Below are 107,891 nucleotides of genomic sequence, written 5' to 3' on the forward strand. Positions count from 1 at the left end.
CTGGGATTACAAGCATGAACCATTACATCCAAGTGAAACTTCTTGAGATAGTTACATAATTTTTAAATCTGCTGGTGTAGAAGTTAATAAAGTGTAGAACTGAATAAATATTAAATATTAGATCAAGTTTCTCATGTTTACCTTAAAGTATAAAGATTTATCTTAAAGCACTGATTTTCACAAAATAACATCAGTGTGAAATTGGAAAAGGAGCCAAATATTTTATTTCATGCATCTGGGAAATGAGGTGCTTTAGTCAACTGAATCTGCCCAAAACTAAAAAGCATCCATTAAAAAGTACTTAACTCAGAAATTACAAAAATAGAAGACATCAATAAAATACATTCTACACAGAATACACCAATCATACACTACCCTTTTTTGATAATAAAAAATGTACTTACTGAGCCAGTTGTGGTGGCTCACGCCTATAATCCCAGCACCTTGGAAAGCCAATGAGAGTGGATCAGCTGAGGCCGGGAGTTTGAGACCAGCCTGGCCAACACGGCGAAATGCCGTCTCTACTAAAAATACAAAAATGAGTCGGGCACGGTGGCACACACCTGTAATCCCAGGTACTCCGAAGGAATTTTACAGGTTTTACAATAGTTTTTATTTTTCAACTTGGAATTCCAGTACCAGATGAGTAGTGTAAAGTTGGCCCCTTGTATGTGGTGCACGCTTGGTGTTTTGATTTCTTGCTAGAATCATTTCTTTTTTCCACCCATAATCCAATAGAGAAGGCAAGTTTCCTTGCTCCTCCTCCATGCTGCTAAGTGGAGTTTTTCTACCTTGCCTTTCATGAAAGGGTCCATTGAGGAGGATGCTGGCCTTCGGCAGTGATCACGTGCCTTGTGGTTATAGGAGCCAGCAGAAGAGATCATTGCCCTTCTCTTTCCTTACTCCCTCCAACCATGTTTCACAGGATGTTAATGAAAACTGGGTTTGTAGTTTTATAGACAGTGGCAGCTTTTGGTTTTTGTCTTCCCAGCAAGATTTCAAGTCCCTCTTCCTCTAACAGCTCATGCCCCTGTGGCTGCAGGAGTGGGCATGTTATACATTCCTGGCCAATCCCAGTACCCCCAGCCTCTTGGTGATGGTAATGGATCTAAGAGGTGGGAACATAATCCAAGAAGGGCTGATCAGAATATTTCCCTGAGACTTATGTATTTCAATACCAGGGAAAAGAATCTGTGGTATTGCCTCAGAGTTGCTAAGCTATGGTTCTAGGGTTCTGTTCCCATGGAGAAGGCCTGTATTGTAGGAAAAAATGATGCTTACATGCAAAGAGAGGCAGAGATGAGAAAAAGAAGAAAAGAAGGGGAGGTAATAGTGTTCAGTCCTTGAGGCTCTAGTTCTTGTTGCTCTTTCTCCAACAAATTCCTTTTTTTGCTTAGGCCAGTTTGAATTGGGCATCCATTTCTCTTTTTTTTTTTTTTTTTTTTTTTTTTTGAGATGGAGTCTCACTCTGTCGCCCAGGCTGGAGTGTAGTGGCATGATCTCGGCTCACTGCAAGCTCTGCCTCCCCGGTTCATGCCATTCTCCTGCCTCAGCTTCCCAAGTAGCTGGGAATACAGGTGCCCGCCACCATGCCCGGCTAATTTTTTGTATTTTTGGTAGAGACGGGGCTTCACTGTGTTATCCAGGATGGTCTCGATCTCCTGACCTGTGATCCACCTGCCTCAGCCTCCCAAAGTGCTGGGATTACAGGCGTGAGCCACCACACCCAGCCAGACATCCATTTCTTATAACTGAAAGAGGCCTCACTAATACAGCAGTTAAACACATTTGAGAAACGCTGGGTCAACAAAGAAAAGACAGTTTCTTGACAGCAGGATCCATCATCACTTTAATATCCTAATGGACTTTGGGACTCTCCAAATACAGGTTCAAGTAAACAGCATTTCTCAAACTTATTTCATACAAAACCCTCTTTGCTCTGAGGATCTCATGAGGTTAATATTCTGAGACATAGGCTTCTGGCTTCTCCAGAGATTCCAGACCTAACAGAGGCCAGAGCTCCCTGAGCCTCAGTGGCTACCCAATTCCTTCTATGAAATGCACCAAACTTTGCAACTAGGGAGGAACAACTACCAGGACCAGGTACATAGTTTGCAGAGTTCAATGCAATATGAAAATGTAGGGCCCCATGTTCCAAACATATTAACAATTTCTAGACAGCAACAGGAGAACATTAAACCAAGCATGGCACCCTTCTAGGCATGAGGCCTCAGGCAACTGCCTGCAGGCCCGTGAGACTGGTCAGGCATGAGGCCCCAGGCAACTGCCTGCAGGCCCGTGAGGCTGGTCCTGCCAGCTGTCATCCCATGCTGAAATCTGATCTCTAGATCTGATCTCTAGAAAGCATTTTGTTGTGCCTCTGACGGCTCCCAGACTTCTCTGAAATGGCCTTTTTTTTTTTTAGACAGAGTCTTACCCTGTCACCCAGGCTGGAGTGCAGTGGCCCAATCTCAGCTCACTGCAACCCCCACCTCCCGGGTTCAAGCAATTCTCCTGCCTCAGCCTCTCAAGTAGCTGGGATTCCAGGTATGTGCCACCATGCCCAGCTAATTTTTGTATTTTTGGTAGATATGGGGTTTCACCATGTTGACCAGGCTGGTCTCGAACTCCTGACCTCAGGTGATCCACCCACCTCAGCTTCTCATAGTGCTGGGATTACAGGCGTGATCCACTGTGCACCTGGCCTGAAATATATTTTCTCTCTTGTAGGGGAGGGGAATGAATAATGTATATACTCACTGGCTGGAGATTTGGTTACTTTGTCTAGAGGTTTTAACTTGATTCTCAGGAAATCAGCCATTTCCTTGTCTTCTTCTTGCTCCCTGTGAAAGTAGATGGGTAAAAGAAAAGAAGATATACAGCAAGCAAGGAAAGCATCAAGGAACCAATGAAATAAACCAATAGGTTAAGCAACAGGCTTTGTGGATGGTGCATATATGTTGTTGTGTGTTATGCGTGCACAGTATATATATGTTGTATCTGATGAACCTGCTCTGAACCAGAGACACATATCAATGATGGTCTAAATGCTTACCCAGAGGTAGGTAAGTGACCCCAGGGCAGAGGCAGGGACATTACAGGACCCTGCTGGGGGGTCAGTGAGTGAGGCAGCACCTCTCCTGACCTTGTATTTTGAAGCCACCCTATTCACCTGTGCTCCCACAAAGTATGAGGCAGGTCTCAGAGAGCAAGTCACTCCAGCTCTTCCAAGGATCACCAAGATAAAGTAGGTGGGTGCAGACTTGCTGAACTGCCTTAAAGAGACAGGGTCTTTCCTTGCCACCCAGGCTGGAGTGCAATGGTGCAATCATAACTCCCAGAAGCCTTGAACTCCTGGGCTCAAGAGATCCTCCCACCTCAGCCTCCCAAGTAGCTGAGACTACAGGAGCACTCCACCACTCCCAGTTAATTAAAAAAGAATTGTAGAGATAGGAGGGTCTCACTATGTTGGGGCAGCTTGTCTGTCTGCCCAGGACTGGCATTGATAATTTCTTCTAGATCTGGAAGCAGAACCGGAGGTAAGGAGAATATAATATTTGTTGTAGTTTTTTGTGTTTTTTTGTTTTGTTTTGTTTTTGAGATGGAATCTCACTCTGTCACCCAGGCTAGAGTGCATTAGTACAATCTTGGCTCACTGCAACCTCTGCCTCCCAGGTTCAAATGATTCTCCTGCCTCAGCCTCCCAAGTAGCTGGGATTACAGGCATGCACCACCACGCCCGGCTAATTTTTGTATTTTTAGTAGAGATGGGGTTTCACCATGCTGTCCAGGCTGGTCTTGAACTCCTGACCTCAGGTGATCCACCCGCCTTGGCCTCCCAGAAGTGCTGGGATTACAGGTGTGTCAGCCACTGTACCCGGCCATAGAATATAATATTTGGATAGGAGGGAAAGTTGCTTTCTCTCATTAACTAGAAGTCCATTGCAGCATGAAGAAGGGCAGTGGAATTGCTAGTCCCAGGACCCTTGAAGAAAGGTCTCTGAGGACACAGACAATAAAGAGCACGTTGCCCTATGGGTTGGAAGGGCCTCTTTCCTTGTGAAAGGCCCTAAAAGCTTTGCTCTGGTGTGAGAAAACAAAAATCAAGAACCAACATGTACAGCTTTCCACATTTTCAACATTTACAACATATTTTTACACTGCAGCTCCAGGGCTGTGGTTATCCAGGTCAAGGCAGCAGATGCAAAGAGAAGACCCTGATACTTAGAAAAGGGCATTGGCGCCACTCAGGGGAAGGGAAAGTGGAGAACAAAGCTGGGAGGTTGGGAGGGCAGAAGTTGGGAGCAAGTCAGTTCAGGTGGCAGAGTTTCGGTAGAAACTGATAGCAGAAGTTTCAAGACATTGCCTTGAGGAGTGGCAGGATGTGAAGGAAGCTCTGCCATGTGTTATGGGATGTGACTCCTCCCTGGTCACTTCCTGGAACAACATTCCCTCAAGAGGCACAGATTGGAAATTCTCTTATATACGAAATGAGTTCTCAAGCCAGAAGGCTAGGGTTCCTTGGGATTCAGTGTCCAGAGACTGTGGGTCAAGGCCATGCCTGTTAGGCAAGGCTATGAGTCCCAGGAGCAGAAGATGGGTTCTGGAAGGAAGCAGAAGGTTGCGGTCCTACAGCCCAGTGTGTGGGTACCCGCAGTGCACTCACCGTAACCGCTTGACCTCCGCATCATCCACCAGGAAGTCTCTCTTCTGCACCAGTTTGTGGATCTTCTGGATTAGCTCATCCTCTCTCTGCTTCTGCAGTTTGGTTTTTTCTTTTTCTGGAAAGAAGACATCAACAAGGAGACAGATGAGCATTTTGGGAGGCTCAGGTGGGCAGATCACTTGAGGTCAGGAGTTTGAGACCAGCCTGGTCAACATGGTGAAACAACCCCATCTCTACCAAAAATACAAAAATTAGCCAGGCTTGGTGGCACACGCCTGTAATCCCAGCTTCTCAGGAGGCTGTCAGCCACCACCTTGGGAGGCGGGAGAATTGCTTGAACCTGGGAGGCGGAGGTTGCAGTGAGCTGAGACTGCGCCACTGCACTCCAGCCTGGGCAACAGAATGGACTTCGTTTCAAAAAAGAAAAAAAAAAACTACAGAGAGACAGATGAGAGGGTGACCACTAAAAGCATTTGAGCTGGCCAGGCGCAGTGGCTCACACCTGTAATCCCAGCACTTTGGCAGGCCGAGGCGGGCAGATCATGAGGTCAGGAGATCAAGACCATCCTGGCTAACACAGTGAAACTCCATCTCTACTAAATACAAAAAATTCACTGGGTGTAGTGGCAGGTGCCTGTAGTCCCAGCTACTCGGGAGGCTGAGGCAGGAGAATGGCATGAACCCGGGAGGTGGAGCTTGCAGTGAGCTGAGATCGCACCACTGCACTCCAGCCTGGGTGATAGAGTGAGACTCTGTCTCAAAAAAAAAAAAAGCACTTGAGCTGAGCAGCCAGGATTGATTGGAGTCCTGACTCTGCTCTTCCACCCTCTGGGTGAACTTGGAGAAGCAACTTGACTTCTTCAAGCCTCAGTTTTCTCATCTGTAAAATACACAGTGAGGCTTATAATGGGAGTAATGGGCTGGGCATAGTGCCTGCCACATGTAATCCCAGCACTTTGGGAGACCAAGGCAGGAGGATCACTTGAGGCCAGGAGTTCAAGACCAGCCTGGGCAACAGAGTGAGACCCTCCTATGTCTACAAAAATTTTCTTTGTAAATTAGCCACGTGTGATGGAGTGTTCCTGTAGTCTCAGCTACTTGGGAGGCTGAGGTGGGAGGATCTCTTGAGCCCAGGAGTTCAAGGCTGCAGTGAGTTATGATTGCACCATTGCACTCCAGCCTGGGTAACAGAGAAAGACCCTGACTGTTAAAAAAAAAAAATTGGGGCCTGGGTGAGCATGGGGAGGGAGAGCATCAGGAAAAATAGCTAATGCATGTTGGGCTTAATACCTATGTGTTGGGCTGATAGGTGCAGCAAGCCACCATGGCCCACGTTTACCTATGTAATAAACCTGCACATCCTGCGTATGTACCCTGGACGTATAAATAAAATAAAATACAATTTTGAAATGCAGTCATGTTAGTAAACGGCTTAGTGGAGTGCTCGGCCTTGGCTGAGAGCCTTCAGTAAATGGTCATGACAAAGCCAGGGGCCTCCGCAAAGGCAGGAGGTGAGAAGAGGCTCAGATAGGGGTGCTGGGAGGGAACTAGTTTTTTTTTTTTTCCTTTGGTGAGGGTAAACCAATTTACCAGAAGAAAATCATCCATGCTGATGACATTAACCCTGTCCCAAAACACTAAGTGCTAGGATGCCAAAGAGAAAAAACAAAAAAAAGAGAGAGGCCTGAAGATGAGGTTTGAGAAAATTAGAAAGCAAAAACTTAAACCCACTTGGGCTCTTTCTGCTCAAATCCCTTCAGGCTAAAAAACGTGGGACAGCTTGTCTGCCTGCCCATGACTGACGTTGATCATTTCTTCTGGATCTGGAAGCATAACCAAGGGTAAGGAGAACATAATATTTGGATAGGAGAGAAAGTTGGTTTCTCTCATTAACCAGGAGTCCACCACTGCACGAAGAAGGGCAATGGGCTTGCCAGCCACTCCCCATTCCCAGCCATTGGTGCGTTGGATGATGGTGTCATTGCTCCTGCCGTGGTAAGTCTTGTGGGTCGGGTCTGATTCCCCAAATCACTCGTCAGCACCACAGAGCCACTCCCTGCCCTCTCCAAGCATACACCAACACCCATCAACTCACCAGGACCCTGCTCACTCAGGAGCTCGTGGTGTGACTTTACTCTCCAAATAACCATTGACAGCACTCTGACTTTCCCAAGTGCCCTCCACTGCTCTCTAGATCTTAGCCAGAATCACCGAACAACTGGCTGGGCCCCCAGCATCTGCAAACCTCTGTCTCCAAGCCATTCATCCACGTCTTATGTCACTCACCAATAGAGGCATTCCCCAGCCTCAGCTGCAGCAACTCCCAGGAGAAACCACCTACTCACACAAGGGGCCTGCGTCAGCTCACAGACCTATGACTAGCCCAAGTATCCAAGTCATTGGCCAGTGCTGCTCACGTGCATGTGTGCTACATACCTTTCCCATCATCTTCCACTTGCCTACAGGTGCCACTCACTGAAATCCTAACTTCCATGGTCATGGTATTAAGAAATGAGGCCTTTGGTAAGCGAGTAGATTATGAGGGTAGAACCCTCATGAATGGAATTAGTGCCCTTATAAAAGATGCCCGAGGGAGCTTGTTTGCCCCTTCCACCACACAAGGACACAGTGAGAAGTTACCATCTATAAGGAACAGGCCCTCACCAGGCACTGCATCTGCCAACACCTTGATCTTGCACCTCCCAGCCTCCAGAACTGTAATAAATGTTGTTTACAAGCCCCCAGTCTAGAGCAAGCCACAGAGACTAAGGCACCCCCAAAGTTCGTGTGTGCCCTATTTGGAAATAGTTTTCCCCAGTTTATATCTCTTCTATTTGGAAATACTCTATTTCCAAAGTAATTTGGAAGTTGCTTTGCACATGTAATTATAATAGTTAAGCTAAAATGAGGTCATACTTATTAGCATGGACCCTAAACCCAATGACTTTTGTCCTTATAAGAAGAGGAAAGAGACCCAAGCATGGTGGCCTGTACCTGTAATCCCAGCTACTTGGGAGGCTGAAGCAGGAGGATCACTTAAGCCTGGGAGTTCTAGACCAGCCCGCGCAACACAGCCAGACCCTGTCTTTTAGAAAAAAAAAAAAGAGGAGAAGAGGAGAAGACACACAGACACACACAGGGTCATGTGAAGATGGAGGCAGAGACTGAAGTGGTGCAACTACAAGGCAAGCAATGCCAAGGATTGTGTGTGCTACTGTTAGAGTAGGTAGCCAGGAAGCCATGAGCAAGAAAGGAGAGAGGATTTCCCCCCAAGGACTGTCAGGCAACCATCAGGTGATGTCCGGCAGTTGTTAAAATTGTCTCTCTAAAATAATAACTGGTCACAGCTGGTGCCAGGGAAAGGACATCTCCCAACAGATAGAAAACACCTGAAGTGATCAGCGGCTTCCCAATGAGATCTCAGGAGTTGGGCAACTGGGCTCAAGCATGCACATTAAGAGGCAAAATGGCGGAGTCTAACTGTTATATGACATTCCTCTAGGAACACTCAACTGGTGAGGGAAAAACATCTCAAATGATCAGGCGCATGACTTCTGTAAATACACTGTGTTTGCGGCCTCTCCCAAGCGCTGGCAGGCCACTGTGCATGCGCACAACCTGCCCTGAGGAAAAAGGAAGGGAGGAGAGACATAAAACCCTGGAACATGCCAACATATAAAACCCCAAATCAAAGGTCAAGTGGTGCACTTGGATCTCTCAAGTCACCCACTTGGCCATCTTCCAAGTGTACTTTACTGCCTTTCATTCCTGCTCTAAAACTTGTAATAAACTTTTGCCCTTCTCTAAAACTTGCCTCGGTCTCTCACTCTGCCTTATGCCCACTGGTGGAATTATTTCCTCTGAGGAGGCAAAAACCAAGTTGCTTCAGACTCGTATGGATTTGCTACTGCTAATGATACAGGAGTTAAGAAGAAATTATTTAGGCAGATAGGGTAAGGAAGTCCTCACTAACGTTTTCCTTTTAATGAAAAGCAGCCCCGAAATCATTTTCTTTTCTAACAAGGAGCAGCCGGTAAAATCGAGCTGTGGACATAGTCAAGGGAGCTGGAAGCTTACACAGGTGAATGCTGGCAGCTGTGCCCATAGGAAAAGGCTACCTGGTCTAGGTATGTTCAAAATGGTGGCTCCACGCTCCCTTCTCTTTGCCAGCCATGTGTACAGTAAGGAGAAGACAACATGGCACCACCCAAGTGTAAAGTCCGTTTGCATAATAAGATTAGTTGATTAGGGTGGAGCGGCCAGCCTTCCCCACGTGCTATGTAAATGTCACACCTGCTCCAACCAATCTGTGGGCCCTATGTAAATCAGACACCACCTCAAGCTTGTCTGTAAAATTTGGTGCACTCCGCCACAGGCCGGAATTCCCATTCAGGGACTTCTTGAGAGAGACAGAGAGAGGTGTTCTCCTTTCTCTTTCTTTTGCCTATTAAACCTCCACTCCTAAACTCACTCTTGTGTATGTCAGTGTCTGTGTCCTTAATCTGCTTGGAGAGAGACAACGAACCTTGGGTATTTACCCCCAGTCAACAACACTATTTCACTAACACTACCAGAAGCTAAGAAGAGGCAAAGGAGTCTCCTCTAGAGCCTTAGCAGGGAACAAGGCCCTGTTGGCACCTCGATTTTGGATGTCTGGCCTCCAGAACTGAAAGAGAATACATGAGAACTGAGAGAGAATACATTTCGGTTGCTTAAGCCATCCAGTTTGCACCAATTTGTTAGGCAGCTCTGGGAAATGAATGTAATGCCCTAGGGCTTCAGGAGATTCCACTGTCCTTCCAGTAATTGTTTGTTTTGTGCTTACATAAGCTTGGATGGGTTTCTGTACCTTTCAGCCAGACTAATCCTTGGAGAACCGTGAAATGAGAGAGTGGAACAGGCCTGGTGGTTCCTAACCCTCACTGCTCATCACAATCATGTGCGAAGCTTTAAAAATTGCCAATGCTGGCCAGGCGCGGTGGCTCAAGCCTGTAATTCCAACACTTTGGTAGGCCGAGGCAGGCAGATCACGAGATCAGGAGGTTGAGAGCATCCTGGCTAACACAGTGAAACCCAGTCTGTACTAAAAATACAAAAACAAAATTTGCTGGGCATGGTGGCAGGCACCTGTAGTCCCAGCTACTCAGGAGGCTGAGGCAGGAGAATGGCGTGAACCTGGGAGGCGGAGGGTGCAGTGAGCTAAGATTGCACCACTGCACTCCAGCCTGGGCGGCAGAGCGAGACTCTGTCTCAAAAAAAAAAAAAAAAAAATTATTACCAATGCTCAGCTGGGCATGGTGGCTCACACCTGTAATCCCAGCACTTTGGGAGGCTGAGGCAGGTAGATCACCTGAGATCAGGAGTTCAAGACCAGCCTAGTCAACATGGTGAAACACCGTTTCTACTAAAAATGCAAAAATTAGCTGGGCTTGGTGGTGGCGCACACTTATAATCCCAGCTACTCAGGAGGTTGAGGCAGGAGAATCACTTCACTTGAACCCAGGAGGCGGAGGTTGCAGTGAACTGAGATCTTGCCACTGCACTCCAGCCTGGGTGACAGAGCAAGACTCCGTCTCAAAAAAAAAAAAAAAAAAATTACTAATGCTGAGATGGATCAGGTGAGGCAGGAGAATATGGTCTGGAGGCAGGGAACCTAGGGCCAACTTCCTAGAACTAAATCAAAAGAAAAACCCCAACTTTCCACACCTAAGTAACAAAAGGACTGGAGGCTACTCCCTTTGCAAACCCTCCTCCTTTTCTGTGTGGCAGATGAGAAATTGAAAGTAAATCTGATTGGTTGCAGAAAGCAACTGCAAAAGCTTTCTGCAACCAATCAGACTAATTGTGGGCCACTACTTCATTTACATAGGGTGTACACTAAGTAGCCAATGGGAAACCTCTAGAGGGTATTTAAACCTCAGAAAATTCTGTACTGGGGCTTTTGAGCCCCTATGCTCAGGCACACTCCCGCCCTGTGGAGTGTACTTTCATTTTCAATAAATTTCTGCTTTTGTTGCTTCATTCTTTCCTCGCTTATTTTGTGTGTGTGTGCATTTTGTCCAATTCTTTGTTCAAAACACCAAGAACCTGGACACCCTCCACCAGTAACACAGGGACTCCCTTTTGGGGTCTGTGGGAGCCCCCCCACCCCAAGCATGGAAATAAAGGAAAATCTTGAGTCCCCTCAAAGGAAATTCTAGGCACCTAGCTAGCCTTGAAAAGTCAATAAGCAACTTATTAGTAAGAGGGTAATAGTAGCCTAAAACAATAGCCAAGGAAGTTAGAATCTGGAGATGTTTTGTTTTCTATAGAAACTGAAGATAAACATCTTAGCATATATGTCTGAGTTGTTTTTCAGAAACCCAGGACCCTACCAAATGGATCCACTGGCATATAGATGTCAGATAAGGGAAGAATAAGGACTGAATTCTGACCATCTTTCCTTGTTCTAAGTGTCTTCCAGAGAGGCCTGGAGGGAGTCACACCCATGGGCCAGGCCTGACATTCTTTTCTGCTGACCCCCGATTTTTATTATTTTTATTATTTATTTACTTATTTATTAGAGGCAGAGTCTTGCTTTGTCACCCAGGCTGGAGTGCAGTGGCACAATCTTGGCTCACTGCAACGCCCCTCTCCCGAGTTCAAGCAATTCTCCTGCCTCAGTCTCCCGAGTAGCTGGAAGTACAGGCAGGCACCACCACGCCCGGCTAATTTTTGTAATTTTAGTAGAGACAGGGGTCTCGCCATGTTGGCCAGGCTGGTCTTGAACTCTTGGCCTCAAGCAATCTGCCCACTTTGGCCTCCCAAGATGCTGGGATTATACACGTGAGCCACTGCACCTGGCCTTGACCCCCGATTTTTAAACAAAGCTTCTCTTCCGTAACCAATTGCAAATTAGAAAATCTTTCAATCTACCTATGACCTGTGAGCCCCAGCTTCAACATATGCAGCCCTTTTAGGCCAAAACCAATATGTAATCTCAATGTATTGGTTTACAATTTTGCCTGTAACTTCTGCTTGACTGAAATTTACCCCTGCCTTTAAAAACCCGCACTGAAATTGCCATTGCAAAATTATAACAGACAGTGAAAGAGATCCAACCTAATCAACTCCATCTTGCTTCTAACCTCCAAGCTGTCCTTGTTCATTACTGAGCATAGGCTGAACTAACTTTGGGAGGAACTTAGTTTATCATTTAAAACAAAGATGATAACAGCCTTTTCCCAAAACAAACTCCCTTCTTGCCTGGGAATTAGACTGCATTTGTAGGTGATACAGTTAGGCTTTGTGTCCCCACCCAAAACTCATCTTGAATTATAATCCCCATCATCCCCACGTGTCAAAGGAGAGACCAGGTGGAGGTGACTGAATCACGTGGGCAGTTTCCCCATGCTGTTCTCGTGATAGCGAGTGAGTTCCCATGAGATCTGATGGTTTTATAAGGGTTGGGCAGTTCCTCCTGCGTTCATTCTCCTTCCTGTCACCTTGTGAAGAAAGTGCCTTGCTTCTCCTTCACCTTCCACCACGATTGTAAGTTTCCTGAGGCTTCCCCAGCTATGCCGAACTGTGAGTCAATGAAACCTCTTTCCTTTATACCCAGTCTCGGGCAGTTCTTGACAGCAGTGTGAAAATGGACTTAACAAATTAACCACAAGATTAGGAATTATGATTTAGGAATCACACAGCTGGAGGCTACAAGATGCTGACCCTCCCCAAATTACTCTTGAGGATAACACCACTATTGTAAAACCCAAGATCGGTGCTTGAGATATTTTGCAGACCCTGCACTTGATGGGTCAGTGGGCACCACCCAGACTGATAAAGTGGCTCATCTGATCTTGTGGCCCCAACCCAGGAACTGACTCAGTGCAAGAGGACACCTTCAGCTGCCTGTGATTTCATCTCCGACCCAACCAATCAGCACTGCATACTTACTGCCCCCCCACCCCCCATCCACCAAATCATCTTTAAAAACTCTGATCCTGGGATGCTCAGGGACACTGATTTGAGTAATAAAACTCCAGTCTCCCTCACAGCTGGCTCTGCATGAATTACTCTTTCTCTATTGTAATTCCCCAGTCGATAAATCAGCTTTGTCTAGGCAGAGGACAAGGTGAACCTGTTGGACAGTACATTACCTATAAGCCAATTGAGGAGGTCAGGCTTGGAGCATTAGCTGCCCAGTCCTCCTTGCTTGGAGCCTTGCAAATAAACTTCTTCCTTTTTACCACTGCAAAACCTTTGGGGAGATAGCTGGTCTTACTGTGCCAGGTGAGCAGACCCTAGTTGTATTAGTCCATTTTCACATTGCTGATAGAAACATACCCGAAACTGGTTAATTTATAAAGAAAAAGAGGTTTAATGGACTCACAGTTCCACGTGGCTGGGGAGGCCTCACAATCATGGCAGAAGGCAAAAGGCACATCTTACTTGGCAGCAGGCAGCACAGAAAATGAGAACCAAACGAAAGGGGAAACCCCTTATAAAACCATCAGCCTTCATGAGACTTATTCACTACCATGAGAATAATATGGGGGAAGCTGTCCGCCATGATTCAATCATCTCCCACCAGGTCCCTCCCACAACACGTGGCAATTATAGGAGCTACAATTCAAGATGAGATTTGGGTGGGAACACAACCAAAACATATCACTAGTTGGGTTCTATTACAATGCCAGAGTCCAAAGCCAACAATGCTAGATCAATTGCATTGGGGTTTCTAGTGGGCGGTGAATAGACTTTGGTAGTTTTCCCTCATTCCTTTGTTGTTTTATGTTTGACATTTAACTTTTTTTTGGTAACAGCTTTATTGCAATATGATTCACATACCATGCAGTTCATCTGTTCCAAGTGTATTTGCAGAGTTGTGCAACCATCACCACAATCCATTTTAGAACATTTTAATCACCCCCAAAAGAAACTCCATACCCACTAGCTGTCACTCTTTCAATTAGGAGAGTCTATTCACTCATTTATCTTTAGGACCTGCACAGTGCTGGGCACCTAGTAAATACTCACGAAAGCTAGAAGATTCAGTTCTACTGTCATTGCACACGCTACCCTTACAACAAGACTGTGTCGAAGACCCCTACCCCTTGCCTTTGTTATTTATGGGATATTCACAACAACCATGCGGGGTAGTATTATTGGCCTCATTTTCCCAAGGAATTCAAGGCTCAGAGAAATTAAGTCGTGAACTTTCATGAAGTTCACCTGCCTGCTAAGGCTGAATTCAAACCCAGATTGCTGCACCCTAATTACTAAAGTAGTAGTTCTTATGTGGGGGCTGTAAGCTGCAAGGTGTCTGAGAAGGTCTCAATCAATCTGGAGGTTTATTTTGCCAAAGTTGAGGAGGCGCCTGGGAAAAAGAGACACAGGCAGCAGTAGGATCCCTGGCCTGTGCTTTTTCCTGCAGAGGATCTTAAGGACTTCAATATTTAAAGGGGACAGAGAGGGCAGGAAGGGGAGGATTGCATTCTCTGGCCCTCAGTGAATCTGCATTTTACATAGGATAAAGGAAACGTGGAGTAGAGGACGAAGTCAAATGTGCATTTGTCTCTGGGTGGGCAGAGGGACGATGATTTATAGTCTTGTCTTTGTCCCCTACCTGTGAGGATAAGCTGTTAATTTACATTGACAGGGTGAGGGAGGCCCCTGGGAAGATAGGTGGCCTTTTATCTTGCAGCTATCTGTTTAGGAAAAAAAGAAAGGCAGTTTTGGCTGGGCGCGGTGGCTCACACCTGTAATCCTAGCACTTCGGGAGGCTGAGGTGGGTGGATCATGAGGTCAGGAGATCGAGACCATCCTGGCTAACACGGTGAAACCCCGTCTCTACTAAAAATACAAAAAATTAGCCGGGCATGGTGGCAGGTGCCTACAGGCTCCCAGCTACTCAGGAGGCTGAGGCAGGAGACTGGCATGAACCCGGGAGGCGGAGCTTGCTGTGAGCAGAGATCGCGCCACTGCACTCCAGCCTGGGGGACAGAGCGAGATTCCGTCTCAAAAAAAAAAAAAAAAAAAAAGGTAGGTTTTTGTATGACTCATAGTTCCCAAGCTTAACTTTTCCTTTTGCTATAGTGAATTTGGGGTCCTGGGACTTTATTTTCCTTTCACAGGGCAATGTTCCATGCCCCCCTGACCTCACTTGGGGTACATTCAGCAACATCTGTACATCTGTAGACATTTATGGTTGTCACTGTCAGAAGGGTTTGAACTACAGCGACACCATCTGGAATAGGGGCTGTGTAAAATAAGGCTGAGACCTACTGGGCTGCATGCCCAGGAGGTTAGTCATTCTAAGTCACAAGATGAGATGGGAGGTCGGCACAGGATACAGGTCACAAAGACCTTCCTGATAAAACAGCATCAGTAAAGAAGCCTGCCAAAACCCACCAAAGCCAAGATGGCGATGAAAGTGACCTCTGGTCGTCCTCACTACTCATTATATGCTAATTATAATGTATTAGCATGCTAAGGGGCATGCCCATCAGTGCCATGACAGTTTACAAATGTCATGGCAACATCAGGAAGTTACCGTATATGGTCTAAAAAAGGCAGGAACCCTCAGTTGTGGGAATTGCCCACCCCTTTCCCAGAAAACTCTTGAATAATCTACCCCTTGTTTAGCATATAATCAAGAAATAGCTATAAGTACAATCAATCGAGGAGCCCAAGCTGCTACTCTGCCTACTGAGTAGCCATTCTTTTATTCCTTTGCTTTCTTAATAAACTTGCTTTCACTTTATGGACTCGCCCTAAATTCTTTCTTGCTCTTGGTCCAAGAACTTTGGGGTCTGGATCAGGATCCCTTTCTGGTAACATCACTATTGCAAGGTAGCGGGGAGGTAGGTTGTGCTAATGGCATATAGTGGGTAGAGGCCAGGGATAAAACTTAACCTCCCACAAGACACAACACAGAGCCCTGTACCCCCAACAAAAAATGATCAACCCCAAAGGAAGATATTGACATTTGTCAACCCCAAATGTCAATAGTTGAAGGTTGGGAAATGCTGCTCTAAGGCTCATCATGCTGCACTTGTAGCTCAGTCATAACTGCCACTTATGGGCACCCATTGTGTGCTGGGCCCAGTCTCTTTCTGCTAACTTGGGGGCTCCTTGAGAGTGGAGAACCTTTCTCTGTTCATCACTGCAAGCCCGGCTCCTAGGTTCAGGGCTTGCTGCAGAACAGCCTCTTGGGACATAGTTATTGAATTGACAGCATGGCAAAAACATTCAAGTCAAGGGTAATGGTGGGTGCTTATCTGGCCTATTTGAAAACACCTTTGCAAAAATGATAACAGTGAGAAAATTAGGACAGTGAAAGGGATCTGATCTAACCAACCCCCATCTTGCCTTTAACCTCCAAACTGCCCTTAATCATTCCCAGGTTTAGGCCACGCTAGCTTTGGGAGACATTTAGTTTATAGTTTAAATGATTATAACCTTTCCCACCAACTAAACTGCCTTTGTAAAGCTAATAAAAGGTCCCCATGTTAGAAGGATAGGAAGAGGTTGAATTCTGCTAAGGCAGAGACATAAATGACTACAGTCATTATTCCAGAGGTCACAAGATTCGCAACTTCCCCAATGACTCCTGCAGATAACATCACTATTGCAGAACCTAAGATCAGCGTTTTGAGATATCTTTTCAGGTTTTGTATTTCTGATGAATGATGATCCATGTGGACCTGCCACCCAGAAGTGGACTTAGCACCCCTGAGAACCATTTTTCACACACCTATGATTGCATCCCCAACCAATCAGCAGCATCCACTCTGATATAGTTTGGATGTGTGTCCCCACCCAAATCTCATATTGAAATGTAATCCCCAGTGTTGGAGGTGTGGCCTGATAAGCGGTGATTGGATCATGATGGAGGTTTCTCATGATGGTTTAGTACCATCCTCCTTGGTACTGTCTTTGTGATAGTGAGTTCTCAAGAGATTTGGTCATTTAAAAGTGTGTGGCACCTCCCTCCTCACTCTCTTGCTCCTGCTCTGGGCACATGACATGTCTGCTCCCTTGTCTTCTGCCATGATTATAAGTTTCCTGAGGCCTTCCAGCAGCTGAGCAGACACCAGCATCATGCTTCTGGTACAGCCTGCAGAACTGTGAGCCAATTAAACTTATTTTCTTTATAAATTACTCAGGTATTTCTTTCTTTCTTTTTTTTGAGTCGGAGTCTCGCTCTGTTGCCCAGGCTGAAATGTAGTGGTGAGATCTCACCTCACTGCAACCTCCACCTCCTGGGTTCAAGCAATTCTCCCACCTCAGCCTCCTGAGTAGCTGGAATTATGGGCACCCGCCACTACCCCTGGCTAATTTTCGTATTTTTAGTAGAGATGGGGTTTCACCATGATTGCCAGGCTGTTCTCAAACTCCTGACCTCAAGTGATCTGCCCCCTCAGCCTCCCAAAGTGCTGGGATTACAGGCATGAGCCACCATTCCTGGCCTGCGACTAGTATTTTGATAAGGGTAAGCCCCCCACAGAGGGCAACTAACCCAGCCTGATGGGCAGGGGAAAATTTTTTGGAGAAGATACCAAATAAGTCAGGCATTAATAACTACCAAATCTGGGGTGCCTTCAAAGTTAGAGTTTGTACACACTTCATCTGTTTCCAAGTAGGATAATAATGGTCATAATTGCTAATATTTACTGGACTCTTGAGGCCAAATATCAAGCTAAGCACTTAGTTTGCATCATCTCATTGATTTTTATGATATTTAATTTAATTTAATTATATATTTTTTGAGACAGTGTCTCGCTGTGTTGCCCGGGCTGGAGTGCAATGGCACAATCTCAGCTCACTGCAACCTCCACCTCCCGAGCTCAAGTGATTCTCCTGCCTTAGCCTGCCGGTTAGCTGGGATTACAGCCGCCTGCCACCACACCTGGCTAATTTTTGTATTTTTAGTAGAGATGGGGTTTTGCCATGTTGGCCAGGCTGGCCTCAAACTCCTGACCTCAAGTGAGCCACCCACCTCAGCCTCCCAAAGTGCTGGGATTACAGGCATTAGCCACCGTGCCCAGCCTCTTTATGATATTTATACTCAATGAATTAGGCCCTCTTACTATTACTACCCAGTTTTCAGAGGAGGAGAAATTGAGTCTCAGAGAAGTACAGTGACTTGTCCAAGGACAAGAAGGTGACCAGAATTCACTAGGACTTGAACCCAGGTCTGCCTGACTCAAAGTTGTGTTTGACACATGCAGTCAGGGAGCCCTGCATTGCAAGAATGAGGCTCTGTCTTCCAGACCCAGGCGTACAGATGGGCCAGGCTGGGGGCCCCCAAGCACCTGCTTAGCACAAGGTGAAGTTGCAGATGTTTACCTGGGATGGCGACCAAGTTCTGCAGCTCCTGCTTCAAGTCCATGATGTCCTTGAAGAGCTGGATGTCATCCATCCTAGGGAAACAGGACACCACCAACAGCAGGTTACATCAGCAGAGCATTACACCCTGAGCATCACCCGGTTAACACAAAGAAGCTGTTAAAGGTGGGTTATCTTTTGAAGAGGCCATACATGCTCATTGCAGAGGTTTTCCCTCAAAAGGAAAAAGCCAAACACTGCTCAATTATCCCACCACCTAGAAACGATCAATTACTGTTTTTTGTTTGTTTGTCACAGAGTCTCACTCTGTTGCCCAGGCTGGAGTGCAGTGGCATGATCTCAGCTCACCACAACCTCCGCCTTCCGGGTTCAAGCAATTCTCCTGCCTCAGCCTCCCAAGTAGCTGGGATTATAGGTGCCTGCCACCATGCCCAGCTAATATTTTTTGTATTTTTAGTAGTATTTTTAGTAGAGATGGGGTTTCACCATGTTGGCCAGGCTGGTCTTGAACTCCTGGCCTCCAGTGATCTGCGCACCTCAGCCTCCCAAAGTGCTGGGATTATAGGCCTGAGCTGTGGTGCCTGGCCATCAGTCACTGTTAATAACACCTCGATAGAGCTCCTTCCAGTCTTCATGTACCTGACTTTGGTTTGCTTATATGAGTGGGTTCATATGGCATATTCAGTTTTGTTTTTCAGCTAAAGTTTACATTTTTAAAACATTACAGATATTCATAACATAGAGGAAAGCCTCCTTCTGTCCTTCAGAGAGAATCATTGTCAACAATTTCATATGTATTCCTCTGGATTTTTTAAAACATTATTTTTATTTTGAAAATGTTTAAAATTTTTTTTTTTTAATTTTGGAGATAGAGTGTCGCTCTGTTGCCCAGGATGGAGTGTAGTGGTGTGATCATAGTTTACTGCAGGCTTGAACTCCTGGGCTCAAGAGATCCTCCCACCTCTGCACAACCCCTCCCAACCCCAGCCCCTACGCAGCAGCTGGGACTACAGACTAATTTTTAAACAGTTTTTTGTAGAGACAGGGACCTCACTATGTTGCCCGGCTGGTCTTGGATTCCTGGCTTCAAGCAATCCTCCCACCTCAGCCTCTCAAAGTGCTGGGATATAGGTATGAGCCACTGCACCCAGCCTCCTCCAGATTTTAAAAAAATGCATATGCTTATAATATCATATACGACACCATTGTTATTGTACAAAAATTTTTTGCAATTTGCTTTTTTCAATTTAATAATCTTTAATAGTCTTGATCATCTTTCCATATCAGTATATGCAAATCTCCACATTTTTAGTGGCTGCATAGTATACCATTATATTGATATACAGTCATCTATTTTATTTTTATTTTTTAAATTTATTTTTATTTTTATTTTTTTTAGACAGAGTTTCACTGTATCACCCAGGCTGGAGTGCAGTGGTGTGATCTTGGCTCACTGCAACCTCCACCTCCCAGGTTCAAGTGATTCTCTGGCTTCAGCCTCTAGAGTAGCTAGTAGCTGGGATTACAGGCATGAGCTACTGCACTTGGCTGATAATACAGTGGTCTATTTAACTTTAATTTATTTAACTATTCCCCTATTCATAGACATCTGGGTTGTTTCCTAACACATTTCTAGGATAGATTCCTAGAAATGCAATTGCTGGGTCTAGTGACATGAACACTTACATTGTAGTAGGAATTTCCAAATTGCCCTTCAGAGAGATCGTGCGTGACATTACCAACAGTGTGGCTGTGGGGGACAGTGGTTGCTGGCTCCTGTCGTCTCAGTAATTGGGTTACTTTTGCAACCCAGTTTTGCATTACACATTATAATTTTGCATTACACATTATGGTTTTGTGTGTGTGTTACAAAAATTAACTCATCTTGCTGTAAACAATATTTGTAATGGCTGTCTGCAATTTCACAAATGAGATTCATCGGGATTGTGCTAATTACACCCTCATCTTGATTACTAAGGCTGGCTTTTCAGGTTTGAGCAATTTTGGCCACTGCAGGATGAACATCAGTTCCTCTAAGGCTTTTTCTCCATGCTGGATTATTTGGGGTTTAGATTCTCAGAAGTGGAACCACTAGCTGCTCCTGACAACTATCCTAGGAAAAGCCAGAGGACAGAAATTATATTTTCATTTTGCTCATGCGGAAACAGGTAAAGAAGCTCAACTGAGTACACACAGCTCATGGAGTAGGACCAAAACTAGAAATCGGCCCTTCGGAGTCTGAGTCCACTGATCTTTCTGCCTCATTCCTCAGCATCTCCATCAAGGGCTGGGGCTGCTGACTCCTTTCAGCAGTGCCATCTGTAGACCGGCATGGGGCCCTGTCTTAGTCTGTTAAGTGTTGCTATCAAGGAATGCCTGTGGCTGAGTACTTTTTTTTTTTTTGCATGAAGGAATATAAAACTATTTATTAACCACTTTTCACCAGTATTTACAATAAAGTAAACAATATACAGTTGGATAACATTCTGATTACTACAAAGTTGTTCTTCCTGGCTTTTGCTGAACCAGTAAAGCAAACTGAAGATTGAGCCTACATGTAAGGAATGAGTTGGAGTAAAGAAAAAACATGCAGGTCAATAGGTTAGATTACAAAAGGTTGTTCACACATTTATGGCAGCAGGTCCTAAACTGCCAACATCTCTAACCGTCTGATTAGGTTTCTATGAGTCAAGTCTTATATAATCCATTTATCATGACCTTTTAGTCAACGTAGCAACAGGGATTTCAATATTTTGTTAAGGAATGGCCCAGTAGGGAAATTTTTTAATGTTCACTTAACTTAGTTTTGTTTAGCTAGTTAAAACACACTAGCATTTGTCTAGTTTCCTCATCCGGATGAGGAAACCTGCTGTGATGGCAGTGATAAAATTTTTCCTTTCAGGAATTTTGCAAATAAACTAATTATAGATGCTTTAAAATTATCCAATTTAAATTGTCCTATTTAGAATTACTTATTTCACTTGAAATGTATGGCTTCAGGAAAATTTTCAATTTAACTTGAAGTGATTATCTCTTATTTTGCTCGGAATAATGGCATCTCAGAAATATGGGTTTACCTGTGACTTTTTTGTTTGGGTGAATGCTTAAAAACAAAAAAAAAATTACATATGCATTTTATGGATACACACACAAAAAAAACACGTAAAAAATCTAAAATGGTCCTTAGGCTTATGAGAACACAAGTTTTGATTGAGTAATGACTATGGACATTGCCCCCAACATTTAGAAAAGTTGTTCTTTAATGAAGAGGAAATAATATCTTTATAAAGACAAGAGGTTTATTTGGCTCATGATTCTGCTGGCTGGAAGATGGGACATCTGGCATGGGCCTCAGGCTGGCTACACTCATAGAAGGTGGAAGGGAGCTCACGTGTGCAGAAGTCACAGGGCAAGAGGGGAAGCAAGAGAGAGGGAGAGATGCCAGGGTTTTTTTTAACAACCAGCTGTCCAGGAACTAAAAGAGTGAGAACTCACTCACCCCCACCTCCCAGGAAGAGCTTAATCTGTTCATGGGGGATCCACCACAGTGACTCAAACACCTCCTACGGGACCCTATGATGTAGTTTGGATCTGTGTCCCCACCCAAATCTCATGTCGAATCATAATCCCCAGTGTTGGAGGAGGGGCCTGGGGGGAGGTGATTGGATCATGGGGACAGACATCTCCCTTGCTGTTCTCCTGATAGTGAGTGAGTTCTCATGAGATCTGGCTGTTTAAGTGTGTGTAGCACCTCCCTCTTTGCTCTCTTGCTCCTTCTCCAGCCATATAAGACTTCCCTGCTTCCCCTTCACCTTCCACCATGATTGTAAGTTTCCTGAGCCCTCGCCAGCCATGCTTCCTGTACAGCCAGTGGAACTGCGAGTCAATTAAACTTCTTTTCTGTATAAATTGCCCGATCTCAGGTAGTTTAAAAAATTTTTTTTCTGGCTGGGCACGATGGCTCACGCCTGTAATCCCAGCACTTTGGGAGGCCGAGGCGGGTGGATCACAAGGTCAGGAGATCGAGACCATCTGGTCTAACACGGTGAAACCCCGTCTCTACTAAAAATACAAAAAATCAGCCAGGCGTGGTGGCAGTTGCCTGTAGTCCCAGCTACTAGGGAGGCTGAGGCAGGAGAATGGCATGAACCCAGGAGGCGGAGGTTGCAGTGAGCCAAGATCGCGCCACTGCACTCCAGCCTGGGTGACAGAGCGAGACTCTGTCTGAAAAAAAACAAAAACAAAAACAAAATTTTTTTTTCTTTATAATAGAGATAGAGTTATACAGTGTTGCCCAAGCTTGTTTCCAACTCCTTGGCTCAAGCGATCCACCCACTTCAGCCTCCCAAAGTGCTGGGATTACAGGCGTGAGCCACCGCGCCTGGCCTCAGGTAGTTCTTTATAGAAATGTGAGAACAGACTAATTTCAGCATGAGACTTGGGGGAGAAAAACATAAAAACCACAGCAAGGCCCCTTGCCTTTTGCCACTCAAGAACAACTCATGCTGTCCATTCTAATGCCAGCATCCCAGTTTCAGGACAAGAGGCAGGAATGCCTTGCTTCAGCCTGCATCTCTTGTTGCCAGAGGCACGCCAAGCATTTTTCAAGCCCTGCCCTGGAATGTCCTAGCAGGTGACAGCTGCCTCGAATGAGCGTGGACTTGCCAGGAGGATACAGACTGTTCCCGTGGGTTTCTATCAGCGATCGTTCAACTGGAGAGACTCCAGGTGCTTTTGCAGAGATCAGGCTACATCAGGGCAATCTTGGTCCCCAGGAACATTTGGCAATGCCTGGAGACATATTTGGTTATTATAATTGTGTGTGTGTGTGGGAGGGGTGTGGTTGCTACTGGCATCTAGTGGGTAGAGACCAGGGACACTGCTAAACATCCTACTGTGCACAGAATAGCTCCCACAACAGACAGTGGGCCAGCCACCATGTCAATCACACTGAAGTTGAGGAATCTTGGATTCTAACCACAGAACTATCAAATTATTGATAATTTTTGAGAGGTAAGAGAGGAGAAGATGGAGAAAGGACAAAAGGAGAGACAGGCAGTGATTAGGAGGCAGAGTTTTGGCACCAAACAACTCTGGCTCAAAGGGTCATGGTACAGTAACTTCCTTTTCTGTCTCACCTAACTCATTTTTAATTATTTATTTATCTATTTTTTTTTTTGGAAAAAGAGTTTTGCTCTTGTTGCCCAGGCTGGGGTGCAATGGCACGATCTTGGCTCATTGCAGCCTCTACCTCCCGGGTTCAAGTGATTCTCCTACCTAAGCCTTCCAAGTAGCTGAGATTACAGGCATGCACCACCAGGAACAGCTAATTTTTTTTTTTGGATGAGATTTCACCATGTTGATCAGGCTGGTCTCAAACTCCTGACCTCAGGCAATCCACCTGCCTCAGCCTCCCAAAGCGCTGGGATGATAGGCGTGAGCCACTGCACCTAGCTATCATGTTTTAAATAGGAATGATGGCAGTAGTATTTGCTGGGATTATTATGCACGTTAAGCATTGAGCACAGTGCCTGGGACCTACACGGTCAAATGCCCAGTAAATGCTGTCTACTATTGTTATGTTTTTTAGAGACAGGGTCTGGCTCTATCACTCAGGCTGGAGTTCAGCAGTGCAATCATAGCTCACTGCAGCTTCGAACTGCAGGGGTAAAAGGATTTGCCTGCCTCAGCCTTCCAAGTAGCTAGGACTTTAGGCATATGCCCCTACACTCACCTAATTTTTAAATTTTTTGTAGAGACAGAATCTTACTATGTTGGCCAAGATGGTCTAGAACTCTTAGCCTCAAGCGATCCTCCCATCTCAGCCTCCCAAAGCACTGGGATTATAGGCATGAGCCACCACCCTTGGCCTTTACTATTATTATCATTAGCTGTGAGAAAGGAGCAGAGAACGGCTGGGTGCGGTGGCTCACACCTGTAATCCCAGCACTTTGGGAGGCCGAGGTGGAAGGATCACTTGAAGTCAGGAGTTCAAGACCAGCCTGGCCAACATGGTGAGACCCTTTCTGTACTAAAAATATAAAAATTAGTCAGATGTGGTGGCACATGCCTGTAATCCCCAGTTCTCAGGAGGCTGAAGCAGGAGAATCGCTTGAACCTGGGAGGCAGAGGTTGCAGTGAGTCAAGATCATGCCACTGCACTCCAGCCTGGGCAACAGAGTGAGATTCCATCTCAAAAAAAAAAAAAAAAAAAAAAAGGCCGGCATGGTGGCTCACACCTGTAATCCCAGCACTTTGGGAGGCTAAGGTGGGCAGGTCACAAGGTCAAGGGATCAAGACCATCCTGGCCAACTTGGTGAAATCCTGTCTCTACTAAAAATACAAAAATTAGCCAGGCGTGGTTGGTAGTGGGTGCCTGTAATCCCAGCTACTCAGGAAGCTGAGGCAGGAAAATACTTGAACCCGGGAGGCAGAGGTTGCAGTGAGCTGAGATCGTGCCATTGCACTCCAGCCTGGCAACAGAATGAGACTCTGTCTCAAAAAAAACAAAAAAGCAGCAGAGAAAAAAGGAAAGAGAAAATGATGTGGAAGAAGCACTATTTCTGAGGAATGGAGCTAACAAGTAAAACCTGTTTAAAAATAACTTTCAGTGCTTATACTCTTCTTTGTAAAAGTTTTTATTTTTATTTATTTACTTTATTTTATTTTGAGACAGAGTCTGGCTCTGTCACCTAGGCTGGAATGCAGTGGCACAATCTCAGCTCGCTGCAATCTCTGCCTCCTGGGCTCAAGCCATCCTCCCTCCTCAGCCTCCAGAGTAGCTGGGACTACAGGGAGGTGCCACCACACCCGGAGAATTTTTTGTATTTTTGGTAGAGACAGGGTTTTGCCATGTTGCCCAGGCTGCTCTCAAACTCCTGGACTCAAGCGATCCACCCATCTCAGCCTTCCAAAGTGCTGGGATTACAGGCATGAGCCACTATGCCTGGCCAATAAAAGTTTGTAAATGGCATTTTTATCTGATTGTAGCATGGATCCCTAATCATTGTAGAAATTTTGGAAAATACAAACAAGTACAAAGAAGGAAGATGAAAGTACGCAAAACCTTGACCTACATGTAGCAGAGGCCACTTCTACTCCGAGGGTTCTGGTGTATTTCACAGCAGTCTTTTTCCTCCATGTAACCTAAGGGTGGTGGGCTTGCCCTGGGGGCCTTTGCCTTGGCCCTTTGTCCACCTCTAGGCTGCCCTTAGCATGTCACTGAATCCTCCCAAAAGATCCAAGCCCACAACCCATTGACAAGCGAGGTGGAGCTCTACAGAATTGCTGACGGGAGTCATGCTGCAGGACTTCATCAGCGTCCCTATGAGATGGCTGTGTTTTCCTCATGCCTCATCCCTTCTCTTTCTCTCTACCTCCTCTGCACACCTCCCACCAAAGGAGGACCATGAGGTCCTAAATCAAGCTTGTCCAAATCAGGCCCAGGATGGCTTTTGAAGGTGGCCTAACACAAATTTGTAAACCTTTTTAAAACATGAGATTTTTTTTGTGTGATTTTTTTTTAAGCCCATCAGCTATTGTTACTGTAAGCATGTTTTATGTGTGGTCCAAGACAATTCTTCCAATGTGGCCCAGGGAAGACAAAAGATTGGACACCCCTGTCCTAAATCACTCAGCTCTGTTCTTCAATTTACAAACCCCAGCTGGCAAAACCAAAAGCTTCATGGTCCTTTGGACATCCTTCCAAGAAAGAAGCTTGTCCCCCAACCCCAAGCTTTCCATCAGGGTTGGGTGTCCATTCACGTAACTAAAAATCAAGTCTTTTTCTGGAATATGGAAGGATGGGTTCTGCCATTAAGGCAAACAAGAAGTCAGCATTTATGGAACATTTACATGTAAATGCACTTTCTGTGCATAAACTCTTCTGGACCCTCACAGCAGTCCAGGAAGACAAACATTGTTTTTAGCTCCATTTTACAGATGAGTACATGGAGGTTAAGCAACACACCCAGAGTTCTGTACTGGTAAGTGGCCTTCCAGATTCAGCCCTAGCTCCTGCTCTTGACAATTTCACCGTGTTGTCTCCTCTCCATGTGGCTCCATGAGCGGCAGCGGGCATGATTGGTTGTAGACCTTCCCCTCCCCCTTTCTCCCAGAGCTCTGATTTGTCCAGGAGGCAATGTGCCCAGCCTTGATGGAAGCCAGTCACAGAATCCCATTTGCTTTGGCCAGACACGCACTTTTCCAGGCTCTCTTGCAACTGGAGGTAGCTATGACATCTACTCTGAGCCAATGAAATGTAAGAGAACAACTTTTAGCAACCATTACCATAGTCACATATGTGTCATAGTGCCATATATGTGACATATGACTTATATGTACCATAATGACATATAGTGACATATATAAGGAAGCTATTGTGGGGTTTAGTTAAATACCATTTGGCTGCTTGACTTTTAGCTATATAAGTTTTAAGATCAGCTAGAAGTCAGTGGTTAAAAAGCAAGCAAGGCAAGTTTAGTTTGGTGGGCTTAGAGAAAGCCCTTAAGAGAAAGTTCGCTTGGGCAGGCTTCTGGGAAGGATAATTAGGGCCTTTGGTTCTCCCCCGTCCTGGTCCTAAGCTCCTACAGCCACTCATGTGAGGATGGTGAAACCGAACACTAACCTGATTAAGCCCACCAAACTTAACTTGCCTTGCTTGCTTTTAACCACTTACTTATAGCTGGTCTTAAAACTTATATAGCTAAAAGTCAAGCAGCCAAATGATATATACCTAACCCCCTCACTGGCTTCCTTACATATGTCACTATATGTTATTATGGTACATATATGTCATATGTCACATATGTCACTATGACACATATGTGACTATGGTAGTGGTTGCTTAAAGTTGTTTTTCAGGACTATGGGGGCAGCTCGACCAGTTCGAACCCGTTGAGATCAATGACCCTTCAACTGAACCTGTGCAAATGCTGGAGAGGTGACCTTTTGACGTCAGAGGGCTCAAAACTCCCTGAGATCATGCTAATGCTGCCATTTTCTAAACATGCATCCTATGAAGATCCAGGAAGCTTGGCTATGTATATGCGGATTGCCAATGACCTCATTTTTCCTTGCCTCCCATCACCTTTCCCCACACTTTAGACCACCCTGCTCCTTTATTCCATAAAGATCCCTAAATTCCATATTCAGGGAGGCAAGTATGAGACCTTTTCTCCTGCCTCCTTGCTTGGCTGCATTGGTGTGAATAAATTCTTTTCTTTTGCCAAATCCATCATAACAGCAATTGGCTTACCACGCATGGGCAGAACGGGACAGGTTCGCTATCTAGGGCAGAAGGGAGGAGAGGAAACAGCCAGACCCTTGATAGCATCCTGGGGTCACCCCACTGACACTCGGGCCACCTGCATCTGGACTGCTTATCAAGTCAAAAATTTTTTTTTTTTGAGACGGAGTCTAGCTCTGTTGCCCAGGCTGGAGTGCAGTGGTGTGATCTCGGCTCACTGCAACCTCCGCCTCATGGGTTCAAGCAATTCTCTGCCTCAGCCTCCCGAGTAGCTGGGATTACAGGCATCCGCCACCACGCCTGGCTAATTTTTGTATTTTTAGGAGAGATGGGGTTTCACCATCTTGGCCAGGCTGGTCTTGAACTCTTGACCTTGTGATCCACCTGCCTCGGCCTCCCAAAGTGCTGGGATTACAGGTGTGAGCCACCGTACCCAGCCTCAAGTAAATATTAAATGCCCTTATGACTTAAGCAGTGTGAACAACAGACTTGGTTTGCCTGGGGCTGCCCCAGTTTCTGCACTGCAATTTCCAGATCCTTGGAAACCTCTCAGTCTCAGGCAAACAGAGACAGCTGGTCACCCAAGATTTAAGACACTAGTCATCGGATGCTGTGTTACTTGCAGCTGAAGACATTTTCACAGATACATGTGTGTGGATAGGTGCATTTTTAATGCGTATTGGATCAAGACATACCTACAGCTGTCCCGCTCATTGCAAGCATGACATCGTGATGATTTTCCAATGCCATTAAATCATATTGTTCAAAAGACATGTGACTAGTTCATGCAAAGTGCTTTAAAAGCATAGCTGGAACTTTGAATAAGCCATGCTTTAGAAGCATGGCTGGAACTTTGAATAAGCCACATTAGTCCAGGTCTCTGTACCATTAGGGCTGAACCTGGAAATCAAACTCTGCTGCTGCCAGCTCGTTCCAGAGAGAGATGTTATCTTCAAGAACCTGATTAACATTCAGAAGGAAAAGTAAGCCAACCCATGTCATTCAGCATCTTGGCCTTTCACGCTGGAACGATAGGGGAAAGTGGGTCATTTTTATCAGCATTGAGTAGGGAGAGGTGATCAGGCCCTGCTGGAATAATAGAGCTGCTGCTTTACAAAATGTTTGTGAAAACAACATGAAATGGAGGCATCAGCAGCTTGAGTTGCAGCCTAATGGAAACCCAGCAGAGACCACGACAAAGGCAGAGGCAGGTTTTCAGAGGCAAGGATTGACTTTTAAAAATAGTCTTTATTGTCTCCTTTTAAAAATAAGTTACAGAGGCTGCTGGCATCTTAAGACAGGTGAGAAAAAGATGTCATGTCTGGGCCCGGCATGGTGGCTCACGTCTGTAATCCCAGCACTTTGGGAGGCTGAGGAGGGTGGATCATGAGGTCAAAAAATCGAGACCAGCCTGGCCAACATGGTGAAACCCCGTCTCTACTAAAAATACAAAAAATAGCTGGGTGTAGTGGCACGTGCTTGTAGTCCTAGCTACTCAGGAGGCTGAGGCAGGAGAATCACTTGAACCTGGGAGGTGGAGGCTGCAGTGAGCCGAGATTGCACCACTGCACTCCAGCCTGGCAACAGAGCGAGACTCCATCTCAATAAATAAATAAATAAATAAAATGAGAGGTTTAGATGAGCCCTCAAGCCCCATTCTGCGAGCACAGAGAGGATACAACCCGCTTTAGACACAGCCAGATCTCAATGCAGATCTCAGTACCCCCATTGACTGGCTGTGACCTACTTTGCTGGTCTCAGCCTCAGTGCTGTCACTGTTGAAAAGGGATTACACCTTTGTCTTGGGGTTGTATGAGAATCAAACAGGCTTGTGTGTGTGGTGCAGGCAGCCCACAGTTTTGCACAGGCAGCATGGGTATGTAGGAAGAGCCACTTCCATCCACTCCTCCACCCTAGGTAAGAAGTCAGCTCACAGAGACTCTCCTGGACTATCTCAGCCAACATTTCTGTGCAAAATGTGTATCTCACCATCACATGCTATTTTTTTTTCTTTTTCTTTCTTTTTTTTTTTTTTTTTTTTTTGAGAGGGAGTTTCGCTCTTGTTGTCCAGGCTGGAGTGCAATGACAGGATCTCGGCTCACTGCAACCTCCGCCTCCCAGGTTCAAGCAATTCTCCTGCCTCAGCCTCCCAATTAGCTGAGATAACAGGTGCATGCCACCATGCCCAGCAAATTTTTGTATTTTAGTAGAGACGGGATTTCACTATGTTGGCCAGGCTGGTCTCGAACTCCTGACCTCAGGTGATCCACCCACCTCAGCTTCCCAAAGTGCTGGGATTACAGGCATGAGCCATTGTGCCTGGCCAGCATGTGCTATTACAATTTCCTCCAATCAAATGGTTCCAAGATGATAAACATGTGCATTGGTTCAGCTTTCGTAGGATTCATGATCTTAAACGCTATCCCTGGGTAAGGATAAGTGTTGATAAGTCTCCAGGGAGCCCCTGGCCTCAGCAATTTCTCAGCATCTTGCTGGGGACCAAGGGACCGGAGAGGTGCCTGCCAGTGTACATAGGAAGGGAATGCCCTCATGTTGCACCCTGGAAGGCCAATATGTCTGTTTTCTCTCTGTGGCCATTTTAATGGTCTGTGGATTTACATCCACCTGTCACACTGGCTTTTCCTTTCATTGCAGTCAGACACTCATTCCCAAACAAATGTCACTTCCTTCAAGACCCTTGTTCCCCCTCTGTTCCCAAACAAATATTAATTTCCTCAAGTGCAGTTATTCTTCTCTCTTCCAAGGGCTTTCTAGACTGCCTTAGTTTTGATTTTTCTTACAATAGCAACTACTAATACTGCTCTTTTCTGTATGTATGATAGAAAAAAATTATGGCCAGGCACAGTGGCTCATGCCTGCAATCCCAGTACTTTGAGGCTGAGATGGGAGGATCGATAGAGTCCAGGAGTTCGAGATTAGCCTAGGCAACATAGCGAGACTCTGTCTCTACACAATAAAAAAATTAGCTGTGCCTGGTGGTGTGTACCTGTGATTCCAGCTACCAGAGAAGCTGAGATAGGAGGATAACTTGAGCCCAGGAGGTTGAGCTCCTGGGTGAGCCATGATCACGCCACTGTACTCCAACCTGGGAGGCAAGGATTGACTTTTGAAAATAGTCAATTTTCTTGATGTGGGTGTCCAGCTGTCTGCCTTGACAGAGTGAGACCCTGTCTCAAAATAAACAAACAAACACCAGTATTGCTTAGTTACCTTTGTTTTAGACCTAAAAGAATACTTGCTCCTGGCTGGGCGCGGTGGCTCAAGCCTGTAATCCCAGCACTTTGGGAGGCTGAGGTGGGCGGATCACAAGGTCAGGAGATCGAGACCATCCTGGGTAACACGGTGAAACCCTGTCTCTACTGAAAATACAAAAAATCAGCCAGGCGTGGTGGTGGGCACCTGTAGTCCCAGCTACTTGGGAGGCTGAGGCAGGAGAATGGCATGAACCTGGGAGGTGGAGCTTTCAGTGAGCTGAGATCACGCCACTGCACTCCAGCATGGGCAACAGAGTGAGACACCATCTTAAAAAAAAAAAAAAAAAGAATACTTGGTCCTGTTTTTTTTTCTTTTTTAGAGGCAGGGTCTTACTATATTGCCCAGGCTGGACTTGAATTCCTGGGCTTAAGGGATCCTCCTGCTTCAGCCTCCCAAGCAGCTGGGAACACAGGCATACACCACCACACCCAGCTTGGTCTGTTTAAAAAATTATACAAATATTACATAAATATGGTCTCACTATAAAAACATCAAACAATACAGAAGTATAATTTCTAGTACTTATTGAATGCTTTCATATGATTGATGTCAGGCTCTGGATTAAGCATTTTACACAAATCATCTCAGTGAACTCTTGCAGCAACTCTATGAGGTAAGGACTATTATTATTATCTCTCAGACAGGATAAAGAATTGTTCAACGTCACAGAGCAAGTGGTAGGAACTGGAACCCGGGCAGTCTGATCTGAGCCCGTGATGTCGACTGGGACTGTGAAAGCTCCAGACAGTGACTGAAGTTCAAGGAACACAGAGATCAGGATAGTCTGGGAGAAGGTTGCTCAAATCGAGGTGCAACTTCCAGGGGAGGGCACAACTTGGAGGGGTCAGGAAAAGATTCCAGGCACTCAGAGAGAAGGGGGAGCTGAGACAAATATTAGGAATGGGTATGGTATGCCAGGGTAGGTGACAATGAAGAGTCTGCTGAGTTAGGACATATCAGGGACATATGTGTCTGGGTTGTAAAGAACCTTAACATGGGAGCCATCTTAGGTTCTAGAGTGAGAGCACGGCATGGAGATGTGTCTATGAAACCCAGTTTGGAAGACATGGTGATCAGTATTTCCACACCAAGGAGAGAGCGCACTCTCCCTTTGACCTTCTGTCTAAGATGCTCCAAGGAATTCCTGGAAGATGTGTTTGCTCATCAATCTTCAGCTGGGGTTGGCAAACTACAGCCCACGGTCAAAATCTGGCCCACTGCCTGTTTTGGTACAACTCATGAACTAAGAATAGTTTAATTTTCATTTTTAAATAGTTGGGGAAAATCAAAATAATAACATTTTCTGATAAATGAAAATTATATGAAATTCAAAGTTCGGCATCTGTGAATAACATGCTATTGGAACAAAGTCATGTCCATTCATTTCGGCATTGTCTGTGGCCACTTTTCATGGCAGTGGCAGAGGTGAGTAATCATGACAGAGACTGTACACTCTGTTAGAGCCTAAGGTATTTAGTACTTGGCCCTTTACAGAAATATTTTGCTGAACTTTGGTCTTCAGAAAGAACCTTGGTAAGTATTCAGAGACTAAAGAAGTTTCTTTTCTTTTCTTTTTCTTCTTTTGAGACAAGGTCTCTCTCTCTCTTGCCTAAGCTGGATGGAGTACAGGAGTGTAATCATAGCTCACTGCAGCCTTGACCTCCTGGGCTCAAGCAATCCTCCTGCCTCAGCCTCCCAAGTAGTTGGGACTACAGGCGCATGCCACCACGCCTGGGTAATTTTTAAAAAATGTTTTGGGCCAGGCACGGTGGCTCATGCCTGTAATCACAGCACTTTGGGAGGCCGAGGCAGGTGGATCAACTGAGGTCACGAGTTCGAGACCAGCCTAGCCAACATGGCGAAACTCCATCTCTACTAAAAATACAAAAATTAGCCGGGCATTGTGTTGCATGCCTGTGATCCCAGTTACTCGGGAAGCTGAGGCAGGAGAATTGCTTGAACCTGGGAGTTGGAGGTTTCAGTGAGCTGAGATCGTACCACTGAACTCCAGCCTGGGCAACAGAGTGAGACTCCACCTCAAAAAAAAATGTCTGGTAGAGATGGGGGTCTCACTATGTTGCTCAGGCTGGTCTCAAACTCCTGGGCTGAAGCATTCTCCTGCCTTGGCCTCCCAAAGTACTGAGATAACAGGGGTGAGCCACTGTGCCTGGCTCTAAAGAAATTTCTGCAGCTAGAAGAGCTCTCACCTTACATGAATGAAGAAATCAATGCCCAGAGAGGTGAATGCTGTTCACCGATTCACTGACTCATTCAGAAAACAGTTCTTGAGCGCCTACTATGTGTCAGCCCTCCTGATCTGTTTTCACTTTTGAGAGACACTGAGACATAGGCCAGCTACCAAGGCCATGTGGCGAGACAGCAGGGCTCTTCCCACCCCACTGCTTTGACTGAGAGACCAGAGCTTGTTTTCTTCTCTGGGCTCTGGCAGGGAACTGGGCTGTGCCCAGTGCATGTAAGGTTGGCCAACAGATTTCCCGCACATGCTCACTGATGCTACCTGGCAGTTTCTGGGACCGCACTTAGCCCTCTGCATAGCCTTCGCTCCTTTGAAGGAGACAGTAAGTGTTGTGAGTTCATTTCTTCTTCTTTTCTTCTTCTTTTTTTCTTTGAAATGAAGTCTCACTCTGTCGCCCAGGCCGGAGTGCAGTGGTGCAATCTCAGCTCACTGCAACCTCTGCCTCCCAGGTTCAAGCAATCCTCGCGCCTCAGCCTCCTGAGTAGCTGGTATTACAGGGGCACACCACCACACCCAGCTAATTTTTGTATTTTCAGTAGAGACGGGGTTTCACTATGTTGACCAGGCTGGTCTTGAACTCCTGACCTCAAGTGATCCACCCACCTCGGCCTCCCAAAGTGCTGGGATTACAGGTGTGAGCCACCACGTCCATTTGTTATTTTCGATTTTTTTCCCCCAGACTCTTACCAGTGCCTAGAATGAGACACATAGTCCTTCCCTTGGAGGGCCCAGCGAGCTGTGAAGTGGATAGAAGACTGGCCCTTGGTGTCCCTAACCGTACCCCTAAGGCCTTTGGCTAAGCTGGCCCAGAATAATTAAAGATGTGAACAGAGATTAAGCTCCAGGTGGGCACAGCAGCTCCTGCCTGTTATCCCAGAACTACGGGAGGCCGAGGCAGGGGGATCGCTTGAGTGCAGGAGTTCAAGAGAGGTGCTGGTTTTAAATGTGGCACTTCCTCGCTCTTTTTCTCTTGTGCTGTCTCTCTCTTGCCACCAGGTAAGACGTGCTTGCTTTCCCTTCGCCTTCTGCCATGACTGTAAGTTTCCTGAGGCCTCCCCAGCCATGCAGAACTGTGAGTCAATTAAACTTCTTTCCTTTATAAATGACCCAGTCTCGGGTAGTATCTTTACAGCAGTGTCAGAACAGACTGGTACACAGCCCATGTGCATCCCTGTGTAAAGCCTGGCCCCAAGGAGTTCTCTTGAACTCCTGAACTCAAGCCTTTGCCCAACTCCTCCCCCAGCTCAGAAATCTTTGTCTCAAACTAATTGCTCTGCAGCTTCACTAATCCCTTCTCCTTCTGCAATCTTCCTGATGCCCTCAGCTACATCAGGTCCTCTTCCTTCCTGCAGCCATAGACCCCTTGTTATCCCACTGACATCTAGGCATTCCAGAACCATTTAGGCATTTCTTTGTGTTTCTGCCTCAACAGACTGCACCTCCTTTAAGGGACTTTGCCTTTTTCCTTCATGGTTCTAGCACACCACCCCGTGCCTGACACATTGCAGTAAATACACAAGGAAGGAAGGAAGGCTGGCAGGCATGGAGGGTACACACAGTCCTGCATTTTCTTGAAACAAGGCCTAAAGACTGCAGGTGCAGGTGGAAAAATTTCAAGTCTCATGATAGACACCACGAGGGCAATCGCATCTATCAAAAGCGGTGAGTCAGCCCTGGAGAAATCCAATTAAACATCCGTCATTCGAGTGATACTGCTTTGCATTCTGCTATCAATACTGTTTCTATTCTGAGCTGGCCCAGCATCTGAGCTCTCTTGTGCCTTCCATTCTCAGTCACCTGCTGCGAGTTCCTGCCACTGTGCGGCGTCCTCTCTCCCAAATCCACCCTCTCCACTCCCAAGTCCATCCCTCCTCTCAAGCTGATGCCAACAAAAGCTGATTTGTATCCAGCCCAATCTCATTGAATCCTCATCATCTGTAGGGTGGCATTCTTATTCTCCACTTTACAGAAGTCTCAGAGAGGTTAAATAAATCGCCCAAGATCAGACTGCTTGCAAGATTTGAAAGAAGACAGTCTGACTCCAGAGCCCTGACAATTGCCACTACAACAGACTGCCTACGTATGTCACCCAGATATACCAGGCTGTCATCTTCTGTTCCCATACCCCCTTACTTTATCCCGTTCTTTCAGTCAGGAGCCTTCTAAAATGGTTTCAGGCCGGGCGCGGTGGCTCATGCCTACAATCCCAGCACTTTGGGAGGCTGAGGCAGGCGGATCACTTGAGCTCAGGAGTTTGAGATTAGCCTGGGCAACACGGTGAAACCCTGTCTCTACTTAAAAAAAAAAAAAATAGCCAGGCATGGTGGTGGGCACCTGTAGTCCCAGCAACTTGCGGGGCTGAGGTGGGAGGATCGCTTGAACCTGGGAGGCAGAGGTTGCAGTGAGCTGAGATTGTGCCACTGCACTCTGGCCTTGGTGACAGAGTGAGACTCTGTCTCAAAAAAAAAAAGCTTTCAACCAGTGGCAGTTCCAAGGAGTGAGCTTTCTTGGTGATGGCAGGGAATGGTTTTAGTCTCACCTCGTAATTTCCATTAGCCTTCAAACCACCTCAACATTTAAAAAGTGCTTTTGGGCCGGGCGTGGTGGCTCACACCTGTAATCCCAGCACTTTGGGAGGCCAAGGGGGGGGTGGATCATGAGGTCAGGAGATCGAGACCATCCTGGCTAACGTGGTGAAACCCCGTCTCTACTAAAAAATACAAAAAATGGTGGTGGGTGCTTGTAGTCCCAGCTACTCGGGAAGCTGAGGCAGGAGAATGGCATGAACCCGGGAGGCGGAGCTTGCAGTGAGCCAAGATGGCACCACTGCACCCCAGCCTGGGCGACAGAGCGAGACTGCATCTCAAAAAAAAAAGGTGCTTTTGAAATGGGAAATATCAGGTAGGACAGAAGCAATAAGAGAAAATAAAATAAAGAAATGGGAAATAGACAGTTTTCCCAATTTTGTGCAAAGTGTAAGAAAAAACTTGATAGAAACTATGCAATTTTAATTAATTTGTATGACACAAATCTCACTAAAAACCATGGACTTCCTACTGCGAAGGCAGCTCTAAGGTAAGTCCCCTGATTGTTTCATGTGACCAAATGGCTGGCCCTAAGCCCCTCCTGTTTAGGAATTTTTATTTTTTTAGACAATGTCTCACTCTGTTGCCAGACTGGAGTGCAGTGGCGTGATCTCAGCTCACTGCAACCTCTGCCTCCTGCGTTCAAGAAATTCTCCTGCCTCAGCCTCCTGAGTAGCTGGGACTACAGGCGCCCGCCACCACACCTAGCTAATTTTTGTATTTTTAGTAGAGACAGGGTTTCACCATGTTGGCCAGGCTGGTCTCCATCTCTTGACCTAGTGATCCGCCTGCCTCTGACTCCCAAAGTGCTGGGATTACAGGCATGAGCCACCGCGCACGGCCCTGTTTAAGAATTTTTAAAGCAGTCACTCCATTTTTTTTTTTTTTCTTTGAGATGGAGTCTTGCTTGCTCTGTTGCCCAGGCTGGAATGCAGTGGCATGATCTTGATCTTGGCTCACTGCAACCTCCACCTCCTGGGTTCAAGCAATTCCTCTGGCTCAGCCTCCGGAGTAGCTGGGATTACAGGCACCAGCCACCATGCTCAGCTAATTTTTGTATTTTTAGTAGAGTCGGGGTTTTACCAATTTGGCCAGGCTGGTCTCGAACTCCTGACCTCAGGTGATCTGCCCACCTCGACCTCCCTAAGTGCTGGGATTACAGGCATGAGCCACCACACCCGGCCGTAGTCATTCCTTTCAGCTGAGCTTCTAAGGACTGAAGGAAAAAAATCTTAAAAACACAATCTGCAGGCCCCGGGGAAGCCTCCCCTTCCCTCTTCCCACCCATTCCTGCTTAGCCCATGGACTGGACCACTAAGACCATGGTCTCAGCTTAGCCTTGCTCCTGCCAAAGCACACAGCACACTTCTCTGAAGCCATCACCTGTCTACCATCACCACTTGCAATTCCCATCAGAGTCATTGCACCAGCAGAAGCAGATAAGCTTTTGATGATAAGTAAATTAATGTTTAAGTCAACTTCATGTTTATTCAGCATGCTAGTGATTAGTGGTCTCCTTTGTAGGCAAGCGAGACCCTGGGGCTTGATGAACCACAAAGAAAACACAAGTAATCTCTGTTGGATGCCCCAAAGTAGGGCAGGCTAGGACTAGAATGAGTGATGTGCTGGGGAATGTTTATCTGGCTGGAAGCAGGGAAGGGAGGTAGAAGCCTTGCTGTGAATCATTTGCCAATTTCCATGGTGTAAATACTCCCACTGCTGCAGATTTTGAGCTACCCACAGTTGAACAACTGGTTCTCCAGATTCCTAAAGATTTAACATCACTGGCTAGAATCAACAAGTGGGCAGATTTGGGGGTGCTTCTTCAACACTCTAAAATATTTATTCAACGTTTACTTAGAAGAGAAGCTGAGTATTATTTGGGGAAAAGGTTACCTGTGGCGATGATGATGACAATGATTTTGGCTACCATTTACTCAGAATTCACCATGCACAGGGAGGGTGCAGTGGCTTACACCTGTAATCCCAGCACTTTGAAAGGCCAAGACCAGCAGATCACTTGAGATCAGGGGTTCAAGACCAGCCTGGCCAACCTGGTGAAACCCCATCTCTACTAAAAATACAAAAATTAGCCAGGCGTGGTGGTGCACAGCTTTAATCCCAGCTACTCGGGAGGCTGAGGCAGGAGAATCACTTGAACTTGGGAGGCAGAAATTGCAGTGAACCAAGATCACACCACTGCGCTCCAGCCCAGGCGACAAACAGAATTTACCACGCGCCTTTTACACCCTAAGTGCTTTATACACTAAGAAGTGCTTCATAGGCACTAAATGCTTTACACAGATTATCTCAATCCTGATAACCACTGTTTGAGGTAGGCACTGCATGGTCGTCTCTTTTATACAGGAAGATCCCACAGCTTAGAGACGTTAAGTAGCTCTATCAGAATCACACAGCTAGTCAGTGGTGGAGCTGGGACACTGACCTGTGGAGCCTGATTCGGACGCCCACATTATCTCAATGAAGAACATCTCCTTCATTGTGTGGTAGGTCAGGTCTCACTAACACAGGCCTCCATGACAGCTATTTCAGCAGGGACTGTGTGGTTAAGTTAAATATTAAAAGCTGAAAGTGGCTGGGCACGCGGTGGCTCATGCCTGTAATCCCAGCACTTTGGGACCCCAAGGTGGATGGATCACCTTGTTCAGGAGTTCAAGACCAGCCTGGACAACATGGTGAAACCCCACCTCACCTAAAAATACAAAAGAAATTAGCTGGGCATGGTGGCAGGCGCCTGTAATCCTAGCTACTTTGGGAGGTTGCGGCAGGAGAATCGCTTGAACCTGGGAGGCGGAGGTTGCAGTGAGCTGAGATCCTGCCATTGCACTCCAGCCTGGGCGACAAGAGCAAAACTCTGTCTCTAAAAAAAAAAAAAAAAGAAAAAAAAAAAACAAAGCTGAAGGAGCCTACTGGGCATGGTGGCTCATGCCTGTACAATCCCAGCACTTTAGAAGGCAGAGGCGGGTGAATCACCTGATGTCAGGAGTTTAAGACCAGCCTGGCCAACATAGTGAAACCATGTCTCTACATAAAATACAAAAATTAGCTGGGCATGGTGGCACATGCCTGTAATCCCAGCTACTCGGAAGCTGAGGCAGGAGAATCGTTTGAACCTGGGAGGCGGAGGTTGCAGTGAGCAGAGATCACACCACTGCACTCCAGCCTGGGCAACAGAGCTAGACTCTGTCTCAAAAAAAAAAAAAAAAAAAAGGTAAGAGAGCCAGTGCCCTTATACAAAGGCTGGAACGTAACAGAAACCCTCCAAGAGTTTTGCCCAGGCCTTTCCTGGGCCTTGAAGCATGACAAGATAATGAGAGAATTCTTAACAGGACACATTTAGGATTAAATAAGTTTTATTGGGGGTGTGAAGAAACTCCCCAGGCCTCCACAAACACCACCACAGCTGGCTAATTTTTGTGTTTTTAGTAGAGACAGGGTTTCACCGTGTTGGCCAGGCTGGTCTCGAACTCCTGACCTCAGATGATCTGCCCGTATTGGCCTCCCAAAGTGCTGGGATTATAGGTGTGAACCACCGCACCCGACCTGCAGCTGGTTCTTTTAAAAGAGCAACAGAATTCACAAATCTCAGCAGACTGACCAAGGGAAAAAAAAATTACCAAAGTCAGGAAAGAACAGGCAGATGTCACCACAATTCTACGGATGAGAAAAGACTATATGAGAATCCTTTGAACAATTTTATGCCAACAAATTATACAACTTGGATGAAATGGACAATTATTTTTGAGATGGAGTCTTGCTCTGCTGCCCTGGCTGGAGTGCAGTGGTACAATCACGGCTCCCTCCAACCTCCACTTCCCAGGCTCAAGCGATCCTGCCTCAGCCTCCCTAGCAGCTGGGACTACATAAGAAAAAAAAAAAAAATTAGCCATGCAAGTGTAATCATAAGAAAGCTGGAGTGGCTATGTTAATATCACATACAATAGACTTTTTTTTTTAGACAAAGTCTTGCTCATACAAGTATAATCATAAGAAAGCTGGAGTGGCTATGTTAATATCACATACAATAGACTTTTTTTTTTTTAGACAAAGTTTTGCTCTGTCTCCAGGCTGCAGTGCAGTGGCGCGATCTCACCTCACTGCAACCTCCACCTCCTGGATTCAAGCGATTCTCCTGCCTCAGCCTCCCAAGTAGCTGGGATTACAGGTGCCCACCACCATGCCCGGCTAATTTTTGTATTTTTAGTAGAGACGAGGTTTCACCCTGTTGGCCAGGCTGGTCTCGAACTCCTGACCTCAAGTGATTCGGCCTCCCAAAGTGCTGGGATTACAGGTGTGAGCCACCACACCTGGCCTAAAACCTACAGTTTTTTTTTTTGGGGGGGGGATGGAGTCTTGCTCTGTCGTCCAGGCTGCAGTGCAATGGCATGATCTCCACCTACTGCAACCTCCGCCTCCTGGGTTCAAGCAATTCTCCTGCCTCAGCCTCTCGAGTAGCTGGGATTACAGGTGTGTGCCATCATGCCCAGCTAATTTTTGTATTTTTAGTAAAGACAGGGTTTCACCATATTTGGGCCAGGCTGGTCGCAAACTCCTGACCTCAAGCTATCCGTCGCCTTGGCCTCCCAAAGTGCTAGGATTACAGCACTTTGTGCCTGGTCCCAAGATTCATTTGCCATCTTAAAATCAATTACTATATCATTTGAATAGAATGTGACAAGAACCACATGATTATCTCAATTGGCAGAGAGAAAAAAAAAAAAAAATCCAACATCCTAAAAAACTCTCAACAAACTAGGAATAGAAAGGTACTTCCGGCCGGGTGTGGTGGCTCACTCCTGTAATCCAGCACGTTGGGAGACAGAGGCAGGTGGATCACCTGAGGTCAGGAGTTCGAGACCAGCTTGGCCAACATGGTGAAACCCCGTCTTTAGTAAAAATATGAAAAATTAGCTGGGTGTGGTGGTGGGCACCTCCAATCCCAGTTACTTGGAAGGCTGAGGCAGAAGAATCGCTTGAACCCTGGAGACGGAGGTTGCAGTGAGCCGAGATTGCACCATTGCACTCCAGCCTGGGCAACAAAAGCAAAACTCCGTCGCCCCACGCCCGCCCCCCCAAAAAAAAATTGGAAAGGAAAAAGGAAGTGTCTATTCACAGATAACATGATCCTGTATGTAAACAAATCCCAAACAACACCCCCACACACAAACTAGAAAACGAATTTAACAGTCAAAGGGTACAAGACAAATCTATAAAAATCAATTGTTGCTGAGTGTGGTGGCTCATGCCTGTAATCCCAGCACTTTGGGAGGCTGAGGCGGGTGGATCATCTGAAGTCAGAAGTTCAAAACCAGCCTGGCCAACATGGCAAAACCCTGTCTCTACGAAAAATACAAAAATTAGCTGGGTGTGGTGAGACATGCCTGTAATCCCAGCTACTTGGGAGGCTGTGGCAGGAGAATTGCTTTAATCTGGGAGACCGAGGTTGCAGTGAGCTGAGATTGCCCTGCTGTACTCCAGCCTGTGTGACAAAGCAAGACTCTGTCACACACACACACACAAAATCATTTTTCTGTAACAAGAAACTATGAAAATTAAGAAAATTCCATTCATGGTAGCATTAAAAGGAAACACTTATTTTATTTATTTATTTTTTGAGACGGAGTCTCACTCTGTCACCCAGGCTGGATAACAGTGGCCCGATCTCTGTTCGCTGCAACCTTTGCCTCCAGGGTTCAAGCAGTTCTCCTGCCTCAGCCTCCTGAGTAGCTGGGATTACAGGTGCACACCACCACGCCAGGCTATTTTTGTATTTTCAGGAGAGACGGGGTTTTACCATGTTGGGCAGGCTGGTCTCGTGTCGAACTCCTGACCTTGTGATCCGCCTGCCTCGGCCTCCCAAAGTGCTGGGATTACAGGCATGAGCCACTGCACCCGGAAAAGGAAATACTTATAAATAAATAAATTTAACAAAATAAGTGCAAGACTTATATTATACAATGAAAACTACAAAATATTGCTGAGAGAAATTAAAGAAAATCTAAATCAGATCTAAATCCCCACGGGTGATTCCTACTAGGGGACACTTGGCACTGTGTGGACAGATTTTTGGTTATCACAATTTGGAGAAGATGTTGCTCCTAATGGGTAGCGGCCAGGGATGCGGCGAAATATCTTACAATGCATAGGACAGCCCCCATAACTAAAAATTATCTGGGCTCAATAGTGCCAAGGCTGAAAAATTCTCATCTAAATAAATGAAGAGGTGTTTCATGTTATGGATTGGAAGAGTCAATATTTTCATGATGGCAATTCTCCTAAAATTAATCCAACAATTAATTCAACAGTTCAACATAATCCCTGTCAAAATCCCAGCTGGAGTTTTTTTTTTTTTTTTTTTCGAGATGGAGTCTCGGTCTGTTGCCCAGGCTGGAGTGCAGTGGTGGATCTTGGTTCACTGCAACCTCCGCCTCCCAGGTTCAAGTGATTCTCCTGCCTCTGCCTCCTGAGTGGCTGGGATTACAGGTGCGTGCCACCATGCCCAGCTAATTTTTGTATTATTAGTAGAGATAGGGTTTGACCATGTTGGTCAGGCTGGTCTCAAACTCCTGACCTCGTCATCCGCCTGCCTCGGCCTCCCAAAGTGCTGGGATTACAGGCGTGAGCCACTGCGTCTGGCCTAAATTTTTAACAAGAACAAAGTAAGAGGACTTACACTATCAGATTGCTCCCCTCGCCTCCCCTCGTCTCCCTCATTGCTCCCCTCCTCTCCTCTTCCCTCCTCTCCCCTCCCCCAAAATAATTGGGACTCCTAGCAGAAGGGTTACTCCAGTTAAAACCTACTCAAACCAGAAGAATGAGACAAACCAAGGGAGATGCCAATGAAAAACCAGTGGCTATCAGGCATGGAGATAGCAGCCAGCCACTCATACCCCAATGGCCGGCCAACCTGGAAAACTGTCCCCTGTAGGGTTTCCAAGGATTACATCTTGTCCTCCCCCTTGGGTTGGTCCCACTCTTGAAACAACATAAAACCTTAGAACCTAAAGAATACTTTCATACCTTCCCCTACCTTTTCTTCTTTTCTTTTCGAGACAGGTTCTCGCTCTGTCACCCAGGCTGGAGTGCAGTGGCATGATCACAGCTCACTGCAGCCTCGACCTCCTGGGCTCAGGCAATCCTCTCACCCCAGCCTCTCGAGTAGCTGAGACTACAGGTGTGCGCCACCACACTCAGCCAATTTTTAAATTTTTTGCAGATACGGGGTCTTCCTGTGTTGCCCAGGCTGAGAAATTGTTTGTGATTATGGGTTATGCACAGATTTCTCAGCCGCAACACCAAAAGCATGATCCATAAAAAAAAGGTGATAAGGAACTTAACAAATTTTAAAAGGTCTGCACCTCAAAACACATCATTAAGAAAATAATTAGGCCAGGCGCGGTGACTCACGCCTGTGATCCCAGCACTTTGGGAAGCCGAGGCGGGCGGATCACCTGAGGTTGGGAGTTTGAGGCCAGCCTGGCCAACATGGTGAAACCCCGTCTCTACTAATAATACAAAATGTAGCCGGGCGTGGTGGCACGCGCCTGTAATCCCAGCTACTCGGGAGGCTGAGGCAAGAGACTCAGTTGAACCCGGGAGGCGGAGGTTGCAGTGAGCCGAGATTGCGTCACTTCACTCCAACCTGGGCGACAGAGCAAGACTCCGTCTCAGAAAAAAAAAAAAGAAAGAAAGAAAAAAAAAAAAAGAAAGAAATAGCCGGGCGTGTTGTCGCGCGCCTATAGTCCCAGCTACTCTGGAGGCTGAGGTGGGAGGATCGCTTGAGCCCAGAAATTTGAGGCTGCAGTGAGCTGAGATCATTCAATTGCCCAGGAATTTGAGGCTGCAGTGAGCAGAGATCGTTCAATTGCACTCCATTGCTGCCCACTGCGCTCCACTGTTGCCCAGGCTGTCCTTGAACTCCTGACCTCAAGCGATTCTCCCGCGTCAGCTTCCTAAAGAGCTGGGATTACAGGCGCGAGCCACCGCGTAAATGCGCTAATGTATGTCAGGGCTTTATAGTAGGCACATAGTTCAATCCTCGGCAAATGTTAGCAGACGTGGTATGTTTGTCGGTGCCGGGAGCTCTCAGTCCGGGGCGCTTCTCCCGCACACAGCTCTGCTCAGCGCTCCGGACGCCTGCAGTCGCTATGGTAACGGCCAACTGCTTCCGGAAGAAGAACGGCGGGCGGCGAGGGTCATTCCCAGCCGTAACCTGAGTGGGCTGAGCAGGGAAGCGCAAAGGGGCAAGCTACCCGTCCTGGCGTTTCTGGGGTTCGCCTCGGAGGCTAGCCTTGGTGCTCTCGCAGGCTTGCTCGCTTCTGCATCCCCGTTGCCGCCTGGAGCCAACTCTTAAGTCCTGGACGACAGGCCTGAGACAGTTCCGCCATGGACTTCTCCAAGTTCCTGGCAGACGACTTCGACGTGAAGGAGTGGATCAATGCGGCCTTCAGGGCCGGCTCCAAGGAGGCGGCGTCCGGGAAGGCGGATGGCCACGCAGCCACCCTGGTGATGAAGCTGCAGCTGTTCATCCAAGAGGTGAACCACGCCGTGGAGGGTGAGCCGCGAGGGGCCCTGGCCGCGGGACCATCCCCTGCTCTCGGCTGGGCAGAGGTCACCGAACTTGCGTGGGGCACTCAGGTGGGCGGGGCACGCATGGACAGCAAATACCCTCCGCAAAAGAGCAAGCCCCGAACTCCTGATCACATCAGCGGGAGTCTCAGCTGGGTGCCGGGCTGTCTTGAACACTTGCTAATTTTGGGTGTTGTTTTTCCTCCTCTGGCTGGGCTATAAGTTTCCTTTTTCTTTTCTTTCTTTCTCTTTGTTTTTTCTTTTGAAACAGGGTCTCTCTCTGTTGCCCAGGCTACAGTGGCTCGATCATAGCTCACTGCAGCCTCGAACTCCAGGACTCAAGCGATCCTCTCGCCTCTCGAGTCGCTAGGACTACAGGCGCGAGCCACCACGCCCCGCAAATTTTGTTTAAAAAAAAAATTGTAGAGATGGGATCTCACTGCGTGTTGCCAGGCTGGTCTCAAATTCAAATTCCTGGGCATAATGGGTTTTCCAGTCTTGGCCTCCCAAAGTGCTGTGATTATACCTGTGAGCCACCACACCTGGCCTCAAGTTTCCTTTTGGAACTTAAAAGAGTGGATCTTATTGCAGTAGCTCTTCTCTAACTTAATAGCAGATCTCTGGGATTCCCTTTTTATTACTATCCATAGGCACTGGAAGACAAGATGGATCTTTTTAAATGCTAGAAGTTAAAACCAGTTCTTAACATGTCTTTGTTGAGGTACCTTCCAGAACATAAGATACAACAACTCCAGTTTCTGTTATAGTGACTTGAATCTCAGAGTCAAGGGCCCAGTGTCAAAGAAAATTGGCTTTGACTTTTTGTAATCTAGGAGCACGAGTCTGTGAGATGTTTATTCAAAGAGTTAAAGAGCCTGTTTTGTACCAAACAATAAACTGTAAAAAGAAATTTACAGTGAATTTTGAGAGTATGAAGGAATAGCCAACGGATCCTTATATCTGGAAAAAAACGTATTATAGTATAGGTGTAAGAGAACGAAACAGATCTGGAAAACATTGTTTTAGTGGATTTTATGTCAGCTGAGGAAGATAGGCTGGTCTCAGTGGAGACTTAAACCTTTTTTTTTGAGACAGGGTCTCATTCCTCATTCTGCTGCCCAAGCTGGAATGCAGTGATACCATCATAGCTCACTGCAGCCTCAAACTCTGGGTTCAAGCAGTCCTCTCGCCTCAGCCTCCCAAGTAACTGGAACTATAGGCATGTGCCACCATGCCTGGCTAATTAAAAAAAAAAAGTTTTTTTTTTAGAGACAAGGTTGCACTATGTTGCCCAGGTTGATCTCAAATTTCTGACCTCAAGTGATCCTCCCATCTTGGCTTCCCAAAGCGCTAGGATTACTGGTGTGAGCCACCACTCCTGGCCTAAACCATGTTTTGAGGATAAGTTAAATTATAAAAAATAACATGCACTGGCAACCATTTCATGTAACTCCTCAACTTGACTTTTATTCACCGTGTGTTGATTCACTGTGTGTTGATTCAGTACATACTGCACACAAGTCTCTCTCCTAGGCTCAGATGGAAAGACCAAACAGACTACTTTCACTGGGAGTGGATAGTCCAAGAGATGTTCCCATTTTTGTTTGTTTGTTTGTTTTTTTGAGACGAAGTCTCACTCTTTCCCCCTGGCTGGAGTGCAGTGGCGCCATCTCAGCTCACTGCAACCTCCCCCTCCTGAGTTCAAGTTATTCTCCTGCCTCTACCTCCTGTGTAGCTGGGATTACAGGTGCGTGTCCCACGCCTGGCTAATTTTTGTATTTTTAGTAGAGACGGGGTTTCATGATGTTGGCCAGGCTGATCTTGAACTCCTGACCTCAGGTGATCCACCCATCTCGGCCTCCCAAAGTGCTGGGATTACAGGCATGAGCCACTGCGCCCGGCCAGATGTGCCCATTGTTTGAGAAAAGGTAGGGAGGGGGCTTTATTTCACTGCAGATTGTTTTCTTTCTTTCTTTCTTTTTTTGAGACAGGGTCTCACTTTGTCACCCAGGCTACAGTGCAGTGGTGTGATCAGTGCTCACTGCAGCTTCACCTCTCGGGCTCAAGGAATTCTCCTGCCTCAGCCTCCTGAATAACTGGGACCACAGGCTTGTGCCACCATGCCAGATGGCACAATTTTTTGATTTTTTGTAGAGATGGGGTCTCACTATGTTGTCCAGGCTGGTCTCAAACTCCTGAGCTCAGGTGATCCTCCAGCCTTTGCCTCCTAAAGTGCTGGGATTACAGGCGTGAGCCACCACGCCCAGCCTGTATTCTTTATTGTACCTTGCATCTTTTACTAATTATTGAGCATCTACTATGCATGTGTCCAGAAATGGGCAGTGGGGAGGAAAAGTTTATCTTGCTCGAGCTTGCTGCCTGTGGGGAAGATAGAAACAGTAAATTACAATGAGGTATGGCTTCACTCAGAATAGAATCTGGAGTTGTGAGAGATGGCAGGAGGGTGCAGTTACGTCTTATTTAGGAGAATCATAAAGCACTTGCCCTGTGTTAGACCTTGAAGGAAAACTTTGTAGGGCAAAGAGGAAAGGACATTAATAATAATATAATAGCAACTTGAACCCAGGAGGCAGAAGTTGCAGTGAGTAGAGATCCCGCCACTACACTCCAGCCTGGGTGACAGAGTGAGACTCTGTCTCAAAAATAATAATAATAACGATATAATGGCACATATATGAGGTTTGGTACATGTCAGACACCCTTTTTAGTGCTCTATATGTATTAACTAAGTGATTCTCAAACATGGGTTGCAATGCTTTCCTCACCTCCCCTTATCCTTGTTCATGCCCTCAGGAACAGGGAATATTTGGAAATTGGTGGTGGGAGGTTTTTTTTTTTTTTTTGAGATGGAGTTTCAATCTTGTTGCCCAGGGTGGAGTGCAATGGAGTGCAATGGCGTGATCGCGGCTCACCGCAACCTCCGCCTCTCGGGTTCAAGCAATTCTCCTGCCTCAGCCTCCCGAGTAGCTGGGGTGTACAGGCATGCACCACCATGCCTGGCTAATTTTGTATTTTTAGTAGAGATGGGTTTCTACATGATGATCAGGCTGGTCTCGAGCTCCCAACCTCAGGTGATCCGCCTGCCTCGGCCTCCCAAAGTGTTGGGATTACAGGCATGAGCCATTGTGCTGGAATGTGGGAGCTTTTTTATTTATTTTATTTATTTTTTATGTATTTGTTTTTTTTTGAGACGGAATCTCGCCCTGTCGCCCAGGCTGGAGGGCAGTGGCGTGATCTTGACTCACTGCAAGCTCTGCCTCCAGGGTTCACACCATTCTCCTGCCTCAGCCTCCCGAGTAGCTGGGACTACAGGTGCCTGCAACCACGCCCGGCTAATTTTTTGTATTTTTAGTAGAGACGGGGTTTCACCTTGTTAGCCAGTATGGTCTCGATCTCCTGACCTCGTGATCCACTCGCCTTGGCCTCCCAAAGTGCTGGGATTATAGGCGTGAGCCACCACGCCCGGCTGTGGGAGCTTTTTTAGTTGTTGCAGTAGTGGGGAATGTTGCAGTGACATTCAGACATAAGACATTCAGTGGGAGGACCCAGTGATGCTTAATGTCCTGCAGTGCTTGGTACAATCCTGCACAATGAAGAATTGTCCTGGCCTAAATGTGAATAGTACCTGCTTTTGGGCATGGTTATCTAATTTAAACCTGACAGTTATCCTTAGAGGTAGGCACAGTTATTATGTCCACTATAGACTTGTAGAAACTGAGGTTGAGAGAAGTTAAGTAACTTGCTCAGCATCATGTTCCCAATGAATGGGGAGCCTGGACTGAACCCAGACAGTTGGCTCCAGAGCCCAGGCCCTTAACCATTATATTTCACTACTTCCTTCGTATTAAAGAGAGAGAGAGAGTAACATATGCACAGGAGTGTGGCTATAAGAAGGCATAGTCCAGGGAAAGGTGAGAAGTTCAAACAGAGCTGCATGAATAATATCAATAAACAGTCTGGGTGTGATCTCAGTGCTTTGGGAAGCTGAAGTGGGAGGATTGCTTGAGGCCAGGAGTTCCAGACCAGCAGTTCCAGACCAGCCTAGACAACACAGCAAGACCCTATCTCTACAAAAAATTAAAAAACTAGCCAGCATGGTGGTTCATGCTTGTAGTCCAGCTACTTGGGAGGATTGCTTGAGCCTACAAGTTCGAGGCTGCAGTGAGCTAGGATTGCACCACTGCACTCCAATGTGGGGGACAGAGTGAGACAAGATAATTAGTAGTGTTATTATTAGAGAATCACACTTTCGTAGGGGAAATGTAACTGAAGATGAGGCAGATAAATAGATCGGGATCAGCCTGAGAAAGACCTTTCTGGCCAGCCTTAGGAGTTTGGCTTTTATCCGTTAGGCAGCGGGTAGCCTTCATAGGTTTAAAACTCCGTTTATTTTTATGCAAGATGAGACAAGGGCCCAAGTCTGCGATGAGGAAAGGTGATTGTAGCCGTTCAAGCACATGTTGAGGACCCCAAATTGGAGGACCAATTTCTTCATTTAGTCAGTCAACAAATATTTATTGGGCACAAACTCTTTTCTAGGTTCTAAAAATACACTGTTGAACAAGACCCAGTGTTGGATTGGAGAGGTCCACAGGGGCCACGTTATGCAGGGATTTTATTTTTATTTTTATTTATTTATTTATTTTTGAGATGGAGTCTCACTCTGTCGCCAGGCTGGAGTGCAGTGGTGTAATCTCGACTCACTGCAACCTCCGCCTCCCAGGTTCAAGTGATTCTCCTGCCTCAGCCTCCCGAGTAGCTGAGGCTACAGGCACACACCACCATGCCCAGCTAATTTTTGTATTTTTAGTAGAGACAGGGTTTTACCACATTGGTCAGGTTGGTCTTGATCTCTTAACCTCGTGATCCGCCTGCCTCGGCCTCCCAAAGTGCTGGGATTACAGGCGTGAGCCACCAAGCCTGGCCAGGGATTTTATTTTATTTCTTTATTTTTAAGAAACGGGGTCTTGCTCTGTCACCCAGGTTAGAATGCTATGCAGGGATTTCAGTGTCACATTAAAGAGTTTGATTTTAAGGCCGGGTGCGGTGGCTTATGCCTGCAATCCCAGCACTTTGGGAGGCTGAGGTGGGTGGATCACCTGAGACCAGGAGTTTGAGACTAGCCTGACCTACACAGCAAAACCCCGTCTCTACTGAAAATATAAAAATTAGCCGGGCGTGGTGGTGCACAACTGTAATCCCAGCTACTTGGGAGGCTGAGGCAGGCGATCACTTGAACCTAGGAGGCAGAGGTTCCAGTGAGCTGAGATTGTGCCACTGCACTCCAGTCTGGGTGACAGAGGGAGACTCTGTCTCAATAAATAAATAAATAGAGTGTGAATTTAATTTAAAAATAAGGCATTGTAGGATTTTTAAGCAGCGGAGTAACATGGTTCAGGAGGCTATTGCTGAGGTCCAGAAAGGAGATGATAGTGGCTTCAACTGGGATGATGGCAGTGAAGATGATGAGTCATGGGTAGATTTAAGATATTTTTAGGCTTGGCATTGTGGCTCACACTTGTAATCCCAGCATTTTGGGAGGCCTAGCCAGGCAGGTCCCTTGAGCCCAGGAGTTTGAGACCAGCCTGGGCAACATGGCGAAACTCTGTCTCTACAAAATATATAAAAATTATTCAGTCCTGGTGGTGTGTGCCTGTAGTCCCAGCTACTTGAGAGGCTGAGGTGGGAGGATCACCTGAGACCAGGATCCTGGTTGAGGTTGCAGTGAGCTGTGATTTCACCACTGCACTCCAGTCTGGGCAACCGAGTGAGACCCTGTCTCAAAAATAATTTTAAAATAGCCTGGGCCTGGTGGCTCATGCCTGTATTCCCAGCACTTTGGGAGCCCAAGGTGGGTGGATCACCTGAGGTCAGGGGTTCAAGAGCAGCCTGGCCAACATGGTGAAACCCCATCTCTACTGAAAATACAAAAAATTAGCCAGGCGGGTGGCGGGTGCCTATAAACCCAGCTACTCTGGAGGCTGAGGCAGGAGAATCACTTGAACCCGGGAGGCAGAGGTTGCAGTGAGCCGAGATTGCGCCACTGCACTCCAGCCTGGGTGACAGAGCGAAACTCTGTATCAAAAAAAAAAAAGACCATGGAAAGCAGGCATTGGGGCCAGACCCATCTGAGGCTTAGTTTCAGCTCTGTAAGATCTTGGGCAAGTTACTTTAACCTCTCTGAGTTTTCTTATCAGGAGGAGGTGGCTGCTAATGACCGCCATGGACATTAAGGAATACAATGTATGCAAAGCTCCTGGGGCATGCCTCCTTGCAAATGGAGTTATGATTTCACTGGTGGTGGCGAGTTGGTGTTGGGACAGGTTGATTGTTGATTCTTTGTGAAATCAAAGGCCCTTTCCCATCAGTCTGGGGACATGATCCCGGCAGGGGCCACCTTACTGCCCATCTCCTCTCCTGCCCCATATTTTCTGCAGGCTTCAAAAACAGTTTGGTTGGTCGTGCATTTCCTTTCTGTTGTCTGATTTGTTTCCTGTTTTTTACTGGTGACTGGTCCAACTTTCACCTTTTGTGGCTATCGCTGTTGTTGATTTTTTTTTTTTAACTACAGAAACAAGTCACCAAGCTCTCCAGAACATGCCCAAAGTGCTCCGTGATGTTGAAGCCCTAAAACAGGAGGCATCTTTCCTGAAAGAACAGATGATTCTTGTCAAGGAGGACATTAAAAAATTTGAACAGGATACATCTCAATCCATGCAGGTATTTTGGCTCCTGTCGTAAATGGTGATTCTTGTTTTGGGAAGGTGGTCACTCTCATAAGGGGTTTAGAACAGCACGGTGTTTTGGGAGGCCAACCATCACTCAAGATTCTGCCCAGCACTCCAGCTAGGCTCTTTTTTTTTTGAGACAGAGTGTCGTTCTGTAGGTGGAGTGCAGGCTGCAGTACAGTGGCGTGATCTCAGCTCATGGCAACCTCCACCTCCCAGGTTCAAGCGATTCTCGTGCCTCAGCCTTCTGAGTAGCTGGGATCACAGACGTGCAACACCATGCCCGGCTGATTTTTGTATTTTTAGTAGAGACAGGGTTTCACCATGTTGCCCAGGCTGGTCTCGAACTCCTGGCCTCAAGTGATCCTCCCATCTGGGCCTCCCGAAGTGCTGGGATTACAGGCGTGAGCCACTGTGCCCGGCTCCCCGAAACTATGCTTTTGCTTGGGTCTTTCAGCTGATTCATCTCTTCAGCACTGCTGAATAAATTTAGCCAGATGATTGGTGTTTTGGGAGACAGAAGCTCCCTAAAGACGGGAGCAAGCCACCATACTTACATTTCAAGTCCCTGGTGGCAGATGGAGAAAAAGGACCTACCCCTTCATTTCTCACCCCTCACGCCTCTTTCAGGTGTTGGTAGAAATTGACCAAGTGAAGTCCAGAATGCAACTTGCTGCTGAATCTCTTCAGGAAGCAGATAAGTGGAGCACGTTGAGCGCCGATATTGAGGAGACATTTAAGACTCAGGTAGGTTTCTTGTTTAGGGGATGTTATGAAAGGTATTTAAGCAAGAACTTGAGGTTTGGAGAAAGCAAAAGAGATACAAAGTTGATAGCCAATAGCAGCATTCAGAAACCTTCAGACTCAGGGTGGGGAAGATCTGAAGCTGCTCGATGTGTTTCCAGCCTCTTAGGCTTGCACCCTCTGTGTGACTGAAGCCTCTTAGTCACAGAGTGAGTTCAAGAGAAGCCTCGATAAAGATGTACAGGCACCAGGCACTGTGGCTCATACCTGAAATCCCAGCTCTTTGGGATGCTGAGGTGGGAGGATCACTTGAGGCCAGGAGTTTGAGACCAGCCTGGGTAACATAATGAGACCCCCATCTCTACAAAACATAAAAAAATTAGCCAGCTGTGGTGCTGCACACTTGTAGTTCCAGCTACTCAGGAGGCTGAGGCGGGAGGATCTCTTGAGCCCAGGAGTTGAAGGCTACAGTAAACTATGATCATACCACTGTGCTGAGGGACAGAGCAAGACCCTGTCTAAAAAAAAAAAAAAAAAAAAAAAAGAAGAAGAAAAGAAAAACCAGCACAGGCAGAGAAGGTTGGGGGTAAATGGATGAGAGGGTGGAACATGGGGAGAGGACAGCCTTATATACCTTGGGGACTTGGTGGGTTATTGACCCCTTCTGAGGCTGCAAAGTGTGGAAAATAGTAACATTTTCCACCTGGGATGTAAGGATGAAGTAAGATGATGGCTTATGAAGAACTCTTACTCAATTGTAAAGCAAAATGAATGATTTATCAGTCAATTTTTTTAAAAAAGTTACAAATGCACATAGGAACAAATTTATTACACAGGAATAAACTGCAAAAAATAAGTTTTTTTCCTAACCCTGACCCCCACCTTAGTCCTCTAATTTTTCTTTTCTTTTTTTTCTTTTGAAACGGAGTCTCATTCTGAAGCCCAGGCTGGAGTACAGTGGCATGATACCTCCACTTCCCGGGTTCAAGTGATTCTCCTGTCTCAGCCTCCCGAGTACCTGGGATTATAGGCGCGCACTACCATACCTGGCTAATTTTTGTATTTTTAGTAGAGATGAGGTTTCACCATGTTGGCCAGGCTGGTCTTGAACTACTGACCTCAGGTGATCTGCCCTCCTCGGCCTCCCAAAGTGCAGGGATTACAGGCGTGAGTCACCATGCCCGGCCAGGGGTTTTAATTTTTCTTGTACAGACAAGCCCTGTTATCAACTTTATGCACATCCTTCCAGATACACACATATATATGTATGTTCTCTGCCCCTTTTTTTCCTCACAAAGCTCATTGTGAACACTGCTTTTCACTTTATTTTTTCACTCAACAATCTATCTTTTATTTATTTATTTATTGAGACAGAGTCTTGCTCTGTTGCCTAGGCCGGAGTCCAGTGGCATGATCTCGGCTCACTGCAAACCTCTGCCTCCTGGGTTCAAGCGATTCTCCTGCCTCAGCCTCCCGAGTAGCTGGGAATACAGGTGGACGCCACCATGCCTGGCTAATTTTTGTATTTTTAGTAGAGACAGAGTTTCACCATGTTGGCCAGGCTGGTCGCAAACTCCTGACCTCAGGTGATCCTTCAGCCTCGGCCTCCCAAAGTGCTGGGATTACAGGGGCGTGAGCCACCCCGCCCGGCTGCCTGACCAATTTCTTAAAATGTTTTGTAAAGACAAGGTCTTGCTATATTGGTCAGGCTGGTCTTGAACTCCTGGCCTCATGCAATCCTCCTGCCTCAGCCTCTGAAAATGCTGAGATTTATAGGTATAAGCCATTGTGCCCAGGCTGGATGTGAATATTTTTAAAACTCTTAGCACATATTGCTAAATTGCCTTCCAGAAAGACGGTATAAATTTAAATTTATGATACCAGACAGATTGTCTTTTTTCTTTTGTACCCTCACCAACAATAGCTATTATAATTTTTCGAACACTTTTCCAATTTGTTAGGGGGAAAATGACACTTTCTTGTTTTAATTTAATTTGCATTTATTTGAGTAGTTTTTTTTTTTTTTTTTTTTTTGAGACAGGGTCTTTCTCTGTTGCCCAGGCTGGAGTGCAGTGGTGCGATCTTGGCTAACTGCAGTCTCCACCTTCCAGGCTCAAGTGATCCTCCTGCCTTAGCTTCCTGAGTAGCTGGGACTACAGGTGCGCATGACCACACTCAGCTAATTTTTACTGTTTGTAGAGACTGGATCTTGCCATGTTAACCAGGCTGGTCTTGAACTCCTGGCTTCAAGGGATCCTCCTGCCTCAATCTCCCAAAGTGCTGGGATTACAGGCATGAACCACCACTATGCCCAGCCCCATTTTCTTACTTGATAAGTTGCCTTTTTCGTGTATTTTATCTATTCCCAATTGAGGCAGTAGGGATCTTTTAAAATGAATATTCTCTATTCTGGTCTTTTCTAGGACATAGCTGTGATTTCTGCCAAGCTAACAGGTATGCAGAACAGCTTAATGATGCTTGTTGATACACCAGACTACTCAGAAAAGTGTGTGCACTTGGAGGCACTGAAGAACAGGCTGGAGGCCCTAGCCAGTCCGCAGATTGTAGCGGCGTTCACCTCTCAGGCTGTAGGTGAGTGCTAGCTGCTTCTCATCTCTGTGTATAACTCTCTATAAAGATAAGGCCTTGTAAGTCTTCAGTTTTTAGAATGTCTTAATGGTGATTGAATTATATAGATTAGAAGGAACTCTGTAATTTTTTTTTTTTTTTTTTTTTTGAGACGGAGTCTTTCTCTGTCACCGAGGCTGGAGTGTAGTGGCGCGATCTCGGCTTACTGCAACCTCCGCCTCCTGGGTTCAAGTGATTCTCCTGCCTCAGCCTCCCGAGTAGCTGGGATTACAGGCGTGTGTTACCACGCCCAGGTAATTTTTGTATTTTGAATAGAAACGGGCTTTCACCATGTTGGCCGGGCTGGTCTCGAACTCCTGACCTCAGGTGATCCACTCGCCTCGGCCTCCCAAAGTGCTGGGATTAACAGACGTGAGCCACTGCGCCTGGCCAGGAGTGTCTTTCTATTGCTTTTATGTGTAGAAAGCAATAACTGCTTTTGGAATTCTTGGGTCACACGCTTTCCCCTTCAGAATTCTTCATTGTCGTCTGCCATCTATATTTATTTTTCTTTTCCCCCAGAATGTCTCACAAAACAGCCAAATATACTTCTGTAAAGACAAAAGGTGAAATGCTACTTCTGTGAATTCTGTCTTCTAGTGCGAATGCATTTCCCTCTACATTCTGATAAGTATGAGATTGGCCTGCTTCTTCTTCCTATTATTTTTTTTTGTATGTAGCTTGTTTCTTTTCCCTGAATAGTTATAAAAGGGACTGACAAACATTTTCTGTAAAGGGCCAGATCATAAATATTAGGATTTGGCGGCCTTATGGTCTCTCTCACAGATACCTCTGCAGTTGTGGCACAAAAGCCCACTCATAAATGGATGGGCTTTGCTGTGTGCCAGTAAATTTTTTTTGTTTTTTTTAAGACGAAGTCTCGCTGTGTTCCCCATGCTGGAGTGCAGTGGCGTGACCTCAGCTCAATGCAGCCTCTGCCTCCCAGGCTCAAACGATCCTCCTGTCTCAGTCTCCCGAGTAGCTGGGATTACAGAAGTGCGCCACCACACCTGGCTAATTTTTATATTTTCAGTAGAGATGGGGTTTCACCATGTTGTCCAGGCTGGTCTTGAACTCCTGATCTCAAGTGATCTGCCCACCTTGGCCTCCCAAAGTGTTGGGATTAGAGGCGTGAGCCACCATGCCTGGCCAAGTAAAACTTTATTTACAATAACAGATGGCAGTTTGGCCTGCTGGCGCATAGTTTGCCAAATTATGGCTTATAAGATTCTTTTACCTTGTAGTTTAGTAACTTCTCTAGGTTCTTTTTCAGTTTTGAAAGTTTTTAACTTTTCCAGGACCCAGCGTCAGCCATTTTCACCTACCAATTCATATCTTCATTTACAGAAAATCACCTTCCTTAAAAATTTTTTTTTCTGTTTTATTTGTTCTCTTTTCTGTCTTTGAGAACATCAACTATCTGTTCATTAGCTCTCCTTTTTCCCTCTCCGTATATCTCATATTTTCTCTGGTCTCTTTTGGATGTTTGCCTGCTCCCTCTCAGTCCCCTCCTGCCATGTGTGGTTTTTCTAAAGCTTGTTTTTCATTTGGCTGATGGGGTTTTCTGAAGTATCTGTTCTGGAGCATATATGCAGGGCAGCGTGAATCCATGACTCTGGTTTGCAGTCCTCAAACTTCACTCAAATAAACTCTCTACTTATTTAAAAAAATAAAGTATCTGTTCTTGGCTGGGTACAGTGGCTCATGCCTGTAATCCCAGCACTTTGGGAGGTCAAGGCGGGAGGATCACCTGAACCCAGGTGTTTGAGACAAGCCTAGGTATCATAGCAAGACCCTGTCTCTACAAAAAATAAAAAATTAGCCAGGCATGGTGGCACACGCTTGTAGTCTCAGCTGCTCAGGAGGTTGGGGCAGAAGGATCGCTTGAGCCCAGGAGTGACAGAGTGAGATCTTGTCTCAAAAAAAAAAAAAAAAAAAATAGGTTTTGTTATCTTTGTTCTTCTAATTAATTTTTAATTTTTGTTATGTCATGATTTACTTCCTAATTTTTTTCCTTAGCTCTGCCAACCTCCCTTTATATCTCATTGTAATACCTTAGATTCCTTTTTTTTTTGAGACGGAGTCTCATTCTGTCACCCAGGGTGGAGTACAGTGGCATGATCTCTGCCTCCTGGGTTCAAGCGATTCTCCTGCCTTACCTCCCGAGTAGCTGGGATTACAGGCACGTGCTACCACACCTGGCTAATTTTTTGTATTTTTAGTGTAGATGGGGTTTCGCCATGTTGGCCAGGCTGGTCTTGAACTCCTGACCTCAGGTGATCTGCCTGCCTTGGCCTCCCAAAGTGCAGGTATTACAGGCGTGAGCCACCGTGCCCAGCCTATTTTTTTTTTTTTTAATAGATGGGGTCTTGCTATGTTGCCCAGGTTAGTCTTGAACTCCTGGCCTAAAGTGATCCTCACACCTCAGCCTCCCGAAGCCTTAGGTCCTATTAAAGAAAGGATATATAATTTCTTTGAGAGTGTGAAGCAATTATTGCCTAAAATTTTCTTCTCTTTCTTAGGGAAAATCTTTGGAAGTGTTCTTTTTTAGAAAAAAATTTTAAAAATTGTGGCAAAATACACATAACAAAATCTACCATTTTAATAATTTTTAAGTGTGCATTTCAGTGGCATTAAGTACATTCACATTGCTGTGCAAACATCACCACCATCCATCTCCAGAACTTTTTTCATCTTTCTGAACTGAAATTTTGTACCCATTAAACAGCAACTGTCCGTTCCTCCTACCCTCACCTGCCAGCAATCATCATTCTACTTTTGTCCCTATGAATTTGACGACTCTACATGCCTCCTATAATGGATTCACGTAGTATTTTTCCTTTTATGGCTTAGCATAACATCTTCAAGTCTCATCCATGGTGTAGCATGTGTCAGAATTTCCTTTCTTCTTAAGGCTGAATAATATTCCATCTCATATATTACCACATTTTCTCTATCTATTCATCTGTTGATGGACATTTAGGTTATTTCTACCTTTTGGCTGTTGTGAAGAATGCTAGAATGATCATGGGTGTACAAGTGTCTGTTTGAGTTCCAGCTTTCAATTCCTTTAGGGATCTACTCAGAAGTGGAATTGCTGGATCATATGCTTATCTTTTTTTTTTTTTTTTTTTTCTTGGAGACACAGTTTAACTCTGTTGCCCAGGCTGGAGTGTGCAGTGGCATGATCTCGGCTCACTGTGACCTCTGCCACCCGGATTCAAGCGATTCTTGTGCCTCAGCCTCCCAAGTAGCTGGGATTAAAGGTGCGCACCACCACACCTAGCTAATTTTTGTATGTTTAGTAGAGACGGGGTTTCGCCATGTTGGCCAGGCTGGTCTCGAACTCCTGGCCTCAAGTGATCCGCCTATCTTGGCCTTCCAAAGTGCTGGGATTACAGGTGTGAGCCACCACACCTGGCCATATGGTAATCTGATGTTTAATTTTTTGAGGAACTGTTATATTGTTCTCCATAGTGGCTGCACCATTTTACACTACCACCAGCAATGCACAAGGGTTCCAATTTCTCCACACCTTTCCAACCCTTGTCATTTTTTGTTTTTTTGGATTATAGCCATACTAATGAGTATGAAATGGTATCTTATGGTTTTGATTTTCATTCCTCTAATGATTAATGATATTGAGTGTATTTTCATTTGCTTATTGACTATTTGTATATTGCTGGAAAAATGTCTATTCAAATCCTTTCCCCATTTTTGTTTTGTTTTGTTGTTTTTTGAGACAGGGTCTTGCACTGTTACCCAGGCTGGAATGCAGTGGTGCAATCATGGCTCCCCGCAGCTTTGACCTCCCAAGCTCAAGTGATCCTCCCACCACAACCTCCCAAGTAGCTGGGACTACAGGTGTGCACTGCCACACCCAGCTAATTTTTTGTTTTTTGTAGAGATAGGGTCTTGCTATGCTGCTCAGGCTGGTCTTAAACTCCTGGACTCAAACAATCCTCCCTCCTCAGCCTCAAAGTCCTGAGATTACAGGCATGAGCCAAGGTGCCTGGCCCTTTACCCAATTTTATATTGGGTTATTTGGTTTTTTGCTGGTGAGTTGTAGAAATTCTTCATATATTCTGGATATTATTCTTTAATTGAATATGTCTTGCAAATATTTTCTCCCATTCCATGGATTGTCTTTTCATTCTATTATTGATGAAATCTTTTGATGCCCAAGTTTTTAATTTTTTTTTTTTTTTTTTTTTTTTTGAGACGGAGTCTTGCTCTGTTTCCAGGCTGGAGTGCAGTGGCTTGATCTCGGCTCACTGCAACCTCCGCCTCCTGGGTTCAAGCGATTCTCCTGCCTCAGCTTCCCAAGTAGCTGAGACTACAGGCGTGTGCCACCACGCCCAGCTAATTTTTGTATTTTTAGTAGAGATGGAGTTTCACTGTGTTGGCCAGGATGGTCTCAATCTCTTGACCTTGTGATCCACCTGCCTCAGCCTCCCCAGGTGCTGGGATTACAGGCGTGAGCCACCATGCCCAGCCCCAAGTTTTTAATTTTGTTGTAGTCTAATTTATTGAGTGCATAGGTACCGTGGTGGAGTTTTCTTTTTTTCTGCTGATTCATGTTTGTATGTGATAGTGCTTTTGTTCTGGGCCTGGTATTTACTGAAAAATAGTGGAATTTCCTTGGAAGCCCCTCCTTGTTTAAGAGAGCTTTCCTTTAGCCCTTGATTGAAAGTTTACATTCTCTGCTGTGCTCTTCAGTTACCTAGAGAGAATGGCCTCAGTACTCATCTCCAGCCCTCTAATTCCCTGTCTTCCCCATTCGTTAATTCTTTATTTTGAATCTTTTGTTCATTCAACCCCCCAGGCTGGAGCTGGGGGGTTGGAAAGTCGCCATCTAGAAGCTTCGTTCCTCACAGTCTCTCGTGAATTTGTGGCTACTACAGAGCTCACTTTTCTGGTTGGGGTTACATCCAGTTATGTGAGGTTAGGGGAGTGGGAGTGGGGATGGAGAGGTGGTGGCTCCATGCATTTAAGGTTTTTTGTTTGTTTCCTTCTGAGTGAGCTGGCGACTGGGAGCTGGTGTTGGATTTGAGTGATGCCTGGTGGTTCAGCATCATGGGTTTCGTTTTGGAGATAAGCAGTTTTTGACAGCTTTCGCGCACAAATTTGAATCAGGCTTGACTCTAGGCAGGACACGGATTCAGAAGGCGAAAATGGCACTTTTGAGCCCCGTAGGCTGCCTCATCTGCTAGGCTGCGGTGGAAACAGCCCTCCCTCCCATGCCTGGCCCAAGCCCCCTTGGCCCCCAGTCTTTGGCCCTTTGTACTGTTCTGCGCCACCCTTAGCGCCCAGACTTTTACCAGCTTCCCCACCCATTGTGGCCCAAAGTGATTGGATATCTGGTTGGGATTCTCTGAAGTATGTAGTACAGATATTTTCCTGGCTTCAACGCAGATAAAACGATGTTTTCTTTTGGTGATTAATCTTAATTTTGGCGAGTATCAGGAAGGGTTCCCCCACCCCACAGGTAATGTGTTGTTTATAATCAGCCATGTTTCCTAGAAGGCTGAGGTAGTTCTTTATCTAACAGTTTTTACTTTTTATTTTTTTTGAGACGGAGTCTACACTCTGTTGCCCAGGCTGGACTGCAGTGGTGTGATCTCGGCTCACAGCAACCTCCACCTCTTGGGTTCAAGCGCCTCAGCCTCTGGAGTAGCTGGGATTACAGGCGTGCACCACCACGCCTGGTTAATTTTTTATATTTTTAGTAGAGACGGGGTTTCACCATATTGGCCAGGCTGGTCTCGAGCTCCTGACCCCAGGTGATCCACCCACTTCAGCCTCCCAAAGTACTGGGATTATAGTCGTGAGCCACAATACCCGGCCTAGCTAACAGTTTTTAAAGGGAATTCTCTAATAAATTTGTTCATCCCCAACATGTTCCCCTTTTCCATCTCTCTCCTAAAATGACAATGTGGGTATAGCCAAGTATACATGCCCAGTTCATTTTATATAACCAATGAATTCAGCTGATACACTGAAGCAACTTTTTATAGAATTATTTTAATTAATTTTTTTGCTTCTCACTGGTCAAACCCGATTTATAGAATTTTGTTTTTTGAGCTAGAATCTTGCTCTGTCACCCAGGCTGAAGTGCAGTGATGTGATCACAGTTCACTGCAGCCTTGTCCTCTCAGGCTCAAGTGATACTCCCAGCTCAGCCTCCTGGGGTTTACAGGTGCACACCACGCCCAGCTAATTTTTTCTATTCTTTGTAGAGGGGTCCTGTGTTGCCTAGGACATTTTTGAACTTCTGGGCTCAAACAGTCCTCCCACCTCAGCCTCCCAAAATGCTGGGATTACAGGTGTGAGCCACCACACCCGGCCTATGGAATAATTTTAAATGCAACAGGAAGATTCATTTATTTAAGTGTTCTTATGAAAATAATAAGCATTTTAAAGGCAAATATTCGTTTTCTAACTCATGGATTTCTGCCCATTAAGTCAAGTTCCACTGGCAGGTCTCAGCGCTTAGCTGGGTGTCCCACAGCGGTTGCTGTTACAACATTTCCTTCTCAGCAGTTTATTGGGCTTCCCAGAAGTGAAGGGGAACAGAGCAAATATAAGAAGTTTGGAGACCTGTTAGCTCAAGGCTTTTTTTTTTTTTTTTTTCCCTTCCTTTTGATATAGTTCTAAGGCTGTGGCATGTATGTTTTGGCCAGAAGGGGGCGGACGGGAGCCAGAGGTGGCGCTGCTGTGCACACTATTCAGAGACTGCACTGAAACCCACCTTCCTGTCTGTCCAGTGGTGAGCCTGGAAGCAAGTGCTTTGCCCAGTCATTTCCTCTGCCCTTAGGGAAATATGTAAGAAACTACTTGATATTAAGCCCATAACTTGGGTCTTAGAATCCATTGTTATGTGTGGAATGCTAATAGTTATCAAATTATTTGATTTTATGTTTTGTTTTTTTTGTTTTGCTTTGTTTTAGACGGAGTCTTGCTCTGTCTGCCAGGCTGGAGTGCAGTGGCGTGATCTTGGCTCACTGCAACCTCTGCCTCCCGGGTTCAACCAATTCTCCTGCCTCAGCCTCCCAAAGAGCTGGGATTACAGGTGTGCACCACCACGCTCAGCTAATTTTTTTTTTTTTTTTTAGTAGAGATGGGGTTTCACCATGTTGGCCAGGCTGGTCTCGAGCTCCTGACCTCAGGTGATCCACCTGCCTTAGCTTCCCAAAGTGCTGGGATTACAGGCATGAGCTACCGCGACCGGCCCAAATTATTTACTTATTCCTCAAACCACCAGATATGTTGACATATAGAATTTCAGTGTGTTTGCTTTTTTAAAGTTCCCATCTGGTATAATCGAAGTAGGAATTTTCAAAGACATAACTAACCTCTCAATATCATGTTAAAATATGAATTCTGTGAGGAACAGCGGGCAATACCCTGCAGTATCTGGTTTTCAAGTCATGCTTATTTTTCAAATTTATGATCCTCATGCATGAGTTAATTCAGTATCTAGGCAGGAACTTGTGAATACTAGCTTCCATATATCCACCTTCATTCTGGTGACTTTTTTCTCATGTCTACACCAGAAAGGCTGGTAACAGTATATATACATTGTATGTTCTTTAGATCAGTCCAAAGTATTTGTGAAGGTGTTTACTGAAATTGACCGGATGCCCCAGCTCCTGGCCTACTACTACAAGTGTCACAAGGTAAGAAGCTGTGCGTGATGACAGTTGTGCAGTTGTGGAATGCTCATAACTCTGGGTCACAGAATCGCAGGTTCATAATTCAGAAGATAAGAACATTTGTCTCCTTGCCCTCTGGCTGTTTTTCTCTTAGTTAGCCAGTAGGGGGTGCTCTTGGTCTAGCATATGGATTTGTTTAATTACCAGTTGGAAAAAGTTATCCGTTTTCATTCTGTTTTCTGTTTACAGCTGGATTCATTATAGACTTGAAACGTTGTTTCAATTTATTCTCATTTTTGCCTTTTAAGGGAGATTTATGTCTTAAGCTATATTACACCCTCAGGAAGCAGTAAGAATTTCTCTTTTTTTCTTTAGAGATAGAGTTTCACTATTTTGCCCAGCCTGGAGTGCGGTGGCTAGTCACTGATCCAATCATGGTGCACTACAGCCTTGAACTCCTGGGCTCAAGTGATCCTCCCGTCTCAGCCTTGGGAGGAGTTGGGACTACAGGCGCGTGCCACTCCACTTGGCTTGGAATTTTATGTTTTCTAGGTTTGCTGAAGTTAGATTGCCAAAAAACTTGACAGCTTCCTGAACTGACCTTAATTCCTTCAAGTCCAGTGCTCTGTGTCTTTTAAGCAGTGATGTTAGGACATGAAGCTTAAACACACACGTCTGCCCGCTCTTGCCCCGACGTCTATTCAGAAGAGTGATGGTGTGCCAAGTGGTTGCACATTACATGTTTTTAGGGCAGGATAAATGGAGAGGGGATCACATCCACCGGGTGACAGATTAAAGCTGTGAATCAGTGCAGATAACTGCAAATGTTTTTTTTTTCCTGCCTTTCTTTGAAGTGGATGGACCTCGCTGGGCTGCCCAGTGAGCCCATTGAGCAATCCGTGATTACTCTGGGTAGCAGGGCAGGGCAGTGTTCGCAGGCAATCTATGTTGACGTACCCAATAAGGTTCCCTTTGTTCTGTCTCTGCAGGTGCAGCTTTTAGCAGCCTGGCAAGAGCTGTGTCAAAGTGACCTACCCCTGGACCGGCAGCTTACTGGACTCTATGACGCCTTGCTTGGTGCTTGGCACACACAAATCCAGTGGGCTACACAGGTAACAGCTCATTTTTGTTCTAGGGAGAACAGAGTCTGTGGTGACAAGGGAATGGGTGACCGCCTCGGGAGTGGCCACCCTCAACTGCAGAGCACGGCTCAAAGAACTTCCCCGTTTGTTGCTGTCATTCAAGAGGTTAAAAAATAACCAGTTAGGCCAGGTGCGGTGGCTTACACTTGTAATCACCACACTTCGGAAGGTCGAAGTGGGTGGATCGTTTGAGCCTAGGAGTTCGAGACCAGCCTGGCCAACACGGTGAAACCCCAACTCTACAAAAAATGCAAAAGTTAGCCAGGTGTGGTGGCACAATTACTAAGGAGGCTGAGGCAGGAAGATTGCTTACGTCCAGGAGGTGGAGGCCACAGTGACTATGATCGCACCACTACACTTCAGCCTGGACAACAGAGCAAGCAAGACTGTCTAAAACAAACAAACAACAACAAAAGAAAAACAAAATGATAACCAGTTAAATGGTTTAAGTTTAAAAATAAAAGATAAACTTAGAAACCCACGTCAGTGAAATCTTTAGGTCTCCACTGAAACTCTTCTTACCACCCTTATCTATAACTTAAATACGACCTAATGTGACAGTGCCGCCTATTGTCCAACAAGGGAGCCTGTGGAATTCCTGAAGACCATTTTCTTCCCATCTAAAAGCAGGAGGCCCCTGGTCAGGTGGTGTTTGAATGAACAGGAATGTTTTTATCTTTACTTCAGGTAAAATTTACCTACCTGAAGTGAGTCTCCCTTGTTCTCATGATACACCAAGGAGTAGGGGAAGAGATAATTTTAAAGGTACCCCTTGACTAGGAGTGAGGGGAGACAGAGGAACTTTGTTTCAAGTGGCAACTTTCCATCATTTACTTTCCTCAAGTCTCTAGGCATTTCCAGCCATAAAGGTTTTTGTTCTCTTGCCTTGAGACAGGAGACACAGTGGAACCTCTTGTAAGCAGGGGAAGAGCCTGTCTTACTTTGCAGTAATGACTTACTGGGCCTGTTTCTAGTGTGGCTTATTTTATTTGTTTATTTTTTTTCTTATTTCTTTTTTTTTTTTTCCGAACCCTTGTGTTGAGGGCCGATTTTCAATAGCACTCAGATAGAGAGCTATTGAAATAGATTGCAGTGAGGGAGCTGTTCTGCTATGTACGAAACCCCAACCTAGAAGCAGGTCATCTACAAGTGGTTTAGTGTCACGTTCCCCATATTTTATTTTTTACAATAGTTGTGAATCACTCTTCAGATGTTCATCAGTCATTTGCTGGAATGAACTTGACTAAGGTTGGAGAGAATTCCTTATACCAGGTCATGTCATTCAAGTTGTTGGTTAAAGCACTTTTCTCCATCCTTGTTCTTTTTCCTTGAACTAATCTAATTCATTCTTAGGATTTTGTTTTGTTTTGTTTGAGACAGAGTCTTGCTCTGTCATGCAGGCTAGAGTGCAGTGGCATGATCATGGCTCACTGCAGCCTCGGCCTCCTGGGTTCAAGCTGTCCTCCTGCCTTAGCCTTTCAAGTAGCTAGGAATACACGTGTGTGCCACCATGCCTGGCTAATTAAAAATTTTTTTTTGTAGAGATAAGGATCTCACTGTGTTGCCCAGGCTGGTCTCCAACTCCTGGCCTCAAGTAATCCTCCCACTTTGGCCTCCCAAAGTGCTGGGATTACAGGCATGAGCCACCATGCCTGACTTTATTTTATTTTTCTTAAGAAGAATTTTTTTTTTTTTTCTTCGGACAGAGTCTTGCTCTGTCACCCAGGCTGGAGTGCAGAGACACAATCTCGGCTCCCTGCAACCTCCACCTCTCTGGTTCAAACGATTCTCCTGCCTCAGCCTCCTGAGTAGCTGGGATTACAGGCATCCGCCACCATGCCCAGCTAATTTTTGTGTTTTTAGTACAGATGGGGTTTCACCATGTTGGCTGGGCTGGTCTCGAACTCCTGACCTCAAATGACCACCCACTTTGGCCTCCAAAAGTGCTGGGATTACAGGCATGAGCCACTGTGCCCGGCCAAGAAAAAAATTATTCATGTGTTCTTGCCTCTTCTACTACTTCTTGTATCAAAAGGATAAAAACAGTTCATGTCCATACCTACGAATGCCTTTCGTCATCTAAGAAAAAGAATTTAGACTTCTCAAACTTCTCTTTGGGCCTCATCCTAGATTTTGGGAGACATGAGTTTCTGCTGATTTATACTGTTGGCCTGTGGCCCATTTTCTTTTCAGGATGTAAGTAAGCATAATAGCTGGGCTGTCCCCTCCTGAAGGTCGGTATAGCACACAGGAGCCAGGGCACATGTGTCTCCTTCAGATTTTTCCCCTTAGCATTTTCATATGAGAAATTTCCAATATATAAAAATGTTGAAGGAATTGTGCAGTGAATACCCATGTAGCCACCTCCTACGTTGTACAGTGTGCATTTTGCTCTATTTGCTTTATTGCAAATCTGCCCCTCTCTATCCCTGTCTCTGTCTGTTCATTAATCCATCTTATTTTTTAAAATTATTTTTTTTGTATTCTTTTTTATATAAAAATATTAAATTAAACAGAAATGAGGTCTCACTGTGTTGCCCAGGCTGATGCTGAACTCCTGGGCTCAAGTGATCTTCCCGCCTCAGCCTCCCAAAGTGCTAGGATTACAGACGTGAGCCAAAGTGCCCAGTCAATCATCTTATTTTTTTTACTCATTTCAGAACAAGTTACAAGACTGGGTGTGGTGTCTCACACCTGTAATCCCAGCACTTTGGGAGGCCGAGGCAGGAACACCACCTGAGGTCAGGAATTCGAGACCAGCCTGGCTAACATGGTGAAACCCCATCTCTACTAAAAATACAACATTAGCTAGCCGTGGTGGCAGGCACCTGTAATCCCAGCTACTCGGGAGGCTGAGGCAGGAGAATCGCTTGAACCTGAGAAGCGGAGGTTGCTGTGAGCCAAGATTGTGCCACTGCACTCCAGCCTGGGCAACAGAGCGAGAATCCATCTCAAAAAAAAAAAAAAAATGGAGTAAGTTGCAAACTTCATTCACTTCAGACCATACATATTATTAACTAGAGTTCAATGTTTACTTACATTTTTTTAGGTAAAGTTGTGAAATACAATTTTTTTTTTTTTTTTTTTTTTCTGAAACAGGGTCTTGCCCTATATTCCCCGCTGGAGTATGGTGGCATGATCATGGCTCACTGCAGCCTTGACCTCCCTGGGCTCAGGTGATCCTCCCCTCTCAGCCTCCTGAGTACTGGGACTACAGGTGCGCGCCACCACACCCAACTAACTTTTGTATTTTTTGTGGAGACAGGGTTTTGCCATGTTGCCCAAGCTGGTCTCGAACTCCTGGGCTCAAATGATCCTCCCACTGTTGGGCTGCACGCCTCCCAAAGTGCTGGGATTACAGGAGTGAACCACTGCACCCAGCCATAGTGAACTTAAATATGCCATCCCATTCATTTGACAACTACAAATACCTGGGTAACCTAATCCCCTTTCAGGATCCAGAACATCCATATCACCATCGCCCTGGAAAGTTCCCTCATGCTCCTTCCCAGTTGGTGTGTGCACCAGCACCCTTAAGGCAACCACTGCCCTGATTTTTTCCATCATAAGTTAGTTTAATGTGTTCTAGAATTTCACCTAGATGGAATCAGACAGCATTTCATCTTTTGTAGGCTTCTTTCACTCAGCGTGTTTTTGAGATTTGCTCGTGTTGTGTGTATCACTAGTTTGTTCCTTTCTGTTGCTGAATACTGTTACATGGTGTGAATATACCTGTTTGTTTACATTTTTTTTTTTTTGAGACGGAGTTTTGCTGTTGTTGCCCAGGCTGGAGTGCAGTGGCACGATCTCGGCTCACTGCAACCTCCGCCTCCCAGGTTCAGGTGATTGTCTTGCCTCAGCCCCGTGAGTAGCTGGGATTATAGGCACACACCACCATGCCCAGCTAATTTTTGTATTTTTAGTAGAGACGGGGTTTCTTCATGCTGGCCAGGCTGGTCTCGAACTCCTGACCTCAGGTGATCCGCCTGCCTCAGCCTCCCAAAGGTGCTGGGATTACAAGCGTGAGCCACTGCACCTAGCCTGTTGACACTTCTTACTGGTAGACACTTGGTATGTTTCCAGTGTTGGGCAATTATGAATAAAGGTGCTTTGAATATTGTTCTGTAGGTTTTTTTTGTAGACACATCTTCCCATCTCTTGGGTAAATACCTAGGAGTGGAATTGCAGGGTCAAAGCGTAGGTGTATGTTTAGGTTTGTAAGAAACTGCCCAGCCAGGCGTGGTGGCTCACACCTGTAATCTCAGCACTTTGGGAGGCCAAGGCAGGAGGATTGCTTGAGCCCAGAAGTTTGAGACCCACCTGGGCAATATGGCAAAATCTTGTCTCTACAGAAAATACAAAAATTAGCTGGGCGTGGTGGCACATGCCTGTAGTCTCAGCAACTCAGGAGGCTGAGGTGGGAGGATCACCTGAGCCTGGGAAGTTGAGGCTTCAGTGAGCCATGATTGCTCTACTGCACTCCAGTCTGGGCGACAGAGTGAGACCCTGTCTCAAAAAAAAAGAAAGATGGCTGGGCGTGGTGGCTCATGCCTGTAATCCCAGCACTTTGGGAGGCCGAGGTGGGCAGATAACCTGAAGTCAGGAGTTCGAGACCAGCCTGGCCAACATGGTGAAAGCCCGTCTCTACCAAAAATACAAAAAATTAGCCAGCCATGGTGGCAGATGCCTGTAATCCCAGCTACTCAGGAGGCTGAGGCAGGAGAATCGCTTGAACCTGGGAGGTGGAGGTTGTAGTGAGCCAAGATCGCACCATTGCACTCCAGCCTGGGCGACAGAGTGAGACTCCGTCCCCCCCCAAAAAAAGGAAAAGAAACAACCACTTTGCTCAAAGTGATTGTACTTTTTCCACTCCTACACAGAGTGTGAGAGTTCTGGTTGTTCCACATCCTTGCCAAAATTAGGTGTTGACATTCTCTTTAATTTTAGCCATGCTGGTGGGTGTGTAGTAGTATCTCATCATGGTTTTTATTTGCATTTCCCTGATGACTAAGGATGTTGAGGAACTTTTCACGTGCTTATTGGCCATTTGTGCATCTTCCTTTGCGAAATGTCTATTCAGGTCTTTTGTCCATTAAAAAAAAAAACAGGTTATTTGCCTTTTTATTATTTAGTTGTAGCAGTTTTTTTTGAAAGGGAGTCTTGCTCTGTCGCCCAGGCTGAAGTGCAATGGCATGATCTTGGCTCACTGCAACCTCCGCCTCCTGGGTTCAAGCAATTCTCCTGCCTCAGCCTCCTGAGTAGCTGGGATTACAGGCGTGTGCCACCACGCCCGGCTAATTTTTTTTTTTTTGTATTTTTAGTAGATATGGGGTTTCACTATGTTGGTCAGGCTGGAGTACAATGGCACGATCTGGGCTCACTGCAAACTCCGCCTCCCTGGTTCAAGTGATTCTCATGTTGCAGCCTCTGGAGTAGCTGGGACTGCAGGTGCATGCCACCATGCCCGGCTAATTTTTGTATTTTTTAGTAGAGACAGGGTTTCACCATGTTGCGCAGGCTGGTCTCGAACTCCTGGCCTCAAGCGCTCTGCCCACCTCGGCCTCCCAAAGTGCTGGGATTACAGGTGTGAGCCACCGTGCTAGGCCTTGAATTTTAAAAATAGCATTTAAAAATAACGAATTTGGTGGTGGTCTAGAGGGTGAACTGATGAGGCTATGCTGGAGACAGGTAAGAACCTTTGGTAGAGGATGGTGATGGAAATGTTGAAGTCAAGAAGAATGAACAGTTGTTAGGACCTGGTAACTGATGAATGGACCACAAGAACAGAGAGTCAGAGGGCGGTTTTCATCCTGGTTGAATGGAGATGTTACTGACAGAAACAGAGAAATTGGAGGAAGCAGGTCTGGGGAGGTCAGTGGCAAAAGAATGAATTCCAATGCTGACTGCTTTTAAATTCCAAGTGAGAGTGACGCATCCTAGTGGTGACATCCAGTAGGTGGTTGGAAGAAACAAATTGGAGAGTCCTCAGCAGTTTAGCTGTTTTTTGTTTTTGTTTTTTTCTTTTGAGACAGAGTTTCGCTCTGTTGCCCAGGCTAGAGTGCAGTGGCGCTATCTCAGCTCACTGCAACCTCCACCTCCTGGGTTCAAGCAATTCTCTGCCTCAGCCTCCCAGGTAGCTGGGATTACAGGTGCCCACCACCATATCTTGGCCTCCCAAACTGCTGTGATTACAGGCGTGAGCCGCCGCGCCTAGCCTGGTTTTTTGTTTGTTTGTTTGTTTGCTTTTTTGCAACAGAATTTTGCTCTTTCGCCCAGGCTGGAGTGCAGTGGTGCAATCTCAGCTCACTGCAGCCTCTACTTCCTGGGCTCAGGTGATTCTCCCACCTCAGCCTCCTGAGTAGCTGGGACTACAGGTGCACACCACCACACCTGGCTAATTTTTGAACATTTTTTGTAGAGACAGGATCTTGCTTTGTTGCCCAAACTCCTAGGCTCAAGCGATCCTCCCACCTTAGCCTCCCAAAGTGTTGGGATTAGAGGCATGAGCCACTCTGCACTTGTCCTGAGTTTGTTTATTAACTCTAAAAGTATTTTGTGGATTAAGATTTTCTACACATAAAATAATGTCATCTGTGAACAGAGATAACTCTTGTTTTCAATTTGGATGCCTTTTCTTTCTTTTCTTTTTTTTTTTTTTGTCCAATTGCTCTGGCTAGGACTTCTGGTTCTTTGTTGAATAGAGTGGCAAAAGCAGGCATCCTTATCTTGTTCCTGTTCTTAGGTGAAAAGCTTTCAATCTCTTACATCGGGTATCACGTTAGCTGTGGGTTTTCATATATGGCCTTTATTATGTGGAGGAAGTTTCCTTCTATTCCTAGTTTAGTGTTTTTCTCATGAAGGGTATGGAATTTTGTCAAATATATTTTCTGCATTAATTGAGATGATCATGTATTTTCCCTTCATTCTGTTAATGTGGTGTATTACATTGATTGATTTTAAAAAATTAGAGATTTATAATATTTTTATTTTTTGAGGCTGGTCTCAAATTCCTAACTTCAAGTGATCCTCCTGTTTTGGCCTCCCGGGTGCTGGGATTACAGGGCTGAGCCACCACTGTGCCCGGCCTTGATTCATTTTTCTTTAGTTTAACCATCCTCACATTGCTGGGTGAATCCTACTTGGTCATGGTGTACAATGTTTTTTAATATGCTGCTGAACTCAGCTTACTAGTGTTTTCTTGAAGATGTTTGCATGTGTATTCATAAGGCATGTTGGTTTATAGTTCTTTTCTTTTCTTTGTTTCTTTTTTTTTGAGACAGAGTCTTGCTCTGTCACCTAGGCTGGAGTGCAGTGGCAACATCTCAGCTCACTGCAATCTCTGCCTACCAGGTTCAAGCAATCCTCCTGCCTCAGCCTTCCAAGTAGCTGGGATTACAGTCGTGCACCACCATGCCCAGCTAATTTTTTTGTGTTTTTAGCAGAGACGGGGTCTGACCATGTTGGTCAGGCTGGTCTCGAACTCATGACCTCAAGTAATCCACCTAGCTAGGCCTCCAAAAGTGCTGGGATTACAGGCATGAGCCATCACACCTGGCCCATAGTTCTCTCTCTAGTTAATTTTTGGCGACCATCAAAAAAATGCCACATGAATGTGTTTGTTAGATTTGAAAATAGCTAGACACTTGGGGCCACTGATAGACATGAACTTGCCAGTTGTTCTAGGCAAGTTGCAAGTTCCAAGTCTTGCCAGTTTACTTTCTGAGCATGTTCACATTTGCCATGAGGAAAACTTTGGGCTTATAGCTCTAAACTAGACCACTTTTCATCTATCAGAGGAGATCCTTTTGAGATGACCCAGGAGACAGCTTCTTTAAAAGTTATACTTCTTTAAAAGGTGATGTGGCTCATACCTGTAATCCTAACACCTTGGGAAGTTGAGGAAGGAGGATGGCTTGAGGCTAGGAGTTTGAGACTAGCTTGGGCAACATAGTGAGACCCCGTCTCTACAAAAAAATAAAATAAAATAAAAAATTAGTCAGGTGTGGTAGTGCTCCTGTAGTATCAGCTACTTGGGAGGCTAAGATGGGAAGATCACTTGAGCCTGGGAGTTAAAGCCTGCAGTGAGCTATAATTATACCACTGCACTTCAACCTGGGTGGCAGAGTGAGACCCTGTCTCAAAAAAGTTTTTAATTTTTAATTTTAATTTTTATTTTTTTGAGACAGAGTCTCGCTCTGTCACCCAGGCTAGAGTGCAGTGGCACAGTCTTGGCTCACTGCAACCTGCACTTCCCGGGTTCAAGTGATTCTCCTGCCTCTGCTTCCCGAATAGGTGGGATTACAGGCATGCGCCATCACACCCCGCTAATTTTTGTATTTTTAGTAGAGACAGGGTCTCGCCATGTTGGCCAAGCTGGTCTTGAACTCCTGGCCTCAAGTGATCCACCTGCCTCAGCCTCCCAAGGTGCTGGGATTACAGGCATAAGCCACCATGCCTGGCATCTCAAAAAAGTTTTTTAAAAAAGATAGGCTCCTATTTGGCTCCATGTGCTAAGGCAGGTACACCTCTCTCTCACTGCAGGTTTTCCAGAAGCCCCACGAGGTGGTAATGGTGCTGCTGATTCAGACCCTGGGGGCCCTCATGCCCTCGCTGCCCTCCTGCCTCAGCAACGGCGTGGAGAGGGCAGGGCCCGAGCAGGAGCTCACCAGGCTGCTGGAGTTCTACGATGCCACCGCCCACTTCGCCAAGGGCTTGGAGATGGCACTGCTCCCCCACCTACGTAAACATTTCTTCCTGCCAGTTCTCTAGCTTGTCTTTACTCGCTCTTTCTGAAGCTTCTGGGGCCTGGATTTGTTTGCCTTTTCAGATGACTGATTTTACAGAAATGGAAGGGATCGGTGTTTTCCTTCTCAGCAGATGTGGAGGGCTTTTCCATGAAAAAACATTGCCATCAAGGAAATAGTTGTTTAAGATCTTTACCTGGCTCCAGTGCTGCCTGGGTGCCTGACATGCTCCGGGGAAGTGATGGACACCTCTGCGGGGCTTGGGATATAAAAGAGGCATCGCAGTGAGGCAGGTAGATGTTATGGCAAAGAGTTGGCGGCAGATTACACCAGGAGGCAAGTGTGCTTATCCTTTGAAGTCATCACAAAGCCTCAGACAGTTCAACCTCAAAAGTCAGTTTTAGAGAACAAATAGGCTACAAGGGCTTTTTTTTTTTTTTTTTGAGATGGAGTTTCGCTCTTGTTGCCCAGGCTGGACAATGGTGCGATCTTGGCTCACCGCAACCTCCGCCTCCTCCGCCTCCTAGGTTCAAGCAATTCTCCTGCTTCAGCCTCCCAAGTAGCTGGAATTACAGGCATGCAGCACCACGCCTGCATGCCTAATTTTGTATTTTTAGTAGAGATTGGGTTTCTCCATGTTGAGGCTGGTCTCGAACTCCTGACCTCAGGTGATCTGCCCGCCTCGGCCTCCCAAAGTGCTGGCATTACAGGCATGAACCACTGTGCCCAGCCTACAGGGGCTTTTTGAAGGAGCAACAACAAGTGTCCCAGGGCAGGGGAGCTGTGTTAGGACTACAGGTGGTTGTAGAGAAAATGGGCTTTCCCCGGTGGTCGACTGAGAGCAGAGCACCCGTTACTCCCATTTGGGTAAACAGTGCCTGGTGTGTGATGCTCTCTAAGCTCTTTGCCGTCTATGTTAAAAGCTTCATAAATTTTTAAAGAACACAGACCCCGTGATGCATGTTGCCGTCAAATCAGGAAATCGCTTCAGGAAGGCCTTGTTCTACTGTTCGGCGGCTGTGTGTCACTGACTTGGTTTATTTAATAGTTATTCTCTCTTTAATTACATTTGTGTATAATTGCCTCGTACGTTCCAGGGAGTGTGTTTATTGTTCGGGTTCCTGATGACTCATCGGTGTTTTAGGCATGCTCACAGGTCAGGCCTTAGTTATGGGAAAGGCCCAGTGGATGGGGAAGCTTCCAAGGGACCGTGATGCCTTTGTGGAAGTGGCTAAGGAGAGTTAAGAGAGCTGGGCTAAGGCGAGTTGCCGCAGCACAGTGGGACGAAGGTGGAGCAAGGAATGGCCGCATCCTTCCCCTGGGGATGGATGTAGTGGGGAAGAGAACTACCCTTGAGACAGATCTGGAAGTGCTTTGCTAGTCAGCCATGGGACGAGTCTCACTCTCCCCCAGGCTGGAGTGCAGCGGTGTGATCTTGGCTCACTGTAACCTCCACCTCCTGGGTTCAAACAATTCTCCTGCCTCAGCCTCCTGAGTAGTTGGGACTACAGGTGTGTGCCACCACACCAGGCTAATTTTTGTATTTTTTAGTAGAGATGGGGTTTCGCCATGTTGGCCAGGCTGGTCTCGAACTCGTGACCTCAGGTGATCGACCCGCCTCAGCCTCCTGAAGTGCTGGGATTACAGCAGGTGTGAGCCACCATGCCCGGCTGGGACTTTAGATTTCATTTTTTTTTTTTTTTTGAGACAGAGACTTGCTTTGTTGCCCAGGCTGGAGTGCAGCAGCATGATCTTGGCTCACTGCAACCTCTGCCTCTCAGGTTCAAGCAATTCTCCTGCCTCAGCCTTCTGAGTAGCTGGGATTACAGGCACACACTACCACACCTGGCTAATTTTTTTGTATTTTTAGTAGAGATGAGGTTTCACCATGTTGGCCAGGCTGGTCTCAAACTCTTTACCTCAAGCAATCCGCCCATCTTGGCCTCCCAAAGTGCTGAGATTACAGGCGTGAGCCACCACACCTGACCTAGATTACTAATGATTCTCCCTGAGGTTTTCCAAAAGGGTTTTAGTTTTTCTTTTAACTTAAAAATTCTTTGGAAACACACACAAAAATAAAAATAAAAAGAGAGCAAGAACAGTCCATAAACTCATCAGTCAGAGCCACCAATATTATTTGCTTCCGGTAATACAAATATAAATATACATTGTTCGCAAATATTAATATAAATGCTTAATATCTACCGTATAAACATTATGTAATAAATACATAATATATATTAAATATATTATATACTTTTATATATTTACATGTAATAATATATGTTATATAATATATACAAAATATCTTAAAATATTGGTTGTAGACAGTCTTATATTTTCATTTTTTGAAATGCTCAAAATAATATAATGAGCATTTTCTTATGTCATTAAATGTTTTCCTAAGACATAGTTTTGTTGTCTTTATTTTTTTTTGTTTTTTTGAGACAGAGTCTTGCTCTGTTGCCCAGGTTAGAGTGCAGTGACACTATCACAGCTTACTGTAGCCTTGAACCTTCTGGGCTCAAGTGATTCTCTGAACTCAGTCTCCTGAGTAGTTGAGACCACAGGCACATGCCACCAAGGCTGACTCATTTTTTAAAATTTTTTGTAGAGACAGGGTCTTCCTATTTTGCTCAGGCTGATCTCAAACTCCTAGGCTCAAGTGATTCTCCTGCCTTGGCCTCAAAGTGCTGGGATTACAGGTGTGAGCTACAACACCTGGCCAATTTACTACCATTTTTAATCACTATGATATATAAAACTATAATGAACCGTTTTATACATTCGTTTTTGAGCGTAGCTCCGATTATTCCTTAGGATAAGTTTAAATTTGCAGTTGCTCAGAAATGAAAAATTTGAAGATACTTGTCACATTTTGTTCTTTTTTTTTTTTTTTTTTTTTTTGAGATGGAGTCTCGCTCTGTTGCCCAGGCGGGATTGCAGTGGCGCGATTTCGGCTCACTGCAGCCTCTCTACCTCCTGGATTCATGCCATTCTCCTTCCTCAGCCTCCTGACACATTTTGTTCTTTAGACCTGTTTTTGTATCTATCAGTAGTGAATGAAGGTGCCTGTGTTCCCATCCACTCACCAGCACTAGATTCTTTTTTTCTCCTGTCATTGCCAGGTTCTTAGACAATTACTGATATATCATTTTAGTTTTTCACTTTGGTTATTAGCAAGTTTGAAAGTTACATGATAAAAAGTATCTTTTCTCTTTTGAATTGCTTATTCTTTAGCCTGTTATTCTGTTTGGGAGTTTAACCTATTTCTGGTTAATTTGTAAGAGCAATTTATTTAAAGTAATATATTATTAAATATATTATAAAAAGCAACAAAATATGTATTATAAGAATTAATGATATAGAAATCTGTGACACAAAATAACTCTCCTATAATCCCACTTTAACCACTGTTACAAATTTGGTGCATATTCCTGAAAGATCCTTATATAGTGAGGAATTTTTACCATTGTTTATCAAATATGTTGTAAATATATTGCCTAACTTTTAATTTTACCTTTAACATTTTTTCTATTATTTTAATAGTTAATACATGTACCTAATACAATTCAAAATACAAAAGATTATGCAATATAAAGTAAATTTCAAAAAATTTAGTTTGACTTTATCATTATAGAAAAATCTAGGAAAAAACAAGGAAGGAAAAATAAATCATTCTCAACCCACCATTCAGAAACAGCATTTTGGGCCAGGCATGGGGGCTCGCACCTGTAATCTCAGCACTTTGGGAGGCCAAGGTGGGGGAGTCATTTGAGTCCAGGAGTTTAAGATCAGCTCTGGCAACATAGACCCCATCTCTACGAAAACAAACAAAAAAAATTAGCCAGGTATAGTGGCACACACCTGTAGTACTAGCTACTCAGGAGGCTGAGGTGGGGAGATCTCTTGAGCCTGGGAGGCCAAGGCAGTGGTGACCTATGGTTGGACCCCTGCACCTTAGTCTGGGGAACTGAGTGAGATCCTGTCTCGAAGAAAAAAGAAAAAGGAAAAAGAAATAACACTTTGGATTCTATACATGTGCAGATTTGATTATTACCACGTTAGACCCACATTACTTTACCTAATCTCTACAAAACCTTGTAAAATTGGTGCCAGCAATCAAGAGCAGCAGACTTTAGCTGAGTGAGTATTGAAGGAGAAGTAGGAGTTAACTAGATGGAGAGGGGAAGGGACGAAGCCGGTCCTTCCAGACGGAGGATCAGCATGGGAACAGAAGGAAGCTTTTAGGAACTGAGAGAAGGCTGGGAGCTAGAGGAAGAGGGAAGGAGGATAAGGCTGTAGAAGTAATAATAAAACGAGCTGAAGGAGGGGACCAGAAGGATGTGAGGATACCAGTAAGTAGGCTATTACATTTACTAATCTCCTGTTGAGACTGTGTCCAAAGCTTTCTGATTCTGAGCCATGTTTCCATGAACATCCTTCTATCTCTGTGTATTTGTTGATTTCTTTGAGATGATTTTCAGGAATTGAATTACTGTGTTGTAGAATATGTACATTTACATTCTGATACAGCGTTTTACATTTTTATGTGGTTGAACGTAGGAATTTTTGGAATGCCTGGCCTATGGGGTATCCTTTTGTTTTTTGTTTTTGTTTTGACACAGAGTCTCGCTCTGTCGCCCAGGCTGGAGTGCAGTGGTATAATCTCTGCTTGCCGGGTTCAAGCAATTCTCTTGCCTCAGTCTCCCAGGTAGCTGGGACCACAGGTGCGTGCTACCATGCCCAGCTAAATTTTTTTTGTATTTTTAGTAGAGACGGGGTTTCACAATATTGGCCAGGGTTGGTCTCAAACTCCTGACCTCAAGTAATCCGCTCACCTCGGCCTCCCAAAGTGCCGGGATTACAAGTGTGAGCCACTGCGCCTGGTCTCTGTGGCAATTCTTGAACCTGACCTTGATGAGGGTTATTTTATTTTTTTTTTTTGAGATGGAGTCTCGCTCTTGTTGCCCAGGCTGGAGTGCAATGGTGTGATCTCAGCTCACCATAACTTCCGCCTCCTGGGTTCAAGTGATTCTCCTGCCTCAGCCTCCCGAGTAGCTGGGATTACAGGCATGTGCCACCATGCCCAGCTAATTTTGTATTTTTAGTAGAGACAGTGTTTCGGTTTCTCCCTGTTGGTCAAGCTGGTCTCGAACTTTTGACCTCAGTTGATCTGCCCGCCTCGGCCTCCCAAAGTGTTGGGATTACAGGCGTGAGCCACCGCGCCCGGCCAATGAGGGTTATCTTTTGAAGGGATTCTTATCCGTGATGGGTCATGGGATTCAGGGGGCTGGTGTCTTTAATAGTGCTTTAGGCAAACAATGTGCAAAGCCCAAATTTATCCAGATATTTGCTGAACTGATTGTAGGAGAAGCTTCCATGAATGATAAAAGCTGCTTAACAAAATGTAGTCCCCTCTGGAGATCAAACGGGGAAAGTTCTAGTAGAGCGCCTCTTGATTGTTGCTTTCCCACAGTTAATTTCAGATTCTTTGTTCATTATGGTTTTACATTTCTGATTCCCTAAAGATGAACACAATCTGGTAAAAGTCACGGAGCTGGTGGATGCTGTGTATGATCCATACAAACCCTACCAGCTGAAGTATGGCAACATGGAAGAGAGCAACCTCCTCATCCAGATAAGCGCCGTGCCTTTGGTAAAGTCGCAGTGTGTCCTGGGGCCACTGAGGAAGCATTCTGTTAGCCAGGCTGTTGGCCACATCTGGGAGAGGGCTGGGGGTTGTGATCCGGGGTGCTGAAATACGGCCTTTAAGCACTTGTGGGCTCTTGTAATCCCAGTGTAAAATGAGACCGTGTATTTGCTACCAATTTTCTATTGATTGATGGACTGAGACAGGGTCTCCATCTGCTGCCCAGGCTGGAGTGTAGTGGTGCGATTACAGCTCACTGCAGCCTTGATCTCCTGGGCTCAAGTGATCTTCCTGCCTCAGCCTCCTGAGTAGCTGGGACTCCAGGCATGCACCACCACGCCTGGCTCATTTTTGTATATTTTTTATAGAGACAGTTTTGCCATGTTGCCCAGGCTGGTCTCAAACTCCTGGACTCAAGCAACCCACCCACCTGGGGCTTCCAAAGTACTGGAATTACAGGCATGTGCCACCCTGCTGGGCCCTAGTTTTCTATTAAAATCCCCAATGAAGGTTTAACAAAGTGAGAGGCTTACATCTTTTGGGGGATAAGTTGATTATCTCCCTGGTTTAGTAATTTCTTACTAAGGCAGTCTTTTGTTTAAGGAAGACATGCAAATGGGCACAGGATCTTAGCACTCAAGGGCAATGCTGCAGGGGCAGGTTCACTATGTGGGTACCAGAGGTGGAACTGAGGCCATTTCCATTTCAAATATTATTTTGTTTTCAAGTCATAAGGTTGTCTAGCATGAGGTGCATTGATATTTCAGAATTGATCTTATAGTAGTTCAAATCTACTGCCTCTTACCATTTTCTTGTTTTCTGGGGATATATCTAGAAAGTCTATTGCACTTCAGTGCCATACTTGCCCCTGAAGGAAGGAAGCATTTTCCTTTTGCCTTATTTTTTATTTTTATTTTTTTGAGAGGGTCTTACTCTGTCATCCAGGTTGGAGTCCAGTGGTGCCCAGGTTGGAGTGCAGTGGCACAATCACAGCTCACTTCAACCTTGATCTCCCAGGCTCAAGCGATCCTCCCACCTCAGCTTCCCAGTAGCTGGGACTACAGGTGCACGTCACCACGCCAGGCTAATTTTTTGTAGAGATGGGGTTTCGCCATGTTGACTAGGCTGGTCTCAAACTCCTGGGCTCGAGCAATCTGCCCACGTCTGCCATCCAAAGTACTGGGATTACAGGCTTGAACCACCGCACCCAGCCCCCTTTTGCTACATTCTTTGGAGCATCTGATAAGGAGAATTTGAATCCTAGCTCGAGAGCCAGAGGGAGAGATGCCATCTTAATCATCACAGAAAAAGAGGAAAGCAATGAAAAACATTAGGGTCAAGTAGACAGACATTCAATCATGCTTTTCTGCCAGGAGTGAATTTCCATGATCCCACTGATGACTTAGACTGTTCTCCCTTGATTCAGGCTCTAGAGAAGCGTTCAAAGGGACTATATTTCTGACATCGTTATTAAGTGATTTTACTACAGATGAGAGGGCTTGGAGGTCTTCCCCTATCTCGACATTGTCTGTTCTAAAGCCTAATGCAGCTTTATTTGTCTGTATTTGCTGACCAGGAGCATGGGGAAGTGATTGACTGTGTGCAGGAGCTGAGCCACTCTGTGAACAAGCTGTTTGGTCTGGCGTCTGCAGCCGTTGACAGATGCGTCAGATTCACCAATGGCCTGGGGACCTGTGGCCTGCTGTCAGCCCTGAAATCCCTCTTTGCCAAGTAAGGCTGGGGAACTGGGGACCAGACGGGCCACATTGGAGCAGTGTCTGTCCCAGATAAAAATGCATGTGTTCTGTATTTGTTCTCCGAACCCTGGGAAACACTTGCACCTGAACCCAAGAGGATGTTGTTAAGGATATTCATAGTGGCATTGTTTGTAATGGTAGAACATTTAAAACAACGTAAATGTCTACCCATTAGGGAAGGTTACTTAAGATGTGACATATTCATATGAGGGAAACTTGTGCAGCAGTTAAAGTATGTTAAGAAAAAAAAAAGAAACCTTAGACAAGTTAAATTTAACAAAGTTTATTTGAACAAGAAAAAGGATCTTTGGCCTGGTGCGGTGAATCACGCCTGTAATCCCAGTACTTTGGGAGGCCAAGACAGGTGGATTGCTTAAGCTCAGGAGTTCGAGACCAGCTTGGCCAACATGGTGAAGCCCTGTCTCTGATTGTTGCAGAAATACTGAGCATGCCTCTGTGAACTGTGGAGGCTCCTTGGACCCAGAGCTCCCTGGCATTGCCATCTGGCATCCAGCACCTCCCAGGGCAGTTCCACGTAGGCATTTCTATAGGAACACATCATCTGGTGTGGCCAGATGAGCCTGGATATGTTCCTACAGAAGAAGAAACATTAGGCTGGGTGTGGTGGCTCACGCTTGTAATCCCAGCACTTTGGGTGGCTGAGGCAGGTGGATCACTTGAGGTCAGGAGTTCAAAACCAGCCTGGTCAATGTGGCGAAGCTCATCTCTACTAAAAATGCAAAAATCAGCGAGGCATGATGGTGGATGCCTGTAATCCCAGCTGCTCAGGAGGCTGAGACATAAAAATCGCTGAATCCAAGAGGCAGAGCTTGCAGTGAGCCAAGACTGCGCCATGGCACTCCAGCCTGTGCAACAAGAACAAAACTCCGTCTCAAAAAAAATAAAATAAAAAAAAAATACATTTCCATATTAAGCATTCAAACTGTACAAAAGTATATCTGGAAAACCCAGGCCATCTTCTCTAAAAGGGAAGATTTTGAAGTTCCCAAAATAGCTGATGCTTATAAAATCAGGGAAATCAGGTCGAAGCTAACTTGAGCAGGGCTCAAATGGCACATTGTTCAGTAGTGAGGAGGGTTTGGGGAAGGGTATTAAGGGAGGCAGGGGCAAGGAGGACAGGGTACGCAGGAAAGGCAGGTGCAGATTGGCCTAACTCGAACTAGGATGAAGCATAGAGTATAGCGGCCAACTGGTGGTTCAAGAAGGAGGGGTATTAAGACTGTGATGGGCACGGGAGCTCTGGACACTTACTAGTGGGGACCTCAGAGACGGTAGTGTTCCTCTCTGAGTAAACTGATGATGACAATATCTCCTTTCCAAGGAGGTTGTGAATATTAACCAAAAGCATATCATTAAAGCCCCTAACACAGTGACTCTGACATGGTTGACAATTGGAAATGTGTATTGTAAGAAACAGCTGGAGGGTTTGAGAACAAAAATGATGTGATGAAAGCTACGCTTTCCTCTGAGATTTCATGACAAACCCATTTAGAATTCTGGATTGACAGCTAATGAAATAGAGAAAGCATTTGCTTATAGCCATACCTGAGAATAGTGGCTAAACAAAACTCCTTCTCCTGCAGTGTGTACCTGCTCTTTCTGCAGAGCACATGGATATTTGCCATAGTTGCAGAGGTGGTGACACAGTTGCTTAACCTCCCATGGCTAAAGCACAATCATGTTCCTTAACATTCCCCTGTCAGTTTGTGCTTGAGGCCAGCCCCTCTCCCTCCTGGGACTTATAACCCTAGAAAGCTGTCACCTTTCTTGGTGCAAGGGGAAGGTGTTGTCAGTGGTACTCTGGGTTTTGCAGCTTTTCACCTGAAAGCATTGGGGTCTCTGTAAAGGGAGCAGCAGGATCATTTGCAGTCAGTGGAGTGGCCTGAAGCTGTTTCTTCCACTTGGTTCGTTGACTGGCCTGTGTCTCCACTGCATGGACTGACCTTTAGGGGCTGTGCCCTGGGTCCTCACCTTTCACTTTCCTCATTTAGAGCTTCATTTTGGGAGGGGCAAGCGGCAAGGCTTCTTGTGATGCATGCACATGTCACAAGTTTCGTAGCTTTCAGAGGACACGACTCCCTCCTTTATGTCCAGCTCTGTGCTAGTTCCTGGGGATATAAGTATGAGGCACAGACTCTGTTCTCCCAGAGCTTAAAGTCTAGCAGCAGCAATAAGCATCATACAGGCTATTTCTTTATCTGGAGACTGGTCTTGCTCTGCCACCCAGGCTGGAGTGCAGTGGCGTGCTCATGGCCCACTGCAGCCTTGACCTCCTAGGCTCAAGCCATCTTTCCACCTCAGCCTCCTGAGTAGCTGGGACTACAGGCACGCGCCACCACGCCTGGCTAATTTTTGTATTCTTTGTAGAGACAGAGTTTTGCCATGTCACCCAGTGTGGTCTTGAACTCCTATGCACAAGTGGTCCTCCCACCTCGGCCTCCCAAAGTGCTGTGATTACAGGCATGAGCTACCACACCCACCTAATTTTTTTTGTTTTTTTTAGAGATGGGATCTCACTGTGTTGCCCAGGCAGGTCTCGAACTCCTTGAGCTCAAGTGATCCTCCCTCCTCAGCCTCCCAAGGTGCTGGGATTACAGGTGTGAGCCACCATGCCCTGTCTAAACAAGCTGTTTAATTACAGTGTTTTAGATGCTGTGAGGGAAAAGTATGTGTGTACAGTGAGAGCAAACAATGCAGCCTGTGAGGGAGGATCTCCTGGCTTTGAATCCACTTTCATGCGTCTGTCCCATTAAAGTCGGACCCTTGCCAGCTGTGAAACTTTAATCTTTGTGCCACGGTTATTTAATCTAAATTTAGAGGATGAGAATGATGCAGAGGTGCCCTGGATGTCATGACCTTCCTTACGTTATCCCAGGTCACAGTCAGTTACTACCGTGGGACCGTGATGTTTAAACAGTTCTTCAAACCTGCTTTCACAGAAATGTACTTATCTGGATGAGGGGGGATTTATCAGCATCATCTCTCACCTGGTTGCTTCCTGGAGTCAACTTCACGATTATTCCTTCCTTCTCCTCTTGGGCATCTCTTTTAGAAACTGCTCAACCAGGTGGTAAAGACAGTCTTGCCACATAGAGAAGACCTTTTTGTGTTCAGAGGTTTACAAGCAGTTTCACTCCTCGGTGGGAGCCTCTAAAGATGCTCTCAAGGCCATTAGCAATTTGTCCAGAGCTGTAGAATTCCAGGTCTCTTTAGAGTTGGGGAATCAGTGGTGACCTCCCTACCATTTTCTTCCCTTTCCCGGCAGGTATGTGTCTGATTTCACCAGCACTCTCCAGTCCATACGAAAGAAGTGCAAACTGGACCACATTCCTCCCAACTCCCTCTTCCAGGAAGATTGGACGGCTTTTCAGAACTCCATTAGGTAAACCGGCGGTTGTAATTCAAGCTTGTTCGTAATGTAGCCAGCATAAACATGCATGATATAGTATATAAAAATGATGAATGTGTTTAGAAGGGGTTCATTTTTTTCTTTCACTGCCTTTTTAAAAAGCAAATACTCCAGACTCTAAACACAAACCAATAAAACCCAACCCAAACCAACCAACAAAAAGACCCCTCCAGCTCTTAAGATATTTTTTAAGTTCTTTACAAATGCCTTATCTCCTTTAATGACTTAAATTTTTTATATTTGATGTGAGATTTTTTACCCCCCCTTAGCATATAGTTTTTATAGACCTAAAATAACTTAGGGCTTATGTATTAGAAAATGCATAGGTGATTGGATCCTGTTTCTGGATCTGAGAACCATGGTACATGGTACTAAATGGTTCCAGGCAACGCTATTTGGCCTGGAAAGGGCCATTTAAGAGTTCAGTGAAAGGGCTGGGCTTGGTGGCTCATGCTTTTCATCCCAGCACTTTGGGAGGCTGAGGCAGGCAGATCACTTGAGGTCAGTAGTTCAAGACCAACCTGGCCAACACGGTGAAACCCCGTCTCTACTAAAAATACAAAAATTAGCTGGGTGTGGTGGTGTATGCCTGTAATCCCAGCTACTCGGGAGGCTGAGGCAGGGGAATTGCTTGAACCTGGGAGGCGGAGGTTGCAGTGAACCGAGATCCTGCTGCTGCACTCCAGCCTGGGTGACAGGGCAAAACCCTGTCTCAAAACAAAAAAGGTTTAGTGAAAGGAATTGAGGTGACCCTCTCAAGTGGTTGTTGATGGCCAGGTTCTGGAATAGCCTGTGTGGCCTGTGGGCCACTAGGTAGACACCCTATTTTGCCCCAGGCCCTGAGGCTTGATGGAGGTTCAATCAGCAGTTGCCTGAGAAGATTTGGTCCTCAACATGTCCAGCTGGAGAGCATGGACTGTTGGCCTATGGCCAGATTTGACCTATGGACATGTTTGATCATTGCAGTTTTTAACAAGTGGATTTGTTGCCAATATTTAGAAACTAGATTTAACATGATCCGGATTTCTAATGTCACCTAAAAAATGAGATGCTCAGGCAACACTGGGCCTGCATTGTCATAGCCACTGGGGCTGGCAGCAGGGGTACCTGAGAAACTGGGCACGGGTTCCCTGTTGTGCGGTGCTTCTCTCCTCTCCCAAGTTGGCTAATAGTGATACGATTAGGCTCTCAGACCACTTGGCAGAGGAGAGAAGCACCATACAACAGATGAAAAGCAGGCTGGGCATGGTGGCTCACACCTGTAATCCCAGCACTTTGGGAGGTCGAGGCAGGTGGATCATCTGAGGTCAGGAGTTCAAGACCAGCTTGGCCAACATGGTGAAACCCTGTCTTTACTAAAAATACAAAAATTAGCTGGGCATGGTGGTGCGCGCCTGTAATCCCAGCTACTTGGGAGGCTGAGGCAGGAGAATTGCTTGAACCTGGGAGGTGGAGGTTGCAGTGAGCCAAGACTGCACCATTACACTCCAGCCTGGGTGACAGAGCAAGACCTCATCTCAAAAAAAAAAAGCAATCTGGAAGTTTCTTTTTCTTAAAACCATTCTTCCTGGATGTATTTTCCCAAGAGAGAAATGGCCGCTCACTTGGCGCACTTCACCCACTTTCATGTCTTACCTGACCCTTGCCTGTGACACATGTAGTTCTTAATGCAGTGGCCCATGCCAGAGCAGACCCAGACCCACCCAAGGCCATTGGGTAGATCCAGGACCACTCAGGACCATTTTAGATTATAACCTCACCTCACAGGCTCTGTTCTGGATTTTTTTGATGAAATTTAATGTTCTATGGGTTGATAGGTGCAGCAAACCATGATGACACACGTTTACCTATTAACAAACCTGCACGTCCTACACATGTATCCCGGAACTTAAAATAAAATTAAATAAAAAAAAGTAATGTTCTAGATGCTAACTGTATCCCTTATCACCCGTGGTGGTTTGGTATTCTGGAAAATATTATGCACAAGTTTGTTCTGTTGCACGTAAGGGAAGTGGAATATTTTACCTTCTCATAAACTTTTCTTATGATGGAATGCCTAGATACCCTGGTGATGATGGGCACTTTTAGAGAAAGTTAAAAGTTAACTAGACTTAAGATGTTTTTAATCCTTGGATTTGTCCTGACATTATGAGTTTGGTGTTGAAGGACTCAGCAACTGGGAGTTTGAGGCTTGGCATAAAATTACTTGAAAATTAAAGGATCATTCAATATGGATATGATGGTCATTTGGGCTTATCTCTGAGAAACAAATGGATTAATCTTCATCTGCCTTTCATATGATCAGGGAAAGATACTTCTAGTACCAAAACATTTTCTGTGTCTGGAAACTAGCAGGCATCTAACAAATATTAAGTAATACATTTTTTTTTTTTTAATTTTAGATACAGGCAGGATGTGGTGGCTCATTCCTATAATCCCAGCATTTTGGGAGGCCAAGGCAGGTGGATCACTTAAGGTCGGGAGTTTGAGACAAGCCTAGCCGACATAGTGAAACCCCGTCTCTACTAAAAATACAAAAATTAGCCAGGCGTGGTGGTGTGCGCCTGTAATCCCAGCTACTTGGGAGGCTGAGGCAGGAGAATTGCTTGAACCTGGGAGGCAGAGGTTGCAGTGAGCCGAGATCACGCCATTGCACTCCAGCCTGGGTGACAGAGTGAGACTCAGTTGCAAAAATAAATAAATAAATAATAAATTTTAGATATAAAATATCTCTACACTGTTTTTCTCAAGGACAAAGCTGAGTATTTTGGAAATGTAAAATTATTTGAGGAGGCCAGGGATAGAATTGTGCTTTCATAGCAGAGATGCCAATGACAATGGAGGTTATTGGAAGGGACCAGCATTTTCTTTTTACATTAATGACTAATGAATGAAACATTTCAGGCCAGCAGATGTTTAACAGCTTTCCCAGAACCAAACTACCCAAAGGAGCAAATAATTAGGATTTTTATAAGACAATGTTTGTCCTGTAAAGGCTGGCATTCCAGATACTTGACCTTGAAGTGCTTTTTGTTTTGTTTAGGATAATAGCCACCTGTGGAGAGCTTTTGCGGCATTGTGGGGACTTCGAGCAGCAGCTAGCCAACAGGTAGGAGAGAGGAGTCATTGTCCTCTAGACCCTGGGGTTCCTGATCAGCACGAACTTGGTCTAGTACACAGTAGAGCAAGGACAGCATAGGCCAGATGTGGAGGCCACAGGGCTGGAGGACTGTCTGTACCTAGATACGGTGTGTCATTCTTGTCATCATTAAACGTTTATTGAGCACCTAAAAAGGGCAAGGCTTTGTCCTACTTGGCAGGGGTCACATAATTTTGGTTTGATATGGTGCTTTCAGCCTAAATGAGGAAACAGTGCATCTTGTCTCCAAATTAGGAATGGGCTGGGTTCCGACTGCTTGTTTATAAATTAGTTGTTGGGACTAAAAATAAATTTCCGTATAGAAACGGTGTGACAAGTGGTGGTGAAGTCCCTTGGGCCAGCCTTCAGGATCCGGGTGAACTTAGGCAGCCTGCCTTCTGGGTCCTGCAGTCAAATTGCGTGCTGCTGAAGGGCTGTGTATCGAAGGGGAATCTCTGGGGTCTGCCCTGGAAAAGCTTGTTCTACTCCCTTCCTCTCTTCTCATACCTGCCAGGGCTTTTATGTTGCCCTGAGGTGGCCTTCTTCAGACAGTTTTTCCCTTCAAGGGGCTCTGGCTTCCCACATTTCTTTCTGTATTCCTTTCAATAAAATCTCTTGATTCCCTTGGTATGGCTGATGCCTCTATTCCTTAGGAGTTAAGGGGAAGAAGTCTGTTTCATACAGGTGTTTGAGGGACCAGCAGCAATCCCTTAACCTCCTTCTTGCGTGATTCTTTATTGCCCTAAAGTAATCTCTGGGTGATGAAATTTTTAGTGGTGGTACAAAGTGAAATGAAAGCACCACTGTTCCAAAAGTAAGTAATAGGCGCTAGGAAAATACAGAGGAGCCACAGCAATCTCCCTGTATCTGGCCCAAGCTGCCCAGGACGAGAGAAATCTCTCAGATGAGATTTCAACTCGGCCTTGCTTTACTCAGCCCGTAAATCACAAAATGATCCCTTTCTGCAAAGAAGTGATCATGAGAGCCGGGTGGCCAATGTCAATCTTGTCACTGGAGCAGCCCAGTGCGTTCTGACCTGTTGCCTCTGCCACCCGCCTGTTGGTGGGGAGTGGTCCTTGGTAGGAGTCTAGGTGCTGCTGGTGAGATTGATGGGGAGATAAGATAAGCTTTACAGGCGCCTGCCACACACACACACACACACACACACACACGCACGCACACTGTGCAGCCTTCCAGCCAGGCACACAGATGGTGACTGTCCCTTTCCAGGCTTAGTGCTTCCAGGATGACATCATCTCTTTCAGGAGCTCCCTTGGATACACCCAGGCTGTTCTTGACTTGAAGCTCAGCCAGGGAGAGGCCCATCTTTTATCTATTGTGTCCCCATTCGTGCTCCTAATCAGTCTCTCCTTACCCTTCAGAATGTAATACTTGATTTCATTAAGAGATTAAGGAAAATCTGTGTCCTAGGAATTACCATTTACTTCATTTATATTATTTACACACACTCCACTGTATGCCTGTGGCACTTTGGTTTTATTCACTCCAGAAAGTCACCCAATTTCCGTGCTGGGCATTCAGGAGAGAGAGTTAGGAACAGCAGCAGCTGCTCCCACTCTATCCTGCTGGGAGCCTTTCCCCATAATGAGAACCATCACAAAAAATCTTGGACTAAAGACAGTTGGTGGTCTCAGAAATGACGGAAAACAAAGAATCGTGAGAAGAAACTGCCAACAAAGAGCACAGACCTTCCTTGGGAACTCGCCCCTACCTCCTACCCCACCTCCCACCCCATTCGCCTCTCCCTTCTGCCCCGCTCACCCCCTGCCTCCCGCCCCACTCGCCCCTACCTCCCGCCCCACTCGCCCCCTGCCTCCCGCCCCGCTCGCCCCCTGCCTCCCGCCCCGCTCGCCCCCTGCCTCCCGCCCCGCTCACCTCTGTCTTCCACTTTACTCACCCCTACCTCCCTTCCCACTGGGCCACAGCTTTCCTGGGCTCTGAACTAGGTCTTGGGGATATCAGATAATTAAACTCAATCCTTGCCCTCAAAGAGTTTAGAGATGAATGGGAGCATCCAGCATGTGCCAGTATGCTCATTGCTGTGCCAAGAGAACGCAGTGTGCACAGAGGAGGGAGCATTACAATTCCATTGGTTCCCTCAGCTATGACAAGTTATTGCCCACTTCTCAGCCATGGAAACTTGTAAATTTATACTAGATTTCCAAAACCTGACTTGTCTCATTGAACTGTCCTCCGAAGACCTGGTCACTAAAGACAGGGTCACCCATCCTTCAACAGTTGTGGAGCCCCTGCCATGTACCGGGCACTGTGCTAGTGCTAGTAATTCACAAATGAAGAACACTCAGTGTTTTGTCCTCCCCGTCCAGTTGGAGGGAAATGAGACGGCATGTGTTAAATGCAGAACAGAAGCAAGAGCCCTTTGGGAGCTCTGCCATTGGCTGATGGCGCAGAGGGCTGAAACCTCCCGGGCTCCCTGAGGCCTCTCCTCTGCCAAGCCTTTCTAACGCTCCTGTGAAGCACTATCTTCGGGAAAAAGCCAAAATCAGATTTGCCTTCTGGGAAGATCATTCCGCTAACCCTTAGGAGGACAGAGTAAGTAGAACTTCGAGGACTAGAGGAAGGGAAGCCGGTTAGTTGGAAGCCTGCTGCGATCCAGGCAAGAACTAGTGAAGACTGGAAGGAAGGCAATGGCAGAGACAGGCCACAGTTTGACAGATAAGAGACCCAACCAAAGTTACTGGTTGGCTCAAGCAACAGGAAGAACGAACCTGAACTCAATGGCAGAGGCAGGTAGCTGCTTGTGTCAGCAGTTCCTCCTGAGGAAGATCGTATCGCTGGGATGTATTTGCAAGTACAGGCATTTCTTGACCAGCTCAAGGATCTGTTTTTGAAATAGTGAGTGCATCCTAAGAACTGCTATGTCCAAAGCAATGTTTTCATAAGAAATTATAGTAAAGGAGAAGGCAGGGAATTAGCCACGTTTGGGATATGTCATAATGCGGTTCCCTAGTTACACATGTTCATGTAATTCTGTACATATTTAGATGGGTAGGATGGGTGGTAAAGTTGGGCTAAGGAAAACAGGGTGGAGGTCAAGATTCCACTTCCCCGGCGGTACAAGGGGTGGATTATCATATGAAACCTCCTCTAGGTGTTTGTCTTTCTCGAAGAGTTTGGAAAGTGCCAGCCTCAATAGATCTCTCTGTAGCACCTAAACCACAAAAATAAACCTCCCAGTGCCATCAAACACAAGCACCACACAGGCTTGGCATGTAGGACAGGTGAGCCCGTGGGTAAAGAGGCGTGCAGCGAGCTGCTGTCACTGTTCTCCAGAGCCAGCCAGCTGCTATCCTGCCTGGCGGTCTCTCTGATGGTGGTGCTGGTGGCCCATGCTGGCATTTGACTGTTCTACACCCTGATGCTCATATAGCAAGAAAAGTCTCCATAGAAGGTGCACAGTGTTCCGGACTAAACTGAGAGCTGCCCCTATGTAGGCTGTCGGTCATATTAGGGAGATGGCACGTTCTGGCACTGTGAGTGTTCAGCAGGAATAAAAACACTGGGTTTTTTTAATTGTGCACCTGAGGTCCAGCTCACTCCTCAATGATGGAGGGCATCCTTTCATTGCCTTACAAACTGGACCTTAATTCAGTCTGTCTCATGAGGATTATCTTAGAATTTAGTAAGGAGCAATCTGACTGCTCCAAGAAGAAAGTTCCATGCAAATAGCTCAGGGCATAATGGTCATTCCTTTCATTACAGGATTTTGTCCACAGCTGGGAAGTATCTGTCTGATTCCTGCAGCCCCCGGAGCCTGGCTGCTTTTCAGGAGAGCATCTTGACAGACAAGAAGAGCTCTGCCAAGAACCCATGGCAAGAATATAATTACCTCCAGAAAGATAACCCTGCTGAATATGCCAGTTTAATGGAAATACTATATACCCTCAAGGTATGAGACCAAATGGATGGCATTCTTGCAAATGAAAGGCTTCCTCTCATCACTCACCCTCTCCCTCTCCGGGATACAGGCGGGCCCTGTGTGTGGCCCTGGGCTGTGACGTACCCTGCTACTACTTCTCTGTCTCATTTATGTTGGGATTTTAAGGAGCTAATATATTAAACTTGAAACCCTTTGAGATACAGATGTAGAGGTTAGAAGAGATGGATCTTTATTACTGATAAAAGCCAGGTTAGAGAATGTGGCTTTAGGCCAGGTGCGGTGGCTTACACCTGTAATCCCAGCACTTTGGGAGGCCAGGGTGGGTGGATCCCCTGAGGTCAGGAGTTTGAGACCAGTCTGGGCAACATGGTGAAACCCAGTCTCTACTAAAAATACAAAAATTAGCCAGGTGTGGTGGCACGAACCTGTAGTCCCAGCTACTTGGGAGGCAGAGGTGGGAGAATCACTTGAACCAGGGAGGCACAGGTTACAGTGGGCTAATATTGTGCCACTACACTCCAGCCTGAGTGACAGAGCGAGACTCCATCTCAAAAAAAAAAAAAAAAAAGGAAAAAAGAGAATGTGGGTTTAGATCTGCGGCTAGGGGGACTTGCTGTAATTCACTTCAGAATGAAACTTGTCAGCCGGTCAGACAGAGCTGGACAGCCCCTGGCCCTGTTCAGGGTCAGCCTCCTGAGAGGGGACCAGATGTGTACTGCTTGCAGGCAGGCAGAACCTGTAATAGAGGATCCCAACCCAGGATACCAGGAGGAGCAAGAGAAGTCACTACTCTTTCCTAAGGGAGGAGCCAGGCTGCAGAGTCACCAGGAGTCTACCCAAGTACAAGTTCTTCCACATGGGACCATGAGGACTTGGGGATTGGTGTTCCCTCCTGGTTTTTTTCTTTAAACTCTTAGTTTGCCTGCCATAAAGCTGCCCTTGACTTTGAGCTTTGAGCCCCTTGGGGTCCAGGGACAGGAGAACTTCCTAACAAGTGGAATGAGTCACATAACTCCTTGGGAATGGCCTCCAGGGTCATAAGAAGACCATGGGCATCCTTTGCAGAACCGTCCCCCTCCCTCACTGGTCTGGCTTTAACTTCACTCTTGGTGATAGACAGAGGAGACATTGCTGTTCCTGGAGCACCAGATGCAGTGGAAAATTTTTTTTTTTGAGATGGAGTCTCACTCTGTCACCTGGGCTGGAGTGCAGTGGCAGGATCTCAGATCACTGCAACCTCCGCCTCCCAGCTTCAAGCATTTCTCGTGCCTCAGCCTCCTGAGTAGCTGGGATTATAGGCATGCACCACCACACCTGGCTAATTTTTGTGTTTTTAGTAGAGGCAGGGTTTTACCATATTGGCCAGGCTGGCCTCGAACTCCTGACCTCAGGTGATCTGCCCGTCTCAGCCTCCCAAAGTGCTGGGATTACAGGTGTGAGCTACCGCACCTGGCCAGATGCAGTAGAAAATTATCCAGGGCCTAGAGGTCTGGAATGAACTGCACAGGGGGCCTGGACATGTCTGAGGCTTCAGTGCTATTCTCCCAGGGCCTCCCCATCTCTTTGCACCTTGACCCACCAACTGGTTGCCTTGAGCTTGACAAACACTTCTTAAAGCAATTCTGTAAACTCATTCATCCATGCTTCTGTGATTAGGTTAAAGCAACTCTGTTTATCTTTATTGCTAATCTGATTTATGTCTGTTGTAATCGGTTCATTTATAATAACAAAACTAAGGTTACACTTTCCATCTCCATTTTCTCAGCCTATTTGGAATTCCTTGGGACTCATGGAGGTTGTACATACTTTGGCTTTCAGCCAAGTATATTTGACCTGACCTCCCCGGGAATTAGGGCTCTGTCCATCACTCTGATTTATATGTGAAGCTTCCGATCTTGTTTCCCCCCTCTTTCCCACCTCCTCTATCCCTGAGGGATGGTCACAGGTGAACTTTTCCTAAACTGCTAGTCCGTGAGCTCATGTTAGCCCAAGTGCATCAGAATCACCTGGGAAAGTGAATTTAAAATATAGATTCCTGGGCTCCAACCCCAGTGAACTCTGATGCAGTAGTTCCGGGGTGGAGCTTGGGAATCTGTAATTCAGCATGTTCTTGAGAGGGGCCTGGGGCACAGCCAGGTTTGGGAACCACTATTGCATAGAACCCCCAATTCTCCTGTGAGTTTTCAAAATGGTTAACTAGCTAATACTTGGGTTGGGTTTCAGGCCTAACAACTGCCTTTTGCATTTTCTTGTCTTAGGAAAAAGGGTCAAGCAACCACAACCTGCTGGCTGCACCTCGAGCAGCACTAACTCGGCTTAACCAGCAGGCCCACCAGCTGGCTTTCGATTCCGTGTTCCTGCGCATCAAACAACAGCTGTTGCTCATTTCCAAGATGGACGTGAGTTTCTCACTGACCACATCAATTTTCCCTGGGTCCTGCCTCCAACTCAAGCATACTGAGTGTGGGCTTAACCCTCCCTGTTCCAAGAGCTTTGGGAAGATCCCGCTTTAACTTTCCCGAGCCGGAAAGAGCCACTTTCCAATTTCACCTCATTGCTTAGCATGAATTTCTTATCTTTATTGTAGCTACTCTGATACTTTATTCACAGGCGGTTCTCAGGATTATTAAAATTGCTTGATTAACTTTCCCCATTTGGAGCAGCAGAGAAGTAATAGAGATTATGTGCCGCTTCGTAGGTTAGGCCAGGTCAGAAGAGCTAATTGTCTTTTGAGATTGAATTATTTTCACACCACACGAAACACTTCCGGAGAATTGGTTCTGGAACTTTACTCAGGGGAGTGCCTTATCAGAATTGATCTTGTGTTTTTGAGGGGGCTTTGGAGGGTTCTGTTCCTTTCTTTCCTTGATACCTTTTCTATTTGGCTGTTTCTAGAATCGACTCACTTTCCTTTCCTCGCACCCTCTTCTCTTTTCTGGTTGTCCGAATTATTTTTCAAGGCATTGCCTATTAGTTCTATTTTCTCTACTTGCTGTCTTTGCCCTGCTCCAGATCTCGTTAACTTTCCTTTTAGGTTACTGGGCGGGACAGCCCCCTGGTTAATGTATCTTACTGACCCTTCAAGGCCATTTGGATTCCAGTTATGGGCCTTTAATAACCAAGAGATCTTTTTACAAAGTGACAAGAACTCATCTGGCAAAATCAAACGTGCTCTCCTTTCTGCCACGCTCTAGAAAGCCTGCAAGGCTGGGAGTCCAGGACTCCTGCATGGTCTCAGTCAGGCCTCACCCCCTCACTGGGAGTCAGGATTCCCATCCGTAAAAGGGCTCAGTTAAACGACATGATCGTGAGGTTCCTTCTACCCTTGAAGTTTGTGATTTTCACTCTCTATGATTTTTCTGTACAAAATGCCATGAGATCTATTTCAATCAGATTTTGTATTTGTAACGCAGAAGGGGACGTAAAGTGGAGGAGAGCTGTAGCAGAAATGTGGCGGGTGCCATCACGTGGCTGCGTTATTCCTTCCTCCGTAAGCCTCCGTTTCCTCATCTGTGTGATGAGGATACAGTAATTCTCATAGATTGGTGAGGATTAAGTGAGATTTTGTATATTGATAGAATTTAGCATAGCACTGGCCACAGAGTAGATGTATAATAAGTGGTAGTTTTCTTCTTTTCTGTGATTCTCATTTTTAAGAAGAATGACTTACTTGATTTTTTAAAAATAAAAGTTGTATAGGTATTTATTTTCAGAAACTCAAGCAATACAAGAAAATACAAAAAAAAAAAAAAATCTATTAAATACCTCCAAGATCCCACCATCGAGAAATAATCAGCGTCAGCAGTTTGATGTCCAGCAACCCAGACATCTCTTTCTGCACGCCTATACATGTTAAAGGCTGAGTGGGCATCAGTGGATAGATCTATAGGAAGAAATGGAATTATACTATAGTGCTGTTTTTGAGAAAAACAAGATATGCACAATATAATTTTATTTTAATTTAACCAGAAAAGAGACACTAAATGAGTCCAAAGCAATTATTGAACTTGAGACATTTTTCTTTTCTTTTCTCTTTTTTTGAGACTGAGTCTCACTCTGCCACCTGGGCTGTAGTGCAGTGGCACGATCTTGGCTCACTACAACCTCTGCTTCCTGGGTTCAAGCGATCCTCCTGCCTCAGCTTCTTGAGTAGCTGGGACTATAGGCGCCTGTCACCACTCTGGGCTAATTTTTGTATTTTTTGGTAGAGATGGGGTTTCGTCAGGTTGCCCAGGCTAGTCTTGAACTCCAGACCTCAAGTGATTCACCCACCTCGGCCTCCCAAAGTGCTGGGATTACAGGCATGAGCCACCAAGCCTGGTCGAGATTTTTTTTTTTTCTCCACAAAAGATACTCATTCCCCAGAAGCTCTCTCCAAGGTTATGAAAAAAACATTATGAGTATGAAGAGATTGGAGTTGCCATTGCTTTTTGTTAATCCTGTTTCCATTGCAGACAGATACTGATACGTATGATCCATTGAAAACCGAAAGGATTAGCTTTCTTTGTCTCTCTCCTGTCCCCTCCCCCACCTGCAGATTGGGTTGTTTGTATTATTTTTATTTTGTCAAAGCTGACGGTACTGACCTTCTGTTTGAAACCTCAGTGCTTCCCGGCTTAGTTCTACATTTAAACAGGGGTGGTGCTTCCCCCATCCTTTTCCCTCTACTTCTGCATTCCAGAGTTCATTATGATGGTGGAGTTCCTGGGCGCTTGGCCCTACCTTCTCATTCCGTCTTCACCACAGCACTGCGGGCCCTTGGGAATGGGCGCAGGTGGCTTTGGAGATTAGGAGGAGCACTCCGAGGGTGCCAGCACACAATACCAAGGCAAACACTCTGGCCTTAAGGATTTGAAAATTAAACCCTGGTCATCAAATGTTTGTTTTCAGCATTTGCTGGTAAATTCTATTGCCCTTTTATATTCCGAGACTACAAACCAACGCTATATTTGATTTCAAAATAGATTATTGAAGTTTACCTATTTTACCTGGTGACAGATGGATAGAAAAGCTCATTTGAAGGACGCTTTAAATAAATTTTGAACAATTAAAAAATGACTTGCAGCATTTCCCTATTGCCCTCAAGTGACATTCTCTGCTGCTTTTTTTTTCCCCCCTTTTTTTTTTTTTTTGAGACAAAGTCTCACTCTGTTGCCCAGGCTGGAGTGCAGTGGCGTGATCTCCACTCACTGCAACCTCCGCCTCCTGGGTTCAGACACTTCTCATGCCTCAGCCTCCCGAGTATCTGGGACTACAGGCGAGCGTCACCACACCCGGCTAATTTTTGTATTTTTAGTAGAGACTGGGTTTCACCATGTTGGCCAGGCTGGTCTCAAACTCCTGGCCTCAAGTGATCCGCCCGCCTCAGCCTCTCAAAGTGCTGAGATTACAGGCGTGAGCCACTATACCCAGCCCTCTGCTGCTTTTTAAGCACCCTCGTATTTCAAGCCACTTTGTCTTGCCCTTCTTCCGAACTTCTTTCCCACTCCAGCTGTTCTTTCCCTCTCTCCGCCGCCTGTTCATGTTTTCAGGCTGCTCCTCCTGCCTCCTCTTTGAGGCCTTTCTTGGGGCCTCCAGGCTGCAGTCCCTGGGATGGATGGCAGCAGTGCTTGTCTTCGCCCTGCACATTGGTACCTGCTCTTGGTCTCCTGGAAGCCGTTGCTTCTCCCCACACTCTGCTTCCCAGCCTGTCACCATCTCGGCTCCCTTGCTGCACCCCTCTTTGCCAACAAACCACCAAGGATTGCTGTCCCTTCCTTTTCTCTGTGTCCCACACCTGTTTCCACATGGGATTCTCATCATCTCTGAGCTGTTTTTGAGCTTTTCATCTGCCCCCCACCCCAATTTTCTGCAGAGCTGCTTTATTCACCTTCACAAAGCATTGTTTTGGTTTTATCTCTCCTCATTCAAAACCCTCCCCAGGGCTAGTCTGATTGTCTGTTTTTAGAAACTTCTTATGGACCTTTTCACACATACACAGAAGTAGGGAGAAGAGTATAAGGAACTCCATATACTCATCACCTGCTCCGACCATGATCCACTCCTAGCCATCCTGTTTCATACATACCCCCTCATCTGAAATAGAAGGACTCTAAAAATAATCACAGTACCACAGTCAACCCTAAAAAAGAAAAAGAAAAGGAATTCCTAATATCATCAGTGTTCAAATTTCCAGTTGTTTTATAAATGGCATAATTTATTTTAACCCTTTGAGTCAGGATCTAGGATCCAGGATCCTGCACGTAGAGATTTATTGGGATGTCTTTTTTGTCATTTTTGAATGGTAAGTTTCCTCTCTTTCTCTTTTTCCCTTGCAACTTACCTGTTGAAGGTAAAGCCTTTACTTAGCCTGGTGTTTAAAGCTGTGCCTTCTCCCTCCAGCCTCTTTCTGCCTCTGTGTACCACATACATCCTATGGCCAGCCGCTTCTCTAATCGCCCTGAGCACTTGCTCCTTGCCTCTGACACTGAGAGCTCTGGAAGTGGGAGGCAGCACTCATGTGTCTGCAGGGGGGAGAGGGGAGGGGCCAGAACAGGATGGGAGGTGTGGGGGTGTACAGGGTGGGAGCATGTCAGGGGGCCTTGCTTCCCCAAGTAGCTCCCTTCTAGAGAGCAAGGAGCAAATCTTACATTTCTTTGTCTCTTCTCTGCACAGCCTAGCACAAGACACTCGACATCCTGGGTACTTGGTAAATGTGGATGGTTGGTGTGTTCCTTCTCGGTGGATTGGGAGTTAGCTGGAAAAAAAAGTAGGCTCTTTTGAGACAAAAGAGCATTCTCAGGCAAGAACAAAGAGTCTAGAAAACTGTAGGACAGGGGTTGGGGGCACCTGGGGTGGGGAAGAAAAGAGCTCATTTACATCAAAGAAAATGAGACCAAATCGAGTGGGTGCTAGAGAGCATGGGGAGGGCTGCCGAGGCTGAGCCTGGGCTGGGAGCCCAGAGTTGGACATGGTCATTCCTTTCCCGGAATGCTACTTAAAGGATCAGGCAACCGGATCCGGCATCAGGTGGCTGCAGACAGCAGTTCCTACATGACCGCCGGAGTCACTCCCGGAGTTCAGCCAGAAAGGGCCTTGTTTTCCAGGCTGGCTTTAGAGTGGCTCAGGTTGGAAGTAAGAAGTGAGATTTCTGTGTGAAGGTGTGCCACGCTGAAGTCTGTGAGCACATGTGCACGGGTCCTTTACCCAACTCTATATAGACTGCTGGGAAGGCTCCCACAGCAACACGGAAGATGTTTCCACTCCAAATGGCAAGAAACACGTGTTGGTGCCGAGGTTCTCCTCGCACAGGGGGACTACAGAGAGGCCAGAGGGGCAGCTGTTGGGGTTTGGAAGTGCCGTCCCATCCCCGTCCCTCTGAGTTCTGATCAGTTGAGAAACAGATCCGGAAGGTGGTGAGAAATAAAGCAGCAGCTTTAGTTGAGGTAAAGCAGTATTGCCGACGAGGCTTGGCTCTTCCTGCAGCCAGAGGGGCTTCCTAAGCCTCCCTCCCAGATAAGGGACTGACACGTGGCCTCTGTGGGGGACCTCAGGGTGCCCTATTCTCCTTAGGGTGCTAAGGACCCATGAAGTAGTGAGGCTGTCTGCACCCAGCACCTCTCTACACAGTGGCCCCACTACGCGGAGAAACTTGGACCAAAAATATCCAGCTTTCTCCTGTCACGGTCTCAGCGAGATAAATGAAAGGGATCAGTTCCCAGCCCACAGTTCAGCCAGTGTGGCAGTTCCTGTTTCATGGACCTGCAGGAATGCGGAGAGAGAAACCATTGCCTTCTGTATGGTGGGCTTCCAGGTGAAGCTTTAAAGAAGAGAAGCCCCTGCCTGCTGAGTGGTGGAGGCTCCAATGGTCAGCTCCAACCAAAGACAGTGCCTCCGGGGAAGGCCACGTTCTTCTTGTGTATTTCTGGGTGGCGTCTTCATGGCTGCCTGGCTGCTAGGTACTGATTGTGTCCTCTCCTTCCACCCCTAGAGCTGGAACATGGCTGGCATCGGAGAAACCCTCACAGATGACCTGCCTGCCTTTAGTCTCACCCCTCTCGAGTACATCAGCAACGTAAGAGCTTCTGTGTGCTTCTCTGGAGTGGTCCAAGCCTTTCAGACCTTCCTTGTCTTTTGATTCTTGCCCTTATAGTCATTTCCCCATGGGTGCTATCTGACCCTTTTGGGTAGCCTGTGCTTTGGGGTAGTCTGCACCCAGATCCTGGAGTTAAGAAGATCAGCAGAGCCACATGGCGATTCCAGACCCCGGCATATTCTCACTCCTTCACCATCTCTCCCTATATGAGATGTGGCCAGTACCTGAGGGCGTCAGAGTTGAGAGTCTAATAGGAAATTCTGACTTGGGAAGACAGGAGGCAGGTGGCCAATTCTTCTCTGTGACTTTCAGAAGAGTAGTGTGTGTTTGTGGTTGTGAATTCAAATTCAGCCAGCTTTTAGTGATCACCTACTATGTGCCAGGATCTGTGTGGAGTGCTTTCATGTTTAACTTCATAGCAACAAACAAATCTCTTCAGAAGAATTGCAGTTATAGAGGCTTAATATTAAAAGAAAACAGAATAAACTATGCAGGGGAGTGGGGGCACGTGGAGTCCTTGCTGCCCTCCCCATTCACCCCTGGGAATTGACAGTCACCCAGACACCCGCACACAGTCTTTCCTTCCGTCCTTCCTGCAGTCTAGCTCAGGTGCTCTTAAATGTCGGTACGCACAAGAAACACTATAGAGGAGTAATATGTGCCAAACCACACTCACCTCACACAATGGGAGATTTCTGGGACTTTTCAAGGTAACTTCTGCCTTATGCTCTTGCCCTATAATCCAACCCGTATGTGTAAATTGTCACTCTGCCGAAATAACTAGAAAGGCATTTAAAAAGTATTATAAATGTTAGGCTGGGCATGGTGGCTCATGCTTATAGTCACAGCACTTTGGGAGGTGGAGGCGAGAGAATTGCTTGAGCCCAAAAATTTGAAACGAGTCTGGGCAACATAGGGGGACCCCGCCTCTACAAGAAAGTAAAAAATTATCCAGGCATGGTAGTGTGTCCTGTGGTCCCAGCTACTTGGGGTGCTGAGGTGGGAGAATCGCTTGAGCCCAGGAGGTCGAGGCTGCAGTGAGCTGTGATTGCGCCACTGCACTCCAGCCTGGGCCACACAGCAACCCCCTGCCTCAGGAAAAAAAAAAAAGTACATGTTGTATAATTGCAAGAAGTGCATGACAGTCCCTCTGGCAGGCAGTGAGGCGGCTGGCTCTCTGCTCTCCGTTCATTTGGGGCAGTATCAAGTCTAAAACAACAGTCATTTCCCTTCTATTTCCCAGGGCACCTGATACCCTCTATTGATGAAACTGTTAAGATGTGGGTTGGTCTTTACAACCCGTGGGAATAATCTGATTTTATTTTTATTTATTTATTTATTTTTGAGATGGAGTCACGCTCTGTCACCCAGGCTGGAGTGCAGTGGCGCGATCTTGGCTCACTGCAACTTTGACCTCCTACATTCAAGTGATTCTCCTGCTACAGCCTTCCGAGTAGCTGGGATTACAGGCGCCCACCACCACACCTGGCTAATTTTTGTATTTTTGATAGAGACGGGGTTTCGTCATGTTGACCAGGCTGGTCTCAAACTCCTGACCTCAAGTGATCTGCCCACCTTGGCCTCCCAGAGTGCTGAGTTTATAGGCATGAGCCACCGTGTCCAGCTGAATGATCTGATTTTAGAACGGAGATAGTATGCTTGCAATCTAAATTGATTCAGAAAATGATGGTGCTTGAAGGGACCTGAGAGGCTACCAAGTTGATTCTAAGGTTGAAGAAACTGAGGTCTAGAGAGGGAAGGAGGGCTAGGAGGAGTTTCCAGGCCCGGGCCCTTCCCTGCCTGCTGCTGTCCTCCTGAGCTGTACGGAGGCTGATGACCTGAACCCAGGAAAGGAACACCTAATTGAACACGTACCCTGTGCAGGGACAGTGCCAGGTTGGTTAGTGGCTGGGCCAGATCGTGTCCGTGAGACGGGTGTGGCAGCCCTCCTTCACAGTGGGAGTGGGGCCGGGAGGAAGCAGCGACTTACCCAGTGGCTGCTGTGTTAGGACGCCAGCTGCTTTACGTGCATAGCACACGTACTAGTTCTACTCTCACAACAACCTTTTGAAGTCATATGAGGTCATCCTCGTTTCCGTGATGATGATCCAAGGTCCTGACAGATTAAGTTGCCCAGGTTCTCACAGTGCTACGTAGAGCCAAAACTCCACCCCAACTCTGTGTGACCTCAAAACTTTTCATTTTTCCCAAGTCACTGAGTTAACCCAACTAAGATATCAAGAAATATTGATTGCATATGTGAGAATAGTAGACAAATACCCTCAGGTGGGATGATAAGCAGCCCTTTCCATATTGATTTCCAAAGAATGAATAGAGACAAGACCCCTGAGAGAAACCTGCACTGTGAGATCCATCTAGGAACCCCAGCAATCCCTACAGTCTAAGGCCAATTGATTGAAGTTAGAGATGTCAGATTATTGAAATTTTTCACCTAAATGAGACTTTGCCTTGTTGGTGAAAGCCCTCACCCACACAGAATCATGTGAGCATTGTAAAGAGATGAAATAGGAGAAAATGCTTTGAAATTTAAAAACAATATATATGTAAGGTAAAACTGAGTCTGTGGACTTAGCCAAAAGCTTATGGCTACAGATGAAAGGTATACCAAATATAGGAGTATGTCTGGGGTCTTTGTACATAGTAGGTGTTCAGGAAGGGCTTGTTGAGAGGAATTATTACAGTATGGAGAAATTCCAACACCAGAAATCAGCATCCTTCTCTTCCCCCAGCCTTGGGGAAAAATGATGAATTTTTTAACACTTCAAGCTGAAATTTACAGTAGCTGTTGTTATTAGTGAGGTAAGTGGCCACTTGCTTACTTTGGGTGAAAGATTATACTAAGTACATGAAAGAAAAAAATGAGTTATTTTACCATCTGTGTATCGCTTATAAAGGGACACCAGGCCAGGCGTAGTGGCTCACGCTTGTAATCCCAGCAGTTTGGGAGGCCGAGGCGGGCGGATCACCTGAGGTCAGGAGTTCGAGACCAGCCTGGCCAACATGGCGAAACCCCGTCTCTACTAAAAATACAAAAAAAAAAATTAGCCAGGTGTGGTGATAGGCACTTGTAATCCCAGCTGCTCGGGAGGCTGAGGCAGGAGAATTGCTTGAACCCAGGAGGCAGAGGTTGCAGTGAGCTGAAATTGCACCATTGCACTCCAGCCTGGGCAACAAGAGCAAAACTCTGTCTCAAAAAAAAAAAAAGAAAAAAGGGACACCAAACTAATAATGGATGTTTACACTTACACAGCCAAACCGTATTGAATGTTTGGAAAGAAGGGCATGATCATCCTGCAGTTCTCTGGTCTGGGTAGATTTTCAAGTCTGTGTTAACTTCTGGACACCACACCCTGAAAGGAGCCCGCTGTTACGTAGACATGTGTGAGGCCAGATTGAGAAGATCCTGCCTTGATAGTCTCCTGACTTTTAGTTTACAGAATTAATTATCAGTGACAGGAATGTCATGGAATGAATATGTAGCAGGAAGAAAAAAAAGCAACAACAGGCTGAAAGACCTTTTAAAAACATATATTATCTTTTTGAAACCTGAAAAGTCAACCCCTTTATTTTGAAACAAAACATATACTTAACCTTAAAACACAAAACAATGAATTATAATAGAAATAGGAAACAGTGGTCTAAAATACACTCTTGGCATCACTTGGATATCTGACAAACACATGACCAAGACTGTGCTAATTGTGGGCATGTCCTAAATGTCTTTTAGGACAATTGCAAATGACCTTTTGCAATTCCCCGCCAGCCAGGGTTTTGTCTATCTTTAGTTTCAAGAGTTTATATAATGAAAACAATATATTTTTCTCCAAATTAATTTATAGTTATAAATGGCTTTTTTTCAAACAGAATTCCTTTCTTCTTCTGGTTAAATTATCTAGGAGGGAGAGAATCAGATCCAAATCCAGAAGACAGGATTTTTTTTTTTTGAGACAGAGTCTGCCCAGGCTGCAGTGCAATGGCGTGATCTCGGCTCACCGCAACCTCCGCCCCTGCCGAGTTCAAGTGATTTTCCTGCCTCAGCCTCCCGAGTAGCTGGGATTACAGGTGCCTGCCACCATCCCCGGCTAATTTTTGTACTTTTAGTAGGATAGGGCTTCACCATGTTGGCCAGGCTGGTCTTGAACTCCTGACCTCAGGTGATCCATCCACCTCGGCCTCCCAAAGTGTTGGGATTACAGGCATGAGCCACTGTGCCTGGCCGCAGAAGACAGGATTTGAATTCTTGCTTGGCCCCACACTTTCTGACACTAGTATCTTATTGGTTTTTCACCTATGAACAGTAATAATACTTATATTTACACAGTGCTTCAAATTTTACAAAGCATTTTGATACCCATTACTTCACTGGAGATAGAGATTGTGTTGAATGCATTTCAAAAATATTGGGGCCATTATAAGAAGGGTGAATCTATAATCTATATGCAAGCTACCAGTGATTCTTTTTTAGGGTGCTGCCGTAACAAGCATCGCCACATACTAGAAAGATCAGACTTGGGATCACCCGAGGTCTAGCAATTTTGTCTCTTTGCTGTTTGCCTTCACACAAATGTACCCATAAAGTAATAACCTGTATGTGTCAATGTCAGGCTAACAGCACTTTCTTTTGTTTCAGATCGGGCAGTACATCATGTCCCTCCCCCTGAATCTTGAGCCATTTGTGACTCAGGAGGACTCTGCCTTAGAGTTGGCATTGCATGCTGGAAAGCTGCCATTTCCTCCTGAGCAGGGTAAGCGGGGACTGATTCTGGCAATGTTACAAGTCAAGTTGTCAGTTTCCAGGGTAGAAACTCCAGATGACACCTTATCCTTGGGCTCATTTGTCACCAAGCCCTGGTTTTTGTGTGTTTGTTTGTTTGTTTTTTAACCTTCTAACTTGTACTTTTTGTACAGATGCTGTATCTAAAACAATATCACAACTTGAAAAAATCTATAACCACATCCCACTGTGGAACACACTGGTATTTCCACTTTCGCTTGTGCCCTCTGGCTCTGCTCTGTAAGCAGATAGTATTTTGTGTGTAACTTTATGTTCTGTATTATTGTTATTATTGAGACAGAGTCTTGCTGTGTCACCCAGGCTGGAGTGCAGTGGCACGATCTCGACTCACCGCAACCTCCACCTCCTGGGTTCAAGCAATTCTCCTGCCTTAGCCTCCTGAGTAGCTGGGACTACAGGCGTGCACCACCACACCTGGCTAATTTTTGTAGTTTTAGCAGAGACGGGGTTTCACCATGTTGGCCAGGCTGGTCTCGAACTTCTGACCTCAAATGATCCGCCCGCCTCATCCTCCTAAAGTGCTGGGATTACAGGCATGAGCCACAGCACCTGGCCCTAAGATGTAACTGTTTTCAGTTTCCTGTGTTTCCCATTGAGACCGGAAGCTTCCTGGTACTTTGGTGCATTCAGCAGCTACTGCAGGCCGGGTCACCCAGCAGGCCTGCGTTTTCCTTGGTGACCTCCTTTTCTTTTCAGGGGATGAATTGCCCGAGCTGGACAACATGGCTGACAACTGGCTGGGCTCGATCGCCAGAGCCACAATGCAGACCTACTGTGATGCGATCCTGCAGATCCCCGAGCTTAGCCCGCACTCTGCCAAGCAGCTGGCCACTGACATCGGTGGGTCCCCACAGGACAGGTGGTGGGAGGGACAGCTCTTGCCCGCTGCATCTGTCAGTTTCTCCTTTGCCCTCCAGGAATCTCATCCCAAGTCTCCCCTTAGCTTCAGCTGTGGATTTGGCTCTGAAGCTGGTTGAAAATTCAGGTTCTCCAGGCCCTGCCCCAGAGATTCTGACTTAGCAAGACCGGGTTGAAGCTTAGACATCTATGTTTTCGAAGAGGACTTGAGAACCATTGAGGGGAGCTTCAGTGAGATAAGCTTCAGTGAGTCCTGCAGCCTGGCCCCACCTGGCCCACTCCATTTGTACCATAATTCCCAACCAGTGTTTAATGAGCTCTTACTGCATACCAGGCATGCCTGGCGCTGGACCAAGCACTCGCACCCATCGTCTGATGTAATTCCAAACTCCCCTGTGAGGTGGGTGCGCTCTTCTCCATCATACCGATAGGGAACAGAGGCCCAGGGCAGTTGCATAACAAGGCCGTGTGGCCAGGGTCGCTCTGTGGTCTCCATCCAGATAGCATCCTGCCTGCCAAGTCAGTGGGCGTGTCCCCTCTGCTCCTGCCTGCCCTCTTCACTGGAGGGCCTCACTGCCCAGGTGTACTCTGAGCATGGGGCTACTGCTGGCGGGTGGCAGGGAGTCTCCCCAGTCTCTTGATGCCATTCCATTGCCTTGCCTGCTCTTTAGCCTAACGCACCTCTTGGGGTGGTCAGGAGAGCGGGTGGTAGAAGCCTGAAAGATCAGCTCCCTGGGGACACAGCCAGAGCTTCGTCCTCAGTGACCACAGGGCTGAGCCAGGCTCAACCGGCTTCTGGCTCTTGTTTTGCAGAAGAAGAACTAGAAGCAAGGTGCTTTCCTCCAGGTCCCAGAGCTGTTAGTGATGGAGCCAGGCCTGGGATCCAGCTGTCCTGAGTTCCTGACCCCTGCTCATTTCATAGTCAGCTCTCAGCACTTACCAGAGGAACAGGCAGCCTTTTGGCTGTTTCCCTTCAGAGAAAGAGAGATGAGAGAATTCAAATGCGTGTTGGTGTTCCCTGTTAGTACAAGCAGCAGGGGGAAGAACTGGAACTAGTGAGTGGAGTAAAATGTAGGGATTGCCCCTCAGTTTCAGTTGTCCTTGTTATTCCTCCCTGTTAAGCTCCCCCTGCAGATTCATTTCTTCACTCATTCAGCATTGTTCGAGCATCTGTGTGCCAGCTGTAGTTCTAGGAGATAGAGACAACAAAGCTTTAGGCAGCTCCCATGCTTACTGAGCTTACACTGTAAGGATGTGAGGTTAGGGGCAGGGAAGGTAAGGCTAGTATATGAAACTGACAGGGTGTAAGGCGATAGAGTGGTGAGGTCTGTGGCAAAGCATGCACACCTGAAAGACATTCAAATTAAGCATGAGCACAAACAGAACAAAAAACACTACTCGCCAAACAAAAATGTCCTAGTAGACTGTGGGCCCGCTGCTTGCAGCTCTTGGCTGACAGTCAAGTGGAGCTCACGGTTTTATGGATAAACTTGTAAAGGAGTAAGTACCTGCCTGGCAGCACCTCTGCTGGGAAGCAGCTCTTCCTGAGTCAGCCAGGACAGAGCAGGCATCTCCTCCCGGCCCTGCCCTGAGTTGGGCCTAAAAAGAAAACACAGGGGGCCGGGCACCATGGCTCATGCCTGTAATCCCAGCACTTTGGGAGGCCGAGGCAGGAGGATTGCTTGAGCCTAGGAGTTTGAGGCCAACCTGGGCAACATAGCGAGACTCTGTCTCTACAAAATATTAAAAACAAAACAAAACAAAAAACACAAGGAAGGTTGAGGCCTTGTCTGGAGCTCCACTTTAGTCAAGGAGAAGAGATGAACCCAAGATCAGAAAGTAGCCGGTGGTGGGGGCTGGGCGTGGTGGCTCGCGCCTGTAATCCCAGCACTTTGGGAGGCCGAGGTGGGTGCATCACCTCAGGTCAGAAGTTTGAGACCAGTCTGGCCAACATGGCAAAACCCCGTCCCTACTAAAACTACGAAAAATTAGCCAGGTGTGGTGGTAGGCACCTGTAATCCCATCTACTTGAGAGGCTGAGGTAGGAGAATTGCTTGAACCCAGGAGGCGGAGGTTGCAGTGAGCCGAGATCGCAGCATTGCACTCCAGCCTGGGCAGCAAGAGTGAAACTCCGTCTCAGAAAAGAAAAAAAAAAAAAAAAGTAGCCAGGGGCATATCGGGTGGTGCTGTCTTCTAGTCTTTCCAAGCATGAACTGGGAGGAGCTGGAGAAGGCTTTGCAAGGCTTCCCTTGGGTTGGGTTGCACTGCCCAGGAAGGAGGGAAAGGCAGCACTGATATATTGATCACCTGCGACACATCAGGTGCTCTCATGTTCGTTTCCCGCTTCATCCCCTATCCATGCTGCCTGATGGGTGGTAACTGTGTGGACAGACGGAAGCAGAGACTTAGGGAGGTGGAAGGGCTTCTCTGAGGTCACACCTGGCTGCACCTGGTTTGCTCCCCCATGCTGTCCGTTTCACCCAAGCTTGCTTGGTGGTTAGAACCACTGGGGTCGCTTTGTAGAATGACAGAACCCTAGAATCCTCTCTTGGGATGCTCATCGACCTAGTCTGGGGGTAGGCTCAGAAATCTGTATCTGACTGTATCCCCGGTGCCTCAGGGGTCATCTGGGAAATGTGGAAACCTGCCTTATACCAGGGTCCTACCCCAGACACTGTCCTTGTCTTCACTGCGGGGTTCTGACAAGAGGTCTTTAGTAACTGCTCAGACAAGCTTGTGTGTCTCCTGACCCTCTGGGTTTTCCAAGTGGTCAGTGGATACACTGGGGGCCAGGGCTTGGAACCCAGGAGTCCCCAGAACAGAGCTTTGGGTGAGGTCAGCTGGTCTTTCAGACTGGTGCTGAAGGCGAGTGTGTGCATGTGAGTGTGTATGTGTGTGTGAATGTGGATGTGAGAGTGTGTGTGCATGTGAGTGTGTGTGCATGTGAGTTGTGTGAGTGTGGATGTGCGTGTGAGTGTGGATGTGAGAGTGTGTGTGCATGCGTGTGTGCATGTGATTGTGTATGTGTGTGTGGATGGGGATGGGAGTGATGTTGGTTAGTTCTTTATTAAATTAGAGTTCCTAGACTCAAGCCAAGCTCACAGTCTGGTCTGACACTGTGGGAAGAACCTGGTGAGTAAAGGGCCTGTTGAGGGCAGGGTTGGCGCCCCGCATCTAGGGACTTGGCAGGGCAGCTTCTCTGTTTCGTATTCAGGGGAGGCCCTGTGGGGCTCTGACCTGCTTGTTGCTGAGTCTGTGGAGCCCTGTCTGTCTCCTCTCCGCCCCCACAGACTATCTGATCAACGTGATGGATGCCCTGGGCCTGCAGCCGTCCCGTACCCTCCAGCACATCGCGACGCTCCTGAAGACCAGGCCTGAGGACTATAGACAGGTCAGCAAAGGCCTGCCCCGTCGCCTGGCCACCACCGTGGCCGCCATGCGGAGTGTGAATTACTGACCACACTACACACCCGACCACCAAGAGAGTCAGGGCTGCTGTTTCGCGACTCACCAGCACAGATTTGCTCAGAAACTCTGCCCAAGATTGGGCAGAAGTTGCTTTAAAAAGACTTGGTTCGGCTGGGCACGGTGACTCACGCCTGTAATCCCAGCACTTTGGGAGGCCAAGCCAGATGGATCATGAGGTCAGGTGTTTGAGACCAGCCTGACCAACATGGTGAAACCCCATCTCTACTAAAAATACAAAAATTAACAACAGAGCGAGACTCCGTCTCAAAAAAAAAAGGCTTGGTTCATTTGTATAATCAAAAACAGTTGTAAATTAAAGATGTATTATTTATCAGAGAAGACTTTTTAGATAATTTTTTTAAAGGATCAGATCTTGAAAATGCAATAAATAACTACTATGAAATGCAAGAAGACTGTTTCCTTCTTTTTTTTTCTTCCCCCTCACTCTTTCACCCAGGCTGGAGTGCAGTGGTGTGATCTTGGCTCACTGCAGCCTCTGCCTCCTAGGCTCAAGTGATTCTCCCCCTTCAGCCTCCCGAGTAGCTGGGATTACAGGCACCCGCCACGATGCCCGGCTAATTTTTGTATTTTTAGTAGAGATGGGGTTTTGCCATGTTGGCCAGGCTGGTCTCAAACTCCTGACCTTAAGTGATCCGCCTGCCTCAGCCTCCTAAAGTGCTGGGATTACAGGCGTGAGCCACTGCGCCCGGCCTCTTACTTCTTCAGTGCATTTTTTAGTGCTTCCCACGTGTCTGCCATGTTGTGCGCACTGGGGATGTCTGGGGATATGGGTCCTCCCCTGTAGCTTATGTTCAGTGGGAGAGGGAGGGAGAAGAAGGTAAATGGGGGTAATTTCAGAGGTAAGTGCTAGCCAAAAAGCGGGTGTCAGGGTGGAAGCTGGCACTGCATAAAGTGGGCAGCCCGAGACCTACAGAGTAAGAGCCATGTGGCAGAGAGTGAAGGAGGAGGTGCGTTCAGGCCCAGGGAGTGGTGCAGACCGGGCCCTGAGGCATGTCCAAGGGCAGCTGGGGCAGGAGAGGAGGGGCTTCATGGAGGAAGGGGTGAAGCAGTATCCTGGAGAAGCTGGGGGCCAGATCATAAGGGGGGTCAGCCATGGTAAGGAATTAGGCTTTCACTTTTTTCCTTTTTTTTTTTTGAGA

At 46.2% G+C, this 107,891-nt stretch overlaps 2 protein-coding genes across 3 annotated transcripts; one reads left to right on the top strand and one right to left on the bottom strand.

The window, feature by feature from the left end:
- Positions 1-1,736: 1,736 nt before the first annotated feature.
- LOC129015098 (bMERB domain-containing protein 1-like) lies at positions 1,737-28,019 on the bottom strand. The gene is made up of 5 exons (XM_063654284.1): positions 27,945-28,019; positions 27,255-27,286; positions 17,999-18,072; positions 4,667-4,781; positions 1,737-2,843 (listed from the first exon to the last, which is right to left on the bottom strand). Exons 1-5 carry the CDS (start codon positions 28,017-28,019, stop codon positions 2,663-2,665), a joined length of 477 nt encoding a protein of 158 aa, XP_063510354.1. The 3' UTR covers positions 1,737-2,662.
- A 15,512-nt stretch (positions 28,020-43,531) lies between these two features.
- LOC129016288 (conserved oligomeric Golgi complex subunit 7) lies at positions 43,532-107,139 on the top strand. Of its 2 annotated transcripts, XM_054455567.2 has the most exons (17): positions 43,532-43,938; positions 50,545-50,693; positions 51,332-51,448; positions 53,869-54,037; positions 61,670-61,752; positions 62,718-62,840; positions 71,412-71,610; positions 77,146-77,273; positions 78,844-78,998; positions 82,311-82,427; positions 85,498-85,563; positions 89,338-89,524; positions 91,774-91,914; positions 97,485-97,568; positions 102,241-102,355; positions 103,102-103,245; positions 106,554-107,139. In XM_054455567.2, the coding sequence occupies exons 1-17, from the start codon at positions 43,770-43,772 to the stop codon at positions 106,718-106,720; spliced, it is 2,313 nt and encodes a 770-aa protein (XP_054311542.1). In that variant the 5' UTR covers positions 43,532-43,769; the 3' UTR covers positions 106,721-107,139. The 2 variants fall into 2 exon arrangements, with proteins under 2 accessions (XP_054311542.1, XP_063510123.1); XM_063654053.1 differs by lacking the exon at positions 97,485-97,568 and having other exon boundaries at positions 43,563-43,938.
- The last annotated feature ends 752 nt before the right edge of the window (positions 107,140-107,891 follow it).

The sequence above is a fragment of the Pongo pygmaeus genome, chromosome 18, assembly GCF_028885625.2.
Source record: "Pongo pygmaeus isolate AG05252 chromosome 18, NHGRI_mPonPyg2-v2.0_pri, whole genome shotgun sequence".
NCBI lineage: Eukaryota > Metazoa > Chordata > Mammalia > Primates > Hominidae > Pongo > Pongo pygmaeus.

Bases quoted from the DNA above. Each gene is read 5' to 3' on its own strand.
- LOC129016288 (XM_054455567.2), top strand. From the start codon at position 43,770: ATGGACTTCTCCAAGTTCCTGGCAGACGACTTCGACGTGAAGGAGTGG. The intron at 51,449-53,868 runs GTAGGTTTCTTG...GGTCTTTTCTAG, and splicing joins AGGAGACATTTAAGACTCAG to GACATAGCTGTGATTTCTGC. The intron at 103,246-106,553 runs GTGGGTCCCCAC...CCGCCCCCACAG, and splicing joins GCAGCTGGCCACTGACATCG to ACTATCTGATCAACGTGATG.
- LOC129015098 (XM_063654284.1), bottom strand. From the start codon at position 28,019: ATGTCTTTTGAACAATATGATTTAATGGCATTGGAAAATCATCACGAT. The intron at 18,073-27,254 runs GTAAGCCAATTG...CTGTTTCCCTAG, and splicing joins TCCCGTTCTGCCCATGCGTG to GATGGATGACATCCAGCTCT. The intron at 2,844-4,666 runs GTGAGTGCACTG...CTACTTTCACAG, and splicing joins GCGGAGGTCAAGCGGTTACG to GGAGCAAGAAGAAGACAAGG.